At 36.2% G+C, this 144,179-nt stretch overlaps 1 pseudogene; it reads right to left on the reverse strand.

Moving 5' to 3' along the window:
* Positions 1–40,282: 40,282 nt before the first annotated feature.
* Positions 40,283–41,057, reverse strand: LOC132491222 (small ribosomal subunit protein uS2-like; annotated as a pseudogene).
* Between the last annotated feature and the right edge of the window lie 103,122 nt (positions 41,058–144,179).

Raw genomic sequence — 144,179 nt, forward strand, 5'->3', positions numbered from 1 at the left:
ACAGCCTGGACTGATGGAGAAGAGGCAGTGGTTTCATGCAGCTTCTTAAAATCCAAAGTCCACTGTCAGTGTCCTACTTCACAGGTGCAGTTTCAGTACAAGCTTCTTGTGGTTCTATAATTTCTAGCCAGCAAACTGAATGCTTATAACTCAACCCTCTCCAACAATACTGCAAGCAGTTGATCTTGTATTAAATATTTCTGTTTGAAATACATAGATTGATTTGTTTCCCTGACTGAACTCTGACTAACGTAGTATTTTTCTTTGCCTAGGAGTAGTTCCAAAAAACAGTCCCTCAAGGATAGGAATCTGGGAGTAATTATCTTTCCTGATTGGGTCTGAAGGTGGTGATGACCTTAGCTCCAAGAGAAAATGGGATGTTGGTCATACGTATCATTTAGACAAAGTGTCCATTAGGGTATAAGTGACAGTTGCAAGGGCTCTGTGTGGTCTGGTTACTTCTGGCTGCATTGGAAGGAGGACATAAAGAAAATGATGAGGTCAGAGCTTTAAATTATCTGTTCAAGTTATAAGCAGAGAACCAGAGTGTTTCAATGACTGACCTAAAATAACTTCTAATCTACAAGACAGAAGATGAACAATATAGGCAAAAGCAAGGTTTGAAAGTTTAATTCTGTGGGTTTGAAAGATAATAATGTAAGTTGAATTCAGAGTTTAAAAAATTATAATGTAATTTGAATTAAATGCATTAAAAAAACTCTAATTTGAAAATTTTAGTATTTATAGAATGGAAACAAACCTGGAAAATTCAATACGGAAAAGTTTGGTTTACTTGGATGAATCTGAGAAACATGAGCCTCTAAGTCCCCCCGTGCTTCCTGGAGGAAGCAGCCCCTCTTCTCTAAGTGGGGGACCCTTTCTTATCTCATCTGGAGACATCAGCTTACAAAGAGTGGCCAAGATTTACTCACCATCTCTCACTTTTTCCAGAATCATAATTAGCACATGGCCCAGGATTACATACACAGTCTGCCCATAAGGAAACACATTATACTCCAAAATAGCTACAAAATATTGCTCAGAATCATGGAGTGGGGGATATACTTGAAAAGAGCTAGAGAAGAAGATACATATCTGGTCTGGGCTAAGTTTAAATATCTAGTTGCCCTGGATCTACTGAGTTAACTCAAGGAGTAGAAAAGGCTCCAGCAATGTACTCAGGCAGTTGACTGAAATCTTGACTCAACAATGTCCTCCTACATGAAAGTTCAGGTGTCAAAAATGTTTTAGTATAATATAAAGTATGAGATCTCAAGGTCTGGGAGAAGGGAATTTTGGAGTAGATCTGTTCTTATACCATGGATTCTAAAGGCACAGAGGATTGATTTCACCAAGTATTACAAGAGAATAGCATTGACACAGTGCACCTAGGAAATCTTCTGTACTTGCTGTGCTTTTTGTGCAGATAGACCTGTGAGATGATGCTCTCAGAATGGAATCTGGTCTTATGAGGGATGTGGTCCAAGAGTGGCAGCATTTAAATGTCTGAGATGAGGTTGGCAAGACTCCCTAAAATAGGTCACAGGGCTGGCATAGTAGTCAGAATAATTTCACCTGCAGGGATCTTGACAGGGTTCACATGATCATGGCACAATCTACTGAAGTATCAAATGGTGCATTTAATCAAAAACTCTTGATATTATAAACAGGAACCTGACTCAAGTTATCCAGATGTAAGTTCTCAGCCTCTCTCTAAGATCCTAGAATTCAACCAGTTCACACACCTGAAGCCCCTTGAATAAAGACCTCTGAGAATCTGCCAGAAGTCTTTATTGTAAATCATCCTCCTAGCCTTCCCCAAAGGGATCTGCAGACATTTGCCCAGGTCACTGTGCACAGAGGAGAAGGAAATACCCAAGATTTAGGGAGATCATAGGACTCTTTCCTGGGGACTCAAAATGCCTCTATCATCCACCGTCAGAAAGAGAATTTACATTCATGTGATAAAGATTTAGCTCCAATGCATCAGAATTGGACCAAATTGATCTGTCAATCTGTCTCTTCCAAGTCTTTAAAGGTAGTATTAATCTGTGTTTTCTCCAGAAATGTGGTATTACATTTGTAATTTTGATAAGGATAAATAATTCATGGACTTCCCTGGTGGCACAGTGGTTAAGAATCCACCTGCCAGTGCAGGGGACACAGGTCCAAGCCCTGGTCTGGGAAGATCCCACATGCTGCAGAACTAAGTCCGTGCACCACAACTACTGAAGTCTGCATGCCTAGAGCCCATGCTCTGCAACGAGAAGCCACTGCAATGAGAAGCCCGCGCACCACAACGAAGAGTGGCCTCCGCTCACCGCAACTAAAGAAAGCCCGCGTGCAGCAATGAAGACCCAATGCAGGCAAAATTAATTAAATAAATTAATTAATTTAAAAAATTAAATAATCCAATATCCTTATTCTTGGTCCTATCTACCATAATTATCCTAATTGCATTGTTTTTAAACTAGGGAAATAATATCAGATTATTGAAAAAAAAAACATTCTTATAAGGAAAGAAATCTTCCTCTTAGTTGTGTAAAAAGATAGGCATAGAAAATAGCAGTAAACTACTTCAAATTAAGGTAGGTGGTGACACTAATTGCAGCTGATGTTCCAGGTGTGATCTCTTTGCTAGAGTAAATTAACATATCTGTTCTCATTAAGATCAGATTTTGATCTGGCAAGTGCCCCCTCTCCCCAGTTGTAATTATTAAACATCATCTGGCAAGGGCAGTGGAAAAAGTTCCTTCTTTTACTTTGGAAATATTTCATGTTTCTGGTTATCTGTCAAAATATAACGCTCAGGGCACTTGATCATAGCACCATCCCATACGACATTATACTGGCCCAGAACATACATGACCTCATCATGATCGGACCTGGTGTGCAGGAAGCAGCAAATATCCCAAATGTGTTGACAAGACATATGCATGCCAGAGTAAAAAGATAAACCTCATGAAAATGTAGAGAACTGTCATTTTGTGAGGTTCTAGGAATCGAGTAGAACTGAGAAATGCCCAGATATCCCCTCAAAAGTAAAACTCAAGTTGCTTTGCCTTCCATCTCTATAACTCAGAGAGACACAATGCTTAGTGTGCTCCTTTAGAGTTTGAAGGCAAGATTAATATGCTGCTCTGAATCATGTAACAGGTGGTTTTGAATGGCTCTCCATAGACGTCCATATCCTCTGGAACTTTTGGATAATTATTTGGCAAAAGAGACTGATGATACAATCAAGTTAAGAACCTTGAGTTGGGGAGAGTAGTCTGTGTTATCCATGTGGGCCCAATCAAATCAGATGGAGTCATAAAAGCAGAGAACTTTTTCTAACTTTTGTTACAGAGGGAGGTATTACTTTGGAAAAATAGTTAGAGAGATGCAGCATTACTGGATTTGAAGATAAAGGGACAGGGGCACAAGAAAATGAATGTGGCTGGCCTTTAGTAAGTGGGAAAGACAAGGAAATGGATTCTCCCCTAGAACCACAAGAAAGAAATGCAGTTCTAATGACCCAAGTGGGATTTCTGACTTAAAGAACTATAAAGATAATAATTTTTTTTATTGTTTCAGGACACTAAGTTTGTGGAAATTTGTTACACAGCAATAGAAAACTAATGCAAAACCAAAGCAATAAAAGATTCTGAAGCTGGTATGTATGATGTAAAGTTAAGTTCTTTCTTGCTTGGGCTTTATGACCTGGCAGATTCAACAGTGTTGTTATGTGATCCACCAAATCATAAAGTTGGGTGCAGAGAAGCACTCTGATCACAAGTTAGATATGGCTTTTCCAGTCTCTGAGAGCACAAGGAAGTTTCATATATATTTGGTGCAGGGTCTCCTGGCACTTTCTGTCCCTTCATTGTTCCATCTCTCTCAACCTGAATCTCTTGGTAAGTTCCCTATGATGATTGGTAAAACAAACAAACAAACAAACAAAAAAACTTCATCTAGATTTATCAGTGCTCACCAAAGTCACCTATTGCAGAGGAGGGGCTTAATATTCATATAGACAATATAATCAAATCTGAGTGTATCACTCAGCCAATATTTCCAGAGTTCATGGAAAAAAGATACCCATATCGGCAAGATTAGTAGAGTTATGTACAAAGATAAAGTTATGGACTCAACAATATGATATTCCTTATAACAAGCCTTATCTGAATACTACCTCTGCTGTATTCTTAATCTGCAACAGCAGAAGTCAAGGCCAAGTTCCTAATATGGCTCTATTCTCTAATGCACTGACCAGACACCTGCAGGCAGAGTGATTACATTGGAATTCTTGCACCAGGGGGATTATAAAATTTTGTCTTCGTGGTAATACACACTTATTCTGGATATGGATATACCTGCCTTGTCCCTAATGCTTCTTCCCATACCACCATCCATTGTTTTATTCATGATTATTGTATCCTGTGCATTGTCTCTGTCTGAGGAACTCTTTTTTCTGCAAAATAAGACAAATGGGCTTTCCAATTCTATGATGTATCTCATCATCCCTAAATAGCTTCCTTATAGAATGTCAGAAGGCCTGTTGAAGATTCAGTTATGGGACCAGTCACAAGAACACATTAGTTTGTGGTGCTGTCCTACAGGATGCAAAATAAGCTTTTAACATTATTTTGATCTTATGAACAATGAATGGAGCTGTTTCTTCCAAAGCCAGAAGAAATGGATTTGGGAACCAAATAATAGAAGAGGATAGAGGTGGCTTCTATCATTGTTGCTTCTAATAAATCACTCAAATAATTTGTTCATTGTCCCCAGGACTTTGGATGCTGGTATCTTAATGCACCTAATTACCAAGAAAGGAGTGCTTCCACCAGGAAATATAAAAATGTTTTAATTGAAATAAAATGTGCACTCTTACTGGTGAGTATGCTTCTTTGTCTCAGCTAAGCTGCCTCATTTTCCCTTCTTATTGTCCATTTGTCAGGCTATATCTGTACTTCTAATCATATGTAATAGTTCTAGTGAAACATAAATATTAAATTCCTCTCAGTTCTTACTGCAAATTTTTAGAAAAGCATATCTCAGTGTGATGGGGTCAGATTTTAACCCCAATTTGATTAGCAGAGGTCGGAGAGCCAGTGATTAAGGTCAGAGGCCAAAGAGAAAAAGGGTCATCACTGTCTATGCAGACATTCCAAAATGTGCCTTGATAACCAGGTTATCATGTTCACTATCTCATTAAATCCTCACATCAAATGCAACTGAGATGTCACCTGAGGACTTCCTGTCCTTTGAGTTATGATGGACTTGAACCCCCAACTACATGTTCTGTGGAAGTTCTATTTCCTCCATATGATGTCAGTAAGTGCCCAAGAGGCTTATGTTTTCCAATCAGGCATCCTGCTTCCATATAATTACCTCTGCTCCATTCCCCTCTAACCCAATGTAAAGCTCAATGACTTATTTAATTTCCACTAAAAGAAAACAAAACAAAAACAAAACTATTCACTTATATCATGCACCATACTAAGAGTTTAGAATTATAGAAAATTTCACTTCACAGCAAAACAACAACAAATCCCACTATACTCTTTCTCATAAGATTTTTAATAATGTGAACATTGGTCTTTCAATTCCTGCACTGTTGGCTCCTCTCTGGTCAATTTCCACTCAGAGACCAGAAAATGAAAAAAAAAATAACCAAATTTTCACATGCTGTACAAGTTAACCCTCTCTTAGCTATATTGTAGAAATATCATCTTCAAGTTCAATACATTAATCAAGTTGTTATCTCCCCCCAAAAAGAAACTCTCCTCTTTAAAACTCTATCAAGTAATGAGTAATATATGATAAATTTATCAATTGATCAATTTTGACATAGTTAAATGATCACAAGATATTGGAATAATTGTCCCTGTGTTAGAGAGGAGGGATATGAGACCAAGCAATGATAAATTAAGTGCCACATTAGGAAGAGATGTAATTTGAACCCAAGTATGTTATATTCCAACTTCATGCTGTTTCCACTGCAACAGACTTCTTCCCAGAGGTTTATTGATGCCTTGCTATCTACCAGAGACTTATTACATTTCATTTATTCTTCACAGCAACATTTGTAAAGTCAGCAGTAAGGATAGTTTAAATTTTGGCATCTAGTCAAGATATATTCTGACTAGCTGTGATAAGTTTTTGAACCTTGGTTTCTTTACCTGTAAAATGAAGCATTTGGACTTAATTATCTGCATGGCCACTTTTGATTCTAATCTTAGGAAACCATATTATGTTTGCTGTCATTCTTTCTCACTCTGTCTGTAGTAGCAACTTCACTCTAGTTTGATAAATGCTTCATTTCTTATCATATATATTTGTTAATTTTCCACATGTATGTCCATTAGTTATATTCTGGAGGACAAACCAAATATTTATCTTATGTTCCCAACACCTGTATATAGTAAGAACTTAGTGAATACTTAGTGAATACAAGAATTCACATTTGTGAATACTTGATTAACAAATGAATACATATGGTTTAATTAATCTAGAACTGTACATGAAGAAATGATTCATGTTTCTTAATAGACTAATGTGAAAGGCTGCATTGATGTTCAGTACAATTCAAGGGAAAAATAAAACCCATCAGCCAGATAGGTTTTATTTTAACAAGTGAAGCACACACAAACATCCATTTACAAAGGTGAAAGTGAGTTCATTTGTGAATGGGTAGTGCATTCTTTGTTTTTAGGTTCTTTGTTGGTTGGTTGGCTGATTTTTTTGTTTGTTTATATTGAAATATGAGTACGAAAATGTTGTGTTCACTTTGACCATTCATGGGCTTTGTTTTTATGGTACCCCATAACACATTTATATATCTGTTTCATGTATTTGTATATGTATAAGGTAGAATAACTTAATTCTGTCTTGAAAAATAAGAGAATTAGACATCTATGAACATGACAACAGGACTGCCTACAATGAAGTTTAAAAAAACCCACTTTTGTTTTCACTGTGATTGTGTTGGCCAAAAAGTACCTTTGGTTTTTAAGTAAAAATAAAAGACACATTTTTCATTTTCACCAAGAACTTTATTGAACAATGTAGTCACCATTTTGTTCCACTACTTTCTGCCATTTTCCAGGCAACTTCATAATTCCATCTTCCCAAAATTTTTTTTATCTTTTTGAGCAAAGAACTGTTCCAGGTGCCATTTACAGTCTTCCAGGAAATTGAAGTTTTTTCCATTAAGAGAATTTTGTGAAGACTGAAATCAATGGAAATTTGAAGGTGCAATGTCTGATGAATACGGTGGATGAATCAGAACTTCCCAACCAAGGCGTAACCGTTTTTGCCTGGTCATCAAAGAAACATGCAGTCTTGTGTTATCCTGATGGAAGATTATGCATTTTCTGTTGACTAATTCTGGACGCTTTTCGTAGAGTGCTGCTTTCAGTTGTTCTAATTGGGAGCAGTACTTGTTGGAGTTAATCATTTGGTTTTCTGGAAGAAGCTTATAATAGAGGGCTCCCTTCCAATCCCACCATCATCTTCTTTGGATGAAGACGGATTTTAGTGTGGTTGGTAGTGGTTTATTTCACTAGTTCCACAATCTCTTCCATTCCACATTATTGTTCAATATCCACTTTTCATCACCTGTCAAAATTTGTTTTAAAAATGTAACGTTTTCATTACATTTAAGTAGAAAATCGCATGCGGAAATACAGTCAAGAAGTTTGTTTTGTTTTTGTTTTTTTTTTGCTTAACTTATGTGGAACACAAACATCAAAACAAAGCGATTCACATAACCAAGATGGGGCAAATGATTTTCAACACTTGATTTGGATATTTTGAGTATGTCGGCTATCTCCCAAGTGGTATAACATTTATTGTTCTCAATTATTGTTTCCATTTGATCACTATCAACTTCAACTGGTCTACCCGACAGTGGAGCATCGTCCAGCGAGAAATCTCCAGCACGAAACTTCACAAACCACTTTTGACACGTTCGATCAGTCACAGCACCTTCTCCATACACTGCACAAATCTTGTGTGTTTCAGTTGCATTTTAACCTTTCTTGAAATAAGCATATGCTGAAAATGTTGCTTTTTTTCTTCCATCTTCAATATTAAAATGGCTACACAAAAATTCACCAATTTTTATGTTTTTTAAATGCACGTTGACATGACAGCTGTCACATACAATCTAACAAAATTGTTTCTAGTGAAGTTAAAGACAACTAAGGGCTACTAGAGCCATCTTACAGAAAAAATGGAACGATCCTTTTGGCTGACCCAATAGTCATCTGTATGATTCATATATACATATGTTTTACCACTTTCTATGTGGAAAAAAAAAGATAAATTTTCACTGATGGAATTTAGATGAAAACTTGAATTAAAATCTTAATGGTACATTCTCTTTGTTTTGCTCTATTCTGTTGTCCAAACATCTCCTGGGCAAAGCTTGTGTGTACAGCGTTGTGCCATGGTATAGATCAAGGGTCATGCTCCAGAGTCTGCTCAACTGTCTTCGCCGGGGTGGGTCAATTGATTTTCCCATCTCTGTGCATGAAAGCTTAGAATGCATTAGCATTTCTTTTTACCAAAAATAAATGAAATAAAAAGTAAAATGAAACCAAAAAAACTGTTCATCTTGTTAACTGTTGAGTTTTTAAGTTGTTTTATAACAGAATGTTTTAGATGTAAATGTTATTGGCAATTAGGTTTGCTTACTTTCCTTCCCTCTTTTCTTCAGTCAGAAGCATTATCTTATAGGAAACATTATTTGGTGGAGCTAACTGGAAATAAGGAGCAAAGAAAAAATTTTACCAGCCAGTGTGATTAGCAGAGATACATAATTGCCTGCCTATTTACTTTGAAGTTGTCATTTAATGAAGTGGTTCTAACTAAAACTCTAATGGAGAAAAATTCTTAATTCCTTTTTAATATTTCCCTATGTCTAGGAATGTAATTTAAAATAAATTTGAATGCTGATTGCTGAATTATATTCTTTCCCATCAGCACATCAAGTTGTTTTTCTGTTTATAGGCAACAAAACAGATGATTTAAGATGTTACACAAAATAAACAGCCAATCATTAGAAGATAAGCATAACAACTCACACCAAAATGCCAATTCCTATATGGTTAAGCTAATTTAAATGTTTCTTTTTTCATCCAATGTTCTTAATATACTTATTCCAAAACAGGTTACCAATTCACATATGTTTTCTGCATTATATGTTATTTATAAAATAATATTTAAATAAATTCTTTATTATAAATTCAAATGGAATTTTGTCCATAGAAATTATACAACTGATATGTTTAAATTTCCCTACTAAACATATCTATTCAGCATTATGCTGAATGAAAAAGATGACCTACTGTATGATTCCATTTGTAAATGTTCTTGAAATGACAAAATTATAGAAACAGAGAAAAAGCTGGTAGTGGCCAGGTAGTAAGGATGGTGAGACGGGAGAGGGTAGGTGTGACTACAAAGGGCTAACCATGAGGGAGCTCTTTGTGGTAATGGACTAGATCCGTATCTTGATTACAGTGGTGGTTACATGAACCTACACATATGATAACTGGCATAGAAACTATATACACATGCTGTACTGATGTAAATTTCCTGGATTTGAATATACTTACATAAGATGTAACCGTTGGGGAAAATTAAGGAAAGGGATTATGAGAACTCTTTGTACTATTTTTGTAGCTTCCTGTGAATCTATAATTACTTCTAAATAAATTTTTAAAATATATATATACATATTATATATATATATATATACACACATTATATATATATATATATATAGTATAGTGTAGCAGTTAAGTCCATGAAATCTAGAAACAGATTATCTGGATTAGAATCTTTCCAGTTTTACCTCTTACCAGCTGGTTTTATGTCTTATCAGCTATAAGACTTTAAATTGGACTGAAGTTATCCTTCTCTGCAAAATGTAGAAAATAATGTTCCCTATCTCTTATGTAAGTAACTTAAAACACTGCCTGGCCTCTAGGAAATGCAATTAAAGTGATTTCTATCATCATCACCAAGATTATGGATTCTATGTTTCACGTTACTATTTAGGACTGTGATCCCTAACTACTTATTATTAGCAAGCCCCCTCACTCTTAAATATGTCCAATTGGGAATATAAAACATGTGGGCACCTAATTTAAAAGTTTATTATACTTAGATCCAGGGCATGTTGGTCCTCTCCAGCACAACAATTCTTGCTGTGTAAACTCTGTCTTAAAATAATCAACAATAAAAAAAGTTTAGTGTCTAATGGCAATCTAGTCTCTTTTTAGGCATCAGTAATTGTCAGAAAGTTCTTTGAGCTTAAATCTGATTCCCTAAAATGATCTCTCCACTCCCATGATCCTACTCTATCTTCTGATGCTATACAAATGAGGCTAATTCCCCTTTCACGTTACATTTTTCATACCTCTGAAGCTCACTAACTCCATCAAACTCTCCTGCCTCCTTACTGCCCACTCACTTCAGCATTTCTTTTACCTTAGCCTTAATATCTTCCATTTCATTTACCATTTCTAATGAGCAAATGTTTTACATTTTCATTGCTTTCCCCTGGAATCAGTAGTTTGTCAATATTTATCTAAAATGTGGTGTCCGTGGTTCAACACATACAAATCAATCAGTGTGATGCACCACATAAGCAAAAGAAAAGACAAAAACCACATGATCATCTCAATAGATGCAGAAAAAGCATTTGACAAAATTCAACGTCCATTCATGATAAAAACTCTTATACCCAGAGTGGATATAAAGTGAATATATCTCAACATAATAGAAACTATTTATAACAAACACACAGCCAATATAATACTCAACAATGAAAAGCTGAAAGACTTCCTGCTAAAATCTGAAACAAGACAAGGATGCCTACTCGCACCTCTTCTATTCAACAGAGTATTGGAAGTCCTAGCCACAGCAATCAGACAAAAAAAAAAAAAAAAAAAAAAAAAAAAAAAAAAAAAAAAACATAAAAGGTATCCAACTGAAAGGGAAGAGGTATAATTGTCATTCTATGTGAGGACATAATACTATATATAGAAAACCCTAAATACTCCACACATAAACTACTAGAGTCAATAAATTCAGCAAGGTAGCAGTGTACAAGATTAGCATATAGAAAGCAGTTGAATTTCTTTACACTAACAATGAAATATCAGAAAGGACAGGTAGGTTAAAAAAAAATTAAAAATCACACCCCCAAAATAAAATACTTATGAATAAACCTGACCAAGGAGGTGAAAGATGTATATGCTGAGAACTATAAAACATTAATAAGGGAAACTGAAGATGATTCAAAGAAATGGAAAGATATCCTATGCTCTTGGATTGGAAGAATTAATATTGTTAAAATGGCCATACTAGGCAATATAGATTTAATGCGATCCCTGTTAAATTACCCATGACATTTTTCACAGAACTAGAACATATAATTCTAAAAACTTATATGGAGCCACAAAAGACTCAGAATTGCCAAAGCAATCCTGAAGGAAAAGAACAAAGTGGGAGGCATAATCCTCCTGTGGTAATGGACTAGATCTGTATCTTGATTACAGTGGTGGTTACATGATTCTACACATGTGATAAGCTGGCATAGAAACTATATACACACGTGGTACTGATGTCAATTTCCTGGATTTGAATATATTTACATAAGTTACTTCAAATAATACTACAAACAATACTACAAAACTACAGTAATCAAAATGGCATGGTTTTGGCACAAAAACAGACATATGGATCAATAGAACAGAATAGAGAGCTCAGAAACAAACACATACAGTCAGTTAATCTTTTACAAAGGAGGCAAGAATACACAATGGGAAAAAGACAGTCTCTTCAGCAAGTGGTGTTGGGAAAGTTGGACAACCACATGTACTTCAATGAAGTTACAACATATCCTCTCACCATACACAAAAATAAACTCAAAATGGCTTAAAGACTTAAACATAAGACATGACATCATAAAAATCCTAGAAGAGACCATATGCAAAACATTCTCTGACATAAATAATACCAATGTTTTCTTGGGTCAGGCTCTCAAGGCAATAGAAATAAAAACAAAAGTAAATAAATGGGACCTAGTCAAACTTACAAGCTTTTTGCGCAGCAAAGGAAACCATAAACAAAACAAACAGACAACCTACAGAATGGGAGAAAATATTTGCAAATGATGCAATCAACAAGGGCTTAATTTCCAAAATATACAAACAGCTCATACAACTCAATAACTACAAAACAAATAACCCTCTCAAAAAATGGGCAGAAGACCTAAATAGACATTTCTCCAAAGAGGACACATAGATGGCCAATAGGCACATGAAAAGATGCTCAACATCACTAATTATTAGAGAAATGCGAGTCAAAACTACAATGAGCTACCAACTCACACCAGTCAGAATGGCCATTATCAAAAAGTTTACAAATAACAAATGCTGGAGAGTGCGTGGAGGAAGCAGAACGCTCCTGCACAAATGGTGGGAATGTAAGTTGGTGCAGCCACTGTGGAAAACAGTGTGGTTCCTCAGAAAACTAAAAATAAAATTGCCACATCATCCACTCCTGGGCATATATCCAGACAAAACTATAATTCAAAAAGATATATGCACCCTTATTTTCATAGCAGTACTATTCACAATAGCAAAGACATGGAAATACCAACATAAATGTCCATTGACTGATGAATGGATAAAGCAAATGTGGTACATCTATACAATGTAATACTATTCAGCCATAAAAAAGAACAAAATAATGCCATTTGCAACAACATGGATGCAACTAGAGATTATCATACTAAGTGAAGTAAATCAGAAAGAGAAAGAAAAATAGCATAAGATACCACTTATATGTGGGATTTAAAATATGACACAAATGAACCTATCTACGAAACAGAAACAGACTCATGGATATAGAGAACAGACTTCTTGTTGCCAAGAGGGGAGTGTTGGGGGAGGGTTAGAATGGGAGGTTGGGGTTAGCAGATGTAAGCTATACATAGAAAATGTATAAACAACAAGATCCTACTGTATAGCACAGGAAACTATATTCAATATCCTATGATAAACCATAATGGAAAATTATATAAAAAATGTATGTATAACTGAATTACTTTGCTGTACAGCAGAAATTAACACAACATTGTAAATCAACTATAGTTTAATAAAAGAAAATAATAAATATAAAATGTGGTGTCTGGAGCCAACATCCACCCAGATGTGATCTATGTGCTATGTACAGTGGGACTATTGTCTTCCTTATTTAAAACTTGGGATGCATTTATTAATGCAGCTTACTATCACATTTGCTTTACTGGTAGCCATGACACAGTGTATAGGTGATTAAGTAATTAATATTTGAACTTAGATGTTAATACTTTCTTGACATAACCCATAATACATGTTAAAATAATTTTCCTGATGTGAATGCTATGATTGTATCTAGTCAGATTATATATTTCATAAATACATAGATTAATATACAATAATAAATTAGATAAATTATATATAATCATGAGTTAATAATCAATATTAAATTAGTCATTAATAATTATTAACAAATTATATTAAATATGTTATAAATATATAGGTATCTTATATTGATAACAATATTATAATTCAAATAATATTCATATATTGGTATACATATCATCATCTACTTGGGAAAATAATCTGAAGTTATATAATATTTTACCACATTTATTGAAGCGTAGATGATGGGGAGAATATAGTACATACAGCTTCAGTTTTGGAGAATAAAGATGTTTCCAAAAAAAATGACTCTAAGCTTCTACCCTGAGAATAATAGCAGGTGTATATGAAGAACATGATGGAGAACATGATGCTAATGAATGTTACATTTGCATTGTATATTTGATATGAAAGTATTTTTTATTGAAGCTGTGTAACCAGGTTCTACTACTTACAATTCATACAATCACCTCCTAGTCATAAAATATCCCAATGTACTCCCCATGGCTAGCTATGTTTTATTAGTACCAGCCTATAACAGCCAGTGAAGAGATGTCTTTGTCACTGCTTCACATTAAGATATATCTGAGTGCTACATGAGAGTGTCTGGAAGTTGGGTACTTAAATCATCCCTGAGAAAATTTACCACATAGCAACTCTTTGTTTGCATTGCCTGCAAAAGAGTCTTGACAAAGAAGAAGAAGGGTAAGGAATAACTTAGTCCCATTTGATTTAAAATAAATTGACATGATATATATTACATAATGTGATCCATAAAGAAACAGAAAAAATATATATGTGTGTGTGTGGAGGGTAAATAGTGGGTTGTAATCTTATGCTTCTTAATATATTTTAATAACAAATTTACTTGTGCTTTTGGAGTAATATTTGTAATTTACAGCTAGGACACAATGGTATTCAGAAATCACTTCCTTGGCATGGAGAACAGTGCCATGTAAAAGGCATGGCAAACATAAACCTGGATTCTTGAGCCAGATTTTTTGCAAACGAATTATCAGAGCTCTTTGGAAACAAAAGTCAAAGACTTGAGTCTCATTCCTGCTCTGTCACAATTAGTTATACAACCCGAGGAAGTGTTTAAATTTACTGAGCTTCAGTGTGTTCAAGGGCAACTTGGAGATAATGAGATGGTAAGTGTATTAACACTTTGCTAATTATAAAAAATACAAGATTCTTATAAGATGACCAGGTGATTCAAAGTGAAACACTGAAACTTCGGAGAAAGAATTGGCAACTCAGTTAACCAAAAATTCAGAAGATGGAGGTTCTATCACCATTAATTCTTATGTTTCTAGAAAAATAACTCAATAGTGAAGTTCAATCAGGTGATCAGTAAGGCTACTTTCAAATCCAAGCTTTGATGAGTCAAAGATATATAATTGAGACAAATATGCATAGAAGGAGTTTTTAACTTGTGGTTGTGAGTAAAATTACTAGAGGAAACAATGAAGAGAAGACTATAAACGAAACACTGAGGCAAGAAGAGGAACTCCCAAGGGAAATACAGAAGGAAAGGTTAGAGTAGTGAGAGTAGAAGCAAAACATGTCTTAACAGGTAGGAAAGAAAGAGAGGGATTCTGTATTTATTCTGCACCTTGCTTCTGCCAGGCATATGATAGATTCTTTACGTGTTATGTCTGGTTTCACTCTCACAGTAAAACCGTGTGCTGCATTTTTACTATTGCCATTTCATACATGAGGTAACTTAGGTCCAGAAAGGCTGGAACTGCAATTAACATCCAGGTCCAGTTTCTGTTTTAAGCTTCCCTCCATTTGCTAGAAAACATGTGGAAACCAAATTTATAAGTCACTAGAGAGGAATTGGTGGATGGTGAAACATATTCAGTAAAAAAAATTTGCTAAATAAAATAATGGAGTAAGAGCAGTAATATTAAAGTAGATTTGGGAACAAGAGAAATAAGGTGTTTTGAGTTCAATGGATGAATCTGGCCAGAATTAATTTGAGACATAGGATTAAGCAGAGATAAATGAGAATTGTGGACAACAATGAGAACCTGGCTATGATTAGAGACTATGAAATACCAGTGGGTTCATTTGGTGGTGGGAAAGGGCTATAGTAATATGCTCTGGTAATATTTCTCAACTAAAGGAGAGAAACAGAAGGTGGCAGCAACCCAGACTTGGCATTTTCAAGATATTCCCAGAAAAATCTAAGGGGAAATAAGAATAGGCAGCATCTAAATCTTTGCCCATGGATTCCCAGATGGTTAGGAATCAAATAAGTGTGCAATGGTCCGAGAGGTTATAGAAATGCTGAAATTATTTCTAATGTAAAATACTGTATATTATTTTTGCTTCAGCACCACAGACATAGGCATTAACCATCTGAACAAATCATTTGTTCCCTTTTACCAGTAGCAGCAACACATTTTTTTTCCACAGATTTTTCACATAGCCTACATATAAGTATTGAGAAGATAAAAGTATATGATATGTTACGTTGACCTACCAGTCAGCAACTCCTTATTTTGCAAGCCCAGCCGACAACTAAATGCACCCATTAAAAATGGACAGAATATGAGCTCTATTTTTGTCCTTATTAACCATTAAGTTAAGTGAACTCTAATTTAAAAACTCTTCCTTCTCCTTCCCTACTTTAATAAAGAAAATGAGTTTATCTTTTGTTATAAGAATTGATTGTGTGCCTTCCTGCAAGGTCCTTAACAAATGTGTAGGGGAAAACTTTATAACTGATATTAAAAGGGCAGTAGTTTTCTGCTTTTCCTTAATTGAAAAGATTTTAATTTAAAATTGCTATTTCTTGCTACTGGAACTAGGCTTTTTATTTTCCACTGCCGATAGAAAGAACATATACTGACTTCTATTTCTGCTGCTAATTCTCCCCACCTTCCCTCCTCCCTCCTCATGTGATAAACACATACATTTCTTTCCAAACAACTTAAAGGACATCACTCTTTAAGCCTCTCCAACACTCACTCTTTAAGCCTCTCCTAAAACTCTCCAACACTCATCCCACCAGGAACTAACCACTCTCTAAGGTGCCAAAGGAGCCAGGCACTTTGGTGTTGGTTGTTAAGACAACAGGGCTGGGCTGGGCTAGGCAGAGCTGCCATCAAACCCTGCTCTGCTATGAGCTGTGCCATTTTGGGAAAGTCATCCCTCTCTCTGAGCCTTGGTTTCCTCTTGATAGATATCATAATTAGAGTTATTTCTCTACACATACCCTCACACAGCATCTAATTTGTAATCATATGTGCATGTATATGTAATAAATTAGACAATATATTAGATACATGTATACAACATATTAGACAAATAAACTCTATTATTGGTTGTCCTGATCCTCAGAATCTAAAACAGTTTTCATAATAACAAATGTACTTAATAGTTTTGAATTAATAAATGAATAATAAAAACAACAGCAATCTATCATTTACTGAGAGCAAGGGTCCAGGGCACTGTGTTAAACACTTGACTTATATTCTTATTCAATCTCAGTAACCATTAAATAATGTATGTAGTATCTTAATTTTACTGTTGTTATGGGTGAATGTTAGAGTTGAATAATTTACATAACTAGGGTCATATGTAAATATGTGAAGGAAAGAGAATTTGAGATTGTGTCAATCTGATTCCAAAATTGAATAGATGAATGAATGAAACAAATGGGTTATTCAGTTAAGTTATGCCCAAACATCCCCAGGGGAAGAGATACGCAGATCCTCCAATGACCCTTGATCTCTGCCTTCCAGGTGTACCCACTCAGTGTAGACTCTGTCTCTCAAACCCACATTCGAGCCATCAAGGACCTGGAGAGACGAAATGGGTGACTTGCCTAGCACGCAACAAGGAAGCACAAGGACAAATTTTGTTTTCAGGAGGTACTATTCAGGAAAACTGGTCTAAACAAAAAGCAAATTATATTGCATTCTTTAAAAAAAAAATTCCTCTTCAGCTTTTTAAATCTAGTGAACAATTCCTCTTTGTAGATATTTAAAAATAATTTTAAAAGCTACTTGCACATGATTGTTAAGTTTTAGTTCATCCTTTAAGGTGCCTTAAAAAATCCTTTATCAGTTTCATATGATTGTTGAGTTTAAGTTCATTAAGACGCCTTTAAAAATCCCTTACCAGTTTTATAGACTTATATAATTTCACTCACAATGATTTCAAACTTTAAAAACCTTTCATCGCTTCAAATATTGGAAAAGTCCTCTTTTAACTTTTCTGTTATTCAATTTCAGCACATTAGACTGGCTCCTAGAGTTTCTAGGCACAGGCTGATGGTTTCACATCTCCCCAGGTAGTTTGAACAGGAGTTCATCTGAGGTGAGTTCTGATGGTCAGCACCTTTGGAGCAAGCTGTTCTCCTGCAAGGGTGTTTTACCTTTTCTCTCTGGGGCACATTTGTGTTCTCCTCCCAGAGTCTGCAGGAGATTGACTGCACCTAGTAACAAACTCATCTATCCAGCTCACTGTGTAGAGAGGTTAATTAACTAGATCCACCCATTACGTTCGCAAGGGTATTCCTTCAGACATGCCTACCAACAAATCTTGTACTTTATTTCAATAACTCCATTAATTCTCACCTCTGAAAGAATCCCTGAGTTTCCACCATAGAGCTTTTTAAATTTCTAATCTTCTGCCTTCAGATGGTCACAGAACTAACTCCTCTTTCAGGGCCCAACTGTTTCTTCCCAGGAGAGACCTTATCTGACCCTGCCTATTATACTCCAGTCCACCTCTATTTCATTATATTGTGTTAGTTTCTTCATAGTGCTTGGGACCATTTGGAATTATCTTATCATTTATTTACTTCTTTACTTTTTCATACCTTCCCCCAATAGAATGTATGCTTCTTGTTCACACCAAGGTGACATCTAAGCCATAGATCAGCCAACAAATTTAAGAGAAAAGAGACATGTTACAGTGACTTGTATGTATCTGAATTCTCACAGTACCTTGTTGAAACCTCTACTAAACCAAATACTATTTGGAAATATATATATAATTCCTTCAAGAGACTCAGCCCAGAGATGGTAATATTTTATTCATTTCAAACAACTTACAGACAATGCCCAGTAAATACTTTTAGTTTTATTAATAAATATTCAAGAAAATATAGACTGAACAGAGCTTTATCTTAAGCAGAGCTATGTTTTAAGTCAAATACTATGAATCATGACCTCTTATTGATCAAGTGAGCAACAAGGTGTTTTACTTCTACTGAATCCTTCTCCTTGGTTCTCCGCATTCACTCTATGTCTGAGGTATGTGTAGGTAAAGTTAAACCTTTATGAAGTACAGTTTCCTCTATATCTTAATATATTTTTTAAATTTCTTTTGGTTATGCTGAAGGGAGAAGACTGTAATAAATAAAATAAGTTTCTGTACTTTACAATTAATGGGAAAGTGATGCTAAATAATGTCCATAATACTGGTTTTAACTATTTTACATTCTATGGAAACTCCACAGTGATTGGTTAAAATGTATACTGAATTTTAGGTTCTCTACCTTATGGTACAGAAAATGTCTTTCCTGATTCTGTGCTCCAAAAGGAGTTTCCTTTTGTAGCCTGGGTGATTTGGGATTCGGGAGGTTAAGGGTGACCTCTGGTGGCAATAGTATTTCTCATTCACCTTTACTCTAAGGAGGGAAAAACTGACTTGAGTGCTTTTTACACATACTAAGAATGATAGAGTTTATGGTTAATGGGGACTGATTATAATCAGTCGTGTGCGAGTTAAAACAACTAACTGTCCGGGGGGCTGGGGAGCTGGAAGGTAGACACAACTTTGATGCCTAGTGTTTGTCTGTTTCTTTAGTGTAAATGCCAATCACGGTCTGTTTCAAGCTATGACTGAGACATTACTGAACACAGGGTGGGGAAAAGATGCATACAACAGCTCTAACCAGCTGGTAGGCTCTGGCTCCAGCACACCACTGGTTGAAACCCTTGCTTGGGTTCTCCATATTCTTCCCTCAATACACATTCAAGGATGGTCAAACACAAAACAAGGAAAGGCACTGAAAGCAGTGAGTTTCATGTTACCATACTGAGCAGAATGATGTCTCCAGGACAAAGGTTGCCAGATAAACACAGGATGCCCAGTTAAATTTGAGTTGCAAATAAACAGCAAATATATATTTTTATTATGAGTATGTCACAACTATTGTATGGAACATATTTATACGAAAATATATTCATTGTTCATAAAATTCAAATTTAACTGAATACCCTGTATTTTTATTTGCTAACCCTGGTAATCTTAAGAGGGCCACAGAATTAAAAAGTTATTTAAGAGAACATGAAATATATGTGACAGTTGGCAACCTGCAAATCCTCCCAATCAGTGCTCTACGACCAGTGGAGCATCTCAACCAGGGCCACTGAATGGCTTAAAGGAGAGACAACACATGGATTCCCAGGGTGCTTGGGGCACTGGGCAGTGCTGGAGAGGCTAAAGCCCCAGAGCATCATCACTGGCCTCTGGGATCCTAGTCTATATCCCCTAAGATTCTGTGATATGATCCCTATGTTACCATGTTAGGAAGTTTCTGTTCTTGTCCCTCCTTTCCTACCTATGCTGAGATATGCCCCAATTTTGGGGCACTGGTGTGGTTCCAGGAAGAATGTCCACAGAGTTCTCTGGCCCGGCAACATAATGGGGCTCAACTGTGGTATCTGAGGCCATGGAGAGTCAGCTAATGTCTGTGATGCTCTGCAGTGCTGGCAATGATGACAAGAGGCCTCAAACCAGCCCCAGATCCCTGCAGATTACTGTAGGAGAGGGTAGTAGTTTTAGTAATAGTAGGAATCTGTAATAATTAGAACTCTACACAGTTGGCGAAAAAGAACTGATCATTGGAGTGGCTGCCCTTCTGAAGTAAAGAGAGCACATCTTTGAGATGGTTATAAAGAGGAATTTGCAGGAATTGAATTAACTTTAATGAAGGCCAGACTTGTTAACACTTTAATAGAAATACAAAAGTTGGAGGCCATTAATGAGGACCTGAGCTCAAGAAAAGAGACTTAGAAAAAGATTGAAAGAAGAATAATATAAATGTCTCAAGTTGGGTCAGTCTTTAAACAATAAATGGTACATCAAAACACTTAAAATTTCAAGTAGCTGTAACTAAAACCACCTTCATTATACATCAGAAAAAAAAATGAAGCATGACTTTAAACAACATTTTAAAAACTGCTTTGAATGAAAATTCCAATCTTAAGGAGAGCATAAAGCTGCTTTCACAGGTAGAAGGATGGAAAAGAAGAGTAACTGAACATTAAACAAAATGCAGTGCTACAAAACTCTAAAGTGACATGTATGTAGTAAGTTACAAAAGTAAAACATCATATTTCTGGGTGAATTTTGCTAAGGTTGAGTGATCCTGTTCTTAGAAAAGACAGCATGGATTGTGGGAACTGGGAATCCCATAAAACAAATGTATCAGAAAATGGAAACCTCTTAGTAGAATTTTGGAAGAAACAGATTGATGTGACTGAGTAAAACTTTCTGTGATAGGCTGAATAATGCCCCTCCCAAAGATATTCATGTCCTAATCCCCAGAACCTTACATGGTAAAAGGAACTTGACAGATTTGATTAAGTTAAGGATCTTAAGATGGGGAGAGTATCCTGGATGATCAGGGTGGGCCCAATGTAATCACAAGGGTCCTTATAAGAGGGAGGCAGGAGGGTCAGAGTCAGAAAAGAAAATGATATGATAGAAGCAGAGGTCATGAGCCAAGGAATGCAGGCAGCTGTAAACAATTAGAAATGAATTTTCCCCTGGCCTCTAGAAGAAACACCACCCTGCTGACACATTGATTTTAGCCCTGTGAAACTAATTTCATACTTCTGTGGTCCAGATAATAAATTTGTGTTGTTTTTAAGCCATTAAGTTTGTTTTTATTTGTTACAGCAGCCACAGGAAACTAATACACTTCTTTAAAAACTCTTTAAGAAAAATGAAACCAAGTGTACACTAAATTAGCTGAAGAAGATAGGATAATCAATGCACTTCAAGACCATATTAAAAGTCTCCAAACTGAGAAAGTTTTGCTGCAATCAGAAAACCAGTTAGAAAGTGCAAAGCAAAAGCTGTAGTAGAAATTTCATGTCCTTCCTGACCTTCATTAAGGAAAAAAAAAATGCATCTTCATGAAATATTCATTTTAGAGTGAAAAGAGATAAAGGAGAGTCTTTTCCAAAGCAATAGATCAGCCATGCCTGTGAAGAGCTGGACGCATATAAAATAGAAGTCAAATTCTTTCCGAAAAATTGGAAATAATCACTGGTAATTATCAATGTCAGATTATTTCCCATGAGAGAAAAGCCCATGATAGCAGGTAGGGAATACTGATGGTTGAGAGTAAATTTGATGGCTTAAAAAAGAAAAAATGGAAACTTCAGACAAACTTTGAGTTAGAATTTAATGTGAACATTTTGAAGAGTATTTTTATGTCCCTGATGTAAATTTGACATAGGCCTTAGAATACCACTAGGGAAGTCTCTGTATGACAGATCTTGAAGAAAGAGGTATAGGATGCTGTAATGGGGCAGGGATCCATGGTCTCATGACTGGTAGGGGGATACCATCCCTACGATCTCAGAAACAGATACAGCAGCTCCTCCACAAGAAAAAGAAAGAGGTTGCCCTGATGCTCTTTCATGGCAGATACTGAGGACCTTCCTTTGATTTAACCCTCCCAATATGAGTGGACATTCTGGTCCTCCACCTTATCCTCCCATCAGAAGCTATATGTTACAGAAGGGATGGAAAGGGAAATTTCTAAGAAAAGGATTGCTGGCCTACCCCCTCTCCTAGAAAGCAAGAACAAACCTCTCCAGAAATCCCCTCCTTTAAGGGACTTCCATGACCCACAGCATCCTCTGCTGGCAATATATGCTGAATTCAGTCTTCCTCCCAAGTGCTGAATTCAGTCTTCCTCCCCATTCCCCCTGAAAATAGAATTGTTTCAGCTTCCAGGTTGATTCTACCTTCCAATATACTTACTTCTGAAGATCCAGAACCACAGTACGATACTTTCTTCTCTCTCTATTAAAGTTATTTTGACTTTTTTCCTCTCAGTCTTATTATTAGTTAAGTGATTTTATGTTGACTCAAATGAAAATTTGATAGAATCATAAGTCTTTAATATAATGCTTTATAACTTTAAGTTATTTAAAGGTGAATTGTGTAAATTAATTGATTCATCTTACTCTACTTGCAAATAGTACAATTATAATATTTTTGTTATTGTCAACAACTATATTAAAATAATCCAGAAATACAGCAAATTTTTTTGGTCTTCTAAAATAATTTTGAACTTTTTCTATTTTGACACTACTGCCATTATTTAAGTGACTATACAACAGGTCAAATGGAAATTTCATAGATTATAATTCTTTAGATAATGATTTATAAGTGTATATTACATAAATGAGAATCTTATGAGTAAATGTTTCCATTTTGCTTGATTTTTAGATAGTGTTGTTACAGTATATTTGTTGTTGGTATTTAGCAAGGCTCTTCTGTTGACCCAGAAACATAGCAATTTTTTATCTCTTCCAAAGGAAGAATTTTTCTCTTGTTTAGTTTCATTGTTAAAGTAAAGTGATTATACAAGTCCTCAAATGAAAAATTATAATTTTCAAAAATTAAAATTATAATTTCAATTAAATTTTCAAAAATTAAAATATAAAAATTATAATTCTTAGGATAGCATTTCATAATTGTCATTTATTTAAAAGTGAATTTCATGAGTAAATTGTTTCCTTTCCTTCTATTTCTAGATAGTATATGGATAGTATTTGGATTGATGGAATTTTAAAAGTCTCCTGTAATATAGACACTGGTAAGTGTTTTACAGGGTCATTCTCACATCTGGAGACATTCAAAATTTCAAGTTTGTTTACACCAAAGGCTGAATTTATTCTAGTTATGAGACTAATATGTTTACATAAATAAATTTTAGTTTAAAGGAATACTGGTTCATGGGCTGCATTGTGTTTAGCGTAAAACTTATTAAACCCCTACCTTGGCTCCCAGGGCTCCCATCAGTGCCTCAAGGGTCCCAGAGTCCTTTATCTCTTTTGCTCACTTGTTCTTTTGGCCAGAAATGCTTATCTTATTTTTCTGTCTTCTATGACTCCTTCTTGTTTAAATAAGAAGTACTTGAAGAAGATTTCACTGACTTTCCAGTTGAAATTAATTCCTCCTGTTCCTCTTTGTTTTCACACCCTATGCTTTCTATTTTTTTCCTGGATAACACTTATGACAATGTGCAATTATATAATTATGTATGTGATTGTTTGTTGAATGTGCATATTCAACTCACATGTCCATGTCCTCAGAGATTAGATCCATTTTTCATCATTTACTATTTCCAGTGCTTTTAGAGCAGGAGATGGAGGGTATTTAGGGTATTTGGGTGGGACAATTCTTCCCTGTGCATGCACATTAGGCAGGTTTTGCTGAAGTAACAACAATGCATAACATACATAACAAACAGCCTTCAAATCTCAGGACAAGCATTTACTTTTCCAACTGCAGTTCTATCTATCAGTACCCTGGACTTGTCTGGGCTTGGGTTTCAAGTCTGCTCCATTCAGTCAGGTCTGTTTCTTATTCAAAGACCCACGATAATAGAACTATATAGGCTTCTTCTTCTCATGGGGAATGTCCCAAACACAACAGGGCAAGCAGAGCGCAGCACACTTCTTTTCTTTTATAATTGAAGTACAATTGATTTACAATATTGTATCAGTTTCAGGTGTATGGCAAAGTGATTCAGTTATATTTATATACATTTTTCAGATTATTTTCCATTATGTTATCACAAGATATTGAATATAGTTCCCTGTGTTATACAGTAAATCCTTATTGCTTATCTATTTTATGTATAATGGTTTGTATCTGTAAATCCCATATTCCTAATTTATCCTTCCTCCCCTTCCCCTTTGGTAATCATAAGTTGTTTTCTATGTCTGTGAGTCGGTTTCTGATTTATATATAGATTCATTTGTATTATATTTTAGATTCCATATATAAGTGATATTTGTCTTTTTCTGTCTGACTTACTTCACGTAGTATGATCATCTCTAGTTGCATCCCTGTTGCTGCAAATGGCAATATTTCTTTCCTTTTTAATAGATGAGTAATGCTCCATTCATAAACCAATCATCTGTTGATGGGCAGGTGGGTGTCTCCATGTCTTGGCTATTGTAAATAGTGCTGCTATGAACATTGGGGTGCATGTATATTTTTGAATTAGAGTTCTCATCTTTTCTGGATATATGCCCAGGAGCGCATATATGTAGTAGTTCTATTTTAGTTTTTTAAGGAAACTCCATACTGTTTTCCATAGTGGCTGCACCAATTTACATTCCCACCAATAGTTACATTCTCCACATCCTCTCCAGCATTTATTTTTTGTAGACTTTTGGTTGATCGCCATTCTGACAGGTGTGAGATGATATGTCCCTGTGGTTTTGATTTGCACTTCTCTAACAACTAGTGATATTGATCATCTTTTAATGCAAAGCACACTTCTTAAAGCCTCAATGTGAATTGAAGTACAGTACTCTCATGTCTGCCCACCTTCCACTAGTCAAAAGAAGTCATATTGACCCAAGTCAATGGAGCAGGGAAGTTAACTCTGCCCACTTGTGAAAATCCTAAATGCATATAACATTTCCTTAAGGGTCTGATAGCAAAGCCCTTCTTATCTTGCTCCACCCCTTTAGAGAATCCTTCTCAGCACGGCAGACAATGGAGACTGAACAGGTATTTTGTGAATAAACTTATTTACAAGTTGCCCACGAGAATGGTTTTAACAATGTACACAGTGTTTCTGAGTGCTATTAGTGCTCTTAGCATTAATATAGGGCCTTTTAATATTAACAGTGTGATCAGTACAAACAAGTACTTTTTTAACAAGGGAGTGAGTGGTTTTTCCTATGAATGTTGAAAATTTTTTTGAGAAGTCTCTATTCACGTATTGACAGCTTCTCTACTAAGTTTCAGTTTTTAAATCTGTGATACTCTTGCCACATGTAAATTAACCACTTATAAGCTTGTTTTTAAAAATTTTTAACGATTATTTTGACATGCAGAGTTTATGCAGTTTTATCTCTTGCCCTTTTCTTTGATGGCATAATTAACCAATCCTTTTACTGACAAGTTATGTCCCATAAAATAGACATAGACATATTATAACTTATTTAACCAGCTTATTGTCACAAGTTTTCATCTTTTTCTTTTATAAATAATATTGTGATGAATATTTTTGTATGCCATCATGATTTCATATAACATTTTTAAAAAGATCTTTAAAAAGGATGGTTCAAGTCCAAGACTATTTCTTAAGTTCTTTACATATTCTGACAATTATTAACCAGAGAGGTTGTCCTATTTTTCACTCTTTTATCCACTAGAACCTGCTTGAGCCTAAATATTAACATTACAGATGTTTGGGACTAATTTAATGGTGAATATGTCACCTCATTTTCATGGCATCACAGGATAAGTAGTGGACTCTGAAATTTGAAGAGATGATTTTAAAGGAAAAACATCAAAAGGATGTTGGGAAACAGAAAGACTAAGTGGGAGAGGTGGCCTGCTCTGCCGAGAAAGTGAAGGGAAGGGTTTGGGAGCCAGAGTGAAGACGGGGAATAAAATGGGGGCCGAGAAGGGGAAGCCACCATGCGGGGTTGCTGCAGGCCTCACAGCCCACACCCCTCCGGCACACCCCAGGTCTTGCTCTCAGGCCTCTCAATGTTCAGAGTCTTCAGCTGGAGGAAGCCCAGCGCAGCCTCAGGTGGCTGCTGGGCTGCGGAGACAAAGTAGGCCCTGATGGATGCCTTGCAGACTGGTGGAGCTGCGATCCCCCAGTGGGCCGCACGACCCCTTCCTGAGGACGGAGCAGAGGAATTTCTGGTTAATTTATCTTCCAGTTGGATGCCCGGAAAGGGAGGTTTTGAGAGCCCCGAAGCAATTGCGGCTTGGGGAGTACTCCCGCGTCCCGCATCCAAGGTCCGGAAGGTGCCAGTTCTACTCAGCGACCGAAGCCCTCGGATCGCCTCCTCTGAGCCCCTGCCCCGCCCCGCGTTTCAGCCGAGCTGTGCCCCCGGCCGGGCCGCTTTGGCCCGGGAGGGCTGTGGTTGCCTCGCGTGGTAAGGCGTTCCCAGCTTCAGGGATGCCCAGCAGCCGAGAAAGGACTGAGCTCCCCGCGGAGGGCAGGGCTCCAGGGATGTAAACAGGGCGCCTAAGATGCAAATTGAAGGAGGTGCTCAGTCTCCACGTGGTGTGTTTCGCCCCAACTCTTGTGTTAGGAGCCTCGAGCAGCACACGGCCTGGGCAGAGGGAAAGGGCAGGTGGGAGAGCCAGGGGCCTGTAGGACCCCTGCCCGGACGCTCCAGAGCCCATCAGGCCTTCCGGGGACACCCCCAGGGTCAAAAGGGGGATTCGGACCCTGGCTGGACATTGTCTCAAGGCAGGGCGTGACAGAGATAACAGCCTTTCCCTGGGGAGAGGAAAGGGATCCATTTCCCTCCAAAGGCCTCAGGACTGCGCTTCAGGGAGCCCCATGCCCCTCAGAAACCTTGCCCCGCGCCCCTCTCACTCTCTGAGGGATCAGTGCTTGGTTGTCACTTTCTGCTAAGCTGATATTTACAGAGGGCTCTCTGTGTGCTGGGCGCTGAGCTGTGAAGACAGTGACAAATACGAGGGGTCAGCTTCAGGGAGGCTCTTCCTTTGTGGTTTCCCCCTTTTCCCTCTGGAGTCTCTCCTTTAATAGACACCCCAAATGCCTGGTGACCAAGCTGATCAGCCTGGCATGGTCCAAACAGGCAGCCTCAGGGACCAACAGTGGACTGGGAATGGTCACCAAACAGCCCTCCCATATTTTCAAGCACATTAGTAAGAGGCAATAAAAAAAGGATGTACATCAGAAGTTTACTATGACTTGAGCAACTTCTCTATTGATTTGGATAATCGTTTTCAAATGTGATTTGTATATGTGTGCGTTGTCCATAATGTAATGGCTCCAGACCCAACACACTTTACATTTAATCTGTATTAGCCTTTCCTCCATTAATTTCTTACATCTAGACAGTCAACACAACTATAAATCAAATCCTGATTTGTAGCATTTGCCTATCACTATGTGTAAATACCCATCATAGCCAATTTTAACATGTACTCTGTGTAGTCACTGAATACAGATTTGGGAAGAAATTCACAGTTGCACACCTTCGTATATTATTTCCACCATAAAGATACAATAGACATACCCTCAAGAACATAGACAACAGTAAAATGTAGTAAGATAATTATGCAGAGGTAAAATTTGAGTAACTATTACCTTTCCAAGTAAAGTTCATTTAATTGTAAGTATATGTAATTTAATCTGGGGCTCAAAATTTCAGTAAATTTAACAATTGACTCTCATTAGCTAGTCTGAGCTATCTCTAGCACATAATCCGGACCCAAAAAGAGAGGTTTTGCGGTTTATATTTCCATCTGTAACTATGTTTACTGGAACTCAAATACAAAAAACAAAACACAAAATACACAAAAACCAAAATTAACATATACTAACACATACATTTATACATGTATGTATGTATGTATATATATACACACACACACACTTTTAATAATAGTCGTTAATTGAGGGTCTACTCCATGTCAAGAACTGTACACCCCTCAGAATCATTATTATCTAGTACAAATGTCAGCAAACTACCACCAATGGTTCAAATATAGTTTGCCACCTATTTTTTGTACTGCCAGAGGACAATGTATGGTTAGTTCACATTTACATGATAAATGATAATCTTTTCTACAAGAATCATTGCTTGAAGAGTTGAGAGCAGCATCAATAATCACCTAAAGAACAAGGTAAATTTTTTCCAGTGTTTTTGTATGAATCAATGGATGTTTCTGATAATGCTCAGTTATTCATTTGAGAAATCAATGCAGAATTTGAAGTGACTAAATAATTATTCTCTAAGAATAGTCTGCTTGGAACAACTATAAGTGAAAACATTTTTAAAGAAGTTGAGAAAACACTAATTCAATACAACCTGAAGTTGAATCTGCTAAGATGTATTTCAACTAATGTTGGTAAAAATAGGTGTGGGAGCATAAGAAGGCATATTTGGATAAGTTTACAAAGTGTATGAAAATATAAGGTGTTTAAGTCTATATCTATTAATTTTCTTATTCATCAGAAAGTACTTTCTACAAAATATTTGACTCTATCATGGGTTATTAAACCATCAGTGTCATTGGTGAACTTCATTCACTCTGGTGGGTATTTCTGCGGTTTTTCTGGTTAGAAGTAGAAGCTGAATATCCTGACTTGTCTTACTACATAGCAGTTTGATGGGTTAGCATTCATAATGTTTTATTTCAATTTTTCAGCTTAAGGACGAGATTGGAATATTTTTCTGAATAAGAATTGCCCTTGGCCTATATTAACGACCACTGAACAGCCTTGGAAATTAGCTTTTGCTGCAGACTTGATAATACTTCTTAATGAATTCAACGTACAATTATAAGATGAAGTAGTGTTTATGTGTGAAACTTTTACTATAAGTTATTTGGTTAACTAATGTTATATGAATCATTTGTAATATCTAGTTGCTCTGTTCATTTCCTGTATTGTTAAAGTTAAAACAAGAAGATTTCTATTCTCATAAATATTTGGAACAGGTATATTTTCAAAGATCAAACTGCAGCTCCAACAACATTTTTCACATCTTAGTGAAAGTACAGAGAAAACTTCTTTACTTCAAAATCCATTTCAAAACTTTCCAATTAACTTTTGGAAAAAAAAAAGTTTCCAATTAAGAAGCTTCCATCTAATCTTTCAATTGGGAATGATCACTTGGCAACGCAATGACATAATGACAGACAAATATCAACAGAAAGAGCCGATAGAATTCTATAAATGCCTTCTAAGGCATAAATATGTGCATTTTAAATCATATGCTACCTCCGTATGTGAAAAGCTATTTTCAAAGATGAAATCTTTAAAATTTCGTTTCAGATCAGCATTAACAGATGAACATTTGCAATCAATTTTTGTAATGGAAAAGACTAACTTTGAACCCCAATTAAATGAAATTTTATTAAAATAATTCTATAATTGTACTAGATTGTTATTATATTTTAAATTTAATCTATAAAACTTAGCAAAAATGTGTTTTTTCTCTTGTTACATAAGTGCCTTCATATGCTCAATTTTGCCTCTTGGCCAGCAAAACCTAAAATCTGGTCCTTTATGGAAGAAGCTTGCTGACTTCTGTTCTAGTTGAAAACAAAATTAGTAAGCATATATTGACTCAGACTTCTTTGTGGAGTCACTCTGCTTACTTGATTGCTGCAGGTAATCATGAGTAAAATGTTTTATAAATTTTATAAAAAATCCATTAAAGGAGTAATAAATGATACAGATTCTTCCATTCATATTTAAATATTTGGCATTAGATATATGGCCACCTAAAATGATAAAAGTAAACAATGTTGCTTGTAATAAAACATTAATTGATGTAAAATTTATTATTATTATTGACGTATATTACTGTATGCCTCTGTGTTGTGTAGAAATACTCTGTAAAAACAATTTGTATCTTTCCAGCTCATTATCTTCCAATTATACATTGCTATGCATCAGTAGGCTGTGAACCAAAATGCAGTTATCAGTCCAAATCACTGCATTGAGATAAGTTGCCTTCATGTTCTCTGTAAAGTTGTCTTCAAGATATATTCTTGTAACAAAGCTGCTTTGGAAAGGTAACGCCTGCCCAGAATAAAATGATTGATGTGTTCTCAGGGAAAAGAATCACCTATTTTGCATTCAAAAGCTATTGATAGTAAAGTGCTTAATAAGAAGATTTATGTTATTGCTTTTTTAGCAAACCATCTATATATCCTAGAGATTAGCATATATATACATGTTACAACTGATATTTCCTTTGGCAATCATTCACTTGTTGTACTCAACAGGACAGGAAAAAAATTTTTTTTTCCACAGAAATTGGCTTCCTTTGTCTCCATTTGATGTGGAGATTATCATGTGGCTAAGTTCTCTAAAAAAAAATTCTAAAATTTTCAATTTTGCAATGTATATGTTTTCTTACATAACTTACTGAACATAAACATAGAACTTCTATCCTATGAAGTACAACATGGCCTGAAAATACCCTAACTGTAAGTCTTTGGTAACAGAAATAAATTGCTTCCCTACTTCATCAATTCCACACTTAAACACTGTATAGCTATGAGTTTCTTATGAGTAAGTATATCTATATGCTCATCTTAAGTCCTTAAACTTTGAAAATCCATTTTAAATCTCAGGTCATTTACATAATGCTACACACACACACACACACACACACACACACACACAAACACTATCAGACAAGAGAGAAACTCAAGAACTCAGTTACCTTTTTATTCATTCACTCATTAAGTTTATATTTACTAAATACCTAGTAAGTGCCCAGCATTGTACTAGATGCTTAATTCAGCCAAATAATAGTTATTGCACTACCTCATTTTTATCCAGGACCCTAATGTACTGATTTTTTTAAGTTTCATAAAACAGAACCAAAGGGGTTATCATTCTTTTAATGAGTGCTTCATATATCATATTTAAGTATTTTAAGATTATTTTGTTTCCCCTAACATAGAATAATTATGCTCTAAGAGGACAGCATTGTTTATCTCTCTTCCTCTAGTTTTACTTCTAGTCATCTTTCAAATTTAGCGTGTAAAGTTGAATTTTACTCTAAAGACTAATTTGTTGAACTGGCCTTTGCTTTAGCTTGGATTTTGCAGTATGTTTTCTTATCCCAAGAAGATGAATATATTTAATATACTTTAAATTGCATCATATTTTATAAGCTCTCTAGTGATCCACTGTTATATGAACCAAATATTATGGTATAATTATTACTTCAGATAACTCAAATGATGATGACTAATTAAATATACATATAATACATTTATCAGTGAAAAAGTTTCAATGACTTAATTTCTATTCCCTCTTGAAAGTTCCCATATCTTCTGCAGAAGAGGTTTTAAGAAGGAGCAAGTATCGGAGCAATTGAGAACATGATTTAGCATTAATATTTCATAGTGCAGTTGAGGGACATGGTTAACTAGAGAAATGCCAACATCCTCCCATCCTACAAGTAAGTGGAACTTGGTTTCACTAAGAAGCTGATGTGTAAGTCTCCATGGAAGATGTCGGTCTGTCTTTGTATGTATATCCTATTTATGGTAAAAATTTATTTTATTATTAATTTAGAATAGTGTCATAAAGAGACCATATTTTTTAAAAAAGAATAAAAATCTACCACACTTTCCCTCACAGAAGCCACAATCTATATAACAAATTCTGCTAAATTCTAATTCACTAGATTTACATAGGCTTAATTTTAAGATAAATAAGAAATCTTAGCCCTTTGGCCACTTCTACCAAAGGAAAAATTCCCAATATGTTATTACTGAACCATGATATGAAATATTTTCATCAGATTGTAGTTAGTTATATTCCATTTGTAATACAAAAACAAACACGTGAAAGAGGTAAAGGGGAAATGTATATCACTTCCATGGTCTGAGAATGAGAGCAATTTACTGATAGCTGAGAGATCCTATGCTAGTCTTTAGTACTATATCATATTAGAGATTTCCCCTACTTACATTCTTGTATTAACATGTCATTTCTTTTTAGAAATGATAGTAATGACAGTGTCATTTCTTTATAGAAATGACAGTGATAAAACTCATTTATTTAAAGTACTTACTTTGGTTAAATTACTTGTTTACAAAATGTCTGTTTTTCTTTTCTTCTTCTTCTTTTTTTTTTTTTTTTTGCTTTGCTATTTATTCATCTTTGAAATACAAAGGCCCAAGTACCATTGGCTGTGTGGGAGGCAAATGCATTGTCCCTCCCAAATCTTTTAACAAAGAATTCCAAGTAGGATGCACCTTGCATTCTCTCCTCATCAAAGATAAGTTTAGCATCCAAAGCATATTAGGATACGGTTGCCATAGATGATGACATTGTGATGTTCCTGTAGCTTTGTGCTATTTGAAAGGTACTGCTTATTAGTTTTCCTTCAAAATATTCCTGCAGGGAAGCGTGGAGCAATAGATTTCTGTGAGTTCTAGGGAGTAATTTATGCAGTAATCTCATGCAAAACAAAGCCTCTTGTTAAACTCGCCTTTGTGTTCCCAAGTACAAGAACCTTTGAGTTCCTGGCGATCTAAAATGTTTGGATGATTCAAACTCTCTTTGAATTTGGCTCCCTTCAATATAACTCCTTTTATAAATTTATATAAGCCAATGCCTAATGTAAAGGCTTTGTAACATATTGATGTCTAAATTTAAAAATAATTTCCTATTGTTTCCAGAAAATTGCCCACAAATAACAAGCCATTCTGGAAAAACAAAGCAAAATGGAATAGCAATAGAAATATAAGAAATGCCTTAAACATAACAATAGTATTAGAGGCTTTCAAATTTCTTGCTTTATTTTCCATTAGAGGTCAGGGAAGTCTCTTCCCTCACCTTTTTTTTTTCTTTTTTTGCTGTATGCGGGCCTCTCAGTGTTGTGGCCTCTCCTATTGTGGAGCACAGGCTCCGGACGCACAGGCCCAGCGGCCATGGCTCACAGACCCAGTTGCTCCGTGGCATGTGGGGTCCTCCCGGACAGGGGCACGAACTCGTGTCTCCTGCACCGGCAGGCAGACTCCCAACAACTGTGCCAAAGCCCCCTTCCCTCACCTTTTATAAATTACATTTCCATATTCCCTCTTTATGTTTCTTCTCTTCACTTAAAAAATGTGACAAGGGAACCCAGGTCCCGCTGTTACTGAAAGAATTAAGCAAACCATTCTTGCCTTAGCTAGGCACTACCAACATACCTAGGAATCCATACAGGACTAGAAATAGTATTAGGATGTTTGTGGAATCAAACTGTTAAAGGCCAATAAAATATTTTGCTAAAAAAATTAAGAATTGCTATACCCCTTTAAGCAATCAAAACTATGCATGTTAAAATACCAAATACCTTTTATGTTTTTTTAGCAGGACTTTATCCTTTTCATCCTTTGAGAATCGTGATCACTGGAGTTGCAGGGAGGCCAGAATCTGCCCCATGGTGATACTCGAATGGCACAGACCACTTTAAGCCCCACTCAGAGAGGTCCTCTTTGACATCTTGTGACAGGTAGCACCTACCCATAATGAACTAGGAAAGTTCTATCCAAATGGGTCTGTGCATTGCTGGTATCTGGTACAAAGGAAGGTTTGGATCTTTACACTTCCTCCCTCCTCAATGTCTGACCTCAATGCCAAGGCCAAAACAAAAAATTTACAAATTTTACACCTCAAAAGGAAAATGAAAACAAAAATTATTGGTAATAGAGTACAATACTTATTACCAGATGGCCTTAACTCCACATAAGATACTGCCGGATATTGGAGAATAGTCAACAGTACTGTTGAAATAAACTTCTAGGCCCAAGATGGAGCTGCTTCTGCCCAGGGTACCATGACAACACACCAAAACTTAGATAACACTTGTGTCACTCTGAATGCTCTGCTTGACAATACATGCAGTATATCCAGTAGCCAATTCTGAAACACAAAGCCAACTCTATACTTATTTCCTTGTTCATTCTCACCCCAAGCAAGTATGATTGTATGGCCCCAGCCAATTACATATTTCCTGTATTTCTCTTCCTTGTTCTTTATTCTTTACCTTATAAAAATGTCCAGCCTTCTGCCCCATTTTATAGTTATCCAAATGGAGACTGTCCACTTCATGAAGTGTTAAATAAAGTTTGTTTGCATCATCTAAATTGTCTTCTTTAATAATTTTTTTAACAGTACCCAATCTAGACAGGGAGAGTATCAGTATTACCTGGGAGCCATTAGAAATGCAGGATTTCAGGCCCCACCCCAAATATATTGAATCACAATCTGCCATTTAACAATATTCCCTAGGTGTTCTGGACTGAATGTTTGTGTCCTCCCAAAATTTATATGTTGAAATCCTAACCCTTCCCAAAGTGATGGCAATTAGAGATGGGGGCTTTTGAAAGGTGTTTAGGTCATGAGAGTACAGTCCTATAAATGGGACCAGCGTCTTTATAGATGAGACTCTAGAGAGCTCTCTGGCCATGTGAGGATGCAAGAAGCTTGAGGTCAATGAACCAAGAAGTGGTTCTCAACAGATACCTATTCTATTGGTGATCTTGGACTTCCCAGGTTCCAGAACTGTGAGAAGTAAATGTGTGTTGCTTAAGCCACATGTTTTTGTTATAGCTGCCCAAAGAGACTAAAATCCTAGGTGATCAGTATACACATTAAATTTTGAGGAGAAAAGGTAGAGGACTACAGGAGATTTGACCTGAGATTCTCCCCTCTCTAGATGAAATAACTTGCTCAGCTAGTTTCAGATTAATGTTACCTACTTGAGTTTCCTTTATCTAAGGGAGCTGATAAATTGTGAGAAAAATTTTCATATAGTAGTTCATCAACTTTAATGTGTGGACATATATAAAGCCATATTCTGTTATCTCCAACGGATGTGATAATGAAATCCATTGGCTTCATCTACTTTATATTGTTTGCGTGTTTTACAACACAAAAAGCATGCGAATATTAACTAAACAAGTGCATTTGCATTGAAACAACAAATTATATTCCGTTGTGAAAATTCTGAAACCAACATTAAAACTAATTAAATTTTGACTATTTCAGCATCACTCAGAAGTGACATCCTATATAAGGATTCTTGTTCACCTTTAAAAAATAAACCAAACATATTAAAAACCATTTTAAGGACTTCCCTGGTGGCGCAGTGGTTGAGAGTCCGCCTGCCGATGGAGGGGACACGGGTTCGTGCCCCGGTCCGGGAAGATCCCACATGCCGCGGAGCAGCTAGGCCTGTGCGTCCAGAGCCTGTGCTCCACAATGGGAGAGGCCACAACAGTGAGAGGCCCATGTACCACCAAAAAAAAAACCAAAAAGAAAACATTTTAAAATAAATATACGCCAGATAACATTTACAGGAAGAAAGGAGATTATTCCCCCACACACACACATTCCACATGCCCACAAAAGTTGTTTTGTAATAACTGTTCCAACTTTAGTGGATGAAGAGTAGTAAGAACATGGAGCAATTTTCTATTGTGTGTTCAAGTATAAAATCAAGATATTACCAAGGGACATTATTATAATTAGCCATAAACCCATAAACATGTTATTTTCTAGGTATGTTAGGTACGATGATTCTAATGGATTCCTTGTACATGATTCACTTCTTCGCTCTTGCCAAAAAAGATAGTCCAAAGAAGAGCCATTTTAGTTAAATTTGATTAATATCCTTTGCTTCTTTGCAAAACTGGAATTATAATAGCATAGGTGGATACTTAACAATAAAGACAATGTGGTTTATACAAGAGACTCTCCACAAAATTATTTAGACAAGAGAGTCTTTGGAAGAAAACAGACAAAATAAAAGTCCTTTAGCATATGCCGTCATATAGAGAATAAGTCAATAACATCCTAAGATGTTAATGCAGAATATTTTATAGAATTACACGGAAAAAAGGCACCCAGGAAAATCTTGGGAACTCAATTATATGCACAAACTTATGTAATAACTTGTTACAAATAACTGATTTTTAAGAAAGAAAAGATAACCAAGCTGAAGCATTTTGTATTATCTTTTTGTTAATTATCACTGAAAGTTTTTGTTGAACTATTTCATGATTCTCATCAGTACAAGTACAATCATAGTGTAGAGTTCCCACTGACTTGGTTAAACTGTACAAGTCTGGCTTATGTAGAGGTTCTCTTCAGAGACACAGACACAAAACTTACCCAACATAAGTAAAAGGCACATATACATCATCTGCTCTACATATAGACATTCATAATCAAAAGGAAAAAACTGTCCAAAGCACCACAAACTTTATAGGTTGCCTGTGTAATACTGAATGATAATTCATGCTGAATGAATTGTCTTGTCTTTAAAATTCATTTTGAAATGAATTAGCAAGATATGGGAAAAGAAAAAATCAGATTATCTATTAATTGTTTCCTGTGTTTCAGTTACTCTACTAAACACATTCATCTCACATGATATTTACAAAACTTCTTTGGATTAACTACTGTTTTTATCTCCATTTTACAAATCAGAAAAATAGAGCACTGAAAGCTTACATTAGTAAACCAAATTCATATACTTCAATATGGTATAACAAGTCAATTTAAATGAAACAAGATACCATGAGTACAAATGCCTTTCACATATAAATACACCCAGTTAAATTATATGTGGATGCTAAATTCTGAGCATTTCTGCATCTTTTACCCACATGAATTTTCCTGTAAAAACTATTTTTTCAGAAAGCATATGATTCTGTTTCCAAAAATCTTTATTTATTTAACCCTTTCTCTGTGACTATAATGATTGATTTCTTTGTGATATTTTCATTATCTGGAGAGAAGTGGTGGGCAACAGCATCATCTGAAAATGAGAACAAAGAGACCACCAATAGAGGAAGCTGCTGGTCACTGATGATTGTTCTAAGATTGTTTTCAGAGTGATAATGAAAGCAGAGTCTGAGTTGCATAAATTTGGCAGAAGAAAGTAGCAAATATAGAACATTTTTCAAGAAGCATAGCAATGATGAGAAACAGAGAGGCAGTGATTTAGAGAGGAGTCATAAATTATTTTCTTTTTTATATTAGATATAAAGACTAACATTAAAGGAAAGAATGGATCGTGCAAAAGGTTTTGAAACTATCAAAAAGAAAAGGTGTAACTGAAGGGGCATGATAGAGATGGCACAAATAAAGGGATACAGATGATGAACATAGGTACTGACTTTAGGCTTGGACAGTGGAAAGGGTATTTCTGCTGAGCTTGTATTTTTTTAAAAAAGTAATAATGGGAGAAAATCTCAAAATCATTGTCCTTTGGAGATTAATCCTCAGAAAACGTTGTGGATGGGACAAATTTTATAGCTAAAGAACTCTCAAAACTTGTTACAAAAGTGAACAACCTTTTGCCTATTTTTTAAAATAGGCAATGCCAAAAAAATAATAAAAACAAAAAATAGGCAAAAATTTGAAAGCATACTTCATCAGAGAGGATATAGGATGGATAATGAGTGTGTGAAAAAATGTTCAATATCATTAGCTATTAGGGAAATATAAAATAAAACCATGATGAGATATTACTACATACCTATTAGAATGGCTTAAAAAAATCTGACAATACTAAGTGTAGCTGAGGCTGCAGAGCAACTGGAACTTTCATACATTACCAGTAGGAATGCAAATAATAATAATAATAATAATAATAATAATAATAATAATAATACAGCTACTTTGGAAAAGTTTGGCAGGTTTTTGTTTTGTTTTAAGTTAAACATGCACTTACCATGTGACCCACAAGTCCTAATACTGGGTATTTAACCTTAGAGAAATATAAACCTATGCTCATTCAAAAACCTCTATACAAAATTTTCCACCAGCCCTATTTATAATCACTTAAACAGGAAACAACTCAAAATCCCTTCAGCACGTGAGAGATAAACAATGGTACATCCATACAATGGAACGTTATTCAGCAATAAAAAGGCTCAAATAATTGATATATCCAAAAACTTGGATGAATTTCAAGGCATCATGCTGAGTGACAGAAAACAGCCTCAAAAGGGTACATAATCTACAATTACATTTATATGACATTCTCAAAAAGCTACAGTGATGAAGAACTGAGGAATGATTGCCATGGTGTAGGGATGGGCGAGGGCATGTCTATAAAGGCATAGAACAAAAGAGTTTTGGGGGGATGGAACTGTTTTGTATCCTGATTATTGTAGTGGGTATATATTAGAAATCATAAGACAGTACAGCAAAAAAGTAATTTTACTGAATAATAATTTTGAAACATATGTTTCAGGGCTAGTGTGATGAAAGAACCTAAAACAAAATGAGAGCTAAATTGCTCTGTAAAATGAAATAATTGGGATTATGCAGTTGTCTTCTGCTGCTGCATAAGTTAAACACAGGGAAAGTTGAAACGATGAGACAAGAAAGGACTTGCAAAAAACACCCCAGCAATGTGAGGCAAGCCAGCAAAAATTCCCTGCTCCAAGAGCAACCAACAGAAAAATATCAGTTTGTATGTGTTTTCCTCTTTTGTTGGTGATATTTCTCCTCTGTAACTTCCAAATTTCCAATAAAAATTCTGTTCTGCACAGAACTTTCACGTTAGATTTACTTTGGTGAATATAGAAGAAACGGTCTCTGCCCAATTATGTCAGCAGCTGGAGCCACAAGCAAAGAGAAGAGCAGCTGAAGGAAATAAGAAGGTAGAAAAGAACTGAGAATCCAAAGTAGTAGAGAAAGCATAGAAAAACACTCCTGTTAAGCAATCATCCACAGTACTGTGATGGCTGCTGCATCTTCCATGAAATGAGATTTATATCTAATCAAGGGAAAGGCTCAGGACCTTGGGGACACTTAGGCTACACACATATAACAAGGAAATAGAATGCTGAGGTACCCTCTGAATTATGCCAGTGGGAACTTCACAAACATGATTTTCATAATTTCAATTGTTTGATATCTCCTTTATACAGAAGAAATTTTTCCATGAAGTCAAATACACCCTACTGAGGTGGCATATTATTAGATCTGATTCTAGCAACCATATTCCTTACTTTTCCACACCTTTGCAACTCTCACACTCACTATTTTATTGTAATGTTTTTAATCCTCCATAAAAAATCCACTTGGACATCTGATAAGACATTGAAGATAGCACTGTTCCAAGTAACATCATGAACTGACTGTCTATCTACTGCCTTTGGGTGGCTTGTGCCCTCTGAGGCACAGCCCTTCTCTAAACCAGTAACAGCCCCATAATGTACTGTGAGCTTTTATGCCGTCTTCACACTGTCCGTTGCAGCATCTCAAAGTTCACTAATGAAAAAGGATAGTGTCATTTGTAGGCACTTAAAAGACAATACAGAAGTATGCTGTGTTCTGAAAAGTTCTGTGACATGTGAATAGCATAACCCTTTGGCTGTACTGCAGATCTGAGTGAAACAGACAGTGATTTATGGCATTCTGTTATTATTATTATCCTGGCAAGAATATATTTTTTTTAGCTTTTACTTCACTTTTATTCACTTATTTTGAAACTATATTTTCTTCTATCCCTCACCACCTATTTCTCTTTATTAGGAAAACCATTCTTGCTCTGCTGTAGAATCATTTCCTTAGAGACAATTGCTATATTACTCTGCTAGAGCTGTCATAACAAAATACCACAGACTGGATGACTGAAACAACAGAAATTAATTTTCTCACAGATCGGAGGTCAGGAGTCCAACCAAGATCAGGCTTGGTTTCTGGTGAGAGCTCTCTTCCTGGCTTACAGATGCTCCTTCTCTCTACGTCCTCACATGGCTTCTTCCCTTGGCTCTTGTGGGAAAAGGGCATGAGCTCTTGTGTCTCTTTCTCTTCTTATAAGGACACCAGTGCTATGGGTCAGGGTCCACCCTCATGACCTCATTTAACCTTAATTATCTCCCTAAAGACCTATCTCCAACTAGTCACATTATGGGGATAAGGCCTCAACATATGCATTCTAGGGGTACACATTCTGCCATACCACGTGTATTGTTGAATCCGTTTTTCAAAAAAGCTGTTTATTTTCTCTCAACCCTATTTCTTACGCTTAAGGAGCAGGTTAAGAGCACCCAGGGGTTGTTCCTACTCATTCATTTGCCTGAGCAGTAGGGGCTCAGACCAGTCTTTGGTGGTGGGCTGAGAATCACCATCTTCAGGAAACTGCCGGCTAGGCACAGAGGACGCTTTTTGTCTTCAGACCACTCTGCAACCTCAGCTTGGGTAGCAGTAAACTCAGGAGCTGGAGTGGTCCATTTACCCTGACATTATTCCTTGGTTACAGCCATTTTAGCAATCTTTTCAGTGTCCCTGCAGAAGTAAACATCAGGCAAGACCTTTCGAGACCGCTCACGGGCACATGGCGCCACACATGTGCAGAGCTTCCCGGGCCAGCATCTTGCACATCAGACCCACTGAGGGAGCTCTCTTCTTGTTGCTCGGATGGAGATGTCCACATAGCACAGAGGAGAGTCTGTGTCACGCAAAGCAATGTCTGTCTGGGTCCATCTAGCCGAGCTTCCAGGAGTGAAGCAGCCAGCAGTGGGTGTGGCTCCCACCGCAGCAGTAAACATCAGTACAACGTGCTGGCCAACATTCCTGGAGGGTATGACACTGACATCAGCTGAGTTTTCAATGCTAACAATGGCATGAGCTGCCAGCAGAAGCTTCTCCCAGGTTCTCTTCAGATTTATGATGCAGATGCCACCACTTTTCCTTTTGTAGATGCATTGTTCAATTTGGAAGTCAAGGTTGGTGCCACCTAAGCGGGTTCCTGCTGCAAGGAATTTGAAGACATCCTTTTACTTCATTTGTAGGACATCGAGGGTTCTGGACATTGTGAAAGTTTCCCTTTGAGGTAAGCTGGGGTCCCAAAACAATGCTATGTGGAATCCTCTCTCAGCCAGCACTGAATGGCTTTTTTTTTTTTTTTTTTTTTTAATGCATCACTCCTTGATTTTAGGGAGAAATTTGCAACAAGGCAGAAATATACCTTCTAAAGAATTCACTTGTTCTTCTATATGACAATTTCTTTTACTGAATATGTGTCTCTGTTTCTTTGCTTCAGTATAACTATGTCCTGAAGGACTCTTGAATTGTCACCCACTGATTTAGGAAATTGCATGATCTGGTAGTCATCGTAGCTCTCTGAGTTCCTGAATTGAATAGTGTTGCTCTTTAATGGCTCTGATTCAGAATCAATAAAATGGCAAAAGAAATGTGCACCATTCATCTCCCTCACATGAAGAGGGTGTGAGAAAAGGTGTATTTTAGGGATGTGATTTGTGTGTTTTGGCAGCACAACAAACACCGAGATAGTCAAACTGTTAGAGAAAGGTGAACTATGTACTATAAAGGCAAAGAAAAGAAGAAGAAGAAAGGAAAGAAATCCCAATATCTGGGTTACCTAATTAGTTTAAAATACTGTAATACTGTAACAGCTCATTGGGCAACTTTGTAATCAGATGAACCCAAGGGATGAATATGATCAAGTTTATAACAGTTCATTTTCTTTGAATGCAGCTGTATACAATGCCCCAGGAGATTCTAGAAATGATGAAACTACAGCAACTCTTTTAACATATTCAATCTCTAAAATTCATGAGCAGAAACACATATTGTTATGCCTTAAAGGGTAACCATAGACACTATGGAGCCCCTTCCTGAGAGACAGCGAAGAAGCTGGAAACCTGCTGCGAATGACATCTTAATTGTGTGGCCTTCTTTAAGATGGTCTTTTAAAAGTTTTTTTCGTTTTTTCTTTGTATCTAAGTTCGTAGGGTTAAACTAATGCTGTGATTTCATTAATTGTTATTTCTCCCTCAGTGATTTTATAGCCAACAAGTGAACAGATAGCACCCACTGATTCTGATTCTTTGTGGAAAATAATCTATTTGGGGACATTTGCTTCAGTTAATTTTTTTTTAATGCTTCCCTCCATTATTTTATTATGGAGAAATATGCACCAAGGCAGAACTGGAGCTTCCAAAGAATTCATTTGTCTCCGTATTTATTCTTCCCTGGAAGTTATAAGCCTCTGTGGATAGCAGCCCAGATGGGTGCTAAGGAAGCAATTATGATGAAAAACATGATGGGAATTCAGAGAGCTGCAGGATGTCTTCAAGTATCAAGGATCTAGTTAAGGGCCTAATCCCACACTCATTATATGGCTCCTTTCTTAAGGTTGTCTACCCGTCAGTAATTACTGGGTTATTAAATACATATATTTAGCCCACCCTTTTTATAGTACACAGACATAGTTTGAGTCAGCTCTTTGAACAGTATTTGATACATTTTGGTTAGACACAAAAACATCTGACATTATCTAACAATCTCTTTCCCTTCAATTGAAAGAAATTTACTTTAGAAAATGTAGTAAACAAATGAAGTAATATGATTTTTCTCAGTGGTGTCTGGCTTACACAGTAAATGCAAATTTCTTTCTCTTCCAGCCTCTCTAAAGCCAAATGTATATCCCATAAAGAGGGGAGAAAAACCCATGCTAACTATAACACAAGTAATTTTTAAAATTAAATTTATCTGTTTCAATATTTTTGAAAGGTAGGGAATAAACAGTATCTTAAATAAAGTAAAATTCAGAATTTAAAGTATAATCTGTACCTCAGAGAATATAGTTCTTTGGGGCCTATGTGGTCTTGTTTTATATTGTTTCCATTTCATGAAAAGTTAATGATAATTGTACCTTACTGATGTCAGGAGGTATAGGTAGTAAAATCAACTATTGTTCTCAGTCTAGAGAATCTTTAGGACAATGAAAGGACAAAACAGGGAGTTGAGATCAATGGTGGCTAATGAATTAATTGATGATTATAAAATAAATATTTGTGCTGCAGAGATCAATTAAGGATATACGAGGGAATATAAAAGAACAAGGGAAGTAACGTGGTAATCACTGAGGGAAAGTTTGGCTTCTATAAATACTGTAGCTATTAAATAACTTTTCAAGACTAGAAGTACCTCAATGCCCCAGCTCTCATTCAGAGCAATGCTGGGTTATTAGAGAGGCACTGACCACCTAAAAAGAGTTATTTATCATAGGTAAGGTATAAAATCACACGAAAGTTCTGTCTTAGGAAAGATTAAATGTGTACACAGACAAGAATAATTATAATGCTTGGTGACTGCTTAAAGTATCAAAGTGAGGTTAAAAAGTCCTATCACAATTCAGCAGAATAAACTCTATATATAGCTGGAGGGATTGAAAGATTAAATGAGAAAGTAGCTTGTGAACAGTCTGTACTCTGTATGAACTAAGTCTTAAGAGAATGAAGAAAATAGGAAGAGCTTCCTAACAAGCAACAGCAGTGTAAATAAAAGAAATAAGGCTGGAAAGCAAAGAGATTACCAAAGGATTGGGGCTACTCCATAGAATGAGGAGCTGTCAGACTTGAGGCTGGAAAGCAAAGTGGGTCCAGGAAATATATAATACTTGGGATGTCTTTCCTTTTTTTTTTTTGCAGTTTGGAGTTGTTCCACTTACAATTGTTATATAACAAATGAATCCAAACTTGAGCTATGGCTTAAAAGAAACATTTCATTATGCTTATGGATTTTGTAGCTCAGAAATTCAGACAGAGCACAGAGGGAGTGGCTTGTCCCTGTCCCTTGTAATCTGGAACCTGACTGGAGGTGCGACTTGAAGCCTGGGATGACTTTACTGCTGAGGGCTGGAATCACCTAGCGGCTTGCTCACTTCCGTGTCTGGTGCCTGGAATGGGATAACTTGAAGAACAGGGCCGTGACTGAGCAATGGCACATGGCATCTCCACGTGGCTTGGCTTCTTCACAGCCTGGTGGTCCTGGGTTGTTGGACGTTTTGCATGGTGGCTCAAGGCTTCAGAAGAAAGTATTCCAGCAAACAATTTAAAAGCTACATGCCCTTTTATGATCCAGCTTCATAAATCACATGATGGCATTTCCACTCTATTTATTGAAGAAATTCCATAACTGCCCAGATTCAAAAGGAGGAAACATTGGCCTCATATCTTGATATAAATAAACTTGAGGGCACTAGTTTTTGTTAGTTTTGGGGGAGACACTCTTTTAAAAATCCTCCTGGAAATGAACACTAAATCACTGTGGAATGAATAAATGATTTGTAGATGAAATACAATCCTCAGAAATATACACTGATAACTGATATCAGGATTAAGTATTGCTCGAAGTTGGGAGAGAATTTAAATTTAAAGTCTTAAAAGACCCTCTCTAAATTAAAAATAGGTACTCTACTAAGTATCAAATTATATTTCTAGTTCTTAAATCTTCCAGGTCAGTTTTAATCTTCTTAGTTTATAAAGAAGAAAATGAAGAACTTACTTGACTTGCTGAAAGTCTTACAACCAATAAACAGCAGAGATCCAATTTCAAGTCAAGTCAGAATTTTTTAGTGTTTTTTTAGTTTGTTTTTGTCTTTTTTTCTTCTTCTTCTATTGAATGCAGTGGGAAAGGACAAAAGGGATTCATTGTAGGACACCTTGTGAGGTTAGACTTGACATGACTGCAAATGACTGGATATGGAGGTGCTCAAAGAAAACTACAGCTGAAGATAAATCTTTGTTTCCAACAGTGTATAATGAGACAGATATTGGTGATGTCCTTCAAAAAATAAAGAATATAGTAGAACAGATTCATAATGTTTGGCAGGAAGAGAATGAAGAAGCAGGACTGGTGACATAATTCATGAAGCCCAATTCAAAATGAAATTTTACTGAGAATTTCAAGACAATGTTCAAGTGGGAGAACATTAAACCAAGGGCTGAACTCTGTGGTCAGCACAAATCACATTACCAGGAAGGCAGTTCTGAAAAGCGATCAGTTTGGGGCATGTCCACTTTTATTTGCTAGACATATAGTGAAGGTGTATTTACAAAACTGGATGTGAAGAATTATATGATCCTTTATAGATCGGAAGGACAAAATAAAAATGTTAGAAAAATATATCAGATGAAGGAAACTATATCATAGTTAAGAACAAATTGGTTTTTTTTTAACATCTTTATTGGAGTATAATTGCTTCACAATGGTGTGTTAGTTTCGGCTTTATAACAAACTGAATCAGCTATACATATACATATATCCCCATAATTCCTCCCTCTTGCATGTCCTTCCCACCCTCCCTATCCCACCCTTCTATGGGGTCACAAAGCACCAAGCTAATCTCCCTGTGCTATGTGGCTGCTTCTCACTAGCTGTGTATTTTACATTTGGTAGTGTATATATGTCCATGCCACTCTCTCACTTCGTCCCAGCTTACCCTTCCCCCTCCCTGTAACCTCAAGTCCATTCTCTATGTCTGCGTCTTTATTCCTGTCCTACCCTTAGGTCCTTCAGAATCATTTTTTTTTTTTTAGATTCCATACATATATATATATATATGTGTTAGCATACGGTATTTGCTTTTCTCTTTCTGACTTACTTCACTATGTATGACAGATTCTAGGTCCATCCACCTCACTACAAAACCTCAATTTCGTTTCTTTTTATGGCTGAGTAATATTCCATTGTATATATGTGCCACATCTTCTCTATCCACTCATCTGTCGACAGACACCTAGGTTGCTTCCATGTCCTGGCTATTGTAAACAGAGCTGCAATGAACATTGTGGTACATGACACTTTTCGAATTATGGTTTTCTCAGGGTATATGCCCAGTAGTGGGATTGCTGGGTCCATGGTAGCTCTATTTCTAGTTTCTTAAGGAACCTCCACACTGTTCTCCACAGTGGCTGTATCAATGTACATTCCCACCAACAGTGCAAGAGGGTTCGCCCCTCTCCACACCCTCTCCAGCACTTATCGTTTACAGACTTTTTGATGATGGCCACTCGGACCAGTGTGAGGCAATGCCTCACTGCAGTCCTGATCTGCATTTCTCCAATGATTAGTGAGTGATGCTGAGTATCCTATCAGGTGTCCACTGGCAATCTGTATATCTTCTTCGGAGAAAAGTCCATTCAGCTCTTCTGTTCATATTTGGATTGGGTTGTTTATTTTTTTTTGATATTGAGCTGCATGAACTGCTTGTAATTGTGGAGATTAATCCTTTGTCAGTTCCTTCATTTGCAAATATTTTCTCCCATTCTAAGGATTGTCTTGTCGTCTTGATTATGGTTTCCTTTGCTGTGCAAAGAAACTAAATTTCATTAGCTCCCATTTGTTTATTTTTGTTTTTATTTCCATTTCTCTAGGAGGTGGGCCAAAAAGGATCCTGCTGCGATTTATGTCATAGAGCGTTCTGCCTATGTTTTCCTCTAAGAGTTTGATAGTGTCTGGCCTTCCATTTAGGTCTTTAATCCATTTTTAGTTTATTTTTGTGTATGGTGTTAGGAAGTGTTCTAATTTTATTCTTTTACATGTAGCTGTCCAGTTTACCCAGCACCACTAATTGAACAGGCTGTCTTTTCTACATTGTATATTCTTACCTCCTTTATCAAAACTAAGGTGACCATATGTGCATGGGTTTATCTCTGGGCTTTCTATCCTGTTCCATTGATCTATATTTCTGTTTTTGTGCCAGTACCATATTGTCTTGATTACTGTAGCTGTGTAGTATAGTATGAAGTCCAGGAGCCTGATTCCTCCAGCTCCGTTTCTCTTCCTCAAGATTGCTTTGGCTATTCGGGGTCTTTTGTGTTTCCATACAAATTGTGAAAAATTTTGTTCTAGTTCTGTGAAAAATGCCAGTGGTAGTTTGATAGGGATTGCATTGAATCTGTAGATTGCTTTGAGTAGTATAGTCATTTTCACAATGTTGATTCTTCCAATCCAAGAACGTGGTATATCTCTCCATCTGTTTGTATCATCTTTAATTTCTTTCATCAGTGTCTTATAGTTTTCTGCATACAGGTCTTTTGTCTCCTTAGGTAGGTTTATTCCTAGGCATTTTATTCTTTTTGTTGCAATGGTAAAAGGGAATGTTTCCTTAATTTCCCTTTCAGATTTTTCATCACTACTGTATAGGAATGTAAGAGATTTCTGTGCTTTAATTTTGTATCCTGCTACTTTACCAAATTCATTGATTAGCTCTAGTAGTTTTCTGGTAGCATCTTTAGCAATCTCTATGTATACTATCATGTCATCTGCAAAGAGTCACAGATTTACTACTTCTTTTCTGATTTAGATTCTTCTATTTCTTTTTCTTCTCTGATTGCTGTGGCTAAAACTTCCAAAACTATGTTGAATAATAGTGGTGAGAGTGGACCACCTTGTCTTGGTCCTGATCTTATTGGAAATGATCTCAGCTTTTCACCATTGAGAACAATGTTGGCTGTGCATTTGTCATACAAGGCCTTTATTATGTTGAGGTAAGTTCCCTCTATGTCTACTTTCTGGAGGTTTTGTATCATTAATCGGTGTTTAATATTGTCAAAAGTTTTTTCTGCATCTAGTGAGATGATCATATGGTTTTTTTCCCTTCAACTTGTTAATATGGTTTATAACATTGTTTGATTTGCGTATATGAAGAATCCTTGCATTCTTGTGATAAACCCCACTTGATGATGGTGTATGATCCTTTTAATGTGCTGCTGGATTCTGTTTGCTACTATTTTGTTGAGGATTTTTGCATCTATCTTCATCAGTGATATAGCCTGTAGTTTTCTTTCTTTGTGACATCTTTGTCTGGTTTTGGTACTAGGGTGATGGTGGCCTCGTAGAATGAGTTTGGGAGTGTTCCTCCCTCTGCTATATTTTGGAAGAGTTTGGGAAGGATAGGTGTTAGCTTTTCTCTAAATGTTTGATAGAATTTGCCTGTGAAGCCCTCTGGCCCTGAGCTTTTGTTTTTGGAAGATTTTTAATCACAGTCTCAATTTCAGTGCTTGGGATTGCTCTGTTTATATTTTCTATTCCTTCCTGGTTCAGTCTCAGAAGGTTGTGCTTTTCTAAGAATTTGTCCAGTTCTTCCAGGTTGTCAATTTTATTGGCATATAGTTGCTTGTAACAGTCTATCATGATCCTTTGTATTCCTGCAGTGTCAGTTGTTACTTCTCCTTTTTCATTTCTAATTCTATTGATTTGAGTCTTCTTCCCTTTTTTCTTGATGAGTCTGCCTAATGGTTTATCAATTTTGTTTATCTTCTCGAAGAACCAGCTTTTAGTTTTATTGATATTTGTTATTGTTTCCTTCATTTCTTTTTCATTTATCTCTGATCTGATCTTTATGATTTCTTTCCTTCTGCTAACGTTGAATTTTTTTTTGTTCTTCTTCCTCTAACTGTTTTAGATGTAAGGTTAGGTTGTTTATTTGAGGGTTTTTTTGTTTCTTGAGGTAGGATTGTATTGCTATAAACTTCCCTCTTAGACTGATTTTGCTGCATCCCATAGGTTTTGGGTGGCCTTGTTTTCATTGTCATTTGTTTCTAGGTATTTTTTGATTTTCTCCTTGATTCCTTCAGTGATCTCTTTGTTATTAAGTAGCATATTGTTTAGCCTCCATGTGTTTGTATTTTTTACAGTTTTTTTCCTTTAATTGATATCTAGTCTCCTAGTGCTGTGGTCGGAAAAGATACTTGATATGATTTCAATTTTCTTAAATTTACCAAGGCTTGACTTGTGACCCAAGATACGATCTATCCTGAAGAATGTTCCACGAGCACTTGAGAAGAAAGTATATTCTGTTGTTTTTGATGGAATGTACTATAAATATCATTTAAGTCCATCTTGTTTAATGTATCATTTAAAGCTTAACAATGATAAACTCTAAATACTAAACTAATAAAACATAAAACCAGAAACAAATTAGATGCAGAAAGCAAACCCCAAGTCTACAGTTGCTCCCAAAGCCCACCACCTCAATATTGGGTTGATTCGTTATCTATTCAGGTATTCCAGAGATGCAGGGTACATCAATTTGACTGTTGAGATTTAATCCACTGCTCCTGAGGCTGCTGGGAGAGATTTCCCTTTCTCTTCTTTGTTCGCACAGCTCCTGGGGTTCAGCTTTGGATTGGCCCTGCCTCTGCATGCAGGTCACCTGAGGGCGTCTTTTGGGAAGTCTGAGGTCTTCTGCCAGCATTTAGTAGGTGTTCTGTAGGAGTTGTTCCACATGTAGATGTATTTCTGATGTAGTTGTGGGGAGGAAGGTGATCTCCATGTCTTACTCCTCTGCCATCTTGAAGGTCTCCCCAAGAACAAATTGTTTTTAAGCACAGAGTGAAAACTTGTTAAGGATAGAGTGTTAATTTAACTGTTTCTTGAGTGCAATTATTTAGAATAATTTAGGAAAGGTCATCTACTTCAGAGATCCAGTATTGATCCAAGGATAGAGAGGTGTTCTGGAATGGGCTTTACTACTCATATGTGGTAGCCAAAATCTTTATCTAGGAGACAGGATATTGGCTTCCATGACTTTTGCCACTAAGTAGGTGAATAGCCTTTAAGAAGATACTTTTCCTCTCTTGTTCTCATATTTTCTCTAATTAAATGTTAGTTTGACCTAGATGCATTCATTTTACAATTAGTTCCTATATTGTTCTAAGCACCAAACTTAATCCTAAATACTGGTGAATAAAACAAAATTCCTGACATTTTTTCTACCTACAGAAGCTAAGATTTTAAATGCACATGCAAAATAATGACATATAAGAAACACTACAGTCTAGTTAGACCTAGGTAAGGACTTCAGATCTTCCTCTTACCATTTGTGTTAATTTGATCAAGCTTCTTCCCTTTTGTTTCCTTTTGTAATCTGTCAATTGAGAATAATGTTGTTAACTGCCAAGTGATGTTTGATCCCTGTATATTCATGTATGTGATGTGCCTAGCTCAGTGCCCGGTACACAATGCTTACTGAATAGATGTTTAAGATTTTTTCACTCTCTAAATTTTACCCCTCCCTCTGATTATGTATTTCAGTTTCTCGGGCATAGTTCTCTCAGTATCAGGTCATCCATCACAATAAGCATAGTTCTCTGATTGCCTCATCAGGGCTTTTCTGAGTACTGTTTAGAGAGCCTGTACAAAACAATTTTTTTGACACAAAATTTAAACTTAAGCCAATTCTTCCTGGCTTTTTTAAAACATGTGATGGGAGTTTGGAGCTCCTTTTCTCTCAATGTGATGATTCTTACTTTTTTTTTTCCATAGATCTTCTTGAGAATGTAATAGAAGTATAGAAGTTAAAAGCCCTCTTCATAGAAAAATGCTCATACACATGGAACAGCATACAATCTCACTGTGGTCCCAGGTCCCTTGGTCCCCTGAAGTCTTTCCATGCACTCCAGATGGAGAACTCCATAGTATGCCAAACTTTTTTTTTTTTTTTTTTACTACAGAAGACTCAAATTTTAATTTGAAATTCATGAATTCCAAGTGGTCATGGAGCTTGATAAATCATCCTTTACCATTGCTAATATCACAAAGGGAAAACTTTGAATCAATTCGATTTCATAGGCCATGTGTGAATATTGATTTCAGCCCTGCCAACTAGCCTTCTGCACACTGAGTGAAGAGACTATTCTGCCTGCATTTCAAGGTAAGGCTCATCTACCCCAGTGATAAATCAAGGCACTGAAATCCAGGCACATGGGATCCAGCTGTCTCAAACCACATCCTAGGCTGCTCCTTTGTGTGTCCAAAAGATGAGTTAAATAATATTGATACTTCTGAGCATGGTGATGTTTCCCTTGTTGCCACAGAATTGGAACTGCAAGTTATTTGAAATTTCCAAATCTATGTCAAAAGGTAGATAATTCTGAAAGTCCTACAATTTTGGTCTTTGGAAGTAAAAATCCTTATATGTTTAGATCTAAGCAATAATTTATTTTGTTTAAGTGTAAAGTACATAAAAAGTCTAACCTCTACTAAAGCAAAAATGTAGTATTTTTTTCTGTTTATGTAATGTATCAGCTCTCCATCAGATTTTTATTTCTTTAACATATTTATGGAATATCTACCTTAAATTGGTTTGTGTTCAATTGCCTATGACAGACTATTCTCACTAAATATAATGCTCAATCTCTTTTAGATACAATTTTAGCAGATAATCCTGTATTGTAGACATCATTACCTAATCCAGTCTGAATGTGGTTTTTAAAAATATCTAAAAATACATTTAGAAATATAATAAGAAAATGTTTTAAGATGTTTATGTGCCATGTGTTTTGATTAATTTTCAATAAGGGTATTATTCCTCTTCAAAGGTGTACCGTTTTAGGGATGTTATATTTCAAAACATGTTAAAAATTAACAGTTTAGCCAAATTTTCTGTGAGATTTTAAAGTTTTGATTCCTGTTATATAAAAATAAAACATAAATATTGTCTTCCACATCACCCTCTATGGTAATTACTAAGAAACATTTCTAGGAATGTACATATAATTTTTAAAAAAACAGTTCTATTGAAAAGTCCATGTAAAACCTCAAAAAACAGTTACTGCTTTGGCATGGGTATAATATATATATATTATATATAATATATATATATAACATATTATATATATATATATTATATATAATATATATATATAATATATTATATATATATATATATATATATATATATATATTTTTTTTTTTTTTTGCGGTACGCGGGCCACTCACTGCTGTGGCCTCTCCCATCGCAGAGCACAGGCTCCGGACATGCAGGCCCAGCAGCCATGGCTCACGGGCCCAGCTGCTCTGCAGCACGTGGGATCCTCCCAGACCAGGGCACAAACCCGTGCCCCCCGCATCGGCAGGCAGACCCCCAACCACTGCGCCACCAGGGAAGCCCATGGCATGGATATAATATTTAATGTCCCTGATGTTAGTAATCTCAAGTTTTGTGTTAAAATCATTGCTTCTTGTGACACAGACAAAAAATTAAATTTTTACTTTTGATATGCATCAGTTTGAAGTTTCTAAACTCAAATTCAAAATTAGAATTATTATATTGCACCAGAATTAAGTATATAATACTATTGATTTCCAAAATGAAACAAAAAAGGAAACTATTTTTTAATGCTTATCTTCTAATTCAGAAATATAATCTTCAAAAATTATTTGATACTCGAAACTTCATTCTTCTTGAATGAAGATAACTGATCTGCATGATATATTCTCTATAGACACTAGATCTTTGCTTTAAAAAAAAATAACAGTTCACTGAAAGCACACTATATGACATCAATTAGGTAAATGCATTACACTTATAGTTTGATTTAATCCTCAAACAACACTATGTGGGAAATGATGTTGCCATTTTAAAGATGAAGAAAGTGAGGCTTACCGAAGGTAAGTACTTCCTGAGACTGGCAGAATGGAGATTCGAAGCTTTGTCCTCCTGACTCCAGATTCTGAGCTCTTCCCCATATCCATTACAAACATCGTGGACTTAAATGTCTTCTCTAGTCCCACAACTTGTGAAATGTTGCAAAAATACTAAAAATTGATATCTTACTACCTAAAGGCACCACTGTAGTGACAAGTAGGGCTGTGGAACAAGACTGTGTGGATTGGATTCCTGACTCCACACTCAGTGGTTTAAGTTAACCTCTCAGTTCTTCAATTCCTACACCTGCAAAATCAGCATCGTCATAATGATAGTTTCATAGACATATGATGGGAATGAAATGAAATCCATTGAACAATACATGGAAATTACTAAAAAGGGCCCTGGCAGATAATAGATATTAAGTAGATCTTAACTGTTAATACAATTAATTATTATTATTGAATTATCTTTGCTTCACATGTCATGCTGTCCTATAAAGAATGCAAATTTCTGTCAGATAGAAATCATTTTTTATGTTTTCCATCTATGTTGAATGCACCTGATTCTTGTTATAGAAACTAAATATATAAGTTGTCTCCCATCACCCTTCAAGGCAACTAACTGTATAATTTTTTCTGGGCATGAGCATTTAATATTGAAAAATATTCCATTCTATGAAAACCTAGCCAAAGTCTAACACATGAACAAAAAGAAAGAAAGGAAGGAAAAAGAAAAAAAACTAAAGAAAAGAAAAAAAGTCCTGGAAGCTGGACATTTACATTACCTCTGGGAGTGAAAATAATAATGCCTCCTTCACAGATTCCCTGCCAAGACCTTTTTCCTTTTTACTGGGTGTACCAAGCTGTTTACCATATGGGTGTTATTTAGCCATTTCAATTGCCCAAGATTGAACTGAATGGCACCCACACAGACACAAATGTCCACACATTTTGTAACTTGAAATATTGAATACTAGTTATTACTGTTCCGAGTGAAAGACAAATGCTTTACCTTTTCATCTAATATGCTAATAGTATTTGCCAAAATACTTCTTAAGACTCTTTCTTAAACTATTCACAATCTTTGGTTTTTCATCTTACCAGATATTTTTTAGTTTTCAAGAAACAAATATTTTCATGCATCACGGGTTTTTTTTCTCATAATGAATGGCTTCATGTTTTAAGTTAATATTGCTCCTTGCATTGTTACTTGCATTATTACAAAACATTGCTGTAAACGACAAGCAGAATCATCTAAAGTGAATTTCCTAAAGAATCAAACTTGTTATTTTAATGATATATGATCACACAACTGGCTGCACCCTCCTCTAGATAGAGAAACTATCTTATCAATACAGCCCCTCCATATGTGTTTACTAAACAGAACTCTAAACTTTCAACAAGGTAATAACAGTGTAATGTGAAAAAGTAATGGGAATAAGATAACAGAAGAAAATGGGGTTATTTCAAATGAATTAATTTTGACTGGAGAGAAGTCAGAAGGTTTCAATTCATTTGCTAACATTTTCTCTCAAACCTGTTAAAATGGAACATCTTCCAAAAAAACCGATGGACTGTTAGACTAGGATAGGACCACATAAATCATATAATTCATAGTCACTCCCAATACCCAATATTTTTTAATATCATCTGTGTTGATCCTATACTTTGTACAACTGAGCAGAAAGAACGGTGAACAAAGGGCAATTGGAAATCCCTGTTTAATTTTGTCAAGTCATTTTACCTGTTTGGTCTTTCTTTGCACTTTTGTGAAATAAAGTAATTGAAGTAGAAATCTCTGAGTGCCTTAAAATCTTTAGACTTCTGGCTTTCTACTTCTGATACTGAGAAACTCACTATATTTTTTGATAATCCAGAGGAAAGCTCAAATTTTGAGAATATTCTTGACTCCCTGTACCTCTCGCCCATTGCTCCAGTGTATGCCAGTGACCCAAGGCTGACTGACTCCCTCCCTCGCAGCCATTTACATGTCTGCAGGCTTGCTAGTATGCCATCCTCCCCCCATTCTTCTCTCTTCTAATCTAAGTAGAAGTAAATAAAAACGTTAACGCATCAATTTTAATGACAACACGTGAATTGCATTCAATGAAATCTTGAATTTTCGATGTTAAAGGTTTTTGGCTTTAACATTCATGAGGGCTATGTTTTGGTCCAGAAAAAAAAAGTGACCATTTAATCATTTATTTAAACATCTCATTTTCTTCAAACACACATTTCACAGGGTCTTGTGAATAATTACTCAAAAACACACAACTGACCAATGGTCTTCCTTATGTATTCTTTTTATATTTCTTCAATGGCTTTGGAGAAAATCCATAGTTTCTAACATGTCATAGGGAAACTGGTGACCTGACTTCAGCTCACTGCTTTTACTATTTCCCACCTCACAGGTTTTGGTCAAGCACAAAATTGCCTCTGGCTCGTAAGCCAGAAGCTGCTGTTTCTTACTTTCATTTACTGCTTCAAGCTGCTGCTTCTCCACTATCTAATTTATCTTCATTCTTTAAGCCAGCCCCTCAGGAAGTCACCCTTTGGCTTTCTTAATGTCACAGGATGAGATTGGGGTCCCTGCTATGATGCCATATCTTTCAGTGTAAATATCATACCATTAAACTTACCACAGTGATTTACAAATACTGCTTCTGGTGATTCTTATTTCTCCTCTAGATTCTAAGCTATTGAGAGTAAGAACTCTGTCTTCCTCATCTCTATATGCTCCAGGCTTAGAACAATGTTTGGCATAGAGCAAGCTCTATTAAGTGTAGGATGAACACCTGAATCAGTACCAAATATACATCAAATAGGGCAAATTGCCAGTATATGATAGATATTTGATCAATCTGTGTAAGAAATACCATTGATCTGTGTAGAATCTGTAATAAAGACATTACAATAAAAAAAATCGGCACCTATTTATATTGCCAGATAATTTGACACTTAACTTGAAGAAACATTGTGACACATGGCGGATGTTTATCATCATCATGTAGAATGTTCCAGTTTCAAAGAGCATCACAAGTGATGCAACTTGAAAGTGGGAGGAAAGCTGCACATCCTTGAAGTCCCCTCCTGGGCTCTGTTGTTGGAAGGGGGTGGAAAATGAGGGAGAAACTCTATAGAGGGCTGTGCATAATTGCCAGGGTAGCTGTGTTCAGCCACTCTCTAGTCCTGCCAAAGTGGAGGTGGTGCGTGGAGCATGGTCTGCAAAACAGCAGATGAGGTTAGTTTGGTCCCCATGGAAACCAGATCTCCCATTGAGAAGTAAACATATTTGTTACTTTTGTAATCAGAAGCCATCAAAAAGTGAAAAACAATCCATTTTTTTTATACTCATATTGTCTTAGGAGAATAGATATTCGAAGTCAGATTCACCAGAGTATACTTCCATTTCTAACACAGACTTTATCAAGTTATACCTCTTTGACATAAGAGATTTTAAAAGTTTCTTACTTAACACTGTGGTTTAGCTCTATATAGAACTATTGGGAATGAAATATAGTAAAATGATCAATATAGCCAAAATGTGTATCTAAGTATAAAATTGTTCATTCCAGATCTTCACCTACAGGCAGAGACATCTCAGTATCACAAGTCTTCTCCAATGAAAATAATGATAAATGAATCTAAATAAACAGGGTCCTTATCGTAGCCCATATGACATCATTTCAGTGAACCTTTAAAATGTGTGTTACACTTCCAAGTACACTGGAAAAGATTGTATTTAATCCTAATACATTTATTAGGCAGTCTTTAAGAACCATTAGGGAAAATATTCAATCTTGTCCCTTGAAATTTTCCCTCTGAACATTACATTCTCATGTTACAAATGAAATACTCCTGCACCTATTCTCATTAGTCAGAAGTCTTGACTGATGTAAAAATGAGGTACATGTCAGTAAATATTCAATATGTAGGAAATTCTATCCAACGTCCTGCCACAATAGGAATTTTACAATTTCTTATATAAAATGTAATATGTAGTACAACTGCACCTATACACTGTAATTTTTGGAAAACTAAAACTTTGCCTCCATGATTATATATTTAGGAAGCTAAAACATTGAGATACGAAATGAAAGGTTAGTTCACTAACTAAACATTGGAGTCTAAGTGAAATTAAGCATCTGGATATTCTAAATAATGGGATATTTGCCATATTATAAACAAAGAGTTGAGATGACTGTCCCCCTCACATTTAAATATACATCTTTCAGCATTGTCTAAGTAAAAGCAAAATAATAGTACAATTCCCATTACACCCTTTGTAATACATTTACATGTGAAGTCTACAAAATTATATGTCTAAAACTTGGCAGATTTGTCTAATTAATCCTAGCACACTTGCCAATCTTATATAAGATTGTTCTTTTTACATCATTTATAGAAATTGGCATTCGTGTGTTTCTAATACCTTGTAAACACTAAGAATTCTTGCTGCTGCCTATTTATTAGGTTTGGGTAAATTTTTAAAGGGATGTATTCCAATAAGCTGTGCTGTTGTCGTGGCTGATAATGATATTGTAAAAAATTTTCTAATATTTTTGTTAGAAATGTCAATATAATTTTGTATCATGTTCCAATATAACATAAAGTTTCAAATTTATTGCAACTATCTTAGCAAACTTAAAAAAAGAGAGAGAGAGAAAAAAACAAGATTGAAAAAGTAACCATCTCACAGATAAGCACTTTTCATGTGTACATGCTGTTCTGGAACAGAGCATTTCAAATGTGGTCTATGAAACCTGAGACAAGGACAAAACCTCAGCTGCAGGGGTTTTTGACCTTGCTTATTACTAAGATCGAAGGGTCCAAGGATAGGAGGGATTTTTTTCCAGCTTATTTGCCCAAGTTCTTTACAATTACTTTCTTAATACATCACCCTGCTCCAGTACCTGACCACCTACGCAGCCTTCGGACAAGCACATGTTCTAATGCCCTTCTCTAACTCTGACCTTACTCCATGTCTTACTCCATTCAGGTTGCTTTTGCAAATTACCACAGATCGAGTAGCTTATAAACAACAGAAATTTATACAACAAGGTCCTACTGTATAGCACAGGGAACTATATTCAATATCCTAGGATAAACCATAATGGAAAAGAATATAAAAAAGGATGTATATATGTATAAAACTTAGTCACTTTGTCGTATAGCAGAAATTAACACAACATTGTACATCAACTGTACGTCAATAAAAAAGAAATTTAAAAAAAAAAAGAAATTTATTTCTCACAGTTCTGGAGGCTGGGAAGCCAGAGATCAAGGTGCTGGCAGATTCAACGTCTGGTGAGAACCCGCTTCCTAGTTCAAAGATGGCTGTCTTCTTGCTTTGTCCTCACCTGGTAGAAGGTTTGAATATGCTCTCTGGGGTCTCTTTTATAAGCACACTAATCTCATAGATGAGGGCTCCACCCCCAAGACCTAATTACCTCCCCAAAGCCCCACCTACCAATACCATCACAACCTCACATCAGGGATTAGGTTTCAACATATGAATTTTCTGGGGACATAAACATTCAGTCCATGCACTCCTTTACCTTACTTCCTTTTGCATGTTCTACACATTTCAGGAAACACTTTTCTCATTGGAAAAAGGCATAATAAAATTAATACACGAATACCATTATCATAGAACCCCAATGTAAAAAGCCATCTAATTCAATGACATTTCCAATTGAAGAATGTCACCATACAATAATATCAAATACATAGTTCCCCAATACAGGTGTTTTCTACATTTGGCAAAAAAAAAAAAAAAAAAAAAAAGCCATTTCCAAAATGAGGTCAGACCTGACAGTGGTTTCTTCTCAACTGGCCAAAAATTTGGTTGTGGTCTTAGAATGTAATTCAATTACCTATAGTCCCTGACTTAAATAGTTTAGGGATTTTTTTGTTTAACCACTTCATAGTCACTATCTACTATCATTTATTATATTGGTTAATGTTCAGTGAGGAGACAGAAAACTCACCAGTTATTCTAACAGAGATAACATAAAGAATGGTTAGGGCTTCCCTGGTGGTGCAGTGGTTGGGAGTCCGCCTGCCGATGCAGGGGACACGGGTTCGTGCCCCGGTCTGGGAAGATCCCACATGCCGTGAAGCGGCTGGGCCCGTGAGCCATGGCCGCTGGGCCTGCGCGTCTGGAGCCTGTGCTCCGCAACGGGAGAGGCCACAACAGTGAGAGGCCCGCGTAATGCAAAAAAAAAAAAAAATTGAAAAAAAAAAGAATGGTTAATAGGTTTAAAGTTGATAAAGGTACAAAGGCAAAAACGGAGCACTAAGTTATCGCAGAGGTAGCAACTGCAGGAAACAGCAACCACCTGTAGGGCTACAGAAACAGACAGAAGATGGTGGAATTATTAAAACTTAGAAGATCTGATGACGAGCCTCTGAGCTGGCCCTGGTTCTTAGCTCAGAAAAGGGACTTCGAGCCGCTGGAATTCAGACCTGTGAGGAGAGGGCACTAGTCCACCGACCCTGGTGTTTCTGAAGAGCTGCAGAAGAGGCTGGTTCTAAAAGTATTCAAAAAAACTGCAAATTGGATTCAGCTATTAGAACAAACTACTGCTGTGGGGTGAAGTAGTGAAGCTGGAAAGACGCTGAGTGCAGTAGAAAGCCAATGGGAGCAAAGAGGAAACAACAAGTCCCTTTTTTCTTTTTCTAGCTTTCCAGACTTTCTTTAGCATCCCACTCATTGTTTAACAGGGAGCCAGCTGCCAACCCAAAAATGTTTGTGGCATCCCAACCCAAGTATTAACAAAGATTCATATGGCAGTGGGTGTTAAGACTGGGAGACAATCACTACGTAGTTGGCACACTTACTTCACTGTGCTTTAAATTATTTGTGTAGATAACTATCTCTTTAGCCTAAATATTCCTCCTTGAAAGCAGGAAATATATTTGTATCCATTCCATTATTAGGCATAGTATTTGATATATAGTTGATGTTAAATAAGTATATGGTTATGGTACAATGGCCTATATTTATCTATTTAATATTATCCTGTTAAATACATCAGTTATTCTAGTTTGTAGAAATTTAATTCAACCCCCCTCCCCAATAATGCTGGGTCTGTTGGTTATCACTGCCAGCTTTGGGGTAATTGGCAGATATAATATGCCTTACCTATTTTCATAAGAAATTGATGTGAAATACATTGTCAAACAATCCTCTCACTTTAGAGGACATAAAGATCGCCTGGAGAGCTAGTTAAACATGGGTTCCTGGGCCCAGAGATTCTGATTCAGCAGGCCTTATGTAGGACTGGAGAACTTGTATTTCTAACAGCCTCACAGCTATGCCGATGCTACCCGTCCACGGGCCACATTTTAATTTACACTGCTTTAATAAAAAGTCAGAATGTGGCAGTCTTTAAAAACTGCTTTACACTTCAGTTCAATAAAATACTTATTGAACACATAGTATGTATAAATCACCCTGTTGGGAAATGTAAAAAATCCAGCAACAATTAAGATATGTTCTCTCAAAGGGTTTATAATGTAATAATTTAGTATAACACCTAGAAATTTTAAATAGGGACTAAAACAGTGTAAGTTCTTTGAGACAAACAGAAGAAGGAATAATAATCAGAACTAGTGGCTTTTTTGTTTAAATCTTTTTTGTTTAAAATACTGCAGCTGACTTTGGGAAATTGATTATAAATCATGCTTTACTCTTTTTTATCTGCTCATGGTAGATGGATAATACGATGAGAATCTCCCACTATGCATCTGCTTTATCTGGCTTCAAATATTTCTTTTGTACTCTATCTTCATCACTTAAGTTATTTTGGAGACTACCCTTCATCCAGATCTCCTCTGTTCTTCACAACAGAATTTTTTAAAAAATCAAAATAGGGCAAGAAAAGTTGAAATAAGATTCTGAAAGGGGAGTGAAGGAGAAAAGTGAAGGAGCTGAGGATTTCTCTCTTTATCCCTACTCCAAAATGCCAAAATGTTATCATCAGAACACCAAACATGTCGCTCCATGCACATTTATGGATCGTGGCATCATGGCCACAGACCGTGTAAATGTAGCCAGCTCTTTTGTTCAGCAAGAAGGGCCAGTGAAATGATGAGGATCAAGTAGGTCAAACCAGTTCCTTCTGTAGTCAAGTACTGGGGGGAAATGTCAGCTTAAATCCAAAACCATAGGCTCATAGGATTGGATCCTATTTCTCTCGATTCAAATTTTGGATCTCTTTTAGTTGAGCCGTGAGTGACTTAAATGCTGTGCCTCAATTTCCTTGCCTGTAAAATGGAAATTAATATGGTGTCTCTTTCATAGGATTGTTTGGAGGATTTAATGAATTAATTCAGGTAAAGCACTAAAAAGCATCTGGCAGGTAGTAGGCATTCAACACATCTCAGTTGTTATTACACTGTTATCTTATGGATGAATCAATAACATCATTGTCTTATACAGAATATAATTGCACTCTTTACCAAAAAGATATTATTGTAAGACCAACAATTTGGAGGAGAGTATTATTTGTATATTTTTGAAAATGAATGAAAAAAAATTAATTTTTAAAAATATGATGTATAAATGACATATGTTTATCCCCTTTGTTTTTCTTTCTCTTACAGAGAAAGGGGAAACAAATAGCTTTAAGAATAATTTAAATAAAAAGATATTTGGATGAATAATGTGACAGGTTGAAAAAGTTTACAAAAATTTAAAAGGACATAATTAATATAGTATGAGCACTGTTTTATCTCAGTTTGAAATAATATGTAATATGATAACAATATGTGCATCATAGAACAAGCATTCATATTCTTGTTTTACAGAGTATTGCACCTTTAATCTTTTATTCCCTATTATTTGTTAAAATATTAAAGAGCATTGAACAGGCCAATATTATAATGTAAAATCTTTCCACCTGACAATTAATTGTGATTGAAACATGGCAAAATTGTGCTAGTACTTAACAACACTAGATATGGTAACTGTAAGGTAACAAGTTATAATCATCTAGATTCGGTCCAGATCACTAAACAGTGAGTTAGACTCAGTGTCCTTCTTAAAAATGACTCTGCATATTTGACAGTTGTTTGGCAAAGCTATCTCCTTGACTTCTTCAAAAAAAAAGAATTATCTCACAAATAACAGTGTCTTGGACATACTGTCTTTATGGACTGATACTATACTTCCTTTCACACCATACGCTTATAGTGGAGGGTAACTTAAAACAGATAAGCGTATGTGTCTGTGTCTGCACATGCATGGGTACATGTTTCCCCATCTTGATATTATTGTTCCTTTTACATATCTAAATACATTTACACATGAGGATGTTCTCTGTTCTTTTCATTCTCATGTACCTAACTGCAAACTGCAGAAGCTGACTTTCAGATCTTGGGGTAAAAGGAAGCAGGTCCCGAGTCTGTTGTGATCCATCTAAGTCAATATTTCTCAAACTTGATTAAACATTGGAATCTCCTTGGGAACAGAGGGGCTCAAATTTTTTTGGTAAAAACCTTCCCAGATGATTATAAAGCATAGCCAAGTTTGCGGGCTGTTAGTTTTAAATTAACAACTAGGTATTTCACTTTATCACCACATTCTTTCCACTTTCTGATCCAAACCATTTTACCAGGATCCTGCCAACCTCTGATTAAGACATACATTGAGTTCATTAGTGATGGCAAAAAGATTTTCCCCCTTATCCTGTAACAGTGAGCATATTTGGGAGATGTCTTCTTAATTCAAAGGAATTAATAATATTTTGTGCCAACTATATATAAGGCATCGTGCTAGCTGCCACTGGAAATACAAAGACGAATTTGATGCAGCATTTGCAATCAAGGAGCTTGAAATATGTGAAAAGAGAAACATACGCACAAAGATTTTTCATATCAGAAAAGGTTAAATGTAGTTTTATCAACACTGGCTACACATTTGAATCACCTGGTAAGGTTTTAAAAAATAGTGATGTCCAGTCCCACCACCAGAAATGCTGTTACTAAATCTGGACTGCATCAGAAGTCTTTAAGTGTTTCTCCGGTGAGTGATTCTCCAGCGTTCAGAGCAAGAAAACAAAGTGTTATGACAATGCGGAAAGGAAAGTTCTTTGAGGAAGTGGTAGCATTTTATTAATAGAAACTACTCTTCATGAGCTTACTATATACTCAAATCTTTACATGGCTTAACTCAGTTATTCATCACAGTGACTCTTAAAATGGTGTTACAATGATCCTTTTTTTTTTTTACAACTGAGTAAACTGAGTCATAGAAAAATTGAGTAACTTACCCAAGGCCAACTATGTGGTAGAGCCCAAACGAACCCAGGGAGTCTGACTTCAAGGCTTCTTCTCTCAAATACTATGTTATTCTTCCTAAAGAATGGGAATTTAGGAAGTAAATAAAAGAAAAAACATTGCAGGAAAACAGCATAGAGTAACATTCAGAGGCAAGGGCTCTGGAGCCAGTCCTGTGTCTATTTGAGCCCAGGATCTCCCAGCATTATCACTGATTAGCCAATTACATAAGTTCTCTGTGCCTCAGTTGCCTCAGAGGTACAAGGGATAATAAGAACACTTGTTTCAGAGTTGTTATGAGGATGCAATCAGTTACTACATTAATATTAGCAATCATAATTACTATTTTGAGGAAAAAGAGAAACTACTGGGGAAGCTAAAATGCCTGGCTGTGGAATGGTGGGGGGATCTGGTGTGGTAGATCATGGGGAGTAGGGTGGCCTATAGTTAGCATGACTGCAAACCTAGATTTGTACCTATTTTCTTGTAATAATTGATAGTGCCTGCTTTTCTCTTAAATGTGTCCTGGTTGGGACAATAAAGAGAAGATCTACCATAGCTATAACACACAGACATACCTCGTTTTATTGTGCTTCACAGTTATTGCAGTTTTACAAATTGAAGGTTTGTGGCAACGCTGTGTTGTCAGATGATACTATTTTTTTTAGCAATAAATCACTTTTTAATTAAGGTATGTACATGGTTTTATTAGACATAATGCTATTGCACACTTAATAGACTACAGTATAGTGTAAACATAACTTTTATGTACACTGGGAAACCAAAAAATTTGTATGACTTGCTTTATTGCAATGTTCACTTTATTGCAGTGGTCTGGAACTGGACCCTCAATATTTCTGAGGTATGCCTGTGTCATGTCATACCAGCCCAAGTAGAGGGTTTACAGGGAGAACCATTCAGATGGACTTTCAGTTGGAAAGTGCCATGATCAGAAAAAATAAGATCTGTGCTTTATAAAGATAACTCAGGCAGCAGTGTGTTGGATGGATTGAAAATTGTAAAATTTGACAATTTCCAAATGCAAGGTGGTGAAAACACATGCTTTGAAAGATATAGTGGGCACTTGGGGACATAAATCAAGGGGAAAGGACTGAGAATGGGATGTATCCTAGGAAGACTGAATCTTTAATCTTTGAAGCCAGGGATCAAGCCAGGAATTGTTTCATTATTAAGGCCGTGTGTAGCCTGAAACACTCAAAAAGACCAGGCCTCAATAAGTTTGGCCAAATTGCCAATGGTGTGTGGGTTTGGATTTTTCTCATTGAAGGAAATAACAACAATTCAGGCCAGACTACAAAACACAGGGTCATATCTCAGTGTTTATGGCCCATGGTCTGGCTATGGGGACTAGGTGGTCACGCTCAACTGTGTGACAGTAGAAGGAATGGAGAAAGGAGACAAGAAAGAGAGGTGGGGCTTCCCTGGTGGTGCAGCGGTTGAGAGTCCGCCTGCCGATGCAGGGGACACGGGTTCGTGCCCCGGTCCGGGAAGATGCCACATGCCGCGGAGTGGCTGGGCCCGTGAGCCAAGCCATGGCCACTGAGCCTGTGCATCCGGAGCCTGTGCTCCACAACGGGAGAGGCCACACAGTGAGAGGTCCACGTACCGCAAAAAAAAAAAAAAGAAAGAAAGAAAGAAAGAAAGAGAGGTGGTTGCTGTCAGATCTTATAAAAAGTAACTGCCATTCATTTGAAGGAACAGGGGAAGGCGGCTCTTAGGAAATGCAGTAAGCCCCTCATCATTTTCCTTAGCTTGGTGATTTTCACATGGGTAAGATATGTCAGCCCAAGATCCTTTTAAAAGAACATATCACCTCTTATGTAACATTCCAGAAACATGGTAAATAACAAGTGTGACTGCAGAATGAAACTATAACTGGAATCTGAAGCCAGAATTTCTGCATTCCTTGCAAGTACCCATAGTTCCTTTAATTATACTCAGGGCTTGTTAACAAGAAAGTGCTTCACAGATGTAGAGAATCCAAGAGGTAATGCAAAAAAATAAAATAAATATATGGTCTGGCACCACCAAACCAGATTAAAGGAACATGATTTACTAAGGGAGAGGAATATTTTGGAGAAATAGTAGCAACAATGGAATCATATGCAAAATGCTCCTTTTTTGGGAAAGCTATGTGACTGAGGGAGAGATTGTCAATTTTGATAGATATAACAAAGATGAAAGAAATAAAATGAAGGAAATGACTTATACTTTTAAATTACAACTTTAAAGGAAAAAAATCTATCTACCTATCATCACATTTCCTAACTTTCCTTTGAGAGAGAGAAAAGAATATCTTAGAGTCCGTTATTTTTGTGGTGATTATTGAAAATACTTTTACAATTCTCTTCCATCTATTTCTACTATTAAACATCTCCAACTTGTTTTACTAATTCATGTTTATCTAAATTCTGAGGTTTTATAGACTCTTTAGTATTGTTTTGCTTCTTATCCAGATTTCCATCTATGTAACATTAGGAAATCTCTGATGCCAATATGAAACTTATAAAATTTGGTAGTGAATCAGACAAACAATTTAAGAGGTAGTTTTCAGAGAAAGTCCAGTTGTATTTAAAAACAGCTGCAAAGTACCTTTTCCCATCAGCATCCAGAAGGCACACATGAAGTTACCTGAGACTGTTAGACATGAAGTATTTCAATCAAAGCTATCATTCCACAAGAAGTAATCATATGTTCCATTCATTAGTAATTAACATGTGGCTTATCACATGATTCATTAGCACACTTGCATGAACACAAGCTGTTATCTAATTTGTTTTCTCAGAATTCCTCTCACTCTCTCTGGCAGGAAGTCACTGTAGTGACATCTGTTTCTTGTAGAGCTATCAAGAATGATAAGCAGCTTCTTGTGTTGTGTAAGTCATAGATTCTTTCCCCTTTTCTACAACAGCTAATATGCTCTTTTTATGCCATATGGAAAAGATAAATACCAGAACTTCAAATATCAGAATAAAAGAGAAATGAGAATGAAACTCTTTGAACACTGACCATGAAGGATATACTTATGGAGTATGTTCAAAGATGTTGGACTTTGTGTTATTGTTATTAGTGACCACATCAAAAATACATTGGCTAGCAAATATTTTCCTTTTTGTCACTCTATTCAAAAATTCAAATGGACACAAATTGTTAAAACCATACCCCATTTTCAGTTATTTATTGCTACATAACAAACACCCAAAACTTACTGTCTTGAAATTACATGTTATTATTATCCTAATGAATCTGTGGCTTGACTGAGCTCAGCAGGGTGGTTTCAGATGAAGTCTCCCATACCCTTGCAGTGAGATGTCAGCTGGAGATACAGTCTTCTGAAGATTTGACTAGATTAGATAGCCATGATTGCTACTCATGTGTCTGGCAGTTGATGAAGGTTGTTGGCTCTGAGCTTAGCTGGAATTGTAAACTTTAGCACCTTAGACCCACCTCTCTGTGTGGCTTGGGCTTCCCATGGCATGGTAGCTTGATTTCAAGATGGAGTGTCCAAAAAGCAAGTGTCCCACAATACCTAGGCAATAAGAGACAAGTTTCTTATGACACAGATTCAGAAGTCATGTGGCATCTCTTCTGTCACATTCTAGTGTTCAAAAAGTAAGTTACAGTGCCAACTTAAGTTCAGGAGGAAGGGACCACACAAGGGCCTGGATTCACCAGGAGTTTTCATTGGGGAGCCATCTTTGAAGATCAGTTACCAGACCTCAAATTAAAACTTTATATAGAAATCAAGAGAAAAACTCAATGTAAAAAAAATTTTTTTAATTTAAAGAATTTACAGACTCAGGGCCTAATTTGGTATGGAATACCTAATTTCATTTAATGTCTCTAAGATTACATAATATTGAACTATACTGAGTTTTATCTTTATGAAAATATGTTAACAAAAATATGTTTCATAAATCAAGTTTCACATTACTCCAAATACTGCAATATTTGTATTTTAGGTAAAAATTTCCTTCTTTTTGAGTAATAATCATTTTAAATAATGATGGCTAGCATTTATTAAGTATTGACAAATGTTCCAGAAATTGTTACTTTCATAAAAACTCAGAAAAGAAGTACTATTATTATTTATTGCATTTTAAGGATATATCGATAGAGAGACGCTCAGAGATTAAGTGTTTACTAAGAACCACATAGTTAGTAAGTGGCAGAGCTACAAATTGACCTTAAGGAATATGGATCCAGAACACATACTCTTAAATATAAGATCTGCTGCAAAGTCCTGTACTGAGATACAGTAACACAGTAACTAGTAACATCGTTGTGTTATCCCACAATGGAATCTAATCTAGGGCAGGGTTTTAGGTGGTATTAATTCCCTCCATCCAAGGACCACCAGAAAACACCTGGAGCTGAATAAGTTGGGTTTGTTTTGCACTGTAGCATGGAAGAACACACAACTTGGAAACTTGTGGTGTCTCCATAAGAGAGTTTTAGAAATAGCCTATTTTCAAATAGAGCTTTGGTTGGATGACTTTGAGGAGGGTTTAAGAAAGGGGGGATTTGCCCAAGACTAGATGCTGTCAGAAAGTGGGGACAAATCTATGATTGGATATATCAAAAAATCCTATATATAAAAAGAGCAGACTAGGGTGAGGATCAAGCTGTAACTGGTGAAGAAGTAGCAGTTGTTCAAGTTAGTCAGGGGAGGAAGATGCTTGGTATTTTGTGGTTTACACAATGACCTCTTTTTTGTTGGCAGTTAGACAAAATTATGAAGTGTCTTGCTTTTGTCTCACCTTATCATGGTCTCAGAGTGACCTTGTCTGATGTTGGTATTTTTTGAGATTGTCTGTGTCCAGAAAGAGAACAGAATGTCCTAGCTGTGAGGACCATGCCAGCTTTTTTTTTTTTTTTTGATTTTTTTTCTTTTATTTTTTTATTAGTTTCTGCTTTATAACAAAGTGAATCAGTTATACATATACATCTGTTCCCATATCCCTTCCCTCTTGTGTCTCCCTCCCTCCCACCCTCCCTATCCCACCCCTCCAGGCAGTCACAAAGCACCGAGCTGATCTCCCTGTGCTATGCGGCTGCTTCCCACTAGCTATCTATTTTACGTTTGGTAGTGTATATATGTCCATGCCTCTCTCTCGCTTTGTCACAGCTTACCCTTCCCCCTCCCCATATCCTCAAGTCCATTCTCAAGTAGGTCTGTGTCTTTATTCCTATTTTACCCCTAGGTTCTTCATGACTTTTTTTTTTCTTAAACTCCATATATATAAGTTAGCATATGGTATTTCTCTTTCTCTTTCTGACTTACGTCACTCTGTATGACAGACTCTAGGTCTATCCACCTCATTACAAATAGCTCAGTTTCATTTCTTTTTATGGCTGAGTAATATTCTATTGTATATATGTGCCACATCTTCTTTATCCATTCATCCGATGATGGACACTTAGGTTGTTTCCAACTCCGGGCTATTGTAAATAGAGCTGTAATGAACATTTTGGTATATGTCTCTTTTTGAATTATGGTTTTCTCAGGGTGTATGCCCAGTAGTGGGATTGCTGGGTCATATGGTAGTTCTATTTTTAGTTTTTTAAGGAACCTCCATACTGTTCTCCATAGTGGCTGTACCAAGTCACATTCCCAGCAACAGTGCAAGAGGGTTCCCTTTTCTCCACACCCTCTCCAGCATTTATCGTTTCTACATTTTTTGATGATGGCCATTCTTACTGGTGTGAGATGATATCTCACTGTAGTTTTGATTTGCATTTCTCCAATGATTAATGATGTTGAACATTCTTTCATGTGTTTGTTGGCAGTCTGTATATCTTCTTTGGAGAAATATCTATTTAGGTCTTCTGCCCATTTTTGGATTGGGTTGTTTGTTTTTTTGCTATTGAGCTGCATGAGCTGCTTATAAATTTTGGAGATTAATCCTTTGTCAGTTGCTTCACTTGCAAATATTTTCTCCCATTCTGAGGGTTGTCTTTTGGTCTTGTTTATGGTTTCCTTTGCTGTGCAAAAGCTTTAAGTTTCATTAGGTCCCATTTGTTTATTTTTGTTTTTATTTCCATTTCTCTAGGACATGGGTCAAAAAGGATCTTGCTGTGATTTATGTCATAGAGTGTTCTGCCTATGTTTTCCTCTAAGAGTTTGATAGTTTCTAGCCTTACATTTAGGTCTTTAATCCATTTTGAGCTTATTTTTGTGTATGGTGTTAAGGAGTGATCTAACCTCATACTTTTACATGTACCTGTCCAGTTTTCCCAGCACCACTTATTGAAGAGGCTGTCCTTTCTCCACTGTACATTCCTACCTCCTTTATCAAAGATAAGGTGACCATATGTGCGTGGGTTTTTCTCTCGGCTTTCTATCCCGTTCCATTGATCTATCTTTCTGTTTTTGTGCCAGTACCATACTGTCTTGATTACTGTAGCTTTGTAGTATAGTCTGAAGTCAGGGAGCCTGATTCCTCCAGCTCTGTTTTTCGTTCTCAAGATTGCTTTGGCTATTTGGGGTCTCTTGTTTTTCCAAACAAATTGTGAAATTTTTTGTTCTAGCTCTGTGAAAAATGCCAGTGGTAGTTTGATAGGGATTGCATTTAATCTGTAGATTGCTTTGGGTAGTAGAGTCATTTTCACAATATTAATTCTTCCAATCCAGGAGCATGGTATATCTCTCCATCTATTTGTATCATCTTTAATTTCTTTCATCAGTGTCTTATAATTTTCTGCATACAGGTCTTTTGTCTCCTTAGGTAGGTTTATTCCTAGATATTTTATTCTTTTTGTTGCAATGGTAAATGGGAGTGTTTTCTTGATTTCACTTTCAGATTTTTCATCATTAGTGTACAGGAATGCCAGCGATTTCTGTGCATTAATTTTGTATCCTGCTACTTTACCAAATTCATTGATTAGCTCTAGTAGCTTTCTGGTAGTCTCTTTAGGATTCTCTATGTAGAGTATCATGTCATCTGCAAACAGTGACAGCTTTACTTCTTCTTTTCTGATTTGGCTTCCTTTTATTTATTTTTCTTCTCTGATTGCTGACACTAAAACTTCCACAACTATGTTGAATAAGAGTGGTTAGAGTGGGCAGCCTTGTCTTGTTCCTGATCTTAGTGGAAATGGTTTCAGTTTTTCACCATTGAGGACGATGTTGGCTGTGGTTTGTCATAAATGGCCTTTATTATGTTGAGGTAAGTTCCCTCTATGCCTACTTTCTGCAGGGCTTTTATCATAAATGGGTGTTGAATTTTGTTGAAAGCTTTCTCTGCATCTATTGAGATGATCATATGGTTTTTCTCCTTCAATTTGTTAATATGGTGTATCACGTTGATTGATCTGCGTATATTGAAGAATCCTTGCATTCCTGGAATAAACCCCACTTGATCATGGTGTATGATCCTTTTAATGTGCTGTTGGATTCTGTTTGCTAGTATTTTGTTGAGGATTTTTGCATCTATGTTCATCAGTGATATTGGCCTGTAGTTTTCTTTCTTTGTGACATCCTTGTCTGGTTTTGGTATCAAGGTGATGGTGGCCTCGTAGAATGAGTTTGGGAGTGTTCTTCCCTCTGCTATATTTTGGAAGAGTTTGAGAAGGACATGTGTTAGCTCTTCTCTAAAAGTTTGGTAGAATTCGCCTGTGAAGCCATCTGGTCCTGGGCTTTTGTTTGTTGAAAGATTTTTAATCACAGTTTCAATTTCAGTGCTTGTGATTGGTCTGTTCATATTTTCTATTTCTTCCTCATTCAGTCTTGGCACATTGTGCATTTCTAAGAATTTGTCCATTTCTTCCAGGTTGTCCATTTTATTGGCATAGAGTTGCTTGTAGTAATCTCTCATGATCTTTTGTATTTCTGCAGTGTCAGTTGTTACTTCTCTTTTTTCATTTCTAATTCTATTGATTTGAGTCGTCTCCCTTTTTTTCTTGATAAGTCTGACTAATGATTTTTCAATTTTGTTTATCTTCTCAAAGAACCAGCTTTTACTTTTATTGATCCTTGTTATTTTTTCCTTCATTTCTTTTTCATTTATTTGTGATCTGATTTTTATGATTTCTTCTGCTACCTTTGGGGTATTTTTTGTTCTTTTTTCTCTAATTGCTTTAGGTGAAAGGTCAGGATGTTTACTCAAGATGTTTCCTGTTTCTTAAGGTGGGATTGTATTGCTATAAACTTCCCTCTTAGAACTGCTTTTGCCACATCCCATAGGTTTTGGCTCATCATGTCTCCATTGTCATTTGTTTCTAGGTATTTTTTTATTTCCTCTTTGATTTCTTCAGTGATCACTTCGTTATTAAGTAGTGTATGGTTTAGCCTCCATGTGTTTGTATTTTTTACAGATCTTTTCCTGTAATTGATATCTAGTCTCATAGCATTGTGGTCGGAAAAGATACTTGATACTATTTCAATTTTCTTAAATTTACCAAGGCTTGATTTGTGACCCAAGATATGGTCTATTCTGGAGAATGTTCCATGAGCACCTGAGAAAAATGTGTATTCTGTTGATTTTGGATGGAATGTCCTATAAATATCAATTAAGTCCATCTTGTTTAATGTATCATTTAAAGCTTGTGTTTCCTTATTTATTTTTATTTTGGATGATCTGTCCATTGGTGAAAGTGGGGTGTTGAAGTCCCCTACTATGAGTGTGTTACTGTCAATTTCCCATTTTATGGCTGTTAGTATTTGCCTTATGTATTGAGTTGCTCCTATGTTGGGTGCATAAATATTTACAATTGTTATATCTTATTCTTGGATCGATCCCTTGATCATTAGGTAGTGTCCTAGTTTGTCTCTTCTAATAGTCTTTATTTTAAAGTCTATTTTGTCTGATATGAGAATTGCTACTCCAGTTTTCTTTTGATTTCCATTTGCATGGAATATCATTTTCCATCTCCTTACTTTCAGTCTGTATGTGTCTCTAGGTCTGAAGTGGGTCTCTTGTAGACAGCATATATATGGGTTTTGTTTTTGTATCCATTCAGCCAATCTGTGTCTTTTGGTGGGAGCATTTAGTCCATTTACATTTAAGGTAATTATCGATATGTATGTTCCTATTACCATTTTCTTAATTGTTTTGATTTGTTATTGTAGGTATTTTCCTTCTGTTGTGTTTCTTGCCTATAGAAGTTCCTTTAGCCATGCCACCTTTCAAGACACTGAGGCCTTGCTGCTCGTGTCAGGCCTGTTCCTGGATGTCAGGGACTGCTTTTATTATTTCTTAGTGAGCTGATTTTTTTCAAGTGAGTATAGTATGTCCTATTTCTTTTAGCACATTATTAGTTTCCCTTAATACTTAAGGTGTTGAATTAAATATCTAAACAAAGACACTGTATATTTGCAACTTGTAATTTCTAGGTAAATTTAACAAAAATATTTTATTAAAGATCATTTATTTTTAACTATCAATATGCAATATGCATCATATTCTTAAATATTTTACTGTTATATTTTGGAGAAAAACTTTTCTCAGGAAAAGCAAATCTCTAATTCTTTAATAGAATTAAAGGGGAAACGTTTGATCAATTGATAGACTGATTTTCTATTAATTAGCCATTTGTTTTAGCATTTATGTTAAGCTGCTACTTTCACATTAGAACTGACCCTTTAATAACATGGGTTTGAACTGCATGGTTCCATTTACATGCAGAATTTTTTCAATAGTAAATACCACAGTACTATACTGATCCACATCTATGAAAATGGAACCATGGATACCAAGGAACTGTGTGTAAGGATGGCAAATTATAAATTATACTCAGATTTTTGAATGCATGGAGGGTTGGTGCCCCTAACCACTGTACTGTTCGAGGGTCAACTGAAATTTCTTTTGGCATCATTTACTATAACATTTATACTGAAAGAAGAAAAACAGGGATTTTGAACACAGATATACTGAGAAGTCAATACGATATATAAGATTCATAGGAATTCTATGTTAATTGTTGGTAACATACTGCAATCAAACAAAGACTTTTTTTAAACCCACTCGGCCATCTTGCATGACTCGATTAAATGTCATTAAGCTTTAACACAGACTTCAAGAAAGCAGATCGGATACCATTCAGCAGTTGCTAGAATTCAGCATTCAGGTTAAGGTGCATTACAAGGTACTTTGGTAGAAAACAAAACAAAAAAAAACTATTCCTAGTTCCTAGAGTACTAAGTTTCATTTCTCTGACTACACAATCCTGTTTATCCTTCAAGACAGAGCTTGGTTTTCCACTCCTTTGCTTGAGATAAATGCCTTTCCTTAGAGGCCCCTAAAATCCTGTTATAATTTTATCATTATTTTGTCCCCACCACTAGCCTGTGGACACTTCAAGAATGGGGTCGTGGGCTTCCCTGGTGGCGCAGTGGTTGAGAGTCCGCCTGCCGATGCAGGGGACACGGGTTCGTGCCCCGATCCCGGAAGATCCCACATGCCGCGGAGCGGCTGGGCACGCGAGCCATGGCCGCGGAGCCTGTGTGTCCGGAGCCTGTGCTCCGCAACGGGAGAGGCCACAGCAGTGAGAGGCCCGCGTACAGCAAAAAAAAAAAAAAAAAAAAAAAAAAAGAATGGGGTCGTTTATCCCCTTATCTTAGTGTCTAACACAATACCTGCCTTCTAATGGATGCTCAGAAAATGGCTATTGAATGAACAAATGAATGAATGGATGGATATTAATTTTTATTTTCAGTTCATATAAATTGGCTTAAAAAGAATTTTCTTTCTCATAATTAACAAAGTTATAATACTATAATACTGTGGTGAAGGAAATTGCAACCTAACTCCATGACAGCATGCAATAAACAGTTTACTTTAAAAATAATTTTCTTGGCACAGTCCCAAAAGTGATGGCAGTTACAGTTGTTGGTCTTACTGCTCCTCCTTTGCCCTAGAGGATCTTCTCTTTTTCCTCCCTTTCTGCCATTCCAGCAAACTGCAAACCCTATGAAAAAAAATGCCTCTGCACCTCTAGCTCCTGTGGAGGTTGGGGTCTTCAGTGGAGTTTCCTACTGCAGGGGGACCTTCTGGATGGTGAGGAGTAAGACTCAGAGACAAACTTACTCCCCACAAATACATGAAAACTACATCTACATGTGGAACAACTCTGAGAGAACACCTACTGACCACTGGCAGAAGACCTCAGACTTCACAAAAGGCAAGAAAATCCCCACATACCTGGCCGTGTGGCGGACAGGATCTTGGTGCTCCAGCCTGGTGTAAGGCCTGAGCCTCCGAGATGGAAGAGTCGAGTTCAGGACATTGGACCACCAGAGACCTTCTGACCCAATGTAACATTAATCAGCAAGAGTTATCCCAGAGATCTCCATCTCAATGCTAAGACCCAGCTCAACCCAATGGCCAGCAAGCTCCAGTGCTGGATGCCCTATGCCAAACAACTGGCAAGACAGGAACACAACGTCACTCATTAGCAGAGAGGCTGCCTATGATCATAATGAGGTCACAGGCACCCCAAAACACACCACTGGACGCGGCCCTGCCACCAGAAAGACAAGATCCGGCTCTGACCAACCAGAACATAGGTACCAGTCCCCTCCACCAGGAAGCCTACATAAGCCACTGAACCAACCTCACCCACTGGGGGCGGATATCAAAAACAACGGGAACTACAAACATGAAGCCTGAGAAAAGGAGACCCCAAACAAAATAAATTAAACAAAATGAGAAGACAGAGAAATATGAAGCAGATGAAAGAGCAAGATAAAAACCCACCAGAGGGGCTTCCCTGGTGGCGCAGTGGTTGAGAGTCTGCCTGCCAATGCAGGGAACATGGGTTCATGGCCCGGTCCGGGAAGATCCCACATGCTGTGGAGCGGCTGGGCCCATAAGCCATGGCCGCTGAGCCTGTGCGTCCAGAGCCTGTGCTCCACAATGGGAGAGGCCACAACAGTGAGAGGCCCATGTACTGCAAAAAAACAAAAACAAACAAACAAAAAACCAACCACCAGATCAAACAAATGAAGAAGAAATAGGCAGTCTACCTGAAAAAGAATTCAGAGTAATGATAGTAAAGATGATAAAAACAAATCTTGGAACTAGAATGGAGAAAAATACAAGAAACGTTTAACAAGGACCTAGAAGAACTAAAGGGCAAACAAACAATGATAAGCAACACAATAAATGAAATTAAAACTTCTCTAGAAGGAATCAATAGCAGAATAACTGAGGCAGAAGAATGGATAAGTGACCTAGAAGATAAAATAGTGGAAATAACTACCACACAGCAGAATAAAGAAAAAAAAATGAAAAGAATTGAGGACAGTTTCAGAGATCTCTGGGACAACATTAAATGCACCAACAATTGAACCATAGGTGTCCCAGAAGAAGAGAAAAGAAAGGGTCTGAGAAAATATTTGAAGAGATTATAGTTGAAAACTTCCCTAACATAGGAAATGAAATAGTCAATCAAGTCCAGGAAGTGCAGAGAGTCCCATACAAGATAAACCCAAGGAGAAACGTGCCAAGACACATATTAATCAAACTATCAAAAATTAAATACAGAGAAAAAAATGTTAAAAGCATCAAGGGAAAAGCAAAAAATAACATACAAGGGAATCCCCATCAGGTTAACAGCTGACCTTTCAGCAGAAACTCTACAAGCCAGAAGGGAGTGGCAGAACATATTTAAAGTGATGAAAGGGAAAAACCTACAACCCAGATGACTCTACCCAGCAAGTATCTCATTCAGATTTGATGGAGAAATTAAAATCTTTACAGACAAGCAAAAGTTAAGAGAATTCAGCACCATTAAACCAGCTTTACAACAAATGCTAAAGGAACTTCTCTAGGCAGGAAACACCAGAGAAGGAAAAGACCTACAAAAACAAACCCAAAACATTTAAGAAAATAGTAACAGAAATATATATATCAATAATTAACTTAAATGTAAATGGATTAAGTGCTCCAACCAAAAGACATAGACTGACTGAATGGATACAAAACAAAACCCATATATATGCTGTCTATAAGAAACCCACTTCAGACCTAGGGACACATACAGACTGAAAGTGAGGGGATGGAAAAAGATATTCCATGCAAATGGAAAGCAAAAGAAAGATGGAGTAGCAATTCTCATATCAGACAAAATAGAGTTTAAAATAAAGACTATTACAAGAGGCAAAGAGAGACACTACCTCATGATCAAGGGATCAATCCAAGAAGAAGATATAACAATTGTAAATATTTATACACCCAACATAGGAGCACCTCAATACATAAGGCAAATGCTAACAGCCATAAAATGGGACATCAACAGCAACACATTCATAGTAAGGGACTTCAACACCCCACTTTCACCAATGGACAGATCATCCAAAATGAAAATAAATGAGGAAACACAAGCTTTAAATGACACATTAGACCAGATGGACTTAATTCATATTTATAGGACATCCCATCCAAAAACAACAGAATACACTTTCTTCTCAAGTGCTCATGGAACATTCTCCAGGATAGATCCTATCTTGGATGACAAATCAAGCCTCAGTAATTTTAAGAAAATTAAAATAGTATCAAGTATCTTTTCCGACCACAATGCTATGAGACTAGATATAAATTACAGGGAAAAAATGTAAAAAATGCAAACAAATGGAGGCTAAACAATATGCTACTAAATAACCAAGAGATCACTGAAGAAATCAAAGAGGAAATCAAAAACTACCTAGAAACAAATGACAATGAAAACACGACAACCCAAAACCTATGGGATGCAGCAAAAGCAGTTCTAAGAGGGAAGTTTACAGCTATACAAGCCTACCTCAAGAAACAAGAAAAATCTCAGGTAAACAACTTAACCTTACACCTAAAGCAATACGTGAAAGAAGAACAAAAAAACCTGCCAAAGTTAGCAGAAGAAATCATAAAGATCAGATTAAAAAAATGAAAAATAAATGAAGTAAACAATAACAACTAACAATAAAACTAAAACCTGGTTCCTTGCAAAGATAAACAAAATTGATAAACCATTAGCCACACTCATTAAGAAAAAAGGGAGAAGACTCAAATCAACAGAATTAGAGATGAAAAAGGGGAAGTAACAACTGACACTGCAGAAATACAAAGGATCATGAGAGATTACTGCAAGCAACTATATGACAATAAAATGGACAACCTGAAAGAAATGGACAAATTCTTAGAAAAGTACTACCTTCCAAGACTGAACCAGGAAGAAATAGAAAATATAAACAGACCAATCACAAGCACTGTAGTTGAAACTGTGGTTAAAAATCTTCCAACAAACAAAAGCCCAGGACCAGATGGCTTCACAGGTGAATTCTATCAAACATTTGGAGAAGAGATAACACCTATCCTTTCGCAAACTCTTCCAAAATATAGCAGAGGGAGGAACATTCCCAAACTCATTCTACGAGGCCACCATCACTCTGATACCAAAACCAGACAAAGATGTCACAAAAAAAGAAAACTAGAGGTCAGTATCACTGATGAAATTAGATGCAAAACTCCTCAATAAAATATGAGGAAACAGAATCCAACAGAACATTAAAAGGATCATACACCATGATCAAGTGGGGTTTGCCACAGGAACGCAGACTCTTCAATATATGCAAATCAATCAATGTGATACACCATATTAACCAAATGAAGGATAAAAACCATATGATACTCTCAATAGATGCAGAAAAAGCTTTTGACAGAATTAAGCACCCATTTATGATAAAAACTCTACAGAAAGTAGGCATAGAGGGAACCTACCTCAACATAATACAGGCCATATATGACAAACCCACAGCCAACATCGTACTCAATGGTGAAAAACTGAAACCATTTCCTCTAAGATCAGGAACAAGACAAGGTTGTCCACTCTCACCACTCTTATTCAACATAGTTTTGGAAATTTTACCCATGGCTATCAGAGAAGAAAAAGAAATAAAAGGAATCCAAATCAGAAAAGAAGAAGTAAAACTGTCACTGTTTGCAGATGACATGATACTATACATAGAGAAAGATTCTACTAGAAAGCTACTAGAGCTAATCAATGAATTTGGTAAAGTAGCAGGATACAAAATTAATGCATAGAAATCTCTTGTATTCTTATACACTAACAATGAAAGATCAGAAAGAGAAATTAAAGAAACACTCCCATTTACCATTGCAACAAAAAGAATAAAATACCTCGGAATAAACCAACCTAGGGAGACAAAAGATCTGTATGCAGAAAACTATAAGACACTGATGAAAGAAATTAAAGATGATACAAACAGATGGAGAAATATACCACGTTCTTGGATTGGAAGAATCAACATTTTGAAAATGACTTTACTAACCAAAGCCATATGCAGATTCAATGCAATCCCTATCAAACTACCACTGGCATTTTTCACAGAACTAGAATAAAAAATTTCACAATTTGTATGGAAACACAAAAGACCCCAAAAAGCCAAAGCAATCTTGAGAAAGAAAAATGGAGCAAGAGGAATCAGGCTCCCTGACTTCAGATTATACTACAAAGCTGCAATAATCAAGACAGTAATGGTACTGGCACAAAAACAGAAATACAAATCAATGGAACAGGATAGAAAGCCCAGAGATAAACCCATGCACATATGGTCACCTTATCTTTGATAAAGGAGGCAAGAATATAGAGTGGAGAAAAGACAGCCTCTTCAGTAAGTGGTGCTGGGAAACCTGGACAGCTACATGTAAAGAATGAAATTAGAATACTGCCTAACACCATACACAAAAATAAACTCAAAATGGATTAAAGACCTAAATGTAAGGCCAGACACTCTAAAACACTTAGAGGAAAACATAGGCAGAATACTCTGACATAAATCACAGCAAGATCCGTTTTGGGTGACCTCCTAAAGAAAATGAAATAAAAACAAAAATAAACAAATGGGACCTAATGAAACTTAAAAGCTTTTGCACAGCAAAGGAAACCATAAACAAGGCGAAAAGACAACCCTCGGAATGGGAGAAAATATTTGCAAGTGAAGCAACTGACAAAGGATTAATCTTTAAAATATACAAGCAGCTCATGCAGCTCAATATCAAGAAAACAAACAACCCAATCCAAAAATGGGCAGAAGACCTAAATATACATTTCTACAAAGAAGATATAGAGATTGCCAACAAACATATTAAAGGATGCTCAACATCACTAATCATTAGAGAAATGCAAATCAAAACTACAATGAGGTATCACCTCACACAAGTCAGAATGGCCATCATCAAAAATTCTACAAACAATAAATGCTGGAGAGGGTGTGGAGAAAAGGGATCCCTCTTGCACTGTTGGTGGGAATATAAACTTATACAGCCTCTATGGAGAACAGTGTGGAGGTTCTTTTAAAAACTAAAAATAGGGCTTCCCTGGTGGCAGTTGTTGAGAGTCCGCCTGCCGATGCAGGGGACACGGGTTCGTGTCCCGGTCCAGGAGGATCCCACATGCTGTGGAGTGGCTGGGCCCGTGAGCCATGGCCGCTGAGCCTGCGCTTCCGAAGCCTGTGCTCCACAATGGGAGAGGCCACAACAGTGAGAGGCCCGCATACCACAAAGAAAAATAAAAATAAAATAAAAATAAAATAAAATAAAAATAGAACTACCATACGACCCAGCAATTCCACTACTGGGCATATACCCTGAGAAAACTATAATTCAACAAGAGATATGTACCACAATGTTCACTGCAGCTCTATTTACAATAGGCAGGACATGGAAGCAATCTAAGTGTCCATCGACAGACAAATGGATAAGGAAGATGTGGCACATATCTACAATGGAATATTACTCAGCCATAAAAAGACACGAAATTGAAATATTTGTAGTGAGGTGGATGGACCTAGAATCTGTCATACAGAGTGAAGTAAGTCAGAAAGAGAAAAACAAATACTGTATACTAACACATATATATGGAATCTAAAAAAAAAAAAAAAAAAAAATGGGTTCTGATGAACCTAGGGGCAGGACAGGAATAAAGATGCAGATGTAGAGAATGGACTTGATGACACAGGGAGGGGGACGGGTAAGCTGGGATGAAGAGAGAGAGTAGCATTACATATATACACTATCAAAGATAAGATAGATAGCTAGCTAGTGGGAAGCAGCTGCATAGCACAGGGAGATCAGCTCGGTGCTTTGTGAATAGAAGGGTTGGATAGGGAGGGTGAGAGGGAGACGCAAGAGGGATTAGATATGGGGATATATGTATACATATAGCTGATTCACTTTGTTATACAGCAGAAACTAACACAACATTGTGAAACAATTATACTCCAATAAAGATGTTTAAAAAAATAATAATTTTCTCACTTATGTATGATCTAACAATCCTTGATGTGAAGTTGCATTTTTTTTCTGTACCCAGAGACAAAATGTTTTCTAAAGACTGTTTTATTGTTTTGCTTTTGGAATTTGTTTTAGAAAATACAAAACAGGTGTGGATCATCTGTAATCACTTAAAGAAACTTACAAATGAATTTTTTAGTGTATATTTCAAAAAACACATGCAAAGTTAGCTTAATTGCCTATGCAAATAAGACAAATATTGGTATTTATAAATACCACATTAAAAGTTGTTAAAATTAATATCATAACTTCAAAAAAATGAACTTCAATGTCTATAGTGCTCATAGGAGAACAAATAAAGCAAACTTGTTAATTCCAGATATATATAGCCAGAAAAACTCATTAAATAATGTTGCTATATACTGTTATTCAGGGCAAATTTATATTTCTTTCGAAGTCAGACGTTCCAAAAAAATTTTTGCTCCATAAATTAGCAGGTGACAATTGTGGAATTTACTTTGTTGTGTTGATGCTTTCCATTGTTAAACTTAACTGGAAATCAACAACAACAACAAATACTTCCAACCATTCAAGTTGAACCAGTCAATAATTATTCTATAAATTGTTATTCTAAATGGACTAAGTTTTGCATCTCTTACAATCTCATGAAAGGTTCTTGGTAAAGAAGATCTTGTTAGACTCCCTAAATAGCTCAAGAGAAATGTAAGGAGAAGATAATCCAAGAAAGAGTTACTTTTCTTTGTTTAAAGAGAAACTTAGAAATATTTTATTCATGCTTCCTGATAAATGTGTTGGAATTGTTTCCATTATGTTATAATTAATTTAATAAACCAACTGTAGCCAACTCAGTGAAATACAATTTAATTCATTACTTAATTTGGGAAACAGAAGAAATAGTTCAACAAATTTATGTCACTTAAAATTAATTTACATGATTAATAACAATTTAAATATTGTAAAAATAATTAACCAAGTTAATAATCAGTTAAATGAGTAAAACTAAACAAAATTCAAAACTTATAAAATGAACCATAAGAAAAATTTTAAAACATTATATATATATATATATATATATATATATATATATATATATATCTCTTCATGGACCTTTATTATGAGGGGAAACAAAGCCCTAAAATGGGGGTTAGAAACATGTATTTTTGACTTTGTCCCCATAGCTCTTTAGAGTCTCATTTAGAAAAACAGGTATTGTAGTAAACGCATCTTTTTCTACTATAAATACATATGAGATACATGGCAAGTCATTCAGAAATATTTTATGCCATTATAAAAATGAAATATTTCACTGTTAATGGAGATCGCACAGAATTGCCACAAAATGACACTCAAACCCTGATAATTGAAAAAATTTTCTCTTATATTAAAGACCATCCTTTTATCAGAAATTCCAATTGCTAAGCACATAAATATTTAAATATTTTTATCCTATTTATAAGAAATACCCTGTACATTATTAATATAGCAAGTGACGGTTCTTAGCCCAAACCCTAAGGATAATTGGACAAATACTTATTAAATCAGCTTTTATGATCTAATTTATGTTGCTGGTGATAATTTGAAGTATTAATACAACTATAACTGACCTCTAGGCCTGGCATATTAGTAATTCACCTTTATTAAATACTTTCTATACACCAGATAGATACTTCATGATAACTTAGACTCAGAGAAGTTAAGTAACTTGCACAACTAGTAAGTGGCAAAGTCGGGATTCAAATCCAGGCACACTGGCTTTTGAACCCACACTTGAACCTCTACATTGTAGTATCTCCCATAGAGCCGCTGGTAGTTCTTTTATAGAATAAGGAAGCCAAAGTCCACTAGGTTAAAATAATTTGCACAGGGCTTCCCTGGTGGTGCAGTGGTTGAGAGTCTGCCTGCCGATGTGGGGGACATGGGTTCGTGCCCCGGTCCGGGAAGATCTCACATGCCACGGAACGGCTGGGCCCGTGAGCCATGGCTGCTGAACCTGCGCATCCAGAGCCTGTGCTCCGCAACAGGAGAGGCCACAACAGTGAGAGGCCAAAAAAATAATTTTCACAAAGCCACATAGTAAATCTTTGTTGATGCCAGAGCAAAGCCCAGGTGGTCTACTCCAAGTCTCAAACTTTTTCCTCTATGACAAACTGTTCCTCGCTTCCCCAGAATCCCCAATTTCTCTCAGTACCATAAGTTTCCATTTCTCTTGTCCTATTCACCCCCTTCTCAGACCTGTGACTATTTCCAGGGGCCAACTTATCTGCTCCATCCGTGGGCCAGCTTCCTACACCATTCTAGATCCACCAGAACTTTGGTTTAGGCCATTTGGCCAAAGTGAAAAGACCCTGAACTAGGCCAACTAGATAAAACAGTCGCATTTTCAGGCTGACAAAGGGTTCTGACAAGAGACAAATAATGAGAAGAGTGGGAAATGTTGAAAACATGCAAAACAAGAGAAGAGTGGGGGCAATTAACCTGCACAACAGAGAATGCTTAGAAGAAGAGGAATTTTGTGTTCTGAATATTTGGAGGGTGATGTGCTGTCCACCTTCTAGCTGCCCCTCCAGACCCATTCTCCATTTGTATTCACCCTGTGTCTGGGATGACGACCTCTATCGAGTCTACCGACAGGCCCTCCTTCCTCTGGAAGTGGCAGTCACCAGCAGGACTTTGGAGGAAGGAGTGTGAGGTCAGGTGTTTATTCCATAGTTCCCTTCTTGTGTGGCTTGGCTATGAAATTCTTCCAAAGACCCCCTCTAATCAGGATGCTCTCTCCTCACACTGTCCTCCCTGCACTCCAGGAACTACCTTCTCCCCGTTCCCCTTCAAACCTACCAGTGATGATGGTTCTGTCACGTTGTGAGCCCCAGAGTACTGTACGCCCTCTCGGCAGTATCCACAAGTTCCCAACTGATACAGGAGCTCTGGAAGATAAGAGAGAATTCATCATAAAAATATCTCATTGGCAGTAAGTCGAGAATACAGAGAGGCGTATTTCAACTGAGTATTATGAAGATGGATTTTCTGAACAATATCAGTGCCATATGTAGTCTGAGGAAACAGTCATCTTCATCATTTGAAGATAAAAGTCAGGCAATTAAGACTATTTAATAAGGTGAAGACTTCTGAAAGGAGGCCCCAAACTCACAAGAAATCAAAAGTAAATTTGTAGTTTTGTTTTGAGTGTAGTGTACTAGTGCCTTAGAGAGCATTACTCTTTAATAGCCACTCATTTAATAAGGCAGTTTTACTCTAATTTAGAACCAGACATTGTATATTATTTTTTAAAAAGAAAGATCAAATATAAAAGAAAAATAAGAACATATAACATTTAATATACTTATTATATACTAGGAACTTTGCTAAATAGTCTTTTTTAACATTAGTTTTGTTGAGGTTTAATTTATATAGAATACTATTCAAACTGTTTGGGTATAAAGTTCTGAATTTTGACAAATGTATACAGCCATGTAAGCACCACTAAAATTCAAGTATAGAATATTTCTGTCACACCAAGGAATTCCTTCGTGCCCATTTGTAATCAATTCCTCCCCAAAACCCTAGCTCTAGACCCTGGATAGCAGTGATCATCTGATTTCTGTACCTGTCAGTTTATAATTTTCCAGAATTTCATATAAAAAGAATTGCAACTTATGTAACCTGTTGTGTCTGAATTATTTGCTTTAGCATAATGGCTTTGAGAGTCATCCATACTGTTGCATGTATCAGTAGTTTGATCCTTTTATTGATAAGAAATATTCTATTATACCAAAATTTCTCTATTTACCTGCTGATTCACCTTAGGGTTACTTCCAGTTTTTGTGATTATGAATAAAGCACTTATTCAGGTAAGGTCTTTGTGGTAACATATGTTTTCATTTCTCTTTGGTAAATACACAAAAATGGGACCATTGGGTCATATGGTAAGTGCATATTAGGAAATTACCAAACTGTTTTCCTTGTGCTAAGTGGTTATACGTACTGGCTCACTTATCCCCAGAATACTAAATCCTTATTATCTCATTTAAATCTTAGAAAAGAAGAATCTTGGTTTCCTTCCATTTAACAGATGAAAAAACTGAGCCTTAGAGAGATGAAATGACTTGTCTAGGGCTACATTTCCAGTAAATTGTAAGGTCAGGATTAGAACCCAGATATTCTAGCTCATGTTTCGAAAACATGACTATAGTGAGTAGCTTGTTATTAAACAAATATTATACTGTGCATCTATTATGCACCAGTTACTGGTCTAGGCCCTGAAAAGTTGAGTTAAAATTAAACTGACAAAACCTCTGTGCTCAGGGATATTGCACCAAATCTTCAAACCCAGTATAGAGTTAGATGCCAATTACTTGACTAAAAATATACATCCTAGCAGTGCAGGGAAAAACATAGTTTCAAAATCTGGCAGTAGATGACTGTTTCTAGCCTGGGAATAGGCACATCACTTAGGAGTCAGACTCCCTGATTCTAAATCTAGGCTCTGCTACTTGCCTGGGGAGGCAAATTTAGGTCACATAACTACTCTAAGCCATAGTTTTTTCATTTATAAGATAGGGATAGTCATTTTTATGTAGATTAAATTAGTTAACAGGATACGGCATTTAGAACAGTATCTGGCACATAGTAAGAGCTCAATAAATATTAACTATCAACATTATCAGGGACATACTGTCAATTCCACTCCAAATCCCAAGTTGGCCTCTTGCCTGAAATTCTTTTAAGTTCAGTAAGATCTGTATCTGTGAATGTGTTTGTTTATTTCCTTCCTTGTTCCAGCAGAGTTTAAGACAGCATCTATCAATATTAGGGAGCTGAAGCTTACCTAAACATAATGAATGATGACATTTGGGTTTTCTTTCAACGTTGGAGTTTTAAGGTTCAGCTTCACGGTGGTAGAATAATCGTACAATAAACCTTACAATTTACTGGAAGTGTAGCCCTGGACAAGTCATTTCATCTCTCTAAAGCTCATTTTTTTCATCTGTAAAATGGAAGGAAATCAAAATTCTTCTTTTCTAAGATTTAAATGAGATAATAAGGATTTAGTATTCTAAGGACTAAGTGAGCCAGTACTTATAATCACTTAGCACAAGAAAAATAATAATCAACAGACGCTTCATGCATGATAGTATAGCCAGTAAAAAAAAATCCCATCTGTATTTGTCGGCCCTTATGCCTGTGTAAAATCACTGAATCCCCTCCATTCCTTTAGTTCTTGTTTACAAAATAAGAAAGTAAGGCTTGGGCAATTAGAACACGTCAATAGCAAGCTTGGTGCTAAAGACAGAATCAGAATTAAATATTAATAAAGTATGTCTCCTTTTTACTTCCCAAACCAAATCAACCTTACATATACACACAGGTTCATATACCTATATATGTATATATACACACACAAATATATATGCACATATACATATGTATATGTGCATGTGTATGTGTGTGAGGTTGGTTTGGTATGTAACAAATATATGTGTGTATAAATCATATATATATATATATATATATATATATATAAAATATTTGCATTAAGAGAAACAGCTTTGCATTTGAATTAATTTTACCTTCCAACTTTAGAGTTTTGGACTCCTTATAACTCCCAATATATTACAAAAAACAACTATATTAAATTTTCTTAGTTTTTCCCTGGTTATTAATATAGTATCAAGGACAGGAGGAAAAAAAGGAAATCTCTAAATTTACTCTAGAAAGGTAAAAATTAAAGAACAAAATCCACAAGTTTTAAATTTTATATTCTCCATTATAATTAACAATATATATTATAGAAATTATTTTTGGTCAGTTTGAGACAGTTTTTGATAGTTTATCCAGAGTATTCATATAGTGTAAGATAAATCCATTTTGTCAAGGCACACACACACAAAAACCCTACTATATTTAAAAGAAGAATTCAATAAGCCACCTGAATGAAACCATTACAAATGTGAATTATGCATGTGAAATAGGCTCAGATTCTTTTCAGTGAATTTCTCATCATTTGGATTCACCTGATGTTTGAGCCTTTAGGGTCCTGAAGAAAATCCAGCTTGGAGTGAAATTTAGGAAGGCAGAATGAAGCAGGCAAAGCCAAGTGATGAGAGCTGTCACTAGATCTGCCGTGGGATAAAATTGGCAGGTTTTGCTTGGCTATGGCCACAGGTGCAACATAATTTTGATGGCTTTATCTACAATTCTCTTGAGGATTTTTTTCCACATCATAAAAATCTGGTTCAACTCAGTCTGACAGATGGCTATCTGATTTGTAGAAATGTGGGAGCCCCTGTATCTCAGGACTAAAAGAGACAGGGTCACCAGTCTTCCTGGATAGAAAGTCAGTAAGTTGTGACACAAGGAAATTGTTCCTTGGTTTCCTCTTTCTTCCCCCAGGCATGCACTATACAACCCATAATATATGTATTGCCCCCTGCAGTTAATCCCATTATCCTGATTAAGCTTAAATAAGGATGGAAGAACCAGATGAGTTGTAGTAACAAATTCTGGAATTACTTAATTGGGTTTTAAATCATTCTTTGTAACATATGCAGTGGGACATAGCTCTGTAGGTTCACTGTCACTGAGCTATAAGGGGAACTTGGCTCTGTTCTCCAGGGTCAACTGAAAGAGTTGATATTCATGAAATGTTAGTTGAAAGTTCCTTTTGAGATATGTGCAGTTTTTATTCAGAATTTGAAACTGGAAACATTCAATCATGAATGTCACAAAATGCTATCACTTTTCTCCTTTCCTATTGCTCCATGTTCTTGTAAATTGTGTTATCCCTTTATATGTTTGGAAATGTAAGACCTACAAAGGCTGATTAGAGAGATATAATGGCATCGTAGGTAATGAATTATCTTTCAAGAAAGTTCATTTTTAAAACAAATCTGGCTGTAATTTTAAGACTGGAGATCTATACAAATTTGTGTGAGTACAAGTTTTTCACAGGTTTTTCTCTTATCACCTATATGGCCATATGTGATCCCACAGAAGAAAACCAACTCTGTGCTCAGCCTTTACTGAAGGGCTGGTAGCGCTTTTGTAGTGATGTGCTCTCTGCTTGGAATGTTGTTTTCCTGCAGCTCCCCAAGGATTTGTCCCTCTTTTGGTTCAGGCTTCTGTTCAAAAGTTACTTTATCAGACTTCCTTGTCACACCCACTTCCACTGCCTCCCTTTCCACCCACCCTCTGTTTGAATACGAGGCACATTTTAAGTGAGAGAGTCGTATAGTTAGAAATAAGGGACTAGAGTTTCAGGGTTAGGGCAGAGCTGGAAACACACATGCATGTGCTTTCGTGGTATCCTAAAGGTATTCTGTAAAGCAAACTTGAATGTATTGGCATTCTGTTTTGTCATTGTTTTTAAACAAATACTTTAGCAACCTAATTTTGTTTGATTCTCAGAGTATTCTATCATGTGATTTATTATCATTAAGTAAAACTTTCTGCTGAACTCTCTGTACCTAAACTCAGTATTATTAATTGAATTTGCTGTGGAAATTTTCACTTCATAGAGTTTCCTGCAATATGTTACCATATTTTTTCCCCAGCCACCTGTTCTATAAGTTCTGGAAGCTTTTCCTTTTCTTGGCTTAAGACATAAGTCAAACTCACATCTATTTAGGTGAATTTAAATGATGAAGTTTGATCAAAGACACATTTTTTTTTACATACTTAGTTAAATATAATGTGAGGAGGAGGCAAAGCAGCATTATTTTTTTTTCATAAAGCTTTTACAAGCAATGGCTTATGAAATCAAGGAGAACTCTAATCAGAACACACAAATACTTCATTTCAGAGAGATGTACGTTCATCTCTGAGTAACCAGAGGGCAAAAAATCTACTCCCAAAAGGCAAGTGAGATAGTAAGCTAACAAAAAAGCCACAGCAGTAAGGTGTGGGGAGGGGAGGGCATCAGCAACAGCGGAAAGAACTCCTGGCCATCGGTGAGAACACCTAGAATGCTTGCAGAACCGATCTTTGTTGAACTGCTAACCCTGAGCTTCCTCTAACCAGGAGGCCTGCAGGTAGGATGCTAGGACCCACCTAGGCTTTAGTATCTAGGCATCTCTATAAACATAGCTAGGCAGCTACCAAGTCCACCTTTTTCTTGCCCTTTTTTCAAAGAAGAATTAGAGCTGTAAATGATTTTTTGTTTTTAATTAGAGGAAACAGGAAGAAAGAAAAAGTGCGGGTCAAAAAACTGAAACCAGAGATGAGGTTAGTACACGAAATACATGTAATAAGATCTGGTGAATTTGATCTCGATGGGCTACAATTTTGCCTCTAAAAGCTCTCGAGAAGCCACACAAAGTGGGAAACAGAATAAATGATATGATTTAATGGTCCACAAGATTAAAACAGACTAGCTGCTCAGTACTTTTCCAGGTATGGAGAAAATGTTCCCCATAAATAGGACTTGTGTAATATCACAAATAATGTTCTCTCAAACACAGACTTAATAATAAATATAAGATATTTTAAAGGGATATTTCTTTTACTATGCTAATGATGTGATGAATCATTACAATGAAATCTGCAAATAACCGAAATAAGGCTCTTCCCTGGACAATTTAATACCATGAGCTGAATGTACCAGAATAGTATTTCTTTCACAGAGCTTTTGGTAATATTGAGCAGTACCACCTCAAAGTACATCCCTGGAGACGTTTCAGCTATTCCAGGCTGCTTGTTATGTGCACACCTTTATCTTTTCATGTTCAGTCACACTGAAAGCAAATATGACAACTACTTTTTAATGACAAGGGTACTAGTGAGGAAGCATGTCTTATTAAACATGCTTTTTTGTAAAGTACATTATTTGAACTTGTAAAACAAATGGGATTTGCTTAAAAGCTGCATAATTATATACTAAAGATAAACCATTAACTGACTTTAGTGAATAGTTAAAGCAAACCTGAGACATAATTATAAGTATATCAGACAAGCATGAGTTTAGCTTTGAATAATAAGCCTGCTTCATAAAGAGCTTGTAAATATGGTCTAGCCATAGATGACCCCATCAACATGTCATTCCTGCTCTTGAAAAACTGTCTTCTACTTTCCTTTTCTCTTGAATCTGTGTATGTGTCCCCAGAGAATTGAGACCCCACTGTATTTACTCAATATCCAGGTATGATCCTACCAGGGTCCTGCAGTTTGGGAGGTGAATACAGATAAGCCTTCTTTCCTTTCTCTATACTTCCATTCTCTTCTCTCCCCTTTGCTTTTGTAGTCTCTCTTTTCTGCAGCTGCACCTTCTGGACAGGGTGGCACATTTCTACTGAGACTACCTCTCTCTTTTGAGTTTCTCTTTTGCGCTTCTCTTTCCACATATTTGGCCTCTGTCATGCGGTCATTGCTTTTCCTTCTCCTCCTGTGGTCACCTGCGCTGCATTCATGCCTCACTTTTTGTGCCCAGGTGACCCAAGGGGCAAGTTTCAAGGTATTGCTCCCCTGAGTGACTGACTGGTCCCCCACAGACTCCAACTTCCATGTTCAGACCTTTTCATGCTTTGCATTGAAGGAAGTTCTCAACCATGAGAAACTCAGTGTTGGTGGAAAGAAGCCTCTGAATTCTTAGTGAGAGTCACCAAGGAGACAACTGCCCTCTCCCTGGGAATCCAAACAGCTCGACACATGATACTTTGCTTCTCCATTGGTTTGAAGTGCTCATATCACAGTTACGAGAGGAAAGCAAAGTGGCTTTCTATCCCTAGGGCTGTGCAGACATCGGGAAAACTTTGATACTTAATGTCAATTCAATGTGTGTTACACCTGCAACTTTTTAGTTTCAAGAAGTGAATACTCAAAAACACATGGATGGAAAAAAAATGAGTTCTAGACAATTTCCTCAAGGCAGCATAGGCTTATCATCCACCAGCCTAGAGAATGAATTAACAACATTAATAGTATTCACAGGAAAAAAACACACTCCTGGGCATCTGAGGATATTTTTCCCCCCAAATGGCCATGACAACAAATTTCATGAGCTCAGAAACTTCTCTTTCTAACAATACTGGTATAACGGTTTTCATTTTCATAATTAGGCTGTCTTTGAAGGAAATTATCTCCATTAAACAATATGAAAAAAGGTGAATTAATATGATATTCTCTCATATATATAGGAAAAATATTGTTCTACTTTTACGTTAGCATTAATTATATATATTGGCATCCACTGCACAGAACATTCTACTGTTATATGGTGTCAGAAAGGGAAAAAAGGTAGATCCCTCTCTCCCATTATTTCAATTCTGAGCAAAGTTCCCATAAGGAATGTTACTCTTTGAGAGCCAGTCAGGCATGTTGAGATAGTTCCTTCACATTGTCAGATCACATGGGTACTCATTAGTTTACTGAAAGCAAAGTCATTCTATGAATGGAATTACTCTCTTGATTCAGATAATTAATTGAAGCTCCCACAGGTAACTGGCAACTGGTGAGCAGCTGACACGCTTGGAAGAGCTAGATCCTATACTCAGGGTAAGGGCCATAAAACAATCCGGAGAGATATGGTGCCATTACCCCCATCAAAAAGCTGAGACCAGTCCAAAAGTGCAATTTAAGCCATTATTTTCTTTGATAAACATTATCCAAAATTGATAGATAAGTTAAAAAAAAAAAAAACACAGTACAGGATGAACTTCACCAAAGAAACTATGATTAACAGTAACTAACACATACGGTGTTTTTTCTTATAAATGCTTTACAAATATGCATTTAATCCTTACAAATTCCTATGAGGTGGATGCATCATTATTATCCCTAGCTTAAAGATGAGGTGAGCAAGATGGAGAGAAGTTAAGTAAATTGTCTAGTAAATCATCCAAAGATACACTGCTAGTGAATGGCAAAGGGATATTTGAACTTGGAAGCCTGGATCCAGAATCTGTGCTCTTACTTACTCTACTTTAATTCTTATTTTAAAAGCAGAAAAGGGTTTCCCTGGTGGCGCAGTGGTTGAGAATCTGCCTGCCGATGCAGGGGATATGGGTTCGTGCCCTGGTCTGGGAAGATCCCACAGGCCGCGGAGCAGCTAGGCCTGTGAGCCACCACTACTGAGCCTGCGCATCTGGAGCCTGTGCTCCGCAACAAGAGAGGCCAAGATAGTGAGAGGCCCGCGCACTGCAGTGAAGAGTGGCCCCCGCTTGCCGCAGCTGGAAAAAGCCCTCGCACAGAAATGAACACCCAACACAGCCAAAAATAAATAAATAAACAAACCAATGAACCGACATTTAAAAAAAAACAACTCCTTGCCAGTGTAACACAACAAACATGGAAAAAAAAAACAAAAAAACAGAAAATCAAAAGTACAACCCAATGGGCATAAACTGCACATGATCCTGAACAAACTGTGGTTCTAATGTATTTTGATGTTTACAGAGTTAGGGAGTATTAGTCATTAACAGTAGTAATAGTTCAGTTTACGGAACAACTACTAAGAGTTTAGCATTTTGCCTACATCACTTCTAACAGTAATCTTTCAAAGCAATTAGTTAATCCATATATATATAAGATATATATATAGATTATATATATCTAAAGTTCTTATATATATAAGAACTTCAGAGAAGTTGAGTCACTTGCTCAAGTTTTTATAGGCAGTGAGTGGCATCACTTGGATTTAAAACCAAGTCTTTCTGAGTCCAAAGACTGCACATATTCTATGCTTGGATTCCTCTCACTTAAGACTGATAAAAACTTATTGGGTGTCTATAGTCCATATAAGTCTTAGCAAAGTGCCACCAATATATATTTGTCAAACACATTTGGAAATAAACATAATGGAACAAGAAGGAAGAGAACGAAAAACAGCATGAAGATTTTAGTTTAAATTGCATTAAGCTTTCGTCAGCATGGACCAATGAATGGATAACGAGAAATTGACCCACCACTCCAATTTTAGCTAATGCCATATTTCTTTAAGAATAACTTCCAGATGCTGGCTTGGGTGTCCATTTTGTTATTTCTGGCAAAGAAAATTCTTTTGCATTTTGCCAGCCTAAGAGAGCAGAATCTATTAATCAGTGCCAGCCATGATTTGTTCTTCCAGCATGAAAGCACAGGCCTTTTCTTTGGAATGCTTTTAGTTATAACCATCTTTTTCTCCATTTCTGCCCGCAAGGATGCACATTCATATTTCTACCATGAACTGTGTCAGGGTTTAGTGCTCATCTGTTAATTTAGTGAATTAATCATCATGAATCAGTAAATAGCATACCCCTTAGGGAACATAACAGTCCTTTTAAGGCAATGGTTCTCAAACTTAGGTATGTAATAGAATTACCTGAAGTGTTAATGAAGCACACAGAGGCTAAGCTTATTGAGGTAACATAGGATCTGGGTCTCTGCATTTTTACTAAGTTACCAAGTGATTCTGATACCAAGAAAAGTTTGAGAACCACTGTCCTGTGGTTCATGTCAGCCTTGCCTTTTTTCTGGTTCTCAAAGCTGAGTCAGTGAAGATTCCCAGATTCATGTCTCCTTCGCTATCCAGTTTCTGAACTGAAGCAGCAGAGTTTAGCAGACATTGCCCTTGCAGATGCAAATGCCCTCTAAGCTAGCTTCTGAGTCACAACTTCTCCCTGTCCATGTACGCAGTTCCCAAGCCTAAACTTAGGTTCTGCTGGACATGGGACCCTTCTTCACAATGCCAGCTCTGTGGCCAGAGTTACATGTTGCTCTGGCCAGTCCCACTGCCTGCATCCTGAAATGTATCCACTGAAATCCACTTCCAAATAAATATCTCTAAAACCATATACCCAGCCTACTCGATTTTTTTCTCAAACTTTGGTTGGTGTTTTAGGCAGCCTGTAAGATGGCCCCAATGAGTCTATCCTCCCTGAATGTACACCATGGTGTAAATCCTTCATGTAGAGTGTTAGCTGAACTTACTGATTTACTTCTAATGAATAGAAAATGGCAGAAGTGATGGGATGTCATTTCTGAGATGAAGTTATGAAAAGACTGGGGCTCCCATCTTGGCAGTGTTTCTCTCTCACTCTCTCTGTTGGATTGCTCACCCTGGAAGCACACAGCTGCCATGTGATGAGGCAGCCTATGGAAAGGTCCACCTGGCAAGAGACCAACTGCCATAAAACAAGTTGTTGGAAGCAATATTATAGACCTTGTGTGAGCACAAAAACCCCAGTGCACGATTTAAGTCAGGAATCAGCACAATTTAAGCTCAATGAGGAGGGCTCACCTCTCATTCTCATTTTATGGAAGGACATGTCCAAAAGAACAAACCATAGTTAACATACAGCAACTACCCACAAAAAAAAACTGTTGGAAAAAATAAGATAAACCTTATGTGAGTGTAAAAATCTGTTATATGTATCTGCTGAAACTCCTTCTGGCTTGTTCTAAAATATATGTAGCCAACTTCATGATTTTATACAAAGAGCTTCATTAGTTAAGGGCAAGGAACAGAGAATAAGAAGAGTGAAACACTGTCTTCTTAGGAGTTATTGAAGTTCGTCTGGCACTCGTGTCTTGGAACAAGAGAGCAACGTTAAAACCGTGACCACACAGAAAGTGCTGTAGAATAAAAATAAAGTATAGCATATTGGGAATTATAATAATTGAGCTACAAATTTAACAGAGCAGGAAAAGAAGTTCCAACATTGTGATGATATTGCACAGAACCCAACTTGTGGTTATTTCTAAGAAAAATATCTTAACATTTTTCATATGTAATCAACTTTTTAATCAAGTAAATCTCTAAACCCCCAAAACCTTGCAATTTTTAGACTAACATATTTTAAATGTAATTTTATTCTTTTTTTTTTTACTTGTTTATAGGTTTAATTTATTTCTCAACTATCCTTTTCTAGCTTTCAGATATTTAGCAACCAAGAAATATTTTTTATAACAGTCAAAATTGTATTTTTTTCTGTGTGTAAAAGCTAAATATTATAAACATACAATTTCCCATTTCCCAACTGAATCCCACGTGTCTTCTAGAAAACAGAACAAAATTAAGTTTACTTCTATGTCTTCTCCACTTCTGAATATCAAAATACTTGAAGTATTCATCTACTCCAATACTACAAGTATTGAGTAGTGTATCCAACTACTCAATTGTATTGAGTACACTGTTGTATTGAAATACACTATTTGTGAAATACACAATTGTATTGAAATACACTATTTCAAGTGTATCCAACATGAAAATGGTAATAAAATCTTTTGGAGTCACTGAACATCACAAAAGGAAACGATATGGTTTTGAAAGCTGTTTTAACTTACTGAATTCTCAAGAGCATGTGTGGCCCCCCCAATCTCACCACTCTTAAAATGTGGTTTATAGACTCATATTCTCTTCTCACTCATAGATTGGCTTTGTCCTAAAAATGAAATAATATTTTAAATACTGTTTTGTAATTTTCTTTTTTCTTTTTTAAAAGGTTTATCTCCTATCTTCCCATGTCATTAAATATATTGTATTTTATTATTTGGATGTCTTACTACTTATTAAACCTATTTCTTACTATTGAATATTTAGTTTGTAATTTTTCAATATGATTAACTCTAGTAAATAGTCTCATGGACAAATTTTTGTGCATATTCAAGATTATTTCTTTAAAATAAGTTCCTAGAAGTGGAATTGGTAAACCAAAGGCAGGAATATTTCTGAGTCATTGACATGTATTGCCAAATGATCTTCCAGGAAGCTTTTTAACACTGTATCTTCTTGCTGGCACTGTAGAAGAACGCCCATTTCCTTATTCACTTGCCAATGGTGCTTTGTTGTTGATGCTGTATGCTTGTGTGTTTCCTTTGATTTTTGGCTAATTTTATAGTAGAAAATATAATCCAACTGCCTTTTTTTTAGTATTCCTTTGGTTATCTGTGATTCTGAACATTGAAAAATCGTAAATATTTTTAGTGGTTTCATAATATTTCATTCTAGGGAGGTACCAAAAATGCTCAGTCATTCCCCATTTTTTCCTTACAGATTCCTTCTAAATAATTCCATTAAAAATGCTGCAAATAGGGCTTCTCTGGTGGCGCAGTGGTTGAGAGTCTGCCTGCCGATGCAGGGGACACGAGTTTGTGCCCCGGTCTGGGAAGATCCCACATGCCGCGGGGCGGCTAGGACTGTGAGCTATGGCCGCTGAGCCTGCGCATCCGGAGCCTGTGCTCCGCAACGGGAGAAGCCACAACAGTGAGAAGCCCGTGTACAGCAAGGAAAAAAAAAAATGCTGCAAATAATATTTTTGTATATAATAGTAGTTTACACTTCTGTTTATCCTCAGGGTAAACTCCCACAGAAATTAGTAGAAGAAAGAGTATTGCTACGGTGCTTTGAAGAAAGGCTTTACTAATTTATCAGAATGGGATAGTGTTTGCTGTTGGTTAAATTATGTTAAAAGATATGCTGAAGTCCTAGCCTGGGAACTATGAATGTGAGCTTATTTGGAATTAGAGTTAGATGCTATCAAGTTGAGATGAGGTCATACTGAATTAGGGTAGAACTCTAATTCAATGTGATCTGTATCTTTATAAGAAGAGCAGAGACACAGACACAGAAGAAAGATGACCATGTAAAGATTGTGGCATAGATTGGAGTCACAGTACCACAAACCAAGGAAGGCCTGGGGCTATCAGAAGCTGGAAGAGAAAAAGAAGGATTCTTTCTTCAAGGGAGCATGACCCTATCAACATCTTGATTTCAGACTTCTATTTTGTAGAACTGTGAGAGAATACATTTAAATTATTTTAAGCCATTCAGTTTGTGGTACTTTGTTACAGCAGCCTGGGCAAATAATATAGCAATATTCTCAAAATATTTGCTAATTTAAAAGATTTGTATTTACCTGTTCTGATCTTCAAAAATATTTGCTAATTTAAATATCAGAATGACATTTAACTGTTCTGATTTTCTTTGAATTTAAAAATTTATGATGTATTCTGGACATTTATGTCTTCTTTTATAAATTGTCTCTCAATATTTTTATATTTTTTCTCTTGTTTATTGTAACTTTAGTGTTCTTTTTCATCAATATATTAAGATTATCACTTATCTATCACATTTACTATACATTTTTCCTTTAGTTTTTGGTTTGCTATATAACTAAGTGCCTAAATGTATAAAATAAATAGAAATCATTTCATAATGTTTATGAAATATCTTTGCTTCATAAAAATAGGTTGTCAAATTACAACTGACGACAACAAAAATATTTTTTGGTTTCCCTTATTTGATGATTCTGGCATGAGATTCTCTGGAAATTTATATCTAAATTCTATTAACAGTCTAAAAAAATGGTCTTTTAGGGGAAAGAGAGAATGAAAGGACTGCAAATGTGGTTTTATTTTTGTGATGGGTAGGTTAGGGATAAAGGATATTTTTCCTCATCAGAGACCTTCACATTTACAGCAAAGAATATTTATTACTCTCAAATGAGTAATATGGAGTTAAACTTCCATTAAACACAGCAGAATAGGAAGTTGTGTGATTATAAACAAGGTTAAGAAAAATTAACATTTTTATTTCTTAGAAGAAGGAGGAAAGAATGGAAGGGACACGGAGTGAAAGAGAATGAGAAAAAAAGCTCTGGAAAGCTGAAGAAACGAGTAATCAGAATATTTTTAGATAACAAAATAAGTGTCTTGTGATAAAGAAATGAAGCTGAAGGTAAGTCATACAAGATCTGCAGGAGTTATGATTCTGTCAGAATCCCCTCTCTACGACAAAAGCAAGAGGCCATGATGATAATCACTGTGGGAACCTCTAAGATAAGGATTTATCTCCAAGAATGGCAATAAAAAGCTGACAAGTACAATTTAATTATGATGAAGTAGGTCTTGAATGACTGTAAATCTATCACTGGGGTCTGTATAAAAATTAAGATGCAGGAGTATATGTTTTAATTTATAGGATTCTTCTTTAGACTGCTTATAAATCAAAAGAATAGCAGAAATTTCAAGGGCAAAACACATGCTCTGATCATTTTCTGAAGACTACTTGGGTGGGTTAGGTTTTTTCCTTTGATTCTATAAAGTCAGCCAGCTAGAATTCTCATGCTTACATTTTTTTTTTTTTTTTGCCGTACTATGTCCATATTCACAAGGCCTAATGAATAGATGCTACACAATGATATGGTGTAGACTCTTAAGATTTAAATGCAATATCTGTGAACAAGGAATCAAGTAGAATCTTGCAAATCTACTTAATAAATAGACCCTAACGTGAAATAATATGTGAACATAGGATCTTGTTTAGTTATAGATGACTGCATAGATATTTATTCTGTGAAACATTCAGTATTATCTACTTGACTTTCACAATTATAACAAGTAGTCTTAATTATGCTCCCCTTCTTTTAACCAATGCAAAAAATGATTTCCCTTGATATAAGAAAAATAGAAAAACAATGAATAATTTGTTCTCCCCCTTGGCAAAGGAAAATGTTAATCTATAAATCTAATTATGGCTAATAATTCTTCTTATGTTACATTTGAGATAAATTGGTTGAGTATACATATTATGTTTCAATGTGGGTAAATAGTATAAAAATTGTTACCTAGTCTTTTGCCCTATTCTTATTCTTTACTCACCCAAACCTTTTAAATAACTTTCCATGGTAATGAAATAACCATGTGACAACAAAGACTAGGTAATATATTAGTGCAGAAGCTTAGAGAGAGCCTACATGAGAAAAGCAGGACTGGAAGACAAAAGGTATGCAAACGACTCAGGTTGGGGTGTCTTCCTAGTTCACAATAAATTGAGGATTTATTCTTTCTCCCAATCCCACCTCACCACCCTGCTGATATAATGAGATCCTATATTTCAGACCACGGTGATTAAGGCAATGGTTTTCAATCAGGGGACAATTTTGTCCACCAGGCGACATTCGGCTACTAGCACTTAGTGGGTAGAAGCAAGGGATGCAGCTAAACCTCCTATTATACATGGGACAGCCATCCACGATGCATAGTTAGCTGGCTCAGAATGCCAATATGCCTAGGTGACAAACCGGATCTAAGGACAAATCAAGCAAGGTCAGGCAAACCTCTTTCTTAAGAGCTTGGATTTTGTTTTTTAAATCTTAAAGATGGGAGACTGAAGTTCAGTTTCCTTGCATGACTGAGCTTGGAATATGGAGTCTCGAAACTGCCTCATGTGGAGGTGGTAGAGGATGAGGCTGAAGTCACCACACAAAAGAAGCAGAGCTGGAAGGAGAAATGTCAGAGCCAGCGCGGGTTTCAGTTCCATTTCTGGCTGCATAGACCCCAGTTACAATCTAGCTTCTCTCAGTTAGGTTAACCATTTTATAAATTCTGTATTTAAAGTATCACACTCTTCTCTATAACCTGTCCCTGTGTCCAGAGAGCCTAGGGCAAAATGTTGGCCCCAAAGTCACACCACCTAGGGTGGTGGACCTGCATGCTCCCTGTGTTTCCTCTCAATGGGGAAAGTCCTCCCACTGACTAACAAGGGTCCTCCAAGCCTTTCATTCCACTGCCTATGCTTATATGGCGTAAGGCATCCTCAGAGGGGCAGGGACAGGCCATTGTCAGGCTACAGCAATTGTTAAGGCAGCAAACGTGTATGAGTTATGCTCTGTGAAGCTGGCTCCAGACCCTTATAGTTATGAGTCACATTTTTGTAACTCCTAAAAAGGAACACTTTTGGTTCCAGCCCCTGCCACTTTGGGGATGCAAGGTGATATTGGAAGGGTTCAATCTGAACCCAGAATCCCCTCATACTTCTTTCTCTTCTGAGTTGGTACTAGGGCCAGACCACAAGTCCCATCTCCCTCAGCTTTCCTAAGGTGTTTATCCATCTCTAGGTTCCTCATACAAACTGAATGGCCTCATCTACAGGGCCCTGAATACCGTAATTCCAGGCTGTTTTGCTAAGACAAACAAAAGACCCTTTCACACATTTGCTCTAGGGCAAGTTAGCCTGGTCTAGATGGCATAATTATTAAGGACCATAATGATCTGCTCGAAGGTGAAGGATCTGGACAGTTTCTTTCCTTTCCCTGAAAAGAGCAAATCAATTATTTTCTCATAGGACATCCCATTGATAAGATGCTGTCACAATAAAAGTTCCTATCTCAATACAATTTCACATTGTACACAGAAAGATAACTTATTAAACAACTGTCTCTACTGCTCTTTACTATAACTTGCTTTTATTAATTTTGTGATTCAGAGATAATTTTTTCAGTAATGTGTTTAAAATACTGTAAAATCACACTGCTGCTCTTGAGATTTATGCCTGAGGAAAAACAATACTCCAGGGAAGGTTGGCACACTCACCTGTAACCACCTGCTGCTAGCCATTCCTTTCCCTCCTTTTCTTCCCTTCCTCCTTTCCTTGCCTCCTTTCCTTCCTCCCTTCCATCCTTCCTTCCTTTCCAAATGATAATCCTAATGAACTGTTGTTATACAAGTCCATATGCTCTCCTGAAATCACTTGTTTTAGAATTCTAACAAATTAAATGAAAATCCACTTAATATTTCCAGTTTAATTGGGCTTATGTGCAATTAGAATAAAAGCACCTATTAGCTGTCAATGAATAAGGAGTTTTAATTTTTCTTGTCTACTTTATAGCACTTTTCCTACCCCAAAAAGAAAAAATAGAAAATGAGAGGGGAAGATTTAATTTCACTTCTGCCTACTCAGTTCCCTATGTGGCTTTATTTCCCCATAACTACCTTCATTTTATTTTTTCTAATTACCATTAAAGATGTTACATTGACATTATAGTTAAATTTTCACAACTTTAATAAAATGCACTGCTCTTGAAAATTCTTTGGTATGGCAGAAACCTTCAAAGTTAAGTCCCCTGCTAGCAAGAAACTCCTATATACCAAAAGCACCATTTATTTAAAAAAATATATTTTTGTATCTTACTCATTAATTTAAGAAACACTATATTTTTATTCAGCTGATATAAAATGCTAGAAGGGTGGGATAGGGAGGGTGGGAGGGAGATGCAAGAGGGAAGAGATATGGGGATATATGTATATGTATAACTGATTCACTTTGTTACAAAGCAGAAACTAACACACCATTGTAAAGCAATTATACTCCAATAAAAATGTTAAAACAAACAAACAAACAAAAAAGGATTGTTGAATTGTTTCTAAGGCAAGGCAAATTTTACAACACATAGAGTTTTTCTATCTTTGACAAATGGAAATTATACAAGAAAAATTATTGCTATTAATGTTCTCTTTCTCAATCCATTTCCATGGGGATTCACTACTTGTGGGAGTTAAAGGTCAAATATACTTGAAATATGCTTGAGAGCTAGAAGTGTTTAGTGGCCCTGAGCAACAAGGGTCTAGAATTGATGATGTCAATAACAGTCATGCTGATAAAGTTTCATTTGTGTGTATACACATAAAAGACTTTAGAGCCATCTTCACATATGTGCACACATTTTTTTTTAATGTATCATGTAGTACTCAACCTGAAATGTGTTTTACAGCATCCTCTTCTTCCATCAAAATCCATTTTAAATTTCCTGATCTGGACTGTAAATCTCCTTTCTCTATGTCCACAGACTATCTCACATTCTAATGCAGAAGCTTAACATTTAATAAAAGCCAAAAGTAGAATATAATAAATTGTGAAAGTTTAGAATGAGGTGAACAGGGTCAACCCCACTGCTAACTGGGAGATCATCCATGTTTTTCTTCAACTGTCCTCCCTTCTGCAGTATACACCCTCTTCCCCTTGGAAGCCTCCTTTTCTCTGAATCTCTGTACCTCTGTGCTGCCTCCTAGATTCCTGGGTCAGAGAACTCTCAGAAATATAGACCAGCATTCACCAAAGGAGACTAAAGAATCCTGAGATGTGCCTGCCCCTGTTCTCATTTTCCAGTAAAAAGAAGAAGGATAAAAAATAAAGAAGTTGAAACAAACTTGTTCCTTACAATTTATTTCAATGTATTTGTTCCTTTACTTTAAAATTACTCAATTTACAAGGGAAGAATTGAGGTTTATACACATGATTTTATTTTGTGAGACAATATCCTGCATATATTTTAAAAATAACTCAAGAATTTTCTTTTACTAATTTTTATAGTATATTTTAAGTTAAATGACTCAAATTCAGAGATAGGAAGAGATGGTATATCTATTGGCCTTAGCAGCAGATATATGAATGATTCATATTTTAATGACAATGTATACAAGTCAAATTTTAATTATGATAAAGCCAAAAATAGGCAGTTCTTACCCTCTATTGTTATATAAACAGCTATCCACAATAAATTAAGCTGATAATGAAGAAGCTAATCTCACTGTAACTTACACACACACACACACACACACACAAAGACTGTAAGAAATAAAGGACCTGAACCAACTGAAGATCAAGGTGATTCATGAAACTGTGCTTCCAGAAAACCATTAATTCCAATGGTCCATGAGTGCCTGTAATAGGAACTTTGTAATAGTTGGTAATCCTACCTTGAAGACCAGTAATTATCCTCCTGAGCTGAACATGTCTCTCTTAATTGCCCTTAAGAGTAAATATGTTACCCTTAGTAGTACAAACAAATGAAATTCTATGGAACGTCTTCTTATTGGCCTATATGAATCAAATAAATGACTTAGAATTTTAGAGTTAAGGATAACATTTTGAGAATCAAACATCTGAAATCTCACATTGATCCATTTTACTTCTGTTTTGGCTCTTCTTTAAATCAAATTTACCTGTCCTGAATAATTTATTTAAAATCCTACCTTTTTTGTATAAAAAAATCCTTCTGAGAATACTTATTAATTGCTGGTTTGTCCTTTTACCCTTCCCAGGTGACAAATACATAAGGGACAAGTAACACTTCTGAGGACATTATTTTCTTGGAAGGAACTTCAGTGCTATAATCAAAGCAACAAATTGAATGGTAGGATTTTAAGAATAAGGGTAGAATGGTAGAAAGATATTTTTGTTGAAGAAACATTTTTTTATTAAAATTACCTTATATGGACTCCAAGTTACTCTATACTTATTTCTTTTCTTGGTCACAACATCAATATAATACATAATAGATATCTGATATCTCTGTAAAAGGAACTTAACATAGATATACTTTTTGGAGTAGGGTCCTCATATCTAAATTTGTTTAGTAGTTATTGTATTTCATAGATTTAAATTTACTGTTAGTGTCTTTCTTCTTGATTTAAAAGCAATTAAATTTGAAGTAGAAATACCTCCTTTTTATTCTAGGTGGAATATATGGACCAAAATTCTTGGGATTGAATCTCAGCCCTTCATATTTTGGCTTTTGGGCCAAAAACATTCTTGACCTTAAACTCTCCAATGCTCTGTTTTAATAAAAAAAAAAATCCATACAACTTTTAGAGTTTTGTAAAAATTAAAATGAGACTCTGTATGTTAAATACATTTATAAACAATGAAGATCATAAGTCATCATTTTTTATTATTATAATCAAGAGTTCAAAATTACATCTAGCGTATCACTAATTTGTTTTCTTGTTTTTGTTTCTGGAACTATTTCTTAGTTAAGAAACAATTGATCTTCTTAAAAGGTTATTATTTTTCTTTCTGTAACTTTTTTAATCATACTTTTTATTTTTAGATAATTATAGGATTACAGGGAGTTGTAAGAAATAATAAAGAGATGTCTTGTGTACCATTTACCTAGTTTCCTCCAATAGTACTATCTTGTAACACAATAGCACAAACTACAACAGGTATTGAGTTTGATATAATACACGAGTCTTATTCAGATTCCCCAGTTTTACTTGTCTGTGTGTGTGCACGTGCATGTGTGTATATTTAGTTCTATAGAATTTTATCATATCTGGAGCATCATGTATCCACCACCACATTCAAGAACAGATTCAGAACACATTTAGAACTGTTCCATTGTCACAGGGATCCCTCTTATTGTCCTATCATAACCATGTCCACCTCCTGCCTGCCCCACTACCTTCTCTCCTCCTGGTCCTAACATCTGGGAATTGCTAATCTGTTCTAAATCTCTAAATTGGTGTCTTTTAAATAACTCTTATATAAAAGGAATCATACATTATGTAACTTTGGAGATTTGGCCTTTTGCACTAACATTATTCCATGGACATTCATTCAATTTATTGTGTCCATAACTATATTTCCTTTTCATGGCTGAATAGTATTCCATTGTATGGATGTACCACTGTTTGTTTAACTATTCACTGATTGAAGGGAACCTAGTTTCCAATTTGGGGATATTACAAATAAAGTGATTATGAACATTTCTGTAAAGTTTTTGGTGTGAACAGAAGTTTTTATTTTTCTGTGATAAATGCCTACGAGTGCATTGGCTGGGCTGTATAGTAATTGCAGGTTTAGTTTTACAAGAAAAATGAAACTTTTCCAGAGTAACTGTACCACTTTGTATCCACAGACGCATAAGTGGAAATGTATGACTGGCATCCCCACCAGCATTTGATATTGACATTATTTCATAGTTTATTTCAGCCATTACATGCACACACACACACACACACACAATTATTTATATATATATGAATATATAAATACATATATATATATATATACATGTTTATTTTAGCTATTCTTATAGGTAGTGATGTCAAGTTGTGATTTTAATTTGCATTTTCCCGATGGCTAGTGATAGTCAACATTTTTTTATGTGTTTATTTGCCATCTATATATCCTATTCAGTGAAATGTCTGTCCATTGATTTTGCCTGTGTTCTAATTGGATTGTTTGTGTTTTTACTGCTGAATTTTGAGAGCTTTTGTAAATTTCACATTCTAGTCCTTTGTAATGTGGTTTGCAATTTTTTTCTTCATAGTCTCATATTTTTTTTATTTTCTTAACAGTGTCTTTTGCAAAACAAAATTGTTTTTATTTTTGATGAGGTCCAGTATATCAGACTTTCCTTTTACAGTTCATGCTTGGATATCAAGTATAATACTGCTCTACTTAGCTCAGGATACCGAAGATTTTCACCCAATTTTTCTGAAAGTTTTATAGTTTTCAATATTATGTTTAAGTCTATTGTCCATTTTGATTTAATTTTTGGTATAAGGTATGAGTTTTAGTTTGAGGGTCGTTTCTTTGCCTATGGATGTTCAATTACTCCAGCATCATTTGTTGAAAAGGTTATCCTTCCTTTATTGAATTCACAGTTTTTCCAAAAATCAGTTTGGCATATTTTTGTGGGTCTATTTCTGGGTTCTCTATCATCTTCATAGATTTATGTGTCTATCCCTCCCTCAGTACCACATAGTCTTGATTTCTGTAGCTATATATTAAGTCTTAAGTCAGATAGAGTAATTTCTCTCACTTTATTTTTCTTTTCCAAGATTGTTTTAGTTATTCTAGTCCCTGTGCCTTTCCATATATATTTTAGAATAAGCATGTCTGTGTCTACAAAAAGACTTGTTGTGATTTTTATAAGAATTGTGTCAAGCCTGTAAATCAATTTGGAGATAACTGACATCTTATTATGCTGAATTTTCCAATCCATGAATATGGTATGCCTCTTCATTTATTTAGGACTTCTTGGGATTTCTTTCATTGCATTTTGTAATTTTCATGTACTTTTTTGGAATTTATATCTAATATTTTATTGTCTTTGGAGCAACTGTAAATGATACTGTGTCTTTAATTTTGGTTTTATACACTCATTGTAGTATACAGAAATGTGTGTTGCTCTTGTATCCTATAACTTGCTGAACTCACTTGTTACTTCTAGGAGTATTTTTATAGTTGCCTTGGGATTTCTATGTAGACAATCATAACATTTGCAAATAGAGACAATTTTATTTCTTCTTCCTTTAAGTTGCGCCTTTTAATTTCATTTTCTTGCCTCTTTGCAATGGTTAGAACTTCCAGTACCATGTTGAGTGAGGGATGAAAAGGGACATCCTTGCCTTGTTCACAATCTTAGGGGAGAGCATTCAGTTTTTCCATTAATTCATTTAAAAATATTTATAGGGTATGAATATAAGAGTTTTTGTGTTGTTATTTGCATTTCTGAACTAAGTGTCTAAAAGCAAAAGTGACCCTTAAACAGATGAGTTAAATGAAGCCATGGCAAAAATTGGAACAAAAACTTTCACACCCTGAGCTCTAACCAGGTGTTAAAGCAGGTATCAAGGAAGAAGGTATCAATGTGAATTATAAAGATTCATTTTACAACTTATGGATAGAATAAAAATGCATCTAAATGTATCAATAATATTCTGAGTTTAAATTTAAGATTAGCACCTAAATTATGATGCTGAGACATGTGGTAGTTAAATGGTAGCTGTTAAATAGGAAATTGTTATACATATATAGATGTTTATAATTCTAGAATGACAAGTAGATTATACATAGTTTTTCACATGTATCCTCTTGTAGAACACTGAGAATAAAGGTATTTTTTCTGTATCTCTTAACTGAAATTCTATTAAAATATATTCAAATATAGTTCTGCCCAATAGAAAAGATTTGTAAAAAGGAGTATTGAGCAGCTTTAGTAGAAATACATCCTATCAAAATTTACTAACAAAAGTAATAAATATTCTCAGAGACATCATAGATAGAAATATGTTGGATATCTTTGACATGTACAACTGCATAGCTCTAAAACTTGGATCTTGATGGAGATTGGTGAAATGATTTACTCTGGCTCATTTGCAAACATATGTAATTTTCTAACATATGAGTTCTCCTTTTGAATTTAAAGAAATATATTTTTAGTGTAGCTAAAATTTCCAGACGTGTAAAATAAAAAATTATGCATATTAGAAATGAGACAGTCACGGTCTTCTGGTTTTCCATTTGAATTGGGCAAATATGGATTTGGTAGGTGGCATGTCTCCCGAAAATAGTGTTACATTTTATAAGAGTGATTAAGTCGTCCAGTGCTCAAAGAGAGAGAGAGCATTTTGAAATCAGCCAAGAACTCAAGGAGCCTAGAAAAAGTTGATGAGTGTTCTTAGAAGCATCTTATGAGCAGGATAGTTTCAATTTTCTGATTACTGCAACAGGGAAAAAGAGACTGCTACTGCCATCTGTTGGTCAAATAAAACATCATCCACTCAGCTCAGCCGATTACCTTGCTGCTAAGCACAATCTTCCCCCAAAATGCAAAGGATTCTTGCTAACACTGACTGCATTAGTTCTGAAAAACTTAGTGTTCTGTTAGAATACCAAAAAAAGGTTATTGTTCAAATAAAATTCTTTCTGCCCTGTGCTTTGCAGTGTTCCTTCCTGGTGCTTTCTGTTTAAAAAGGAGAAATGTTCGTGTTCCAACAAAAATCAAGAGATCTTCAAAAACAGTTTTGCTCAGAAGTAGAGTAAGAGTGATTCACTGTGTTTCCACGTGTGGGGGTGGTGCAGGGTAGAGAGGGAGAGAGGGAGAACAGAAAGAGATGAGTGGTAGAAAAGAAGGGACGACAAAGAGAGAACCTGTGATATAGCAGATATTCCTGGAATGGGGCACAAATAGTTTGAAATACCATTTTTATCATTCTGATGAGAGCATTATATTTAGGAAATGACCCTTAGCTAGGATGTAAGAATTCTTGTTCCTTGTTCTTCAAGGTGTGGACCCCAAACCGGGTGCATCAGCATCACTTCCTTGCTTATTAAAAATGCAGAATCTCAGGTTCAATCCAAGAGTCAGAATCTAATTCAGAAATTGATTTTTCTTAATCAAATTTGCATTTCAAAAAGATTCTCAGATGATTCTTATGCAAATCAAAGTTTAAAAAGGGATATTCTATAAAGTTGGCTCCCATTAATGCATCAAAACAGATTATTTGACATGTTTGTCTATTACATTTATTGATTCTAAAATGCACATGTTTATATTTTAACATCTTTAAAATTAAAATATGCATTATAATCTATAATGTCTGATATTTTAGCTAGCAGAAGGGTTTTTTTCTTTTTTTTGGTACATAATGTAATGATGCACCTTGAAACTGATGGAGTCTTTGATTATGTGAAACATAGTAGGCATCATTTTGTTAAACAGAGAAAGAATCTAGAGGGATGAAGCATAAAGCAGGTAATAATAAAAATAGTTAATATTTCCTGAGCACTTACTACACACTACATATTTTGATAAATATGCATTTTACACTAAATCATAAGAGACACTATAATTGGCCCTATTTTGTACATAGAAACTAAGACTTCAGTTAAATAAATTTCTATGTCACCATATGGGCTATAAATGTAGATTCAGATACAAACTTAGGTCTCTCTGATCCAAATGCTCTTAACCATGAAGGTATCCCTTCTGATAGACTTTTTGTTAGTGTAGGAAAGACTAGAAACGGGAAAGAATCTGACATTTTTCGGGGGGCTGGGAGGGGATGTTAAAGGACATGGCAATTTGAGGACCTAGCAATGTAAGAAAGGCATATATCAAAGAGAAGATGATATTCAAAACTGTTGTTATAGAAATAAGTTTCAAAACTCTGAGTATGAGGAGCAGAAGAAGAGAACAGGCTGGAGTAGGGGCTGTGAGCCACGCCCATTATACCTCTATCATCAATTGAGTACTTGCTATTTCCCAGGTACCATAACAAGACCTTTATATACAAGAACCACCATATCAGTACGACCACTTTAAAGATGAAGAAAGAGATGCTTAGAGGACTTGAGATCTTAATGTTGATGTTGCACAAACAGTAAATGGTAGAGCTGAAAATTCCTAATTTGTATTCACATGATCAACTAGTAGGGGAGGCAGGTAAGCAGGTATGAATGAAGTTGCTTCACCCATAACAAAGGTGACCAGGAAGGTGTCTAGTTTGCATGAAATAGTCTGCTTTATAGTTCTCCCAGGTAAATTATTAATGGGACCCCCATGCACTCTAACAGTTGTCATGGGTTGGACAATAAACCATATGGTCAACCTGGGCAAGTCAAAACAGTGGGTTCCGTTCAGGTTACTTAGTGCACCTCAGTCAAGTAAGTGGTTACCAGATACTAAAGTCAGAAAGGTAAACACAGAAGTATTTTCATGACTTGGCCCAAACCAAATGCAACTATGATCTCTAAGAATAACTGCATCCTACAACTAGATCCTCAAGGCAGGGATTCTCTCTGCTGACACCAGTTTAGAAATAAACATTATTTATTACACTAAATAAATATCACTAATAATGATGCTGATAATATCTTCCCATTAAAGGTTGCACTCACTGCTGTGTAAGCCTCCTCCTGATGATAAATGGCCCACAGATTAAGTCAAGTTATGTATAAATACTACAGCATGCCAACCGAGAATAAAAGTAGCACAACTTCAAAACAATTGTGGCAAAAAGCCATTTCCTATTGTCACTGAGTGTTTTAAAGGTTTTTATAATATAATAAAAAATGCCCAGGTGATTTGTGGTTTCACAATATCTATCTTCTTTCACAACTGGAAAATTTATTAAATATACAGTCCATCAACTTAATTGCTATGAAAGCCTGACTGAGTCCTGAGCAGAATGAATTCCCTCAGGTGCACTTGGAAGATCTGTTTGGCTTAGAGGCACTTTAATGCTAGGTGGATGCAGGGATCTCTCTGTTCCAATCCATTGATCTCCGAAAGTCTAGAAACACTTCCTGTATTTTCATGTACAGTATTTCTCCCGTCTTATTTGAATACATAGTGAAGGAATAGTTACCAAGTGACTTTTTTAATGTATGCATCAGTGGGATGATATTTTTAAAACATAAAAGTAGAGAAATACTAGCACTTTAACAAGTGAAGAAAAATACAGGAAAAAAAAAGGAAAGCAATTCAAAATTTTACAGCTGGAAGAGTTTATATTTCTAATGTTTTGCTTGTGGAATTTTGATTTTGAAACTACAAATAAGGATCTTAGATTTTGTGGCTCTAAATCTTTTGGTGTGCAGCATATTGCAAACCCAAACCTCTTCACTCAATAGAGACAATTTACAATGCTTCATCTTTTCTTCTCAATAGTGAAAATTTTGCTGTACTTCTCAGAGGAATTTTCTCACGCATTGCCTATATAACCACGATCTCAATCACTGTCTCTCTCTCTTTTTTTTTTTTCTTTTTTTGCTTGAAAAATGGGTAGAGAATATTAGACTAGTAGAAAAGTCAAGGAGGAAAAAAGTGCATGATTTTTCTTGAATACATTGTATAATAAAGACTGGGTTAGTAACAATTCTCTGGAAATAAAAATAAAATCTGGGTAATAAAATTATCTTACCTTTTTTTTTCCCTTTGTGCTTACTCTTGTTTCACTTGCTTATAGGGTGCCGCGTGCAGAGGCCTCACATCTGGCCCTCCAGACCAGAGTTCCCAGTGAAACGGCCGCGCTGACACCTCAGCTCAATCTGTGGGCAGAAGCGCCCACACGATGCTCAATTCAAGATGGCGGCGGGCCGTGTGCAGAGACGCTGCACCCAGCCCTGCGATCTGGAGCGTGAGCGGCGCAGCTGCACCTGCCTGATGAGAACTCCGCCCCTCCCCCCCACACACAGGAGATCCCTATAAAGCAGCCCCGCCCACGGCCTGTGGGGAGATCAAGCGCTGCCTGTGCTCTAGAGTGGGAGCTCCCACCTCTCCATTCTCTGATCAGAGAACAAAGCTTTCCTTTGCTTCTGAAAAAATAAAATAAAATAAACCTGGGTTACTAAAAAGAATTCCTACCCTTGAACTTCATAATTGATTTCCTATACTTTCTACTTTCATCATATAACTTTCTTTCCCTTTCTGGTTTGTGTGAATAGGATTATTTGCTGGGTTGATTCGTTCATATTCTTATTGTTACATCCAGCTCTGTATTCCAGGTGTTATTAATATATATTTGTTCTTATTGTTGTAAAAACTGAAATTAATTAGTAATGATGAGTTATTTTCCCAAGGTCATATATAAACAATTAATTACAGCATAGGTCTCTCTGATTAAAAGGCCATAATAAGACCTACCAGTTATTTAAGACTACCATGTGCCAGGCACTGTATAAATTATCTCAACAAAGCTGCAAATTAGTATCATTTTACAAATGAAAAAATTAAGATGCAGAGAAATGAAGTGATATGCTGAAGCCTACAGCATAGAGTTTAGATTTGAACTCTTATCTGTGTGGTGCAAAAACTGTACATTTTTTACTATACCAATTTTGTGATAATTGATTAATTAATCTGTTACATACAAATACCAACATTAGATGTGCTGTTTCAGGCGTTAGATAAACTAAGGTGTGAAGACTAGGTACCGCCGAAGAAAAAGTGTTATATCTTTAAGGTAGAAAAGATCTAAATATGAAGACTAGTTTAGGCAGATAATAACCATGGAGATCCTATACATGGCCCAACTACTTATAAATTTTGTTGGAAAAGGTAGTTTTGCTTTAGAGAAATCACTTATATGATTTGTATTTCTCCCTGATGAAAAGGAATTTATTCACTTTCTTAGAGCAAAGCAAACAAATATCAATTGATATCCTTATCTTTAATCTATTAGGAAATCATGCTTATTTGATGCTTATATGACTCATTCCTCAATTTATTCCATTTTATCTTTAGTTTCCCTTTTGGAAAAAAAAATCTTCACAGTAATTTAAACAATAACAGAACTTTAAAATTTTGAAATTCATCTCTATATGAGACATTTGTTCCCTTCTTGTTTTTCCCCTATTTACACATTTTTTTTACTCAAAGCAATAAGAAAGTCTAGTGATGTGTTTATGAAATAAAATAAAACGGAAAGTTCAAGGAATTATCCTCAGTATATGAATTCCCTCCACATAGAAGTGATGGGCAGAGAAGAGAAGCTGGGTTTTCTATAATGAGTTAACACAGTTGGCTTCATATACCAATTAAAAGCACTGTATAAGGGCTCAGGTTTCCTCTCTTTGCCTGTAGCTATAATGAGAAGAAAGAGAAAAGAAGTTAATTTTACTAGTAAATACTCATGCTTTTCCTAATTTTGAATTGGGCAAAATTCAATTGTTTGAGCACATGGTAGAAATCATGTTTATTTTAGTCCTGAGACCCTAAGATATTTTTCTAGCACATGGTAGGCAGAGACCTCTATTTATGCATTTAGGTCATGTTTTTATTTATGCCTTAGTATTTTTAAAAATACCAGATCAAACTGTAAGCCAATCCATAATGCCTTCTGCATAACTGTGTGGGAGTTAAACCACAAATATTATCTATATTTATGTTGGGCCGCCCCACCCGTTGGCTGTCTTCATAGCCCTAGTTTACTAGGACTGACACTCTTGAGTAGCAGTGGCGCCACATCCATTTGGCACAGCTGTCTACATGGGACCTTCCGTCTGTTGTCTTTCTTTGGCACGAATCAATGAATAGAGTCATGCAAAAGTGTGTATCTAGTCACTGGGGATGCCTGGCATTGTGATAATGGAGACTGCTGATCTGGCACTCTGTCCTATGGTTTCTGAATTATCTCCTTGTCATTCAGGTTTTTGGCTGGTCTGATAAACATGTGTCAAACTCCCCATACTCGAGAGCAGTGTGCACAGGCAGAGGACACGGAGCAGTGTACTTTGGTGGAGAGATGTCACCTCAATCTTCCAGCTGGTTGGTAAATTCTCACTGAGCCATTCAAATAGCCTTTTAGTTTGGGTTTTAAGGGACATACTTTCTTGCAGTTATAGAGTTGTACTCTGTGGTTTTACATACACTACTCTTAAGTCCCAGATATGCTGATGACCCAGTTGTATCACAGTACAACAGTTTCCTAGAAGTCTACAGATTTGTGACCTGGAAAAAGATTCAGATGTTTTCAGAGGAGTTACCAGTCAATCACAAATACTTATTATACAAGCTTGCAATGTGCCCACAGTCTTTAAAAGAAGGAGACAGAGGGGGTGAGAGGGAGAGGGAGAAAAAGAAAAATTAATTGTGGTGACAAGAAAACAATGAAACTGGCTAAAAGTATGAAAGAAATTTCAGAGAATGTAAAGTTACTTAGGCTTCATAGCCAGGCAAGGTCGAATGCAGCAGACAGATTGGTACTGGGCATGGAAAGCTGACCAGGAGTCACACAGGTGGTGAAGTTAAAGGATCATTGACATCATCAACAAATGTTCACTGGGTATCTGTAATATGCATAGTGCAGGAGATTGTACAAGAAGTGGGGAAACAAAGTGATATAAGACAATCTCTTTACTCAGGATCTTACAATCTAATCAGAAGCACACATTACTAGAAAATAAAATAGTAATTCATGCCAACAAATTATAATGCTAAGGTACAGATTCTGACAGTAAATGCAACCTAAGGTCAGAAACATGGGATTAGGTAGCCAGGAAAGAATGAGTGAATGAGGTGAAATTTAAAAGGGTCTCTAAAAGGTAAGCTGGTCTCAGATATGTAGAAAACACACCCCAAACATTATTTTATATCCAACATGCATATTAATTAAACATAAACAAAGTTTGTAACAGGAATAGTGGGAATAAGTAAGAAAAAGCTATGAATCGTAGGGTCATAAATTTAGAAGGGACTAGAATACCACCCAGCTTAAATGTGGCATTCACAACCATGGCTTTCACAACCAGGAAGCTTCTACAAAAACACTTTACAGCGTAAGGGGCACTCTATTAGGTAAATTGCACCTGGATTGTGTAGGACTATTCATGCCAGGCTTAATAAAAGTTTATGAATTACTCTCTAAGAGGCAAAGAATCACTGAAAATCACTAAAAATACTTGAGCAGGGAAGGCATGTATTAAAATATATATGCAGACGACAGGTATTAAAACCTATCAATCAAAATACCAGTTTTCTGATCAATTAGAAGATCTGAGCAAGAGAGATCAATGAGGAGACCTTTGAACTTGTCAGACCATAAGGTGATATGAATAGGTGAAGGGTGGTGGCAGCAGAAATAGTGAAGTGATGGGTCCGTTGTTAGAATTAAGAGACGTTGAAGAAAATGTTAGTTTAGTGGGAAACAAACATTGATTTCAGTTTTAGGCATGCTTCTTTTGAATTAACAGTGGGACAGGACAGAAATTTAGCATGAAAACTACACAAGATTGACACTTTCCAGGATGCCTATAGATAGAGAGAGAAGACTCAGCTTGATCATTGAGCATGGGGTGAGGTCTTCATCCTGCATCACAATGGAAGTTAAGATTGGAAGTATAAAAAGAAGTCAAAATTATCATGAAATTGAAAAAAAATTCTAAATGTTTCTGTTTATAAACTGACAAGTTGAGCTTTTAATTAATTTTTCTTCCCACATATTCAAAAATGTTTCAGATCTGTTTTCTGTCCATCAATCTGTGTGGCAAAATGCACCCCCAAGATGGAACTGAATCCTTCTGCTGGTCTATTATTTACTGGTAAGCCTCAGATACTCCTAGCAATTCTGCTGCTTTGTTAAATGGAGAGCAGTAGCAGAAGCATTTACATATACATGTTTCTTCCTTGCAAAACGAAGTGGCCTTAAATTCTACTTTCCCCTCCTACCTCCTGACTTCCAAACACCAGGCAAAAAAACAAAAACAAAAAAACCATAAACAGTAGGGTTTCCTTCTATATCTAATTTCTGTGTCCAAATGAATACCAAAAAACTTGATGTGATAGCTGACTAAAGATAAACATAAAGCAAATAAGTGGAGCAATCAATAAACAATATGGTTAAATCCATTCCACGAATACTTTTATTGCACCATATTGAATTAATACAAATGCCTTTGGTACAAAAGCAAAATTATTTATGAAACAATAGAAAATCTGTTCTTGAGTAGAAGAAAAAGCACTGCACATGATTTCAGTGAAAAAAAGAACCAGATGTTACACAGACTTTAAAAAAAACACAATCCCATATGCAGTTACCCATGAAATATTCAACACATACATAAGTTTAGGGTTTACTGCCTTGATTTCTTTCTTCCCTCTCACCTTCATGCTAATCTTCCACATGTCAGCATTTCTTTGAAATCAGGGTGTGTCACTCAAGTAGAGAATAGAGAGCCAATTGAGGATTGATTCCAGTTAAAATTTTTGTTGAGTGCCCAGGGATGTCCTCATCCATAAAAGGAAGAGGGTGCAGTCACTGCATGTCAAGAATGCAGGCATGCAGGCATCATGGTATCATTTGCTTTCTGTAGAACCAGAGTGGATAGACCTCTGCAAATGAAGTTAATAATTAAGAGATGCCTGTGCAAGAAAAGGGGTTATTTAAATCGTCCAGATTCCTCTACTGCAGAAGAAAGGCTGACATAAGATTATCAATTTAATTCCCACTAATAAAAGTGACCTATGTCGTCTCAGTTACAAAATCGAACACTTGATTATGGCATTCCAATTGAAATTAAGTTTATATATGAAAGGTTTTTTTTTTTTAAGATAACACAGAATTACAAGCTGCCAACTACACCAACCATATGCTTACCCATCTCTTTGCTGTCTTTTCAAATGACACAAAAGCCCTAGGAATTTCCTACATTTGGGGTTTTTGTTAGCTCTTCTTTTTAAATTTGCTCTTAGACTTTTGACATTGATTTTATTTTTATTGTTTTTCCACTATTAGATCTGGTATATTCTGAAACCCATAGCCATCATTAGGAAATACACAGATACCATATCACCCATTCAAAAATGCAACCCTTTTTGTTTTTATATGCTGGTTTCTCTCTTTATATGTTTAAAAATACTGGTACTATCTCATATGCCCACATTACTTCCAGATTTCTGCCTGAAAGTAAGAGTCAATCATTCGGCAAAGAATCTCAGGACCCCAGATCCTAGAAGGTTCAAAGGGCACTAGAGGCTGACAGTGTGGGTTTTCCCTAGACCAATAACTAAGACCCTGTAGGCAAGATTAGATGTCTGGGCTGGAGGAGAAGGTGTTCTAAGCACTCTAATTATTTCACAAATATATCAATCACGAGCTTTCCCTAATATTTTATAAAGCATACATTAGCAGCCAACATCCCTTCCTTCATTCAAAGCAGGTGAGTCCCAGATCTAGGTATTTGGGATTCATTAATTAACAAAGACAGAAAGACTCCCTGCCCTCCATAGAGCACTTATATCAAAGATAGTGTAAATTTAGAATTGGATATTAGTATGGATATACACATATAATGGGCATCTTTTATCATATATATATATACATATACTTATATAAATGCTATTTCTCTAGATAGATATATCTATATAAGTAAATATATACATATAAAATGAAAACACGCCCATTTATATATATATGCATATATGCGGCTGTCTTAACAGAGCATGTATGGTGTATATGCATACTCTTAGAAGGCAAACAGAGACTTGACTGCATCTTGTTTGAGAACAAGAGTCATGGCCTTGTCAAATTAATCTGCCTTCTCTAATAAGGAAAAGCATGGCACAGGCAGAGCAAATACTCTCATGACACATGTAGGGGATTTTCCTGAAGTTTTGCCATAACCCTTTTAATCCATTTTAATCCAAAAAATAATTTGAGTTGGACCACAGAAATAGATCCCTCACAAGACAAGATAATGAAGAAAATTAAAAGCAGATGGGGAAGAGTGCAAAAAATTCAAACCAGTACATCATCAGATACCATGAACAGAGGTAATGTATAAACTATTCCAATCATCAGGACTGAGCAGAGAGTCCCCTGTGGAGAGTATTATACAATACCTGGTGATGTGCCATTTAGTCATCAGATATTCACCACTGGATGTATTACAAAAATGTTTTCCCTGCACAGTAAGTAGAGCTCACATATTTGGAATTATTGGATTGGCCAAGAAGTTCGTTCGGGTTTTTCCTGGAAGATGTTACGGGAAAACCCGAATGAACTTTTTGGCCAATCCAATAACTAAGCTAAGCAGAGGCTTTTTCTTTTAACATTGTCTTCCCTTAGAGAGAGAAAAAAAAAAACTACAAGAAGGGCATTGAGGAAGGAAATAATTAAAAACTGGTTTTAGTGGGAAATTACCAATCATGATTGTTGATATTAAAAACTATAAGCTCTAATAAGCTTTCTCCTCTTTTCCTCTTTACCTCTCCTTCATCACTTTTAATATATCTTTCTTTCATTCCATACTCAGTCTTATACAGTTTCTCTTAAAAATAAGCCATTATCAGGAAATTCTTTAACTCTTTAAATCTATGCACATTTAAAGAGACAGTGGATGGTGTCAAGTGTAAAGTTGGGAAGAAGACATGTCTGCAAATGCCTGAATAAAAGCCCAAGTGAAAACAGAGCCAAAGATTGGCATTTGAAATATCCCAGAGGGCAGAATGGTTGTTATGAGTGGGTTTGGCTATTCTTAGCCATTCTGCAGGGTACTTAAGTCATAGATGGTGATTTTCATTCAATACCTAGGTTTGAGGTTTGAAGCTTTAGAAATGAGATATACCAGCAAGATAGACATGCATGAGGATGGGTAATCTAGTTAGATGACACTTGGATGTCCACTTAGGCAGGAAGACACTGGCCTTGAGGAAGTCAGCCCTTAAAAATGGAAGCCCAAGTCACCAAATGAGTTCAGAGGCAACTCCAGCACCCACGTAAGGAGATCAGGGCAAAGCAAAAGTCAGCACCCCAGGGGCACTAAGAAATTAGACAGGCAATGAGAGCATGAATTAAAAGAGAAACCAAATCAGAAGCTGAGGGCAGAGACACGTACAGTTAGGACCTTGGGTATAGACACTCTGGTGCCAAAAACATCTTCAGAGCAGGGACAACACAGAGAGTTTAAAAACTATGTGAGGTCCAAGTGTCAGCCCTGTGAACCATGGTCTCAGGTCAGGTTTGCCACAAATGTAACCAGTGGCACAGGAGAGAGCCTGGGAGGATATCATGATCTTAGTTAATTTAGTACAAAGAATTCAGAAAATAATACTACCATTGATCAGATTCCATCTATATGTTTGGCACAGTGTCAGATGCTATGCCTACATTTTTTCTAATCCTCACAAGCACTCTTTAAGGTAGGTATTATTAATCCCATCCATACTAATGAAGGACTTAAAGACAAAAAGGGGGCAGACTTAAACTTTTAAGTACAGATTGGTCTAGGAATTAAAGCAGAGTTGACTGCATGTATAGGGATTTCAAGGAGAGGAGGAAAGCATGGGGAGACAATGAACAGATGGTCTTTTAGCTGATTTTCTGGGAGCATTATCTGTAGATACCTGCCATATGTAGTAGTCATGAGGGTTTGAATATCTACTCAAAATTATAAGGTGAAACCGTATTATGTGCCAGATAATAGCTAGGCATCTGGAATAGTCACGAGTTAGATAGTATACACTCTCACAGAGTCCATATGCTAGTAGTTGATGCCTAAATGGATTTTCTAAACCAATCATGGAAATCCCATGTCCAATATCTAACCTAGACTGTGGGGCATGAGAAGTCAGCTGAGGACATTTGAGGAAGATTTTCTTTCCATAAAAGTTATAATCCTTCCCTTTCATGATGCAAGCACAAAGAAAATTAGCTCAGTGTGAAGTTGATACTGAGGATGACAGAATGACAGAGAAAACAGAGGTACCCAATGACATTATTGAGCATTTGATCATACTATTCTCTGGCCTGCTCTGTTTACGGACTTCGGTTATGTGAAATAATTTCCTGACTCAATGTGTAAGCCACCATAAACTGGGGTGTTCTGCAATTTGTAGCTAAAACTTCTCAACCTGATGCACAGACCAGGAACTGAATCAAAGTACCTGTCCTATCAGCTAATTTTAGCAAATAAATTAACCCTCTGAAGGGACAGAACCAAAGAGTATTATATGGGTTGGGGTGGGGGAGGTAGAGAGACAAAATCCAAAAGGTAACAAGTAGAGGAGTAATGTTGAGAGTATAGAAAGAAAATGACCAATGAAAAAGCAAAGCATGAGATGTGACAGGCCTTTTCTAAAAGACAAAAACAAAAAATATATAAGGGAAAGAACCAGAAGCAAGTACTGAAAAGACAAATCACCAAGTTGCCTTCCCAAAAGATTTTCTGGAATAAAATTTGCTTTTCCCAGAATTCCAGGAGCAGATTTAATACCCATCATTTCAATTTGTCCTTATTAATTTTAAAGATGCAGGTTGTAGAATCTCCTGCCAGAGTCAAATAGCACTGACCTTGATAATTTTTGTTACAATGAACTCACTATCTCCTGTGAAGAGCCCTTTCAACCGCTGTGATATTTCTACACTTGGCCCCAGTTTCACACTGGAGATATTAACTCAAAGGTAGAGTCAGTGTAGAAAAGGAGAAAATGAATTTGATGAAGAAGACTCTTAGATTTAAATCTCATTTTTTAAAAAATGGGCCTTTTAGTGAAACCAGCTATTATTAATATTGTTTTGTTCTGCTGATTGGCAGTTTTTACAATATTTAACTGAATTCTCAAGCTTAAGTGCAAGTAGTTTTCTTTAAACAGTAAAAAGAAATATTACAAGGAATATGTGCATTTAAAATATCAAAATATACTTTAAAAGGATTAAACCTGAGAATGTTGGTAAACACTACCATCTACTATAGTAGCAATTAAGTATTACTTATATTTTGCAAGCTTTAAATACTGTTATTTTACAAAGAGCACAGTTTTACATAGAAACAATATAAAATTAAAGCAATAGCTCATTGTTAAACTTCCATTCTAAGGATACCACACATAATTGAGTTACATTAACTCTCACGAAATAGGACCCTGTGGTGACATCCTGATTACCATTCTCAATTAACACTGCTACATTTTTTAATGCCTATGTTTAATGTCAAAACATTAGAGGCTTCCAGGATAAGAAATCTATTAGTGTTTCAAAAATATGTTCCAAACCAGAGAGGCTAGAAACAGAATGAAACCATATGTCATTTGCACTAAGGTGATAATTTCAGCAATATGAATTAATCAAGTTTCTCAAGGGAAGGCTATAATTTAAAAAGTAGTAAAGATATTCAGTGTTGAACACTAGGCTGAATCAGCTTGTTTAAGATGCAAAACAAATCTGAAAAAAAATGAGAAGTATTACACATAGGAGAGAGAATATTTCCATATTTCTAACTGCCATGTGTGTCTATTCAAATCAAACGATGACCTTTCCATGTGTTTTTGTTTATTAATGATGACCCTCACAACACCAGGAAAAACGTTTGCCCTCAGTATATGGTTTTTAAATAAATGAACGGCTTAAAGAAAAAAAAAATCAGGGGAAAAGCCTTCCAAATTTAGGATTATAATGGAAAGAAGCCTGAAGAAATGCAATATAGATCTGGGTTCTAGTCCTAACTTTGCAGTTATTTATTTTTAGAAACATGAGCAAATTATTTGACACACAATTATTACATCTCTAAATTTACTTAGTGGACTACTAGGTCTCTAAAAATTCCTCCCAACTCTTCATTCTGTCACTAAAACTGTGACTTAGCTTTAAAAAATCAGGCCAATAAAATATCCCAGAAGTTGAGACAAAGAAAAGAAGTATGGAAAATGGCCAAAGATTAGTAACGGTAAATGATTTGAAAGATTGTGTTTGTTTTTAAGACTGGAACGATCTGAATAAAATTAGATGAAAATGATCCCTTAGGGTCTTAATACATTTAAATAGAAACAACCAATCTAAAATACAAAGAATACAACCTTGAAATAAAGAAAAAGGTAAATTTCCAAATTTCCAACTTCTAATATTTAGAAGTTGTTAATTTATACATTCAGTCAACAAAAATGTATTAAATGTGCTCACCATGCCAGGTACCCTGCTAAAGGCAGAGGGTATAAGGATAAAGGAGAGAATCTCTGTTCTCTAGGAAGTACTAGTCTGACAATGAGTTCACAATATATTCTAGAAATATAATTCTAAGGGTTGAAAAAAATGCCACAAAAAAAGAAGTTCAGACAATAATAGTGTAGTCCTCAGGTTAAAACTTACACATTTTTTAAACATACAAAATTAAAATATAATTATTTTCATCTTGGATTTGTTGGGAAAGTCAGATTAATTGAATTGAATATTAATTTTTTTAAATGACAAGTTAAATGAGAAGATAGGCTAAAACAGGACGTTCTCTTGCATTTGACTTAGCAAATGCATAAGCATTCTAAAACATCTTTAGAGAGACCTACAAGATGGTGAGGGAATAAGACGTGGAGATCACCTTCCTCCCCACAAATACATCAGAAATACACCTGCATGTGGGACAACTCCTACAGAACACCTACTGAACGCTGGCAGAAGACCTCAGACTTCCGAAAAAAAAAAAAAAAGAAACTCCCCACGTACCTGGGTAGGGCAAAAGAAAAAAGAAAAAACAGAGGCAAAAGAATAGGGAGGGGACCTGCACCTCTGGAAGGAAGTTGTGAAGGAGGAGAAGTTTCCACACACTAGGAAGCCCCTTCACTGGCAGAGACGGGGTGGGGAGGTGGCAGGGGGGAAGCTTTGGAGCCACGGAGGAGAGTGCAGCAACAGGGGTGCAGAGGGCAAAGCGGAGAGATTCCCGCACAGAGGATCGCTGCCGACTAGCACTCACCAGCCCGAGAGGCTTGTCTGCTCACCCACCAGGGACGGGCAAGGGTTGGGAGCCGAGGCTCAGGCTTCTGAGGTCAGATCCCAGGGAGAGGACTGGGCTTGGCTGCGTGAACACAGCCTGAAGGGGGCTAGTGTGCCACAGCTAGCCAAGAGGGAGTCTGGGAAAAGAGACTAGACCTGTCTAAGAGGCAAGAGACCATTGTTTCATGTGCGTGAGGAGAGGGGATTCAGAGCACTGCCTAAACAAGCTCCAGAGACAGGCGAGAGCCGTGGCTATCAGTGCGGACCCCAGAGACAGGCATGAAATGCTAAGGCTGCTGCTGCAGCCACCACGAAGCCTGTGTGCAAGCACAAGTCACTATCCACACCTCCCCTCCCAGGAGCCTGTGTAGCCTGCCACTGCCAGGGTCATGTGATCCAGGGACAACTTCCCAAGGAGAACACACGGTGCACAAATCCAAAGCTGAACCCCAGGAGCTGTGGGAACAAAGAAGAGAAAGGGAAATTTCTCCCAGCAGCCTCAGGAAGAGTGGATTAAATTTCCATGATCAACTTGATGTACACTGAAACTGTGGAATGCCTGAAGAGACAAAGAATCATACCAAAATGGAGGCAGTGGACTTTGGGAGCAACTGTAGACTTGGGGTTTGCTTTCTGCATCTAATTTGTTTCTAGATTAATGTTTATCTTAGTTTAATATTTAGAGTTTATAATCATTGGGAGATTAGTTTACTGATTTGGTTGCTCTCTTCTTCCTTTTTTTTTTTATGTATACATACATATGTGTTTTTTTTCCTTTTTCTCTTTCTGTGAGTGTGTAGGTGTATGTTTTGTGTGATTTTATCTGTATAGCTTTCCTTTTATCATTTGTCTTAGGGTTCTATCTGTCTTTTTTTTTTTCTTAGTATAGTTTTTAGAGCTTGCTATCATTGGTGGATTTGTTTTTTGGTTTAGTTGCTCTCTTCTGTCTTTCTTTCTTTTTTGTCTTTTTTAAAATTACTTCTTAATTTTTTTAATTTTAATAATTATTTTTTTATTTTAATAACTTTTTAATGTAATTTAATTTCTTTCTTTCTTTCTCTTTTTCTCCCTTTTATTCTGAGCTGTGTGGCTGATATGGTCTTGTGGTCCTTCTGGGTGTCAGGCCTGTCCCTCTAAGGTGGGAGACCCAAGTTCAGGACACTGATCCACAAGAGACATCCCAGCTCCATGTGATAACAAACAGTGAAAGCTCTCCCAGATATCTCCATCTCAACACTAAGAGTCAGCTCTACACAATGTGCAGCAAGCTACAGTGCTGGACACCCTATGCCAAACAACTAGCAAGACAAGAACACAGCCCCATCCATTAGCAGAGAGGCTGCCTAAAATCATAATAAGGTCACAGACATGCCAAAACACACCACTGGATGCAGTCCTGCCAACCAGAAGGACAATATACAGCCACATCTCCAGAACACAGGCAGTGGTCCCCTCCATCAGGAAGCCTACACAACCCACTGAACCAAACTTAGCCACTGGGGGCCAACACCAAAAGCAAAGGGAACTACAAACCTGTAGCCTGCAAAAAGGAAACCCCAAACACAGTAAGTTAAGCAAAATGAGAAGACACAGAAACACACAGCAGATGAAGGAGCAAGGTAAAAATCCACCAGACCAAACAAATGAAGAGGAAATAGACAGTCTACCTGAAAAAGAATTCAGAGTAATCATAGTAAAGATGATACAAAATCTTGGAAATAGAAAGGAGAAAATACAAGAAACATTTAACAAGGACCTAGAAGAACTAAAGAGCAAACAAACAATGATGAACAACACAATAAATGAAATTTAAAATTCTTTAAAGGAATCAATAGAAAATAACTGAGGCAGAAGAATGGATAAGTCACCTGGAAGATAAAATAGTGGAAATAACTACTGCAGAGCAGAACAAAGAAAAAAGAATGAAAAGAATTGAGGACAGTCTTAGAGACCTCTGGGACAACATTAAACACATCAACATTCGAATTATACAGGTCCTAGAAGAAGAAAAGAAAAAGAAAGGGACTGAGAAAATATTTGATGAGATTATAGTTGAAAACTTCCTGATATGGGAAAGGAAATAGTTAATCAAGTCCAGGAAGCACAGAGAGTCCCACTCAGGATAAACCAAAGGAGAAACATGCCAAGACACATATTAATCAAACTATCAAAAATTAAATGCAAAGAAAAAATATTAAAAGCAGCAAGGGGTAAACAACAAATAATATACAAGGGAATCCCTATAAGGTTAAAAGCTGATCTATCAGCAGAAACTCTGCAAGCCAGAAGGGAGTGGCAGGACATATTTAAAGTGATGAAAAGGAAAAATCTACAACAAAGATTACTCTACCCAGCAAGGATCTCATGCAGATTTGACAGAGAAATCAAAACCTTCACAGACAAGCAAAAGCTAAGAGAATTCAGTGCCACCAAAAGAGCTTTACAACAAATGCTAAAGGAACTTCTCCTGGCAGGAAACACAAGAGAAGGAAAAGACCTACAAAAACAAACCAAAAACATTTAAGAAAATGGTAATAGGAACATACATATCGATAATTACCTTAAATGTAAATGGATTAAATGCTCCAACCAAAAGACATGGACTGCCTGAATGGATACAAAAATAAGACGCTTATATACGCTGTCTATAAGAGACCCACTTCAGACCTAGGGACACATACAGACTGAAAGTGAGGGGATGGAAAAAGATATCCCATGCAAATGAAAATCAAAAGAAAGATGGAGTAGCAATTCTCATATCAGACAAAATAGAGTTTAAAATAAAGACTATTACAAGAGGCAAAGAAGGAAACTACCTAATGATCAAGGGATCAATCCAAGAAGAAGATATAACAATTGTAAATATTTATGCACCCAAAATAGGAGCACCTCAATACATAAGGCAAATGTTAACAGCCATAAAAGGGGAAATCAACAGTACACAATCATAGTAGGGGACTTTAACACCCCACTTTCACCAATGGACAAATCATCCAAAATGAAAATAAATAGGGAAACACAAGCTTTAAATAATACATTAAACAAGATGGACTTAATAGATATTTATTATTATTATATAATAATAATAATAATATAAATATATAAATAAATATATTATTTTGTATTAAGGACTTTTCAACCAAAAACAACAGAATACATTTTATTCTCAAGTGCTCATGGAACATTCTCCAGGATAGATCATATCTTGTGTTACAAATCAAGCTTTGGTAAATTTAAGAAAATTGAAATCATATCAAGTATCTTTTCTGACCACAATGCTATGGGACTAGATGTCAATTACAGGAAAAAATGTGTAAAAAATACAAACACATGGAGGCTAAACAATACACTACTTAATAACCAAGAGATCACTGAAAAAATCAAAGAGGAAATCAAAAAATACCTAGAAACAAATGACAATGAAAACACGACAGCCCAAAACCTTGGGATGCAGCAAAAGCAATTCTAAGAGAGACATTTATAGCAATACAATCCTACCTGAAGAAACAAGGACATCTCAAATAAAAAACCTAAACTTACACCTAAAGCAATTAGAGAAAAAAGAGCAAAATATGCCCCAAAGTTAGCAGAAGAAATCATAAAAATCAGATCACAAATAAATGAAAAAGAAATGAAGGAAAAAATAGCAAGGATCAATAAAAGTAAAAGCTGGTTCTTTGAGAAGATAAACAAAGTTGATAAATCATTAGCCAGACTAATCAAGAAAACAAGGGAGAAGACTCAAATCAATAGAATTACAAATGAAAAAGGAGAAGTAACAACAGACACTGCAGAAATACAAAGGATTATGAGAGATTATTACAAGAAACTATATGCCAATAAAATGGACAACCTGGAAGAACTAGACAAATGCTTAGAAAAGCACAACATTCCAAGACTGAACCAGGAAGAAATAGAAAGTATAAACAGACCAATCACAAGCACTGAAATTGAGACTGTGATTAAAAATCTTCCAACAAATTAAGCCCAGGACCAGATGGCTTCACAGGGGAATTCAATAAAACATTTAGAGAAGAGCTAAAACCTATCATTCTCAAAATCTTCCAAAATATAGCAGAGGGAGGGACACTCCCAAATTCATTCTATGAGGCCACCATCACCCTGTTACCAAAACCAAACAAAGAGGTCACAAAGAAAGAAATCTACAGGCCAATGTCAGTGATGAACTTAGATGCAAAAATCCTCAACAAAATACTAGCAAACAGAATCCAACAGCACATTAAAAGGATCATACACCATTATCAAGTGGGGTTTATCCCAGCAATGCAAGGATTCTCCATATACTCAAATCAATCAATGTCATGAACCACATTAACAAATCGAAGGAAAAAAATCATATGATCATCTCAGGAGATTTAGAGAAAGCTTTTGAGAAAATTCAACACCCATTTATGATAAAAACACTCCAGAAAATAGGCATAGAGGGAACTTACCTCAACATGATAAAGGCCATATATAACAAACCCACAGCCAACATTGTTCTCAATGGTGAAAAACTGAAACCATTTCCACAAAGATCAGGATGAAGACAAGGTTGTCCACTCTCACCACTATTATTCAACATAGATTTGGAAGTTTTAGCCACAGCAATCATAGAAGAAAAAGAAATAAAATGAATCAAATTGAGAAAAGAAGAAGTAAAACTGTCACTGTTTTCAGATGACATGATACTATAAGTAGAGAATCCTAAAGACACTACCAGAAAACTACTAAAGCTAATCAATGAATTTGGTAAAGTAGCAGGATACAAAATTAATGTACAGAAATCTCTTGCATTCCTATATAGTAGTGATGAAAAATCTGAAAGAGAAATTAAGGAAACACTCCCATTTACCTTCGCAACAAAAAGAATAAAATGCCTAGGAATAAACCTACCTAAGGAGACAAAAGACCTGTATGCAGAAAACTATAAGACACTGATGAAAGTAATTATAGATGATGCAAACAGATGGAGAAATATACCAAGTTCTTGGATTGGAAGAATCAACATTATGAAAATGACTATACAACCCAAAGCAATCTACAGATTCAATGCAATCCCTATCAAACTACCAATGGCATTTTTCACAGAACCAGAACAAAAAATTTCACAATTTGTATGGAAACACAAAAGACCCCGAATAGTCAAAGCAATCTTGAGAAAGAAATACGGAGCTGGAGAAACCAGGCTCCCTGACTGCAGACTATACTACAAAGCTACAGTAATCAAGACAATATGGCACTAGCACAAAAACATAAATACAGATCAATGGAACAGGTTAGAAAGCTCAGAGATAAACCCATGCGCATATGGTCACCTTATCTTTGATAAAGGAAGCAAGAATATACAATGGAGAAAAGACAGCATCCTCAGTAAGTGGTGCTGGGAAAACTGGACAGTTACATGCAAAAGAGTGAAATTAGAACACTCCCTAACACCATACACAAAAATAAACTCAAAATGGATCAAAGACCTAAATATAAGGCCAGACACTATAAAACTCTTAGAGGGAAATATAGGCGGAACATTCTATGACATAAATCACAGCAAGATCCTTTCAGACCCACCCCCTAGAGAAATGGAAATATAAACAAAAATAAACAAATGGGACCTAATGAAAGTTAAAAGCTTTTGCACAGCAAAGGAAACCATAAACAAGATGAAAGACAACCCTCAGAATGAGAGAAAATATTTGCAAATGAAGCAACTGACAAAGGATTAATCTCCAAAATTTACAAGCAGCTCATTCAGGTCAATATCAAAAAAACAAACCACGCTATCCAAAAATGTTCAGAAGACCTAAACAGACATTTCTCCAAAGAAGATATACAGATTGCCAACAATCACATGAAAGAATGCTCAGCATCACTAATCATTAGAGAAATGCAAATCAAAACTACAATGTGGTATCACCTCACACCAGTCAGAACGGCCATCATCAAAATATCTACAAACAATAAATGCTGGAGAGGGTGTGGAGTAAAGGGAACCCTCTTGCACTGTTGGTGGGAATGTAAATTGTTACAGCCACTACGGAGAACAGTATGGAGGTTCCTTAAAAAACTAAAAATAGCACTAACATACGACCCAGCAATCCCACTACTGGTTATATACCCAGAGAAAGTCAAAAAGAGTCATGTACCACAATGTTCATTGCAGCTCTATTTACAGTAGCCAGGACATGGAAGCAACCTAAGCATCCATTGACAGATGAATAGATACAGAAGATGTGGCACATATCTACAATGGAATATTACTCAGCCATAAAAAGACACAAAATTGAGTTATTTGTAGTGAGGTAGATGGACCTAGAGTCTGTCATACAGAGTGAAGTAAGTCAGAAAGAGAAAAACAAATAACGTATGCTAACACATATATATGGAATCTAAAAAAAAAAAAAATGGTTCTGAAGAACATAGAGGCAGGACAGGAATAAAGATGCAGATGTAGAGAATGGATTTGAGGACATGGGGAGGGGGAAGGGTAAGCTGGGACCAAGTGAGAACGTGGCATGGACATATATACACTACCAAATACAAAATAGATAGCTAGTGGGAAGTAGCCGCATAGCACCTGGAGATCAACTCGGTGATTTGTGACCACCTAGAGGGGTGGGAGGGAAACGCAAGAGGGAGGAGATATGGGGATATATGTATATGTACAGCTGATTCACTGTGTTATAAAGCAAAAACTAACACACCATTGTAAAGCAATTATACTCCAATAAAGATGTTTTAAAAAAAAGAAATCTATAAGTCATTGTCAGTGCTTGGGGTCTAAGGGAAATTTTTGCTCTCCATCAGAAATGTAGTCCCTTTGGAATGTTCATAGGTACTATTTATTTATTTATTTATTTATTTATTTCTGAGGTAAAGGCAGAGTCCCTGGTAAGTGATTTGGAAAAATCCTGAATTAAAACTAAATGTTTCTTTCCTGCGGGAATTTTCAACACTTTTTACAAACGTATAGGCACAATTATTCTCCAAGAAGATAATACAATATTCAGTATTGTCTATGTGCATTTCACCACAGAATGTCTTTTTTTTCTGTGAGCCTAGAGATTCATGGACTACTTTAAATAATATCAGATTAACCATTTGTATAACAGTTCTTTATGGAAATAGCAATCAGGAGATTGGGTTACAAAAGCCCTTCTCACTGGTACTGCATATTTAGAGGGAGGTTCCTTGTTAAGCCATTCACCTGCAGTCTTAGGGTACTCTGATAGAGGAACCTTCTGCCAAGGGAAAAACTTGGAAGAGAAATGGAGCTCAGAGAAGGGAAGTGTTTATGAAGACCAGATATTTTATGAGAACCTTCAAGTGCCAGATGATTTTCCAAGTTCTGGGGATAAGGAAGCTTAAAAGGGCCAGAGAGAGATTGCTAAGCAAACAATCAGAGTACCACTGTGCAAAGTTAGGATAGTGGTGTTCTGGGAGCATGGAGAAAGAACACCCAAAGTCCTCTTAGGAGCTGTCAGAGAAGGATAAGTGAGAAAGTCATTTTTACCTGAATCTTGAAAATTGAGCTGCTGTTAATTAAGTTCATAGGTGGTGACACACATTCCAGGAGTGGTAATAAGCAGGACAAAAGCATGGAACTTTGAAACAATGCATTGGTTGCTTGGGAAAGCAAATGATTTGGTAGACTGCAGGTAGGGTAAGTCATGGAGCTGGAAGAGTAATCAGGGATCAGATTAGGAGAGCCTTGTGATATGAGCAAAATAATTTTTGAAAGATTTTAAGCAGGGGAGTGACATGAGAAGACAGGTCTTTTAGAAAGGGCTCCTGGGAACTCTTTGGAGAATGAGAATGGGAGAGTGTGAGAATGTGGCAGCGATCACAGTTAGAGGCAACACAACAAGTAAGAAAACCTGAGGATTTAGATTTATGCTAAACAGAAGAGAAGGTGGAGAGAGGACAAAGTTGGGAGCTGTTTAAATATATTTAGAAGGTTACGACAGGACTTGGTGACATGTTGGCTGCAGATGCCTAGAATGAAGGAGGGATTAAAGATAACAGCTTTGTCATGGGAACTGGGACCCTAATAGAGTGTTTTTCTTTCAAAAGGATCTGATACCATTGCATAGTCCCAATACAAAAGTGAGAAAACTGCACAGTCTTCAGGAAAAATAACATATTTGTGGTATTTTCATTCTTTATGTGGTATTTTTCATTCATTATGCCTGTTTGTTCAGATTATAAAAATAAAACAAGCTTACATTAAAATATTTTTAAAATATAATTGCTGTAATATTTGAGAATATTTCCTTTCAGGCTTCTTTTCTAAGCATATGGAGAGGGGCAGTGAATGAGGGTGCATATTTATGACTGTGTGTGGTGGAGATCCAGTTTTTATACCATGTGCAACCTGCATTTCTATTTAATACTCTATCATGAACATTTCCCTATCTGTCTTAGTCTGTTTGGGCTCCTATAACAAAAATACCATAGAGTGGGTGGCTTAAATAACAAACATTTATTTCTCCCAGTTTTGGAGGCTGGGGAGTCTGAGATCAAGGTGTCTGCATAATCTATGTCTAGTAAGAGCTTGCTTCCTGGTTCATAGACAGCCACCTTCTCCTTCTGTCCTCACGTGGTGGATGGGATGAGGGAACTCACTGGGGTTTCTTGTATAATGGCACTAATCCCATTGAAGAGGGCTCCACCCTCATAACTTAATCACCTCCTAAAGTCCCCCACCTCTTAATATCATCAATTTGGGGTTTAGGATTTTAGCCTATGAATGTGGGGGGACACAGCATTAAGTCCATAACACCATCATTAGAAATTATTCCTCAGCATCATTAAAGTGTTTTTAATGATATTAAAAAACTATATTAAATTCTGCTTTATAACTGTCCTACAATTAATTTAATCTTTCCCTCCTTTTTGATATTTAGGTTGTTTCTTTACCATTTTTTTTTCATTTAGAAGTTAGTGCCTTGATAAATACTTTTTCACCTAAGTGTTTTTAGATTCTTCTAATAATTTACTTGTCATAGATTCCAAGAAGTGGAATTATTTTGTCAGATGGTATAAACATTTCCAATATTTTATGGATATTGAAAATTGTATTTCAGAAAACTTGAAACATCATGTTACTTATTTAATTAACCATTAACCATATGACTTTTATTTAGTGTATTTAACCTATCCCCAAATTCTATTTTCCAGATATTATACAATTATTTTGATTCTACTGGTTTTAAGTTTTAAAAAGAGTAGGCTAGATACTGGATTATTGCTAATCACAGTTCCTTAGAAAATGTATTTTCTTTTTCCTAATATAAACCACATAATTCCTTTATAAATTCAGATTTTTCTAAATTAAAAAATGGAAAAATTGATCAAAAACAGAGTTATTTGTCTCTTCTATGTTTAATATATGTTTCTGCTAAAATCAATATTGTCCATGGTAGAAAATTTGGAAAATATGCTAATATCTACAGGAAAAAAATAACAACACTACCATCCAAAAAGAACCATCTCTAATGTGTGTTCCACAATGGTACCTTGGGGATCTTTTTGTTCTCAGATCTGACCCAAGTTTAACAAACATTTGTTGAATAATGAATAATTTTTAGCTCAATTTTTAAAATATTTTACATAGATATTTACAATAGCTAACATTTATTGATCAATGTACCAACCTTCATTCTAAATGCTACATACAATGCCTCATTTAATACAACAACCCTATTTCGTAGGAACCAGCATAGTGCTCAAATGATAAATGTAGAGTCTGTGTTTTAAACAGATTAAGTTGCTTGTAAAATGTCACATAATAGCCAACAGTTTAAGCTGAAGCAGGGCTTGCTTCTAACCATTACACAAGCCTGCCCCCTTGACAGGCAGATAAACCCCAGTCATTTTATTAGGGTTTATTATTTTAACACTGCTATTGTTTGTAAATCATTTCTTAAATCCCTGAATGTTTGATTCCCTGGATTTAGTAGCATTTTTTAAAATTTCCATTTGTTGGGTAATTCCAATATTTTACTACTTTAACATTGTGATTTTTATCATTGTAATTAATATTTAGTCTGCTTTCTGAATAGTACTTGAGCTTTGATTGTTATCAGTGGAAGTACTAGATCAAGGAAATGATTATTTTTAAGTACTTTACACTCAGAAAGATTGTTGATGTGCTCATTACAACAATACAAGCAGCCCTCAATCTTTTTAGTCACCATATCCTTTTAGATTCTTAAAACTTATTGAGGACACCAGAGCTTTCATTTATGTGAGTCAGAGCTATCTATATTTACCATATTAAAAATTAAAACTAGAAAAAACTGTAAACAACAAAGCACACATTCCATTAGTTATCAGAGTGATGACTCATCACACACTAAGTAACCTGCAGAAAACTCTCCAGTACACTTGTGAGAGAATGAGCGTGAAAGGGCAAGTGATGTCATGGTGTTATTATGAAAATGCTTTGACCATGTGGTTTTTGTGACAAGTTCTTGGGGATTCCTAGGAGTCCGTGGATCACTCTTTGATAACCACGGCACTATATCATACTTAGTATTTTAATTTACCATTTTGAAAGTCTTTTCATTTTGATGGACAAAGAACAATCTATCATCCTGATATTAACCAGCATTTACTTGGATCATCGTTATTTGCGCCTCACCTTTTATGGTCTTCCCTCCTTATGTTGATTTCTTTCTTTGTTTTTCACTTTCACTTTCACTTTGAATCGGAATTGTCCAATTCAAAATCTCTTTACATTTTCCCTTGAAATGTAGACAATAACTCAAATTAGGTTTTCATTTTCTTTCTAGCACGCTGAAACAAATTTATGTTACTTGTGGTTGACTGTTCTGGCAGACCTTAAGCTCATAAATCCTCAGAATAAGTCCCCCTGACTTGAATAAGTCCCCCTGACTTCATACAGGCTGCAGCTGATCTGTGTGTGCCCTACAGACCGTTCCAGAAAAAAGAGACCTCTGTCTTGAAACATCAATAACCTGTTTAACTTCTCCATGTTTGTTACACATAATCTCCCTTAAAATTTACCCAAAAGTAAACTTCTCACTTTTTCCTCCTCATTCTGTTGTCACAGGTGCAAAGTCAGGAGAAAAGTCATAGGAAAAGAAACAGAAAAGACACTCATACCTTCACCCACTGTTATTGTGCCACCAAATTTGCTTCTTACTGCTTCACCCATATGGGTCTTCAAACACTTGTTGACAGAATACCTGATATTCTTTAATACCAACTTTTTTGCTATTTAATTTTATTCTTGACTTTAAAAATAATTAATTTCTAAATGATGCCTACACTAATATTTCTAACTATCATCTGTTTACATTTTCTGCTTTAACTTATAAAATTTGGATTCATTTTAATAGAATATTGCAGAAATAATATTGTGTCAGCTGAAATTGTATTGTCTTGTCTGAATATTAATCATATGTCCTTCTATTGAACATAACTTCCCATGTTTAAAAAAACTAATTTAATTTTTCCACAATATGGTTGAGTTTATCTCAAAAAAAAATCCCTTGCAGCATTTAGGTTTACAGAAATTATGTCCTGTCAAAATATCTTATAATGGCAGCATTAAATATTGCCCTAAGGAAAAATATAGCTAAAAGTTGACTGAGAAATAATATCTTGGTGCTATGACACATTAGAATAATTTTTTATTTCCTGGAGATAATAGTTTATGGCTATATTTTGAAAGAGAATTTATATTTTCCCACAAAGTAGAATATTTAAATGGGAAAGTTAAGGATTCATGATGCATTGCTAAATTATGAACTTGACTGCCACCTCCATGCGTTTCTACTCATAAAAGCCCCCTTTCCACTTTGGACTAAATGAAGTGGTTAATAGTTTGGGCAGAGTACTTAGCTTCTGAAAATAGCCTGCAGATAAATGATGACATTGGTGATAAATATAATATACAACTGACAATTTACATACAGTGCTTGTGCCTAGAGTAGTACATGGTAATTAACAAGCACACCTGGTGACTCTATGTATCCTCCCCTCCATCTGTTGCTTCACTTTGAGTTTTAGGCAACTAAAATACTGAGTATTAGGAATGTTTTTCAATGTTGTGAAATTTAGTTTTAATGCATATATATTATATAATTCAGTAAATAAGTAATATTATTGACTCAAGTACTCAAGAACTTTTCTATATCTGACATTGGATAGGCTACATGTCAGATATTTGAAAGACATTTCCAGCCTTCATCTGTATATCTAGCAGTCCTTTCGATCTTTAAGGATGGCAAAATCAACTCTGGGCATTGTGAAAGCAAGATCATACAAAAGATTACATAGAATAGCTGAAAACAGCCCATACCAGGGAAATGATCTCAATGGCTTAAGAAAAGAAATATTGTCTCTTTTCTGGGATATGAGACCAAACATTTAATCACATCAATGTGATAAACTCAGAAAGCAAAATTATGTTATAGAATAGTCATTAAAACATGGATGATAAGAATCAGACTTCCTGGCTTAAAATCCATATTCTGCTGTTTACTAACCATTTAAACTTGGTCAAGTTTCTTTACCTCTCTTTGTCTTAATTTTTCTCTTTGGCTCAATGTTTAGATTTGTAAAATGAACATAATAATTGTATATGTAGGGTTATGAAGATTAAAGGAGCTAATATTCATAGACACTTATAACAGTAACTGCCATAGAGTAAATCATGTAAGTGGCTGTTAAATGAATAAAAAGAAATAAACACACTATGCTTATCTTAACTTTGCTCATTTTAGCCCTGAAACCGTGAAAGATGCCCAAAGATTTGCTTGTGCTAATCAATCACGAAATTCTTATTGCTCTCATATTATTCTCTTAAAAATTATTTTAGTAAATGTTAATAATATCATGATAGAATGGATTCAGTTGACTTCTACCTGCATTTTATCATGAATAAAATATAATGTTTTCACTTGAAAGATAGGATATCTATTTTCATACTGACCATTGCTCTTTGGCAGTGTTCCAAATGAGACATGTTAATTAGTATAATAACGAACTGTGCTTAATTAGTCAACGTACCCCTAAATTTTTTAAATCTCAAAAAGTCTTGTATTGCATGTGAATATTTTTAATTGAACAAGAGACCATAACTAAAACCCTGGAGGTATAGATTAGATAATTAGTCACAGTTTGCTCTTTGCTGATCCCAGTTGAAATTAGCTGAATCTAAACCACTAATGATGTACACTATAATATGAGAGTAAATAGTGGTGGTCCTATTACTCTTTATTTGCTGATATAGTCCTTTTAAAAATGTTAAAAAAATTTTTTTTATATCTTGGTCTGAATATCTTTAATTTTAGGATGGAAGATTTTACCACATAGTTGTAATTAGCAGTAAAATAGTCATGCGACATGGACAAAAAATTGCTCAATTCCCTATTTTTGGTATAAGTTCTAAAATATAAGGCAAACAGTGAAGGAAACTATCTTTTGTTTCCTTTCCTGCTTTTAAAAGCTTAATATCATTAATATTCTTTAATATTCAAATAATCTTTCTAATATCATAAAGTTAGAAAATAATACCCTAATTAATCTGTTATATCTGTATAATTTATAATAAATATAAATAAAACACAAATAAAATTCTATAGTTGTAGACAAAGTCTAGATGTTTTGTTGGCTCGTATAACTGTCATTTAAATACCTGCAGTCAGACCTTAGTAAATTTCTCAAAAAGTGGGAGATTTGAGCAAATTAAGCTTCTCAATAATTTATTAAGAATAGCTACTGGCCCAGTTAGCTTTTGCTATGTTACAAACCACCCATAAAAGATAGTGGTTTAAAACACCTACCATTTATCATTTTTCACGAGTCTACAGGTTGGCTGGGTGGTCCTGCTGATCTGGTTCAGACTTGACTGATCTTAATGGCTGGGTACTGGCCGTCTGGACTAGCCTAGCATACATGTCTGGATGTTGATCAGGTGACATCTGGGGACAACAAGGATAACTGGACCATTCTCTCGTCACATAGCAGTTTAGCCTAGGCTTGTTCACATGACAGTAAAGAGTGTGAAAGGGAAGAAGTACACAAGTACACAAGTACACTGGTTCTGAAGCTTGGATTCAGAACCAGTACATCACTCTGCCGAATTCTGTTGGCCACAGCAAGTTACAAGGCCAGCGCAGATTCAAGGAATGGAGGAATAACCCCATCTCTTAAAGGGAGTAACTGCAAAGAATTATGGCCATTTCTGCAATTTACCACAGACACTCTGGGTAATTTAGTAATAAATCATATTTTTTTCTTTAACTGAGCTGAGGCCCGATCTAAGTACAATGTTCACATCATGAGCCCTGTAATTAATGAACTGAAGGTTTTTTTTCCTTTTTTTTTTTCTGCCTCTGAGGAGGTCTCTATATAATATTAACAAGGAGATGGGAAGCATGAAAAAAACAGCTAGTCCAGAAAGCCCTGAATATTTTAGTCCAGAAAGCCCTGAATATTTTAGCCTCAGAAAGCCCTGAATACTTTAGCCATGTTTCAACTAAACTATTTGATGGTTGATTCACAAGAAAATATTTCCAGGCTAAAGCTTCTTGATTTCATGTCAACAAGTCAAATTCCTACCCTTTCTTTACTTTAAATTAGCTGAATGGGAGTAGCCATTACAATGGTGAACAAAGTTGTATTCATTTAAAAATACTTACTCTATCAAACCCCAGTTGAATTGGCCTCCCTAACTTCAGCATAATAGTGTAATATAAAGTTAGTATTTCAGCTATGCGCCTATGATCTTGTTAACTGAAAATGTATCGGTAACAATCTGAGGTTTGTGTTTTTCTGTTCCAGATGCCACATTCCTGCCTGGGGTTTGCAATGGAGGCCAGCTGATTCCTGTTTCTTTGTGAAAGACTCTTCCAACCTGGAACCTGCTAAAGGCGGCAGAAAGGATTAGTTAAGAAGAATTTACATGATACACGTAACGTTAGCACAGATTACATGCACACGTGTGTAAACACGTATCTGTCTTTGCTGCATAACTGACAGGATCTTTGACACCGTCTTTCACCCATGTTTTTTCCCCCTCCCATACGTCCCATCTCAATTAATGGCACCACTTTCTGTTTTGTTACTTAAGCCAGAAATGGAAATCCTTCTTGACGTCTCCTCTCATTTATTCCCTGCCTATAATGAATAACCAAGTCATACAGATTCGAATTCCTTGATACCTCTGCCATCTGACTCCACCTCACCATTCTTCAGAGCGACTGTGTAGCTTCAAGCCTCAGTGAGTCTTACTTAGGTTCCTGCAACTGTGTCCTGACACATCTCCTTAAAATCAGTCTCCTTTCCTCCAACACATTGCCTGCTCTGCTGCTGAAGTGAACTCCCTAAACATAATTCTATTTATGTCATTCACCTACCTAAAATCATACAGTGACAATTCATGGCCTTAAGGATAAAAGCCAAACCCACATATGCATGGAAAAAGATTTTAAAGCACAACTCCTTCTGTTTTTAACTAAGTTCTTACCACAAGGTCTAAAACAAGGCAACAGGTACTATGTGCTGCCACATTCCAAAAAGGAGGTGGTGCACTTTCTAGATGGAGTGATTGAGAGAGTGGCAAAATCTGATTTGCAACCATCCACCTATCACCCACTTCTCAGCTGAAGTTGCAGAGAAATTTTTTTTTTTTTTTCGGTATGTGGGCCTCTCACTGTTGTGGTCTCTCCCATTGCAGAGCACAGGCTCCGGATGCACAGGCCCAGCGGCCATGGCTCACGGGCCCACCCGCTCCGCAGCATGTGGGATCCTCCCGGCCTGGGACACGAACCCGCGTCCCCTGCATCGGCAGGCGGACTCTCAACCACTGCGCCACCAGGGAAGCCCCCAGAGAAATTTTATAGTGGTTTAACAGACACCTCCCTCCACACTCAGACACACACACACGTGCACATGCACTCCCAAGCACTGGGTGAGGGAAAGGTGGTTCTTTCCTCTTGACCTAAGCTGAGGGGCAGAGTCTTTAAGAGAAACACTTGGCCACTGAAATTTGTTAGGTACAGAAACCGGCACCGGAACGATATCTGAAAAAGTCCAGAGAGCATGGACTGGACGGCACTGTAAAGAGGCTACGATGGGAGCAAACTTAATTAAAGGCAGAAGAAAGGGATCTGTTCCTCCTTGACTTGTGGTCAAGAGGTGCTCTGTGTTCAGGCTGAAGCCCTTTTAAATGTTACATAGATGACTGCCTGGTGGGTCAGGGACCCCAACAGAAGGTTGGCCCTCTGAGTGTCCAGGGTCCTGACAGAGCAATCGTAAGTAGAATGGACTGTTCGAGGCCAGCATTTCCCACATTAAAGGTACTGTAATCAGAGGCCCCCAGCAAGGCATGTACCTGAGGAACCCAGGGATAATCAGGGAGTATCAGTCTGAGCAAACATTCCCAGGCATCGTCACCAGATGACACCTGTGCCTGTCAGTACGCTCTTATCTATTTCTTACACCTTCCCAGTTCTAGTCATTAACCCTGCAGTGGGCCAGAGTAGCCCAGGGATGAATCAGGAAAACAAGGCAATCCTTGTCCTAGATAAGCAAGGTGATCCTTATGAGACAGAGCAAGGTGATGGACAAACTCTGGACAAACTCTCCTTACCCTTGGCAAAGAAACTGGAGTTGGTATTGTGAAAAGTGGGAATGGGAGATAGAGGCGGATTTGGGGATCAGGTAAAGATAACACAACAGTTTTTCCTTATGCAAACTTTCTTTCCCAGGAACTGACTTTCAACTTTTCTACAGAATGTATTTATACACAATATTCAAAGACATACAAAAATTTGATGACATACCTTTGCAGCATTTGGTTTCTTCTTTATAGAACTAACCTCTTCTTAGCCACAGATACACTATGTATTTGAACAGATAATATAAAATGCCTTAATGCGTCTCTCAGAAAGGGAAATAAAACCTCAAAAGTTTCCTCAATGGTAACAAATAAATGTTCATAAAACTTAATGAACTCTCTGGTTAAAGGAATTTAAGAACCTGAGGAAATATTCTCTGATAACCCTCTGGCAACATTTTAATTATAATGCCGTCCCCCTCCCCAGGCAATGAGTCCAATCTATTACAATATGAGCAACAATCTATTTACTACATCACATTAAGAAATCCAAATATCTGGAACAGGTCATATCTCATTTGCTACTGCTGATTAAAACAAATAATGGAGTAAGATGGCTTTCCATCTCTCTTTTTTTTTTTTAATCACCACTGTGCTTGTGTCCAAGATTGTTTTGAAAATAAACTAATCCTTTAGTACTTGAATAAACATAACTTTCTAAATTGTGTTAATCATATGACACTTAGTTTGAGAAATGTTCTTCTGAGTATTTTTCTTAGTGGTGATTTAGAAACTCTTACTTATCAGTACTTCATGTATTTTGTTGAGTATTTCAAAGAGATCATTTCCACACAGGTCATTAGAGTGTGTCAAAATATCACTTCTTGAGTCATGGAAAAGTGAAATCCCCTCTATTCACTAGCTTAGATCATTTCATAATCATTTGCATGAATTACCTCTAGTTCCTCTTTTTTCTCTGTGAATTACAGAAATGGTACTGAAAAGATGGCCTAGAGCATGCCACTGGATTCTCAGCTAAATGATAAACAATGGGTAGAGCTGAGCCCATCCTGGACTTGTCACCCCGTGCCCCATGTTAGAGGACAGACCGCCTTTCTCCTTCTCACTCACACCACAGTTGTCAGCTCTTTTCTGTGAGTTTAAAGATTTCTCAGACTCCTGTTGGTATATCATTAGTTCCACTTTTTTTTTTTTTTTTTTTTTGCGGTATGCAGGCCTCTCACTGTTGTGGCCTCTCCCGTTGCGGAGCACAGGCTCCGGACGCACAGACCCAGCGGCCATGGCTCACGGGCCCAGTCTCTCCGCGGCATATGGGATCTTCCCAGACCGGGGCACGAACCCGTATCCCCTGCATCGGCAGGCGGACTCTCAACCACTGCGCCACCAGGGAAGCCCAGTTCCACTTTTCATACAAAACAAAATCTTGAAAAGACAGATTATCTATGCGTATAAGAAATGATTTTCCCTGAAGGGCATTTTCTTTCTCTTTATCCAGTGTATTTTTAAATGTCTCAAGTGATGAGGCTGGCTGTTCAACCAAGTTCAAGAGCACACTTTTATTCAGCTCATTACTCTATCATTGTGAATTCAAACCTGCTGTTCCTCTCTGCTGATAATCTATCATCTAACAAGAGCAAGGGTGGCTTTAAACCACAGGAGCAAAGAGCAGCCATGGATTTGCCTTACAAGGAGATTTATACATTGAACTCCACACACAAAAGCCAGATTCAATACAATATTTCCTTGCTCAAGTTTTCCACAATGCTCCAGGCCCTCTACCTTTTTTGGAAACTTAGAGAGCTACTACAGAGAATTAACCAAATATTAAAAAAGTAGAAGAATGAACAAATGAATCTAAAATGTATACCTAGTCTCTCAAAATTAATTTTCAGGATATTATTTTTTTATTTTTTAATTTAATTTTTATTTTGTATTGGAGTATAGTTGATTTACCATGTTGTGTTAGTTTCAGGTGTACAGCAAAGTGATTCAGTTATACATACATATCCATTCTTTTTCAGATTCTTTTCCCGTACATGTTACTACAGAATATTGAGTAGAGTTCCCGGTGCTATATAGTAGGTCCTTGTTGATTATCTGTTTTATATATAGTAGTGTGTATATGTTAATCCCAAACTCCTAATATTATTATTTTTAATGGGACATAAATCATTATTTTCTGCACATAAATAAAAAACAGAAGGGATGTCCTACTGAAGGACTCTCTCTCCTGAATGTCCTTATTTTTCCTTCATTATGCTATCTATGTTCCCAGGATAGCAACATTAATTTGACATGGCTGACTTATGCTGCCTACTGTTTCCTGTATAGCACTTTGAGTGCCTGAGGCTGGGTTTTCCTGCTTTGGGGATAGGGGGCAGAAAGACATTTCTAACTCTACTCTACTATGAGAAGCAATTAAGCTACAAGTTGTTTAGCTGTAAGCAGTTAACCTCACAAACCTAATAAATTATTTGATTATATGGAATGTTTAGAACTTTGACCCCTTTTGGTAAATATGCATGAAATTGCAAAGCTTGTGTTATTTTCTTGGTTTTGGTCACTTAATTAATTTAACATTGCCCCTCTTATTCCATGCTTTGGGGTGTACAAATAGCAAATAGGATAGATGCATATGCTCTTTCATTGCCAAATCATTTGGTTTATATTGTCTTTGCCACTGCTATTATCACTGGTTCAGTGGAAGATTGTACCATTTTATTTCTGCATTTAAGAGAAAGCAGCCTTTGTTATTTTGGTCCCCTCTACTCAATTAAAAACAAACAAACAGGCATAAAACCCTTCATGGACACTAATAAACCCAAAATAGTCTGTAATTCATTTCAAATTCACTGCTAGTTTCAAAAATTAGCTAACACTGCAAATTGCACTGACCATGATCAGGCCCTTAATAACAAGGCCTATTGTGTGAAATGTGCAAGTCAGCAGAAACACAAATGAAAGCCTGCCGGCTTCAAACAGATGAGAACAAACAGAGCAAGATGAAATCTGAATTTGCAAAAAAAATTTAGACCACCATACCTCACACCAGATCAATTAATAAATCACTTCAAAGTGTCCTTTCTTTTTTGAATACTCATTTTTGTGAGGTCAACCCAAAAGAAGTATGAGAGCAAAATTCCACCTTTTTTTCTAAAACCTCAAAAATAATATACCAGGAAGTCTTAGGTCATCTAAGGGGCTCATGACAGGTAAGTATAGAAGTGACCTTTATCTTTATTATGAGAATTAATTTGAAAATATGCAAAATTATAGAAGTTCGAACTGTTATTTAATCTAACACAAAGAAAGATAAAATGTTGGATTATTATTTACAGCTGAACAATTCTCTAATCCTGTTTTCAATTTAAGCATTCCTGAGATGTTTTTCGCTTTTAAAGTGCTCTGACAACTAAATCACAAATTTATTTTCATTTTCACTCTCCTATATATTATACTCACTGTTTACGTATTTAAGGTAATACAGACTTGTAGTAATCATTTCATATTATTTGTATTTGCTGTTCTTATTTGTTTGCTTTTAAAGCAATGCAACTTTGATCTATGATTTTTAGAAACAGTCCAAATGTTTCAAATAGCCTACTGAATCACAGTACATCCTCAAGCATCAAACTCTATGGGTTTAAATTCCAGTCTCATTATTTGTCAACATGGGGAAATCACTAAATCTATTTAATACTTGAATTTGTCAGTCATATAACAGGGATAACTATGTATTACATAGGAACAAAAATTGCAGGGGTAATCTATAGGACTGACTCAAAGAATATAAGAAAAATATTTTTCTTCTTCCATAATTGCTCTGCTGATGACCAGTTTCCACTGAATTCACCCCCTCACCCTGTCTAGGCCTCCTCGGCAGCTCTGTAACTTATGGCCAATCTTTTTGTTCTTCAGTTCTCATCATTTGCTGCTTCCCGTCTTCTCACTATGAGAGTGCAACAATTTTCCCTCACTGAAACTCTCTCTCTTGAATGCCCTCTCAATGAAAAATTGATGCAACACTTCCTCCTATCCTTTGAAAAATCTCATTCCAAATTCTTAACGACTTTCCCAGCAAAATAAAAGCAGATGCTCCCCACAAAACTCCAGATACCATATATATGACACCACACACAGCTAATCTCTTATAAACTAAAGATTCTTTTTTTTCCCTCCCTTAATTTTTTTTTTCTATAGCACATGTTCTGCTTATGAATGTTATGCGTACAGTCAATTTTCCAAACTAATGGAGGCAAGCTGTGGGAGAGATAATTAAGAAGAGTAGATAATCTACTCTGCTATTAGTGCAGGTGTCAGCGAAGAGTCTAGCCTGAGACATCATTGTGAGGGGTGTATGGTGGAGAGAAAGGAGGCTAGTAGTCCCAAGACAGTTATAGAGTGGCAGGGAAAAGACAATAAGGAGGGGTGAGTGATCTAAGCCTGGAAAGGGAAAAAGCATTAGGACAGGTGATCACTCATTTATATGAAAGTTGTGGATAATCTGGAATTTATTTATTTATTATGTTTAAATGCCTACTTGGAATACGATACTAATTGGTCTAAAGACCTATGTTTGATTTACACCATGAGCAGTTAGTTTCCCCTACCCCATTGTTTATATGTTAAGATGACAGACCCTACCATCAGCCCAGAAGTCAATATCACAATTGTGCCCTTGTGATCAATAAAGGAACTGGCATAACCCAACACCAGCACTGGAAAATCACTTAAATTACATATTATATTGATTATGGGTCATTGCCATTAATTTTGTACATATAAGTCAGAATGTATAACCTAAAATCATGACCAATTGGTCTTTAATTATTTTGTTTTTCAACATTGTTTTAATCAAGTGGTCTGTTTAAATGTGCAAGAATATGCGAGCATCTCTTCACTAATTCAGTAACTATTAGCTAAAGGCCTATTATATGGTTTCCTGACCTAATAATGCTTATGTAATGGTACGAGTCTGTGTGTTCCAGAAGGCAATGAACTCTTTCCATATTGTAAAGACAAAGTAAGCATTTCAATACTCCACATACAGAATAGAATCAAAATCATCAACCAGTGAAAACTAAAGAAATATTAAAATCTACATGGAAAAGTAGCAAGAGTAGTTCAGAGTGCTATATTTAGTGTCTTAAAAAAACTGACAATAATGGAAATTCCTTGGCGATGTAAGAACTTCTGTCATTTTTTACCATCAACGGCTTCAAAGGAAGCCAAGAGTAGCAGATGCAGACCTTTCAATTTGCAGCCATCTTCCCCCCAGCTTATGCTATGGTGTCCTTTGGGCAGAAACACTCCAGGGTCTCAACTAGTGTGTTTTCCCATGACTGATACTATCCTGCCCTGCTAGCTAGGAAGTGATAAAACAACAAGTAAGAAATCATTTTTCATAATTCTTCAGAGTCCAATCTAGCCTCACACCTGCTTCTCTTGCAGTCCTTCATGCTGTGGAAGCTGAGTTTTAGTGGATTCTACAGCCTCACAGTAGAATCACTTCACATGTTTTTCAGTAGATTAGCCTCTGGAGTATTTCTTTCTTACTCTCAAAGTCTAGTAAAACAAAGTATAGCCTATAAGCATCCTCTCTGAGGAGACATAAATATGAAACAAAATATTAAAACAACCTTGCTTTCCAATATTTCAAACAATATATTTTCATTGAATAAACATCCCAATTTTTTTCCCAAATGGTTGAAGTAATCTGGAATATTTAGAGAGACATTAAGCGTATAAATTCCCAGCTGATTTGTAAACCAGGAATTATGAAAATTATGAAATTTCTTTGCTAAAAAAAAAGTTGAATGTCCAAGAAAATTACACTGCAACTTGCCATAAAATAATTTCCTCTTTCAAAGAAAAGGATCACTAATATATTAAAGTATTAAAAATTAATATAAGGAGTCCATTTTAATTGGCTTCACTTCTGAGGTTAATAGGTATTAACTTTCATTTTTATAAAATATTTCCATGTTAATGACTCTAAGATCTATTGTTTCAAGGATTTTCCTGAGGCACATGAAGCTAAAGTTGAAAGCAGCTAAGGGTGCTTGAATTCCTTTACAAGCCTATTATAAGGCAATATTCAATCAAAACGATTATTGCTAGCCATTAAAACATCTACTAAGTATCAAGGGTAATAACTCTTGCATGTTATTACTGGGAATTCCTACAAAGCAAAAGGCTTTTGTATTGCTGTTTGCAAAGACTGCTTAATTTATTTGATGTCCTTGACCAAAAAAATCTGCTGTTCAACCAGAAAAGAAAAAAAAAAAAAAAAAGAGTAGTTTTGTCCCCATTATCTCTGAACAAGAACTATCAGGAAGCTTCCGGCTAGAATTAACATGAGATAGGCTATTACAGTTGTAAGAGCATTTAGCAGCCATCCCTACTGACTTCAGGGTGATAATATACACAGCCCCATGTAATCTGTCTCTTCTGCTGCTCTTTCTTTGCCTCTCTCCTCCTCTCATTCTTTACTGATATATATACCTTATTGTAAAGCATAATAAGCAGTAAACAGCAGCATTTTTCTACCAAAGTGACACCACTGGTTGGAGTTTTACCTTCAGCAAAGCCATATAAACAGCCACTGCTTATATGTAACCATTATTTTTTTAAAGCCAAATACAACATTCAAGTATAGGAATATTCTATGACTCATGCTCTAAAGAGTAGGCTATATCTGGTAACCTTTCCACTAGAACAGTTGTTTTCAAATATTGTTAATTTTCACAGACAGAGAATGAAAATATAGTTAAATCAAAGTTCAAGAAAGTAATTGTTTAGAATGCAGCATCATAGGTCATGAAATAAAATGCAGTAGTGTAAATAAGAGGTGAAAAAATTTTCTTGATGACTCAGTATATCCATAATTATTATTGTAAATAATATCATCTACCTGGAACTGAGTATGGTCCAAAGCACATTAAAATCAACGCAGCCCCCTCCTTGAAACTTACAGATAGATGTATGAGAAATGATGTTTGAACATTTTTAGCTCCTGAATTTCTTCAGGTATTTCTAGCTTAATTTCCCTGTTTCCCTAAATTTATATTATCCACCCTTGAAATTAAAAATGGAAAGCAAGGGGCTTACTTGGTGGCGCAGTG

This window comes from Mesoplodon densirostris, chromosome 5 (assembly GCF_025265405.1).
Source record: "Mesoplodon densirostris isolate mMesDen1 chromosome 5, mMesDen1 primary haplotype, whole genome shotgun sequence".
NCBI lineage: Eukaryota > Metazoa > Chordata > Mammalia > Artiodactyla > Ziphiidae > Mesoplodon > Mesoplodon densirostris.